Below are 139,692 nucleotides of genomic sequence, written 5' to 3'. Positions count from 1 at the left end.
TTGAATATTCATGGAAAGGCCCTTAAAAATATAAAAATAAAAATACATAAAAATACATAAATAAATAAAAATAAAAATAAAAATAAAAAGTACTCTTATTTGAGGGCTAACTTGGAAACCAAAGTATGATTTCACTGAGGTCGCAGCCCTTTGACCCATCAGCTTTTCAGCTCATCTGAGTTTGGGGCTTGTCTGCGTAGCAAAGGCTGATGTTTTGGGGTTTGGGTTCATTTATATTATAAAGCTTTTTGAGGCTGTGGTTGTCTTTGCTGTCATTAAAGAGCCTTGCAATGGGCCCAAAGCATCAGGAATGCATGTTTTTTCTCTTTTTTTCCTCATTTTGTCCCTCCCTCCTTCCCTGTGCAGAGAAAAGGGACCAGCTCAGGGCACTCCAAGGCCACATCTTCCCCCGCTACCACAAACGACCCCGCTGAACCACGAGCAGCTGGGGATCCTCGGCACCACCCTAGGACTGCTCAAACCTGATTAAATCTCAGCAACTCCCTTAATCCCCAGGCCTGGGGGTGCAGAGGGGTGGGATGTTCGGCCCTTTGGCCCCGAGGAGCTCAGCTGCCAGCATCGCACGCCCATGTGCACGCACACGCCCGAGTGTGTCCGCAGGTGTCGGGGAGCTGAGCGGCTCCGAGTCCTCGCCACGAGAGCCCTGCAGTCAGTGGGGGAGGGCTGGGATCTCTGCCTCTCTTCCTTGGGGGATTTGATGTACTTCCAAGCGATCCGGAGGCTGCCAGGTTCCCCAGCTCGAGGGGAAACAACACCGCCGCACGTTAATCAGATGAATTTCGGGCTCCTGCTGCCAGCACGTGGCTGTGGCACACTCGCTTCCCGAGCTGGCGCCTGCCGTCGTGCAAAGAGGGGTGGGTGCCAGCCCCCCGTGCTGCAGCAAAAAAATACCTACCGCAACCATCCCTCGCACATCGTGAGGGGGAAAACTCAGCCTGGTCCCTGCAGGAAGCAAATCCTGGGGGGAAGACACGTCTCTGGGTCTGCCTGGCTGCCTCTCCACGTGCAGAGCCACCCCTACCCCTCAGGCTGCCCTTTCCACCACCGCCCTCCATCCATCCTGGGGGCTGAGCCCATTTGGAGCTAAATCCTAGGAAATATCCCACCAGCCCCATTGCCTGGGGCAGTGGCATCCCTGGTGTCCTCTGAATTCCTCCGAGTTGCCTTCTCCTCCTTAATATGATGTATTTCAAAGGGCAGATAATAAGGCCATTAATTCTTTGGCTCACGCTGTGAACTATTTAATGGAACATGACAAGAAAACAGTGTTTCTTTCCTGGGAGTAATTATTGTTTGACTTCAAGTCTTTACCTACGGCAATAGCTGTAAGGAGAACAGTTCCATTAAAGGCAGGTGGGGACTCTAAATCCTTAGAAATGAGGACAGTTTTTTAACCTGAAAGACATCATAAATGACCAGAGCTGGGCCAGTTAATTTATATCTCTTTTCAGAACATTTAATGGTGCTTCTTTTCATCGCTGAACCAGGCACTCGGTGGCTCTAACAGTTGGTGATTTTCTATGCAGCACCTGAAGCCAGTGAGCAAACTATCCCTCATTACAGGGACATTCCCGAGGGCTGCCCTATTTTTCTCGTCCTCCTTGGAAAGCCAAAGACCTTTGGGATGTTTTACCCACGACAGCAGCGGCTGCACCCTGTAAGACAGCCCCAAAACTGAGGGGGATTAAGCATCAGGGTGAAATCCATGTGTGCACCGTGCCCTGGGCAGGGTGGCACATGGGCCAGCAAGAACCCAGGAGCTTTCCCATCTGCAGTCACCCAGAGGAAACAGGGTGCCATGTAAGCACACTCAGGATCCGTCCCTTTAGCCAAAGGATCTTGTTCTGGAAACCCGGGCTCTGGAACCAATTCTCCCTCAACGAGCTCTTCCCAGATCCTCTGACGTATCCCAAACCCTGCTGGAAAATCCTCATCAAATGCAATTGCTCTGTACGGGTTAGCTCTATAGGGTTACGAGGGCCTTCCCCCCGGCCTATTATTGCAGGGTTGCTCCCGATTGCTAGGCTACACGCTGTTGCTGTTGGCCTAGAGGCATGCTGGCTGCGCCGGGGCCCACATGTGTGCTGCTGGGTGACTCATGAGAGCTGGCCCCGGCAGCTCAGGCTGCCTTCGCGGCGTCTCGAGAAGAACATTCCCTTCTGCTGAGGCACAGCCCCGGCACCACGGGCAGAACGGAGCCCTGCGTGGCCCCATTCAGGACCCCCGAGCACCCGCACGGCTCAGGGTTGGGGGCAGCCCCACGGGGACAGCGCTGGGGAGGAGCTGTGACACTCCGGACAAGCCTTCGCACTGAACCGAACTCACAAAGTTTCTCCCTGCGTTCAGCCAGCATGGGAATAAAAATCCCGCAGCTCCCATCTCCTACATTTTAGCACCGTTTTGCTCCAGAGATCAAATTGCTACGGGGAACCGCAGCTCACCGGCCGCTCCGCATGTTTGCTGCCAAATGCACGCCGAGAGCCCAAATCTCCCCGCCTCGCCCCCCAGCCTGGCTCCCCCAAATTTGCACAGCCCCCCCAGCCTGCAGCTCCAGGCAGCCCTCGGAGACGCCGAGTGGCTGAAAAACCACACTGCAGGCACACGAAGGCCTGGAAACTCCTCGCAGTCCTCCTCCTGCATCTCATAGCCTGCAGGGCCTCGTGTGAGGTGAGCTCTGTGAGCTCAGGGCAGCCCCTCTTGCCACCAATATTGACCAGAGGCGTTGCACAGAGCAGAGGATAATTTGAGGCTCGATGCTTTGGGCTTTGGACGGGCCACATCGTTCATCTTGATCCTGCAAAGCATCTCAGGAGCTGCACAGTATCAGTGGGACTTGCTGGAATTGTAAATGTTGGGCTAGAGGATGTCTTTGCCTCTGGTCCCCTGGGCTGTCCTCAGGAAGTCCCAGCGTGTCTCTAATGAGCCCCTCGTGTGCTTGCCGGATCCCTGGAGAGTAATAAAGCTGGGACTCCAGCTTGCCTGGATTTAATAAAAAGAGAAAGAGAAGATAGCTCCTCAAAATCATCCTTTAACAGCAGCAGTTCTGGTAGAGACCCCCAAATTGTGCTGGTTTTATGGGGCCTTGCAGGGGTGCTGAGCTCTGCACCCAGGTCCTGCAGAGCACACAAAGCCCGGGAGGGCCGCAGGAGGACAGCTGCTGGGGGGTTGCTTTTTGTGCCTTCTGCACATGCAGCGTTCAGGACATGATGTTGGCATCGCTGCCAACCCTCCCCTAAAGCCTCCTTGCCACATTCTGCCAAATTTGGCAGAGCCCCAGAGCCCTGAGGAGAAGAATTCCCGATAACTCGCATGGAAATGCACAGCTGGGTGAAGCGGGGGGGCTCCTGCACCCATCCAAGCACGCCTCCGGGGTGAGCGCAGCCCCACCAGCCTCCAGCGCTCAGCCACCGCCTCGTGCTGGGGCCTGGGCTGGCAGCCAGGCGCTGAGACATGGCCTCCACCTGCCACCTAGTGTTTCCCTAGTGTTTCCCTCCCGCATCCAGCTGCAAACCCCTGCAGCACCACCAAAAGCACCCCAAAACCCAAACGCAGCTGGGTGCCGCACAGTTCCCATCACCAAAAGCAGTCCCAACACCCTATAAGCACACTGGGGGGGTGTCTGTGGGCAGCGGTCCCCTCCTGGCTCCTAGCAGGGATGCTCTGTGCCTTCCCCGGTGCTCAGCCAGCTGCTGGGGAAGTTTTTTTACCCCTGTCTCCTCCTGGCCGGTGCTGGGTGCTCGCTACGTGTCTCGCACAGTTGCAGCCTCCTGGAGCTCAGCCCAGGAACATCTCACCCGCGTGTCTGGGCAGGGAGGACATCCTGCCAACCCCACCAGCTCCCCATGGTGCTCAGCACCCCATGGCGATTTAGGGTCAGGGTTAGCAAACCAGGCTGGGGGCAAGGTGTCCCATGCCGGGACATGAGCCCTGCCCTGCCCCGGTGTCTGCACAGCGCACACCAGGCGCTGTCCCACGGCCGCCCCCGCTCCAGGCAGCCCCGGCGGCCGGCCGAGTCCCCGGCTGACCCCAGCCCAGCATCTGGAAGTGCTCAAGGCAGCTCCTGCGAGCCTTTCGGCAGCGGGACCCACGCGGACACGCTCGTCCCTGGATAGCCAGCGGGCAGAGCGAGCAGACAGCGGGGTCAGTGCAGGGGTGGAGGCCAGAAAAGGGCTTTCTGAAGGCTGAGAGGAGTTTCTGCCTTTCCTTTTTTATTTTTTTTTTTCTTCCCAAATCTACTTTTCTTTTTCTTTTTTCTTCTTTTTTTTACTTTTTTTTTTTTTTTTTTTTTTCCCCATAACAATTCTCACCTTCATCAACACTGAGAGTGTGACCAGCCCCTCGGTGTGATGCTCATGTCGCCATTTCGGGTGGCTCTGCCCAGCTCCCCACCGTGCTCCGTGCCATCTGCTGGCAAATCCACTGGCCACAGACACCTCTCCATCCCCTCTCTGCCCCACAGCACGAGGAGCCCCAGAGCTGTCCATGCTGGCACAGGGGGGGCTCCTCCTGCAGCCTGGGACAGAGCTGAGCTGCAAAGGATCTGGGCAGGGTTTTGTGCCCAGGAACACGCAGAGCTTGCTGCTTCTCCCATGTAAGAGCTGATCTGAGGTTTCTGCCACACGCAGCGTTCCTAGGAAAGCCTCAGGCACAGCGGCAGTGCCAGCGTTTTCCCCTGCTGCCAGGGGATGAATCCTGGCTCCTAATTCACTCCGATGGCTTAGGAAATTGTCGCTGTGTGTATCGGCTGCTTGCCCTTTCTGTTGTACTTGGTTCCCGGGAACTGCAGACACAAATTGCTTATGGTTACAGAGTTGTCCAGATATGATTTTCACATAGCATTGTTGGGCAAGTGCCATACTCGAGGGAAACAGAGCATTCAGCTCAGCCCCTCGCTTTAAAAATGTTTGGAAAAAATCAGCAATTTCGAAAATGGAAAGATTAAAGTAGTCCAAACAAAAGGGCCTCGGCTAGCGGCTGCGGGCGGCGCTGGAATGATGTCGTGTAAACAGGGAAGGGGCGGCCACGGCCTCGTACAGATGGAGCTGGGGAAAATAATCGGGGCTGGGTTATTTCAGCCTCCGGGGATTTTATGTTTCGACCCCAAGGCGGATGCAGGTGGGCAGCCTGGGAGCTGCCCTGTGTCCTCGTCCCCGTTCCTGCTGCCTGTGAGCCCCAGGGAAGGTGTCCCAGAGCAGTGCTGAGCCACAGCATCCCCAGCCCATGGTGTGGCTGGGCAGTGCCAGGGTGGTGGCACCCAGCCCCCTGCCTCAGGTGCAGGCTGTGGCCACCTTCATCCCCTGCCCCCGAGGCAGAGGAACGCCCTGGGCTTGGCCAGCGTGGGCCAAAAGGGGCTGAAAAACAAAGCAGCTTTGGGAAAACCACCTTTGCTCCGCTCTGTCCCAGCTTCCATTTGTTAACCCCCCTTCCAAAATGTAGGGGAGGTTGCCGTCAGGTGGTAAATCATCCCGGGACCCTTTGGAATAACGGATTACTCCCGCTTGGAAGGCACAGTGGTTTATTTGTTTTGTAAACCAGGGCCTCTCCAGGGCTGCTCCGGCACACACTCCCTCCCCGAGCTGAAACCCAAGCCCTCTGTGCCGAACAGAGGCACCATTCATCCATCCCCTGCCCCACCGCCCCAGCCCACAGAGAACCCTTTCCTCCACAAAACGAGTGGGCACCAGGACACGTCTGTGGCTGATGGCAAAGGAACGGAAAGGAGAGCTCAGGCAGAAAAGAAAAGGCATGGGCAGGGACAAGGACACAGACAGGGCTAGGGACAAGGACACGGACACGGACACGGGCTGCTGGCACATCCCAGGACTTTGGGAAAGCAACGGCCAGACCTGGGGGAAAGGGGCAGCCAAACATCTGCAGCACACAGGCGGAGGAACGCAGCCCGGCCAGCCGTCCCCGTGCTCCAGTGCCTTTAGGCTGGAGCAGGGGAATTTCGTGTCAAGCCCATTTGAACCCAGGGTTTTTTGATGCCCCACTTTAAGCAGGACAGTGAGCGCTGGCTGTCTCTGCAGAAATGCAGCTGGACAAAGCTCCCTTGTCACCTCGTCTCCCCTGAGAAGCAGCCGGCAGGTCACAAAGGAGGAATTGCAGCTTTGCAGGAGATAGGAATCAAAACCAACTGGAGAACAGCCTTTCGAGAGGTGTTGCCTTCCTGAAACGCTGGGAAGGAGAGCGGGCAGGAGGCTCTGGAAGCAGGCACAAATTGGGGCAGGGGGGACATCACTGCCCTTGAAGTGATGCCCAGGGCAAGAGCTTGGTTCAGAGCTGGTGCCCTGAGCCCCCTCGGGCACCCACTTTCCCCATCAGTGAGCACTGCCATTGTCTCTCCTCTTCCTGCATCCAGTATCAGCCCAAGGAATGTCGATATTACCCCCAAATCCCAAGCTTATCTGCCTATGACCTCCATCTCACGCTTCATCTCCCCCTTGCCCCCATAAAAACGCCCTCCGTGGGGCCCGCAGGTTTGCTGTAATGCCTTGCCTGCCTCTTCCCACCCCTCGCATCCACGCTCCCAGGCTGCGCAGCATCACGACGTGGCAGAGCCTTTCTGTGCAATTAATTACGAGCCCGGCTGGGCTCAAGATGCAAGGCTGAGCCACACGCGATCCCAAACGCGTTCCAGATGGTTGCAGAGCGCAGTGCAGCACGATCCGGCTTTGCAAGGCTGCTGGAGCAACCTCTCACAATAACTCTTCGCTGGTGAGAAAAGTGTGAGTTTGGAGGACGTTCCTGCTGACGGGCCAGATGCTTTCTGACCGTGGGGCCTGGTGGAGACCTCTTTACCAATTCTTTGGTTAATCGTGCTCCCTTGGAAGGGGTAAAGGATAGTTAGAGGGTCTAGATGATACCACACAGATTAAGAGAATGACAAGAAGCCCCGGTCATGGACAAGGCTGCAAATTCAGGATTGGCAAATGGAACAGAAAATGCCAGTGAAGGCAGTGCTTGTGCCCACAGGGCTCTCTGGGGACTCCTGCCGCTGTGCCAGCACAGGGCAGGGATTTCTCTCCCCACCTGCCAGCTGGTGGAAGTTTGCTCAGAGCTGACAACGCACCAGGGCCGGGGCTGCTGAGCAGAATTCAGCCTGGCAGAGTCAGCTGAGACAGCACCAAACCAGCTCCTGAATTAGGGCGGTCTGGGAGACCCCCAAAGACCAAGCCCCCAGACCCTCCCTCCAGGCGCTGCTGGCCCCACACAGCAGCTCTCCATCCCTTTCATCTGCTCGCTGGAAGCAGTGATCAATCAGCAGCAAAAGTGGGCTTCAAAGCTGCGAGGCAGGCGTCCCAGCAGTGAAATATTTGGCAATCAGTGGGCCGATCTCATTGGAACAGGGTGAAGGAGCATTAACGTTAATGCCACGTAAAAGTCAGCGTAGTAACCCGGATTTGCTGAGGAAGTGCTGAAAACCTTGCACTACCTGGTCAGATAATTGCTTTATTTATGAATAAAAATCATAAATCAGTCCCTGAGTTCCTTCTGGCTCCCCAGCACGCTCGGTGCTGCAGCCCAGGGTGGCCCCACGCTGGGGCAAAATGCTTCTGCAGGGGTGGCAGGAGGTGATGTAGGACCTGTTGGAGCCTCTGCTCCAGGAGGGGGGCACGTTTTGCTCTGAAGTCCCCCAGGAGTGCTTCTGAGCCTCTGGCTGAGGCCAGGACTCCAGCAGCCACCCTCTTCCCAAAAGCAGCCTCCTCCCAGTGAGCCCAAACCGCCCCCGAATCGGAATTTCCTCCTGGCTTTGCAGCTCCGCCTGCAGCTCGGTGGTGACGCACTGTGGTGCTCCCCAGGGCCGCTGGCAATCCACAGCCCGAGCAGGAGAAAGAGGGGAAGAAAGGAGAGGTTTGTTCCCTGGGCAGGTGTGAGGAACCTGCCCCATGCAGCAAACCCACGTGAAAACGCAGTGATTGTGCTGAGCACGAAGCCGTGCGAAGAGCTCGTTCAATCTCTCCAGCTCCTCAGCCAAGCATCCGAGATATTCGTAATGCTTGTGTCTCCTCAGAGGTTCAGTTCTACACAACATTGTCATGCAGGCAGAAACAAAAACCTCAGCTAGGCTTTTTATATATATATATATATAAAAAAAAAAAAAAGACAAGGAGGAGGAACTGGCTTAAATTAAATGGCCCATCTCACTCTGTCAAACTCAACTGCAAGAAACCATGTGAGTTCATCAAAAAATCTGCTACCCGCACTGAGCAAATACAAATAACCCACGGAGCAGATGGAAGCAGCTGTCTAGGAAAATTTGCACTAATCATTGCTTTGCTTGAGGATTCACGGCCTCGGCAGCACAGTCTGAAGAGCTTCTGCAGTAGAGGAGCTGAGCAAGCTCTGAGAAGCACGGAGATCAGCTCTGGTCTACTTTTAGGAGAGGAAGAGAGGCGGGGAGGCTGGGGGTGCAGGGAAGCCTGCAGTTGGGTAAAGATCTGAACCCTAAAGCCAGCAAAGCTGAAGCAGACGGAGGCAGAAGGAGCCTTTAGGGACCAGACCCAGCTCTCCGACACAGAGCAGCCCTGGATCTGCCATCAGTGCCATCACCACAGTGTCCTGAATTGATCCAGTGGGATTTGCAATCACGTATTTGCTGGCAGATACTGGACAACCTCAAACATCCCCACACCTGCAGTGCCCCAGGGGAGAACAGAGAGATCCTTTTTCCCCCGAGGAGTGCTCAGAGCAGGGCTGCGTGGCTCAGGACATCTTTGAGCGGGGACAGAGTAATTGCAGGGCTTTTCCCTCTGCCCCAGGGACAGCAGTGAAGGCTCTAGCTATAAGCACTGCAGCACACCAAGTTCTCCTTTCAAAACCAGCTCTTGGTTTTCAACACCCAGACATCCCCACACGGTTTGCTAGAGTTTTCTCAGGCACATCCATGGAAGGCACAAAGAAATTGCCCTGCCCTCTTTCATTCTCCAGGCTGAGCCAGGAGCTGAAAGCAGGCAAACCTGGGGAGATGCAGCCCCTCCGTCAGCATTTCTGTGCTTAAGTGCAGTCGTTGACTCTGCTGGGGTTTTGCTGGAGATGCCACAGCCTCATGCAAATGGGACAAAACCAACTGAACCTAATTAAGGCCCTCACAGCGAACGCTGGGCGTGGGCTGAATCCGCCCAACATCTCCTTCACAACACCCCCACAGAGGTATAAAATGCTGAGCAAACCTGGAAGGAAGAGGACAGCCCTTTTCATTTCCCAGCCTGATTTATGCCCTCCAAACAGCATCACATGCAGCCGCTGACAATTTCACGCTGAGTTACTCATGCTGCCTCCCCGCCGTAACGATACGTACAGATGGGAAGGAGATTTGGTACGCCTCGAGAAGAAGCGAGGGAATATTTCTATTTGACAGCTTGTTTTCTTTGGTCAATGCATCGAAGGATTTGAGTTCATTATTTCATGTCTAGGCTCGGTTCCCAGCCACCAAAGGGACGGCTGAAGTCGTGGGTTTAGATAGAGACTGAAATGCTCCTCCTAATTCTGCCTTCGCAGAGCGAGCAGGATGTGCCTGGGGAATGAATCAACTGCTGTAAGCTGAGTTCTGAAACCCTTTTAATTGGGCAAAAAGGGGGGAATTCGAGGCTTTAAGCACTTTTGGAGCCAAATGTCCTAAGCTAAGGGGCGCAGGCGCTGGTTGCACCCGCAGGAGGTGCTGGTGGGGGAGGAAGAGGAGGAGGAAGAGCAGCAGGGAGGCAGCAGAGGCACCAGCAGGGACCAAAGGCTCCGGCTCCTCTGTCTGGGTGCCTTGTGCGGTGCCCTCGCTTCCACCCTCCCCACCTAATACCCATTCATGATTTAGGATTAGTCTTGGCTTCAGCCAGGGAGGCTAGAACCGTAACATGATCCACAATAGCGCAAGGTAAAGAGCAGTTAGGAATAATATTTCCTTCATATGGCAATTTGGAAAGCCAAGGCTGGGGGGTTGGGGTTGGTTATCTCCGCAGAGGTGCCACCCCTGCCAGCGAGGTCATTTGCAGCTCCACCAGGGATCTTTTTGTAGCCCCAAATCATTTATCTCAAAACATGAGGTGTTTGAGCCCAGGGCCTAAGGGTTACATTAAACACCTGACTGATGGAAACGGGTGTGATTCAGGTCCCTAAATCTCTCTCCAGGGCTGTCTCTGACACAGGGGACATTTGGGCAGGAGAACCCCTTGCAAAGAAGGGGCTGGCGGAGGCTGGCCGTGAGGCCCCACAAGCTGGAAACACTCCAGTTCTCATTTTCACTCCTGCTTCCCCCTGTGGACTCCCAAAAAGCCAGCAAAGCCTTTCAGGGTGCTGAGAGCAAGGCGTGCAGGCTGTTTACGGCGTATCACCGAAAGGCCAAAGCTGCCTCTCCCCCAAGGTGTCAGGAGAAGCTATTCACTGCCACCGCCAAAAAAATCCTGTAAGGCTCCAGGGCATCATCCCACAGACCGTGTTAACAGCTTGAAAAGGTCAGGTTAATAAAAACATAATATACAGAGACCGGCTGAGGTGTAACCTGGCTGCACAGATCGCCCATGGAAGCGGGCATTTGGTGCTGCAAGGAGGAGGCCGTAAATTGGGTCCCGTGGACCTGACTTCTCCTGCGTGCCTGCAGTCCCCTGCTGTGTGCCTGTGCTCCAAGCCAGCTGCAGCTGTTATGTGCCCATGTTCACAGCCCGGATGGATTTGTTTTTCAGGAACATTTGTGTTTTGTTGTTTCCAGCGTGCAAGGAAACCGGGTTATGGCTTTGATAATCCTCAAAAGCAGCAAAAACCCCATGCCTTCAGCACAAGCCTCACCAGAGCCTGCTGGATAGAGCAAGAGATTTGCATTGGCTTGAGTGAGTTTTTAACTGGGTTCTGGTCATCTCCCAGAGCTACGGCACACTTCAGGATGTGGGGAAAGTGGATCCAAGTGGGCTGGGTGGACCTGGGCTGCCTTGGTTTGCTGCAGAGCAGCCAACGGCGCTCTGAGAGCGGTGCCAGAGGGGAGCCGGGCTCTGTACAAGTTCACGCTCAATTTCAAGTGATGGCACTGGAGAAGGAAGCATACTTTATGCAGAAGCCTTGCAGATCTCACTGGCTAAATGGCTGGGTGTGCTCCATGCTTAGCCTCAGGCTCCAGACAACGAAAAAGTCAAACCAAGGCTTTGGCATCCCTGGAAACGTCGCTGCTTCTTTCCAAGCCTCCTCTTCACTTGCGGCCTCTCATTGAAGTCAAAGTCTCTTGAAACTCAGCATCCATCCCAAAGGGGCTTTGACCTTATCTTAGGTTAATAACAAAAAAGCTAATAATGCTCATGACAGCGATCACCATTCCACTGAAAAGTCAGCCAGGAGCGAGACAGCGATGCAGCCTGGGGGACCTGTTCAAAGCGGGGCCCCCTTTGCCTGTCGAGCTGCACCTTGATGCGAGCAGAACCCAAAGCCAGAATCCAGCAGGCTGTGTTCGGGCTCAAATGAGAGGAAATGCTGAATATTTGAGATGCCTGCAGATTAAAAGCTAGGGTCGGGCTGCCCACAGGAAAGCTGCACGGCTGGGACAGAGGGCGCAGGGATGCTCCTGCTGCAGGGAGGCTGCCGGGATGCCCTGGGGCAGAGCAGGGCTCCATTCCCCCAGTGCACATCACGCTGTGCCACCTGCCCATGGGAGCAAACCTCGGCCCATTGCATGGCATGGATGTATCCGAGGTCCTCAGGGGCTCCCCTCTCCAAGCAGGGTGAGCCCAAGCCCTGGGCACATCTCCAGCACCAACTGGGGAGCTCAGACAGCCCGGCCCCTTTCCCAGGAGCTCAGACACTTTCCCTGACCTTGGGCAGGGCATTTAATTCTTCCACTTCCAAAAAGGCTAAGATAATACTTCCTCCTTCCTGGCCATTTAGAAAGTAGGCTCTTTTTGCTCTCCCTGGTGATGTGTGGGGCCAGATGTGTGATGCAGCTGTGGTAGGGGCAGGGGTGGTGCCTGCCATGAGCCCCCCTGGCTGCAAGAAAAACCTACCCACAGCCCCCAGGGATCCCCAGATTATGGTCCCATGGCCATCACCCGGTGTGCTCAGGACTTTATCAACCCCAAAGAAAGGAAAATCCCTGCTGGGGTGGGCAGATTTGGGGATGGAGCCAGGGAGGAGAGCTGCCTTCCTGTGCCTGGGCTGCGCCCCCCCAGGCTCCTTCCCATCCCTGGGTTTTACAAGCTCCCTGCAGTTATCACCACTTCCCTCTGCACTGCCAGAAACAGCAAAGTAAAATAAAAGGTTACAGGATGGTGGTGCAATGCCTGGAAAACCCCAGCAAACCCTTCCCATGTGGGCTCTGACTCCCACCAGGGTGGATGCAGAGGAGGGGCGAGGACCGCCCCAGGTCTCAGGCGCAGCCAGGCACAGCCAGGCCTGACTTGGACACAGGGATGCTGTTGTTTTTACTTGTCCTGACAAAATTTTATGGAATCGAAATTTCTACGTTGGACATTTTCCTTTAAACAGCCTTGCTTTTACCGAAACACGCAGAGTCCCTGTCGTCAGTGATGGTGAGCAGAGAAACCGAGCACCAACACTTTCTGGGTTCCAGTAGCCAAAAAGATTAGGAAATAATTCCCTCTTTTCTTTTTTCCAGCCAAAACTCCAGAGAACCTCCTCTGCTCTCACCTGTAATGAGCAAATGCCCCCCAAAACCCCACCAACCCCTTTAAAAGGGGCCCCAGCAGCACCTCTTTCCCCCAGGGCTTCTCAGCAGGGGTGGCTCTGGACAACTTCTTCTGGCACTGGCTCCCCCCTCTCCACGTGCTCACCTGATTTCTTGCTGTGGGAGCATTTTTTTCTTGATTCCCAAGCCTATTTGACAACAGCTTCGCCCGCTTTAGCTGAAAGTCCAGCTCTCCTGCAGCCTCCTGCTTTTTTTTTTTTTTTTTTTTTTTTTTTTTTTTTTTTTCCAGTGGAAAGTCGATGAAATCCGACAGCAACATCTTGATCCTTTCAAGTGGCTCTGTCCCAGTGCTGGGCTCCAGGCTCCACAGCCCAAACTCCCGAGCGTGGCCAAGCACCAAACGGGCACAGGGAGCTGGATGTTGCCTGCAAACAGGAATCCTCCTGGTGGCTGAAAACAAGCAATATTTGTGTTGGACCGTGAGCCTGGCTGAACAGACTGCAGAGGGCTTTATCTGGGGGAAAAAAAAAAAAAAAAAAGAAAAGAAAAAAAGATCCTAAATCCCTCTGGGGGATGGGGAGGAAATTGGGGTGGGAAGTGGGGCAAAGTTGGACCTGAGGATGTCTGCAGGGCTGGGTAAAGCATTGCTCTGTGTCTGTACAGGGGGGTGCTCCCTGTGCACCCCAGGACAGGTTTTGGTGCCTGGAGCTGCTTGAATCAAGGGTTTCTGCCTTGTCTGAGGGACAGGGGGAGCACAAATCCCTCAGTAGCCCTCAGACCCATTTTATCCCCAGCTGAAGCCTCCCTCCGTGCAGAGGAGCCTGCAGAAACCCTGGCAGGGCAGGCACAGGACGGGCCCTTCAGACCAACAGCTCCTGCTTACCCTGCTCACCAGTGCTGGGCTTCAAAAAAAAAGAAACCCAAGTCCCTTCTCGGTGCAAAGCCCAGCCCAGGACGGTTTGGGAGCAGGCTGCTGGAGGCATTTCCCCCTCTCCGAAGGGATCAGCAAGGCACAAGCAAGCCCAGGAAAGCAATAAAGAAAAAGTCCATCTGGTTGTTGCCCTTCTTCTGATTCATAATGTTAAATAAAATGCCAGAAACTGATCCTTTTTTTTTTTTTTTTCTTCCCTCAAACAGCCAGTAGGTCCTTCATATTTTCCCACTTACATCATCCAACATGGTTTGAATCTACAGTGACTGGTAAAGCCTCAAAGGCATAATTGCAGTTGTCTTAGGAAAGTGAAATCATATGGTGTTCCCAAGATCCCCTCCCCCTTGCTTTTTTTTTTTTTTTTTCCTTTTCTTTTCTTTTCCTTCATTTTTTTTTTCCTTTTAATGTTTCTCGCTCAGCTTCCAGATGTTTCCTGAGGAAAAAAAAAGAAAAAGAAGCAAGGAGCAAAGCGGGGCGGAGAGGAGAGGAGGGTGCTGTAGTGGAAAAGGCCACGTGGCAGCGAGAGCTCCCCAGCCAAAGGGGGGGAGCAGAAAAAGCTGCAGCCCTGCTCAGAGCAGCCCTGGGGCTGCGGGACCATGCTCTCTATCCCATCCCACCCCAGCCCTTCCCATCCCATCCCATCCCGCTGGGAGCCAGCCCATCCCCTCCATGCCCTGTGGGGATGCTGGAAGCCCCACAGCGGTCCTGAGCTGAGCATCGCCCCGTGTGCTGGGAGGCTTGAGGAAATAAATCCCACAGCCACTTAGGACCTTTTGCAGCCTTACAGCTCGGACCAGCACCCTTACCCACTGCTGCCCCGTGTCAGAGCACTGACTCCCTACAGCCTTCACCAGCCCCTTGCGAGCTGAGCACCTTCTGGGGGTGCTGAGCCCCCTTTTCCATGGGATACCAATTCCTGCCTGGAGGCAGTTCCACCTGCCCGGAGCCCTTGGGCTTTGGGGCTCGGTTTGCATCTATCCAGCTTCACACGAGGCACTGGCATCACTTATTGAAACCCAAAATAACCCCCAAACCATCCGAGCCCCCCTGCCCTTTGCATATTTCTGGCGGTGCCTGAGCCCCAAGCAGCCTGTTAGAGACCCCAGGAGCCCTCCTGTCCCTGCGAGCAGCCTCCCTACAAGCAGGGACGCTCACCCCAGAGTTCAGGCCGGCACAGCCCAGGCATGGTTTCAATTAGGGCTGTGATTTACTGCCTTGGCTTGGAGGAGGGTAAGGCAGAGTGGCGGGGAGGTGCCTCCAACTCTGCCTTCTGTGCCGAGCTCCCTGTCCTTGGGGAAAGGGGAGAAGGGGTCACACCCCGCTCAAAACGCCTCTGGCCCCCTGCACAACCCCTCCTGCTCCGGGGCCAGCCTCAGGGGACCCCACGGTGACGCCCCTCGACCCAGGGGCCAGGCAAGGAATAAGCCAGACATGGCCCAAGTCAAATGAATTGAGCACTTCCGAGGGACGAGGGAGCCCTCCGCTAATAGCTTGGGAGGGGTGGGAAGGGATGCGGCCAGCCAAGGATTGTTGAGAGGCTGGGTCAAAACTCCTCTCTGAGTCAACACAAAGACCTCAAAGTTAAGGCTCCTCCAATGTCTTCAGAGCATCGGACGCCTAAAAATGAGGGGGTGGCTCCCAGCCTCCTGCAGGGAGTGCAAATGCAGCTCACCCAAAGCCATCCCCCATGTCCTGCCCCTGCTGGAGAGGAGGCAGGAGCTGAAGCTGCAGCCCCCTGGGTCTATTTTATTTTATTTTTTTTTTTGTTTTACATTTGTTCGAGTTGTTTTAGAAACGACAGCGAGAGCAAAGCATCTCCCTGACCAGAACAGGCAATAGGCTGAAGGATTTTTTTTAAGTGTGTAAGATTTTACCCCGGAACAGGCACACCAAATCTAATTTGCAGGGGAGCACGGCTGATGTGCACGGCACCGAGGCTCGCGTTTCGTCCCGCGGGCGGTGCTCGAGGGCCCTGCTCTCCCCCCAGCACAGCTTACTATTCCCAGCGGGGTGGAAATCTGCCTCCACCCAGGGCAAGAATGAGACCTGGCTGGAGAAGCAAAGGGAGGAAGGGAAGTCTGCCATCTGAAGGGCTTGCTTGAGTTTCTAGATGGCCTGAGCTGCTGCTTCTCAGCGAGGCCAGCCAGATATGAACGTCGCCGGCCAGTGCCCAGCTCGGCACCAAAGCCTGCCCGCATCACCTTCCCCATCCAGCAGAGCTGCTGCTGTTTGCACGGGAGGGTTCAGCACGCAGCGACTGACCTTGGAAGCGACCACTTCTGCCCACACACCCTGCAGCTCCCCGAGCAGCTCCGACCATTGAAAAGGACAAGAATGGAGAGAGAAGGAAAGGACGAACGTGTCTGGTGCTGAGGGCGGGGAGCTGCACAGTCACAGAGGCAGCACCAGCAGGGCGTTCAGCCCCACACAACCCTCTGTGCAACACATTCATCAGGTTTTAGCAGCAGTTCCCCCCAAAAAACCCCACTGCTCTCTCCCCCACCCCACTCAGGACATTTTTGGGGCAGCCAGATTTGTTTGGTTTTTTTCCCCCCCAGGGCGGTGACCGGGGAGGACAGAGCTGGGGACAAGGATTTTTTTTTTTAGGATGGGGGACACCCAAGTGATGGGTGCAGGAGGGATGGGGGGGGTCCAGGACCCGTTGCTAGGGCGTTGCCAAGGCGTTGCCATGGCTACGGGGGGGTGCAGCCCATGGGAGGGCGCAGGGGGATGCTCGGGGATGCGCGGGGCGAGGGCGGCACCTGGCGGGCGCAGCGCAGCGCGGACACCGGCACGGCCCCGGGAGGGGGGCCCGAACCTCAGGGGGGTCCCCGAAAACAGGGGAGGGGGAAAACAGAGCCCAGAGGCTCAGAGGCACGCTGAGGCCGCCCCCGGTGATCCTGTGCGGGAGGATTGCAGGTTAAAGCCCCGCAGAGGGTGAGGGCGAAGGGAGCTCAGCTTTGACCCTGAAAGCCTCGAGGGAAGCCGAGGGCCCCGCTTTCAAGGCTTTGCTCCTTAGCATCGTCGTGTTAACAAGCCTCAGGCTTCCTCCTCTCCTCCCTAAAAGTGCTCTGAGGCAGGTGCAGGCTCCAACTTGATCAGAGCAGGCGGGTCAGTGGCAGCTGGGTGCTGTCAGGGCGCTGCTGCCTTCCTGAGAAACCTGCCCAGAACCCTCCTCACTCCCCTTCCTACCCAAGGCTTCCTCTTATTCCTCTTCAAATCATGCAAATCACCCAAACGCGCCGTGCCCAGGGAGGTTCCCTTCCCTCCTGACACCAATCTAATGCTCTGGGTTTTCCTTTCAGGTTGATTTTTTTTTTTTTTTTTTCCCATGGGAAAAAAGAAAAGCATTGTTTATTCAGCACCGTCAGGAGGGGAAATATCCCAATATCCCCGCTCCCCCCTTTTCTGGAATGACAGGAGCCAGAACCAGAGCTCCATGGGAGAGGGGTTAAAATGTGCAGCACCGGGTACAACCCCGTCTGAGCAGAGAGCATCCGTGTAGGTCAGGGCTGGCGTAGGTGAAACAGAAAACTGCGAATTTGTGTCGGGGGGAGGTATCTGGATGTCTGTGCCATGGGGGGTGGATGGCAAACCAGAACTTTGGGGCTCTCCAGCAGAAACCTGTTACTCATCAGCTGCAACCGGTGCAGGCTGGCTGTAAATTTTGATAAGAAGCAAGTGACAAATCCCGAAACCTGTGATTAAAAAATAGACGAGAGGCAGATCGGCTGATTAGGAGGCTGGTTGCACGCTGTGCTTTGTTTGGCGCATAGGCTGCTTAGGCTGGGAAAAAAAACGAGGGCTTTATGTTTCTGAAAAGGAGAGGGGGCAAAAATCTGGGTCCCCGGCCTGGAGAAGTGTTCGTGGGGAGAAGTGGGAGCTGGGGAGGTGGGGAGGAAGCGGGCGCGGGATGCTCGGGGACCTCGGTGCTCGGCGGAGATGGGTGAAGGCAGCACTGGGGGGAGCAAGAGAGTCACTGTGAGATATCAGAGCCGGTTAAAAGCTCGGCTCTGGCCGGTAAATAAACGCCAGTACCCAGAGCCCCGCTGCCATTTACCCCTTCTAGCCCATGGCAAGGGTATCCGGCTGTGCCATACCCCGGTTTTCTGCTCTGTGCTCAGAATCAGCAGCACCCCACGTACCCCAAGCACCTTGGGCTGTTTTCTGCTCTCATCAGGGGTCAAAGGGCTCATCTCTTTTGCTCTGGTTTCCCCCGAGCTCCTTCATCCCTGCTTTCTGTCCAGACCCTCCACCAAGCCCCCAAATTTCAGCTCTCTGCCCAAGTGGCCCTGCCCATCCCCAGCATCCCCATGCCCTGCGAGGGATGGAGAGCTGCTCCCCTGTGCCCACCGAGCTCCCTGCGGTGGCTGGGGACCTGTTTTTACAGGCCAGATCCCCCAAACCAGGGCTTCTTACAGAGATGCTCAGGCAGAGGCTGCAGAATGAGTCGTCAGCTTTTGGTTTAGCTCCGTAAGGACCCGGATTTTGACTTTTAAAACACTTCTCTAAAACTCTATAAATAAATCACATTCTGTGCACTTGAGTCAACATTAGCCTAAAAAACACCCTCCTTACAGCTCATGTCAGGCAAATAAGACAGGCTTGATAACTGGAGAGAGTGATTTATAAAGGCACCATATGGGAGCTTGTCTAAGAATTATAATTGATTAGTGAGCAGCAGAAATATTGCCTCGGCACGGAGCACGACTACCTGGCCCTACAGCGACGTGGGTGTTAAATCCATCCCAAACCCCGCGAAATCCCACCCCATCCACAGCCCCCTGCAGCCGCCAGCTCCTCGAGGGGCTTCTCACCCCTGTGACTTGGGAGCAGAGGTGCTGGTGACTCGAGGCCAGGATTCATCCGAGGATAGCAGAGGTGGGTGTGCCGCTGCAGCAGCCCATCTGCCAAGCCTCTTTTATTTTCCTAGTGCTCCAGGAAGAACTTCTGGCCTGGGATCTGTCTAGACACTGCAGGCAGGTAGCAGGCGGTGGTTGTTCTCATGGCAATATCGCCGGGTGCTGACAGACAGTCCCAGACAGGCAGGGAGGGGAGGAAAGCACGGTGGCTTCTGCCTGAATTTGGGATCCGGGGCTCAGGGAAAGCAACCGAGACCCCACAGCACACCGAACACTTAATCCGTGCCGGATTCATCCCCCTCTGTGTTGCAGCTTCCACAGCTTGCCCGAGGCTGGTCTGGTGCTCAGCATAAAGCCGAGTGTCTCTTGGCATATTCTGTGCCCAAAAAGTGCTCCACCACAGACCTGAGTGGCAGAAAGAGCCAAATGCAAGGCTCCGTTTAGAGCACACGACAAAAATTCACATTTCCAGCGGCAGGCAGCATCCAGCGCACACGAGACAAGAGTTGTTGAGTTAATTAGAAATGTATATTTGATACCCAGCCCGAGCAGGGCCCCGCACGCTGCTAAGGTTTAATAATTGATTTGTAATTTATTTGCCCATTAATTCTTCCTCTTTCAGAGCGAAGCCAAGAGCTCGCGCGCACTCGTCCATCATCCTGGCCAGCGGTGCTGCAGCCCCTGCTCCCACGGAGCTGTCGGGGGTGACAGACTGGAGCCTCGTGCAGGCTGTAATTAGTTACTTACTTCAGGAGCTTTTTATAGGAGCCTGTGTGCCTCTTGAGAAAGATTAACAAAGGGTTTATTTCCTGCGGGCTCGGGCCGCGTGTCAGCAAAGCCCAGGCTGCAGGAATTATTGATTCCCTTTCCATAAGGTTTGCATTTTCAAGGTAAGTGATTTGGCTGTTACAGGTATCACGTCCCCAGGCCCCATTCATCACGGCGGCAGAAACGGAGCTGACTGAAGCACTGGGAGCAGGCTCGGGTTTAAACAGAGGCTGCAACACTTTCTCTTGCCGTGACCACGTATTGCCACAGAAAAAAAAAAAAAAAGAAAAAAAGGGAAAAAAAAAAAAAAAAAAAAAGGAAAAAAAAAAAAAGGTTTCCTGTTCCCAGCTAATCAGAGATAAAATCTAATTATGATCCCCAGGTGACTCCAAGATCCCTGGTCCCCTGCTCTCACAGAATCAGGGGGGTTACAGGGTTATTCCTCTATTCTCATTCCTTTTATTTGCTGTGTGGTTGCTGAACCACCAGAGTCATGGTTTTCCAGCCTTTTCCTATGGAGCAGAGTAGAAGCCCCCGTTGCCTCTCCAAGTTTCCCGGATGTGCTGGAAAACAGCTCCAGCCCCTGTGGCCCTGCGGCCACCCAGACATCCGGGAGCAGCAGGACAAACGAGCAAAATAGCAGCAGGATGGAAAAGAACCTGAACAACAGCCGTTGGCAAGCAGCAGAAGTGGCTTTGAATAGTCATGATGGACATTTTGCAGAGATAGAGATCGTGTTTTTAATAAAGAAACATGCAGATCAGCCGCTCGCTCTCGCACGCAGAGGTCTGTCCCTGCCCGCCGCCGCAGGACAGAGGCGCCGGTCTCCGCTCCCATCTCAGCAGCCCTCAGCCTCCTTCCACTGGCCTGAAAACCTCTGGCTGTCTAAAAAAGCTCTCTAAAGATAGAAGGCAAGAGGAAGGGAAAAAGGAGGCGATGTGGGAATGTGCACACAGTCCCCAAAGGGGGAAAAAGGGGGTAGGGACTGCCAAGCGACGGCACCTCCCCATGTGGGCACGCAAGTGGTGTGGAGAAGCCCCCGGGAGGGTCGGGAGGCCCGGAGACAATTTTTGGCAGGAGAGAGGCCATGGAACAAGCCAATCTTCGTGTGTGAAATCTCACAGAGAGCCGCTGCTATAAATAAGGGTGATGGAGTGATTGCCATAAATCATAACCCCGCTGACATCGCGGAGCTCTCGCAAGCAGCGGGGATGTTCGTGCGGCTGGTTGCTCTCCCTTGGCAGAGGCAGGAGGGAGATTAGTCACTCGTTGTGCTTCCTGAAACCACCTCCTCCCTCCCCACAAGACAATGTCTTGGAGAAAAGGAAGGATTTGATGATTCTTGTGAAAAAGGCTATGACAGGTCTTAATCATTGGGTTCCCCAGATTGGTAGGATCAAGCCCTCGTACTCCTGGGGGAAGTGTTGCCATCGGCAGAGTTACTGCTTATTTTGAGCAGGAGAAAATGAGAATCAACATCATCTTCCTTTGAGGTTAAAACCTCATTTCTACTGAGCTTGCTGGGATGGCAGGGTGACTGTAAGGCCGCCCTGTGCTCTGGATGGGGTCGAAGAGGATGTGTCTGCTCCCCTGGGCCAGAGGCGAGGTCTGGGCAGCTGGGGCAGTGCAAGGAGCTGTGTGCTGTGCCAGGGGCAGTGCCTGGGGGCTGTCCCTCCTAAACAGCCACAGAAAACCCCCTCGGGGCTCTCCCTAGAGGCACAGCGTGGTTTAGTGGCCACAACCCAGGGCTGCACAAAAGCACCCGTTTACTTCGCTTGCTCTCGTTTGATCTGCCTGTAACTGCTGCGCCTTCAGCAGCATCCTTCCCCATTTACATCCCCTTAAAGAAATGAGAATCCAGCCCAGGACCAGGTCCCTCAACACAGCACCAGTGGCCAAAACCTGACAGCCCCACCAAGGCCCCCCAGCCAGCCAGGGGACCGCTCCCCTCCTGCAAACCCCTTAAAGCCTTTACTGCAGCTGTATTTTTTTTTTTTTTGTAAAGTTCAAAACGTTCTGGGCATAAATCCTTCTCTTCCCTTCCATGCTGCTGGAAGTTAGCTACTGGCTGTATATTTTTAGATTTTAAAAATGTCACCCTCAACTGCTCTGAGCGCACGTAAGTACTGTAAGAAACAAACCATATAGACTTCCTGTCAATAACGCCAGCCTCAGATGGACTCCCTGCAGCCCTGGCAAAGTAAATTATAGCCTTTCCCCCCCAAATGATGGCTGGCTGCTTATTATTGGCTTTCATCTTTATTGCCTCTTAAGGTAAAATGGTCGGAGTGACAACAGCAAATAGCTAGCCACAAATTGTCTCTCCTGCCAGCCTTCCTCCTGCTTGTCAGCAGGCTGAGATGCTTGGAGAGAGCATCGCCCCGCAAGGATGCTGAAACGGGTTGCAGGCACCAAGTGGAGGCAACCCAGGGGACTGAGGCACTCAGGGACCTCCCCAAATCCCACCCAAATCCCCTGGACACTCTCTTTGCTCCCCTTGCCTCTCACAGTCCCTGCAGGGACCAAGCACCCAATTTTTCCTTGTGTGAGAGCATCCCGTATTAGACACTAGTGAATCCACAGCTGGCTGGATGGTGCAAATGGGTCTAAATTATTATTTTATTTTTTTTCATGAGGCTCATTTCTTGCTTGAGGCAGCAGTCCCCATAATGGCAACGGGAAGATTCACCAGCACACGAGGACCAGGGCTTCCCAGACAGGGGTTAATCAGAGGGGTCTCTGGGGACCCACCTCCACCCTCCCGATAGCAGGAAATCGTCCGCAGCACGTTCCTTGCCATGAGGAGGGAAACATTTTTTTGGAGCAGGAACAGACAGGCCAGAGCAAGCTTTTCTCCTCCAACTGGAGCCTGACGGGAGGATCCGGTTTCAAAGGATTAGGTAATGTCTTCGCATCGCCCAGGAACCCACGGCCTGGTGTGTCTGCCCGGGCGGCGAGCCGGGAAGGGAGGCAGCTGCTGGTGGCTGGGGACACACCAGAGCAGCCCCCCCAGCTTGGTCCTGCTTGGGGAGCTGCTTTCCTCTGCCCAGGGTGTGTGGTGTAACCTCAGGGATGTTGGAGACCCCCCTGCAGCTCCACGAAGCCCTCGGCCCCTCCTGGTGGTGCAACATCCTTGGGGACCCTCCGCCTGCTCCTTTCTCGCCCCAACCAGGGCAAGCAGAAAGCGGCCACCGGAGTGGTAAGGAAGGGGCAGGGAGCATCAGGAACGGGTGTTGGTGTGCCAAATTCACAAGGGCAGAGCAGGAGGCTGAGAAGAGGGGCTGGGAGCAGCCTCTCCACTCCTTCCCTGCTGGCCAGCCTTGAGCGAGGCCGCTCGTCCTCCCTCCTCCGTCTCCATCCTGCCTCCCCGGCTCAGCTGTAAGCTCCTGCAAGGTAGCCCCTGCCAGGGAGAAGCATGAGGCTGCCCTTCTTGCAGGGCAGGATGCTTTCATGCCATAAATTAAAAGATCCAGACAAAATGAACACCAAGGGCTGTGTCCTCAGGACTCACAATGACTCCAACACAAGCTTTTTGTAAGAAAAAAAATTAAATGACTCGGCTGTTTTACTCATCGGGCTGTTCTACCTTTCGCGGTATCCTAACAAACACTTGTGTCTTCATTTAATTTTCTTCAGCCTCGTACCCGCCACAAAAGCAGAAAGGCCGTCTGATAACTTTAATGAATTTCCATTTGACCCTCCCCCTGGGTTTTGGGTTGAGTGTTGAGTGAATGAGCTTTAAAAGCATCTTTTCATTTAGTCTTCCACAGCAGAAAATCGCCGAGCCAAGAATCATACCTCACTTTGTCAGTAGAAAAACAAGATGTGGGCTTAGCGGAATGGAGTTGCGTTGGAGCACGGTATGGAAAATCTTGCCTATAAAGCCAAACAAGGTTTCACTGCCAGTGTTGTAAGGCAGAGGGATGCGAAATTTTTGTGGCTAGTATTTCTCGCCTGTGCCTTGGGATCTCGAGCTCTTTGGAAGGGAAAGATACTCATTTTAGGCAACGCTTCCCTCCGAGCCTCTTATTAACCCTTTGTCATACTGCAAGAAAAAAAAAAAAAAAAAAAAAAAAAAAGTCTTTTGTATTCTGATGGAAAAATGAGGTCTAAACCTTCAAGATGCAGAGTTTTTGCTGTGGGCTGTTGGTCTGCACACCTTGCTGCAGCAGGGGCTGTTACGGGCAGGGCGAGGTGGTTGCAGGGGGTCCTGCGGGGAGCTGCTGGGTTCTGGGGTCAGGGGGAGAACAAACCCGAGGCTGCCCGGGGGGCTGCGGGGGTTGGGGAGCTGCTGTCGGGAGGGGGCAGCAGCACTTTGCTCTTGGGCTGCTTGATTTGGCATGGCACAGCTCGGTTCGGCATGGCATGGCATGGCACAGCTCAGGATGGCATAGCACGGCTCAGCACACCCCAAAGTCCCACCAGGGAAATGCCCAGAGCCCAGTTCCCATGTGCCAGGCCCACAGTGGGGAGCACTGGGCTGGGGAGCGCAGGGAAATTGGGGAGGGGGGGGACCCGTGGAAATGTCACTGCTGCAGAAGGCCAAGGTGCCCTTTGTGGCAACAGCGCGAGGGGAAAGCTGCCCCCTGGGACCCTGACCCCGGCCCCGGGGCCGGCTGGGGTGAAAAGGCTGCTTGAGAGAGGTCAGGAGCAGAAAACTAACCTGCTTTTCTTTGGCAATTATGAAGTGACAAATTACCAGTGAAAGAGCTCATCTGTCTGTATTTATTTGTAGAGCCCCTCCTCGCTGCAAAGCCGAGGCATGGAGAGGATGGGGATCACAGCCCTTCTCTTAAGGATTTCAAAACAGTCTGCCGACACCTCACTCCATCTCTGTCAGCACTGGGGATGTGCAGAAATTAAGTGGCCAGCCTGGTGCCACCAAGCGGGACGTGGCTCCAGGAGCATCTCTGCACCCCCCGGCACAGCGTCTTCCACTCTGGACCCCCTAATGCACCCGGAGCACAAGGATGGTGTTTTGCAGAGGAAGATGAAGCCCCCATCCCAATCCTACACCTCCAAGAGCTTGGGGTTTAGGGAAATCTGGCATTAGGAGGCTCCTGATAAAAGAGCGCTCTGGACCTCTTTGTATCTCCCTCCATGCTCCCTGTGAGGTGAGGGCCAATCCTGCACACAGCCAGCCCTGCCACGCTACAAAAGCCCCAAGCCATTGCATGTGTGAAGCATTTCATTCCCTTACAACCATCTTCTGTTATCAAGGAATCAGGCACTTTGATCCCAGCTGAAGCTGGAGAAACAGCAACGAGTTCGTGGTGCCACCCTCCTCCTCCTCCTGCTCCCTTTTCCCCCAGAGCAGGAGTTGGAGCCTGGGAAAGCGCCCAGCTTCCCGAGGGGGTGGCAGCAAACATGGCAAGGAAAGAAAAAGAACAGTGGGCAGCTTGGCTTGGCCTTGCCTTTTGTTATTAGCTGCTTTAAATATAGAAGCAAGCCTGATGTTCAAAGCAAAGCGTGGGTGTTGAGCCCACGGGTGGTGGGGACCCAGCCAAACCGTGGTGCGAGGGCGAGCGTTGGCCACGGAGCCCAGTTTGCTCCACCCCAGGAGAAGGGGAAAAGAAAAAAAAAAAAAAAAAACTCAGGAAGGGAGGTAAATATTTGCTCTCCAAACACAAACTGCTGCCTGGAGGTTAACAAGACAAATAACCAGCCTCTGGAACGGGAGCCATCCCAGGCGCGAGTGCAGCCAGCCGGGCAAGCTGCTGCTGGGTGGCCAGGGCCTGCGGGTGCACCCCGGTCACCAAGGTCTCCAAAAATGAGCAAAGGGGTGGCAGCTCAGGGCCGGGGGCAGGCTGTGTCCCCTCACCAGGGAGCAGTAGGCACCTCTGAGCCACCACCATCCTTTTTGCCCCCCCCTCCTCTGCCTTTTCCAGCCACGTCCCCGGCTTCCCAAATGAAAAAATATTGCGGCAAACTTAGGAGCGCACGGATCGTCACTAACCAAATTGAAACACCTATTTTCCGTCTCTATTTCACCGGCTCTGCAGCCGTCGGGGAGGATTTATCTCCGCTGTAAACCCAAGAGCAAGTTCAATCTTGTTTGTACCTGGCAACAGATCCAGGTTAAGCCAAGGCCACCGCTCACTGCTCCACATCACGCGCGCGGCGCTGGGGGCTCGCGGCACCTCCCCACATGGCAATGTCCCCACTCCAAAGGCACTAACTTGGCACTGAGAGACAAAGGGGCTGGAAAACAGCATGCTGTCCCCACGTGTGTGCCTGAGGACAGCTTGTCGCTGTGCCCTTGTCACCGTGGCAAGGTGCCCGTGACCCCAGAATCTCGCTGCTCCGTGCTGTGCCCTGTCCCAGTTTGTGTCACCAGGTCGGAGCTCTCCCCATGCCCATGTCCCCACACAGAGCCACGATGGCTCTGGCTCAGCCCAGCCCATGGTGTGTGATGTGCCAAGGGTGGCCCTCGTCCGTGGGATGGCCCCTGTCACCCCATTGTCACCCACCCACCAGAAAGCCCAGGGTCACCCCAGTGCGCCCAGCCGGCGCACCCCTCCAGGGGGCTGGCCCCCACAATAGCACTCATCGTATAGTTTCTGTAAGTGGCACCGTCCCACTGTCACTAGAGGGTACACCTGGAATTGTCAAAGGAATCGGAAATTCTTTCAGGAGAAAGTCCTGGGGGCAAAAACAACCTGTTTTAAAAGCCCAGCCTTTGGGATTTCCCCCATGGTTCTGCCGTTGCTCTCACCCCAAACCCAAACCTTTCTGTGAGCCTGCAACTCCAGCAAAATGAAGTCTCGGTGGCTCCCAGGCCAATAAATGGGTTTTGGGGTGTCGCACTCAAACCACCACTACTTATTTTTGTACCTATATTATACATACATACGTGAGGCTGTCGTGGAGCTGGAGGTGCATCACACACCGTGAAGTCCAAGGGGCTATTTTTACTTGCTGACCCCTCACTAAACTAGGGAGGAAAGAGGCAGGACGAAGTCAAGTACCCAACACAGAAACCCCACTGCCCTTGGCTGAAATCCTGCCTGCTGGGCCAGGCTTTGAAGGACTGAAGGTGAGAGGAGAGGAAGAGCAGGAGGGAGCCCAGGACGGGGACCCCTGGGTGACCGGGACCCCCTTGGTGGGGACAGGACCCCACAGCCTAAGGACCAGCTCAGGAAATACCCATAAAGAACAAAAGAGGACTTGGACTGGGTTATATTTTAAAATGCTCATATATTTTCTTATTTTTTTTTTCTCTTTTTTCTTTTTCTTTTTTTCTTTTTCTTTTTTTTTCTTTTTTTCCACAATTCTAATACAATTGTTCATCAAAATACTGGCGTTTCCAGCAGCAACTCTTTTTTTTTTTTTTTTTCTTTTCTTTTTTTTTTAAGTGAATAATAATATACGGTAGTGATTTCACAGTAAAACAGACCTGCGGGAACGCCGGATATACGTGACAAAAGACACCCCCAGACCAGCCCGCCCTGCCCTCCCCCGCCCTCCCCCCCCTCCCCGAAAAAGATTTTGGAAGTGGGGGAAAAAAATAAAAAGTTCATTCAAAAAAATTATTTCAAAAGAGATTTCATATAAAGCCTTTAAAACACAGTCAGAAGTTTCTCCCTCTTCTCCAGATCCCTGTCCCTGCGGCTGAACATTTACAGAGAGGGAGAGAGAGAGAGAAAGAGAGAAAAATAGAGAGAGCGTTTATAACAATCTCTGTAGAAGAAACAAAACAATCCAGAAAAAAAAAATATCCAAGAATATGCAAGGGATAAAATTACATTTGTACAAAAATAGATTTTTAACTTTATTGATGCTTTAGATATTTTTTCCTTATCTTTTCTCTTTTTTTTTTTTGTCATTCTAAATTTTAAATGTATTTTATTTTTATTTTTTTTTTTAGCTATGCAACCCATAGCCAAGGCATCCATCACTAAGTATTGGGAATTGCTAAAGCTATTTTTTTTTTTACTCAAAACCACCTGCTGCTCAAAAGAAAAAAAAAAAAAAAAAAAAAAAAAAAGAACAAACAACAAAAAAAGGGCATCTTAAAATAGATGCATTTCCTTTGTCTCGAGTCATAAAGATCCAGATTTGGCGTACGCCAATTCGGAAAGGGCTTCAGATACAATGTACTCGCTGACATGAAGCAAAAAAAAAAAACATACGAGAGGAAAAAACAAAAAACAGGAAAAAAGGATTGACTTAAAACAAACAAAAAGTCTGTAATTGCTACGGTTATAATATATGTATATGTGAGTGAGGATATTTATACAGTGTATATATCTACAGTACATACATGTATACACACGCACATATGTATCAACTTAAAACAGATCATGCACGTCTAGTCACTGATGGGGACATCATCAGCTCTTGAGCCACGGTCGTGCAGGGGGGGGAGCTGAAACGTGCCCATGGCTCAGGTGGGACCCGCGGAGGCGCACGAGAAGGCAGCGAGGAACGGCCCGGGGTGGCTGAAAAGCTGATGGTTGTGCTATCTTTAGAAAATTAAAGATTGTCCCACCAACAAAAAAAGGAACTTGAAAACATAAAAAATAAAATTGAACAAAAGAGATCACCCTAATCAAACCAGATTTTTGCGGGAGTACTAAGATCTGGTTAAATGAAAGTCCTACCTCTCTAGTGAATAATGTGCCTTTTTTTTTTTTTTTCTTTTACCCACGTATCACCTCTTCAAACAAGCGTGTAATATATTTATAGTTATTATGATGAGGAAGAAAAAAAAAATAAAATAAAAAGCCGAAAAAGTGAAAAAGAATACAAATGAAAAGACTCAAACTCATGCAAAAGCACGTTGCTTTAAGGCTGCTGTGGCAGATGTCAGTGGACGCACAGAAGCTTTTCCTCCTGCTGGGGACGGCTGCGCCGGTGACCCTGGGCGGGTGGGCAGGGGTCGTGCTCGGGGAGGGGGCTGAGCACCCGTGGTCGTGTTCAGGACCTGCTGAGCACCCCAAAAGCTGCTGGTGTGGATTGGAGGAGCTCTATGCAAAGCAGCAGCCATGCGGATTTACAGCAATGTGGGAGCTCCCTCAACGCTTGCCGAAAGCACGAGGTCCGGGCCGGTGCCCAGCCCTTCCCCAAAACCCTCCTCCACTGGGGGGGGCACAAATCACGGCAACGCACTGCCCCGGCAGGGAAACTGAGGCACGGAGACACACGTCCTGACTGAGAGCCCCTTGCTGGCAGAGCCTTCCCCTTTGCACCACGCTTTTTGCTGAGGACACCCCGCTGCTCTCGGCGTTTGAGTGATATTGAGTTCAAAGCAGGATGGGCTGGGGGCACCTGCTCACGGACCGCCTTCCAAAAACTCACCGAGCCAAAAAAAAAAAACAAAACCAAAAACATCAAGTGGTTCTACCCAAGAGAGACGAACAACAGCTCGGGTTTATCATAGTGCAAGGTCGAGAGACTCTTCCACAAAGCTTCCTCACCCCGGGGACCGTCCGGCTCCAACCGAGCCCCCCGGGTGCTGCCAGCCCCCGGCCACCGCGCGCGGGCGTGCACGAGCGCTGTGCTGGCAAGGAGCAGCCTGCTCGTGTTTACTGGCACCCTCGCTAGATTTCGTTGCTCTCGCCTAGTTTTCTTGGCAAATTCTTCCAGGGTGAAGCTGTTTAATAATATTTTCGGCGGCATGCAGGCTGCTGGAGAACCAGAGCCAAAACGCTTCTCCTTCCCCGCCTCTGCGGATTCGCCACTTCAGGCCAGCCTAAGGCAAAGTTACGACCTGAAATCCTGAGTATTTATCCGGCGAGGAGATGGCCTTATTAACTGCAGGGGATGGAGCCGCCAGGCGGGTGACAACTGTGTCCCCTCCAAAGCAGAGGAGGGGGGCTGCTCCGTCCCCCTGCGGGCACAAAGCGGCTGTTTGAGGGGGCAGCTACAGCCCCCGGGGAGGAACGGAGAGCCACCTCTCTTTGGGACCTAATGCTCTGTTGCTTTGGGGCACAGCAGACATAAAAGCGGCCTGGAGCCAACCACAGGCACCTCATCCTTGGCTCTCAGCGCCCTGGGATGTGCCCAGGACCGTCCTGTCCTGCTGCAGGGGGGGAAATCCTCCCCAGGAGCCTTCCCAGCTCGTTCTGCTCTGTTTTTTTAACCCGTTTGCTCAGGCAGGCTCTGGGGACACCTGATTAAAGTGAAAGGCGAGGTGATGGGGACGGGCACTCCGGGCTGATCTCCTGTCCCTACCGGACATCCCTCTCCAGCCAGGACCTCCCAGCCCCACGTCGCTGCCCAAATAGGGAGATGTGGGGAGGGGGAGCCCCATTCCTGCTTCACCGCTAATTACCAAACGCTCCCACTAATTGTTGCCCTGCAGTGTTTTGCACCGCGGCTGCTGAATCGACAAGCTCTTGGATGAGCCCAAACCCCCATGAGGGCGCAGTCAGGGTGGTGGGTGCTTTGTTGAGCTCACCCCAGCAGCCAGAAACCCAAAACCAACCTGGAGCAGGGCAGGACCAAAACACCAAACAGGGAGCACTGCCAGGGCACCGGCCCCTGCTGCTCCAACACAACAGCCCTTAAATTGAGCAGGGATCCTGCAGGATGGTGCCTGGTGAGCAGGGCCATGCCGGGATGCTGGGGGCAGTTGGGAGGGCAGGGGTCTCATCAGCAGGACCCCAGCAAGGGCAATGTCGTGTCCCAAACAGCCTTAAAGCAAGCGCTCCGGACCTGTGCTCGTGTCTGTGGGCAGCTCCGGCCTGAGAGCAGCGGTGCCTGGGGCCCCGGGGTGGGCAGAGGGGGAGAGGACGTCCCCATGGCCACCGGGTGTTTGGAGGGGGGATTTAGCTCAATCCCGAACCCTCTGCTTTTAAGTGAAAGGAGAAGGCTCTGCGCAGCCACGGGTGACTCACTCACGGTAAGGGCCGCCTCTCCCTGCGCGAAGTAACTACCGAGACTACTAATAACAGTTAGAAACCAAAAATAGAATTCTTTTTTTTCTTTTTTTTTCTTTTTCAAAAAAAAAAAACCAACCAACCTCCATCCTCTGAAAATAGCCAGCTGCAATCCGGTGAGCCGAACCACTCCCTCAGCTCATTCAAAACCCCCCGCTGCCCAAAAGGGCCACCGCGGCCGGCCGGCACCGTCCCCAGCTCCCGTGGCACGGGGCGCCGCGGCGGCCGGCGCAAAGCTCTCCGTCCCCCACTTCTCTACATCTACCGCAGGGCAACAGCGGATCAGGTCTTTAGACGCAGCAGTGACAGCAAACGGACAAGGGTCAACGTGGCGAGGCGGCGAGGACGTCGGGGGGGTGGCCCCGGGGAGCGCGCGGAGAAGCTCGGACGGTGCCTCCAGCATCGGGGAGGGCAGGGGGGGAAAGGGCTGGGGTTGGAGGAGGAGAAAGCAGAGGACGGAGCCCCGCGAGGCCCCGGCCGGGCGAGGGACTGACCCAGCAGCAGTTCTCTAAGTCATTTGATGGGGCGCTTCCAGCATTTCCATCAAGAAGGTGTCGATCGGCGTGTCGCCTATTAGCTTGAAGAAGAAGAGGTGCTCCAGGCATTTCAGGCCGATGGACCGGAGGGCAGGGAGCCGGAGCAGGAGCTTGGCGAACCTAGGGGAAGGGGACACGACACGGTTAGATGTCCTTCCAGCAGCCCTGACCTGCAGAGCATCTGTGGCTGCTCCTCCGCGGAGCCAGACACAACTTCTGCTACCAAAGCTCTGGGCTGCACACCCAGAGCTGTGCAGAGAAATTATGGGAAATCATTAATTACGTCCCCAGCCCTGAAGATGAGGCGCTCACGGTGGATATTCACAACAAACATCTGCTGGTAGCTACACAGAGAGAGAAAATGTGACATGAACAGCCATCCCTGGGCTGGGGCGCACGGGCTGCACCGCTCAGCCAGCACCCCGAGGTGCTCGTGGGGTCCCTACAAGGGACCTACAAGGGTCCCTACAAGGACCCAAGGAGTGCTGCAGGCCGCTCATGGCCTGCTTGCTCTCTGCTTGCAGCCAGGGGATGCAGGAGGTGCAGTGGGGGCCAGCTTCTGCTGCATGATGCCGCTTCGCTGCAGGCAGCGGGCACCTCCCAGGCAGCTCCGTGCAGCCCTGGGGGGGCTTCTTGCACGGCCAAAACCCGGCTGAGCCCTGTGCTGAAGGTGCTGCGGGGTTGAAGATGATGGAAGCAAGCTGACGGGAGTTCTGGAAGCAGAAGCTGGAGACAGGGCTGCAAACCAGCCCGGACACGGGGTGCCAGCCCCCGGCAACCCTTCTCCCCACCCGGCGCACGGGGCTCAGCCGAGCCCCAGCCGAACAAAAGCCCTTTCTCCCCGGCCCGCCCGGCGGAGACGCTTTTCAGGTCGCACCCACCAGGCTCGCAAAGAGCGCTGACAGCAAGGAGGGGAGAGCCAGGGGGGCTGGGGAGAGCCGACCGCGCTGCACGAGCCGGCTCCCGGCGCCCACCGAGCCCCGCGCCCACCCTGCAGCCCCCGCGGGGACACCCAGGGGTGCCCCCACCCTGCCCACCCGCACCCCACGGCGGGCACGCAGCCAGCTGGAGGGCACGCGTCCCGGCGTGCAGAATGGGAGAGAGGCCCTTTAATTGCTGGCAGCGCTTTTTTTTTTTTTTTGGTTTTACTGCTGCACAATTCAGGCTTCGACACAAGCAAAGGCCAGAACCGAGCCAGCCCAGGGAGAAGGGGACTTCAGAGAACACAGAGAGAGAGAAAGACAAGCACAAACATACCGATATTATACATGCATGCACACTTTTCTCTTTTTTTTCTTTTTTTTTCTCTTTTTTTTTTTTTTTTTTTTTTCTGCTGAGCTGGCGAGAACAGCGGGACCGGAGCCAGGAAAAACAAATCAGTCCTACCATCCCATTCAGGAAGTTTCACTTTAAACCAAACCAGATGATGGCTGCAGCCCTCCGATACGTTTAACCGTGAGATAACCAGCCCGCAGCACAGCACAGCACCGTGCCAGGGCAGAAATCGGCCCCGCTTCCCCGCGGCTGCTCCGTGTCACGTACACCCCGTGCCCCCCTGGCGAAGGAGCAGGGGGTGGCGTGGGGGGCAGCACGGCTCGGTTTTTCCTAGGAACGCCTCCCCTCGTCCTGCTGCCCCAGACAAGTTCCTTTTGGGTGTCTGCAGGGTGCCCGGCAGCCCTCGAGGGCTGGTTTGAGGCCGAAGGCGTGCGCCGCGGGGCACCCGTGGGGGCTCGGCGCTGGCCGCGGCGGGGAGCAGGGGAGGATGTGCAGCGCCCACGACGCTGCTCCGTGCGTTTGCTCAACCACAGGAAGAACTTGTTTCCAGCCCCAGATGGTGATCACATTGTGCCATGAGACCAGGAAGATGGAGAGAGCTCCTGAGAGCCTTTCCCTTCGCTGTTGTGCAACCCTGGCCTCCCAGCCCACCGGTTAACCCTCCCCAGCCGCTGAGGCTTGTTGCACCCTGGTTCTTTGCCGGAAAGGAGAGGCAGCAAGGCAAGAAGTGCTCAGTGTAGCTCCTAGGTATAGCCCTCAAGGATTACCCTTAAAGGTTTTGGCGAACCAGGGTGTGAAGACCACACGAGGAGCTCCCCGAGGTCATTCAAAGCCCACAAGCAGAGCCCCTGCTGCAGGCTCCGGGATCCACAAAACTCCCACATCACCGGGGCTGCCCCCGGGGGCACACATCTTGGGTGGTGCCTCAGTGACTTTCCTCAGGGGTGCCCAGCAGCTTCACAGGGCTTTTCTGGTCCATGAAAAGCAGCCGCACGCACATTCCCGGGGGCTGTCCCCACGGCGTCCCCCTGCCCGGTGCCCCCCGGCCAGGAGCAAGGCAGCGAGAGCTGCGGCACACACTGGATGCCTGTGCGAGGCTGAGAGCGCTTCCCAGCGGGGGAATAACCCGGGAGAGCTGCTGGCCGCATTCCCCAGCGCAGCTCTCCTCGTGCCATTTAGGGCCGGCTGCCCGCTCCGAGCCCGAAGAGGCACAGAGCTCTCCCGAAACTCCGCAGCTGCCAAGTCCAGGGGCCGGGGATTTGCTGAGGAGGTGCAATTCAATCACGTTTTACAGGAAGAGGACTCGGCTCCAGAGTCAGCCTGGGGTCCACGCACACTGCTCAGGGCACCAGAGGCGATCGTCCCTGCCCTGTGCTCCTCTCCCATTTCCCTCACCACTGCCAAAATCAAGAAAGCCCAACAGGACCTTTGTCTTCCACAAGTCAGCCACGAACATCCTAGAAAACTCTGAACAACCTTGTCTTTTTTCATCTGCCAGCACTTTGATACCCAAAAGGGAGAAAAAAAGAGGCCCACTATTACTCCTGAGGCTCTGCTCTGTTCGCTTCACTCGCTGCTTAAGCGCATCCTTGTTTTTCTGAACCACCCAGACCAGCAAGACCAGGAATGCAGGTGAGATGCAAATCCCGGTTGCTGGGGCTGTTTTTCCCAGCGTTCGAGCCTCAGCAGCGATACAAACCAGCAGCAGTTTCCAGTGCTTCACTTGGTTTCTCAAATGACTGTCAGTAACTGAACTGGCAGTCGCCAGCTTCAGGCTGTAACTGGGAAAATGCGCCCACTCAGCTCCGGAGAGCTCCAGGAAAGCATTCCTAATTCCCCCTCCCATTCCCAGCTGGATTGGGGGAGGCAGGGAGGGGAGAAGAGAGCATCAATTGAGGCTTTCACTTCCCAGCAATGATGCTCATCTGCCACTGAAAATTAACTCCGTGTGTGTCTTGTTTGCACTGTGGTTTGCTCTCCGTGGTTTCCAAAAGGGAAACGATACCCCTGCCCCCGTGCGCTCAGCCCAGGAGGAGCTGGGGCTCCTCGGGAACATCCAAAGCCCATCCTCGGCGATTGCAAGCACAGGGCTGAGGATCTCTCTCCACTCTTCTGGGGGATTTTCACAGCTGGAGGGGGGACAGAAATGAGCAGCTGCCTCTGCAGAGAGCTGCTCGCTCCCAGAAGATGCGGGAACAGAGCGAGAGCCTGGCGCAGACGGGACCCAGCAACCTCACGCTGCGGGATGCAGCCCTGAGGATGGCACCGGGACCCCCCCCCCCCCAAAGGGCTGCAGTGCCCCCAGCACAGGGTTTTGTGGCTGTGGGACGGGGCACAGCCAGCAGCAACTCACCTCCCGGGCTGGTCGGGGTATTTGTGCTTGCAGTACGCCTCTAGCGATGCGTACACCTTCTCCCGTAACGCCTCGACTTCGGCAGGGTTGGAGAGACCTTTCGAGTCTGAAAGGCAAGGGAAGAAGCATCAGCCAGGAGCCTCGAGGTGTGCGGGGAGGTGAGGCACCCCTCCCCATACACCTTCTCCCCATACACCCCTTCCCTGTGCACGCCCCCCGGGTGCGCAGCCACCTCCACCCCTCCCAGCACCCCCAGTGCAAACCAGTGCAGGGCATGACCTGGATTCAGTGTCTGCACCCTGAGTGCTCCAGCAGGACCCCGATACCTTCCCGAGGCATTCAAGCCCCTAAAGGTTTGCCCTGTGACCACAGAAGACCCATTTTACCCCACCTCGTATCCCAGTCCCAACCATTTGTGCTCATTGCAGTGGTCACAGACCTCAAAGGCTTTAAGACCCCATCGAGGCACGGGCTTGGGGGATTTCTCCCTCTAACACAAAGCACTGCAGTGGGGCTGTAAGAAAAGTCCCTGCTCCAGCAGGTCCCTCGAGGTGGCGAGGAGCTGGTTTTAGCAGGGGGAAAGGGACGGTCAGGCCATGGATATCCCAGGCACATGCACAGTGGGAACCTCTCCGGATCCCCCTTCCTTTACCATACAGGGCTAATCCCAAATTACAGACAATAAATTACTGGTGATTACGAGGGGAAAAAAAAAAAAAAAAAGTCAAGCAGAACAACAAAAACAAGACACGGCACTGAACCCTGCTGGAATGCCTGGCGTGGGGACGGTGGGAAAGGGCAGGGACCGAGCAGTGCCTGGGCACAAACCCTGCTCCTGCGGAGAGCAGGGAGGTGAGGGGGGGCCCCAGATCAGCACCTCTGTCCTCGGCCACGTCTGCTTCTGCCCTGCACTGAGCCATGTTAAAACGCAGGGAAAGCCCCAGGAGGGGCATCTACAGGACAGCAGCCACCTCCCGATGCACCAAAGGCTCGCAGGAAGGGCAGGATAACCCCCAGCAACGATCCCTGCCCCTGCAGTCAACGGGAAAGCCTGCTGGACTCTGTAAATCTAAGCCAGTTGCAGACAAAAAAGTTCTTGTGTGTTTTATGAGCAAGTTTCGTGCCTTTCACCCTCTCCAGGCTCTGTGGAGGCCTTTCCAGAAAGCCAGCTAATAAACCCCCGTGGATACTGAGATCAGGGAACAGAGGGCAGTAACACCCCTGATCTGACTTTGCCCTGAGTTTTTTTGCCTTAAAGGATGTCTACATTCATTTTTAGGAGCCCAAAGGATGCAGCATCAGCCAAGAGAGGTGTGGGGGACGGAGAGGAGGTAGCCGCATGTACCAGGGTTGAAGAGGACAATGGCTCGCAGGCAGCCTAGCTCTGTCTTGTCCATCTGCATGTCTCGCATTTTTGACACGAGTTCTGTCAGTACTCTGCAAAGGACACAGAAATCACAGGCGTCAGCATTAAAAAGAAATAGGGAAAAAAAAAAAAGAAAACCCCAAAAAAAGCAGGTGTCAGGCCCAGAGCAAGGTCCGCTGGCGCACGTTTAATAAAGTCATGGGACGGGGCTCATTTATACCAGCTGAGGATATGCCCTCATTTTCCTCCTGTATCAAAAATAGCTCATTAGGAACATCGATAGTTCCTGTGAGATACAGCAGGGACCGTAAAAACTGGCTCCGTGCATTCACTGAGAAGCTTTGGCACCTGAGAAAGCTGCCTAAAAATAAAAAATAATAATAAAAAAAGCAGGTATCTAAAAGCAATTTCCTCTGCCGGTAATTTTTATTACTCCCTTTGCTCTTTCTGCAGGTGCCGGTCTTGAAATATTTTCCACTGATTGCCCAGTTTTTCCTGTTGGGTCCTGCAGTGAAGTCATGATCCTGCACTTATGACCTCACAGGAAACAAATGATGTCACCCAAAGAGCAATTTCCTTGCAAAGCGAAAAAGCAAAAGCGTTTTGGTTCCAGCTCAGGCACCTTGAGATGAGTCTGGGGCAGAGAAATCAGCCGCAATTTACGCAGCGTCTGGAGCCACGCTGCGGGTCACACACGCTGGAAGCCTCGCTTGAAAACACTTTTCCAAAGCACGAGATTAACGAGCCCTTGGGACACGCGTGCGGAACCTGCCGGCTGTCTGTGGGGCTTTTATTTTTTTTTATTTTTTTTTTTTTACTGCGAAAACAAATTCAGGTCTTGGTCCGATTAAAGATGAAAGGAAAGAAAGGAGCAGCCTCCTGGTTCACGCGAGGAGGCATCTGCAAAGAAGCTCTGCGTTGCACCGGGCAGTCCCAAAGTGACTGCTTGGTGCTTTCTGCATGTCCAAGAGCGGGGACCGAGCGTCTTGGGACGGCCGGGAGCCGCTCCTCTGCCTGCACATGGGGACGTGGGACACCCGCTTTGGCACAGGGACATCTAGACAAGAGGGATTGAGGTCCCTTCCCCTACCATCCACCCCTTTCTTCCCACCTGTCAAAGATGGCCCCGACGCCAGCACTGTGCGCGCTGTTCCGGTGCACGTGGAGCCCGGTGGCTAAGAGGATCCCGTCTTTCACGGCTATGGAGCGGTGGGAGAAGGAGGCGATTAGGAGCTCATTCCACCCTGGGGAGGAGAAAACAACCAAGGCCGCAGGTTAGAGCCATGGGGTCCTCAATGGGTTCAGGGATCCCTGGCACTAATGGCTAAGAGAGGAGGAAGGCACCCGGGAGCCGCCTTTGCTGGGGTCCCTAGGCTGGCTGCGGGATGGCAGGGGGGAGCCGACCCTTTTGTGCATGTAAGGGAAGGAAAAGCTTGCTAAGGAACAAATGCACTAAAAATATAACGCTAACAAGAGAAGCAGTTTCCTCTCTAAACGTTGCAGGCAGGGGTGCAAACAGCCCTCTACCTGCTTCTCTCTCTGCGAACCCCCAAGTGGGTGCCGAGCCCCTGGTCTGACCTCATATTCCCTGCCTCTGAGCAGTTAAAGAGCTATTAACGCTTCCTATCAGCTAATTGGGCTCATTTTCAAGCCCTAATGGGGCACAGAGGTTCATTCTCTGCTGAAACAGGGCCCTGAAAACCCTCGCGGAGAGGCGAGGCTCTGTCATTGGCATCTGGAGGGGGCAGCGCTCCCCTCGCCACGCCACGATATGGATATCCCACGACCATGACCTGGCCAGTGACAGCCACTTGGACATCAGCTTGTGCCTTACTGCTGGGTATAGCACTTTGGGTGACAGGACAACGTGTCCTCTGAGCCTGGACCCCGCAGGAGCGGTCTGAAGCAGCTTGGATGGGAAGGGAAGGAGGACGCGACTTCCCTCCCCGCCCTCCAGCTCTCCTTTCATCCCTTTTTCACACATAAAGCTGAGCTCAGAAACGCCTGAAACAAACCCTAACAAGAAGAAATGCTGCAAAGGTTGAAGGGTGGACGTTTGGGTGACTTCCAGCCAGGAGAGGCATCTCTGACAAGGCAGGATGGGTTTTCTGCAGCCCCAGGGAAGGCTCACGCTCATCGCGGGGCTGATGTGCCCAGCCTGAAACTGCTCTCACGTCCACGACCCAGGGTTGCTTGGCAGGGTCCAAAATCTCAGGATATTCGATTTATTTATTTTTTTTCCCAGGCTGGAAAAGTGATGCAGGTATATCCTCCATCTCTCCTGCCACAGAAGCATGCCTTTTCTCCCTGACTGGCATAAATACAAGGTCCACGTGTGCCGTATTTACTTGCTGCGGCAGAGATGGGCTGCGCCATTAGAAATGTTGACAAAGAATAAAGTTCACTGTTCCCTGAGTGGCCACAGGATGTTTCCACCCCAATCAAGGGAGCATTTCCTTGCCTATTTACTGGGCGAGGCCTGGCACTCGGCAGCGGGATTGCAGCATTGCGAAACCCAAGGATGACGGGGGAGAGGTGGTGGCTTGGGGCTACCCCTCAAACGAGGTGGCTGCAGCCCCCCCAGGGATGCTTTGGGTGTCCCAGGGAACCCAAAGGCACCTGGCAGCACAGCAACCTCCACGTGAGCTCACCTCATTGCCACGTTTCCCCTCGTGGCCCTATAAAACGAACCAGAGACGTAGCCCCTGCCGGGCTGGCCTTGACGCAGAAAAGGAAAATCCAGGGAAAACGGGTTTCCAAAGTTGGGTTTCCTTCTCCTCCAAAACGCTGGAAGAGGGAAGGTTTTTAAATGATTCAGGATGACGGAGGAGAGCTGCTGGCGGCCCACCCAGCACCGCTCCGCGTGCTCCACTTAGCTCTGCCTCCGAGGACGCCTGAGCGAGCCCGGCTGACGCTCTTAGCTAAATTTTTAATCCTTCAATATTTCATGGGCAGCTGTTCTCCGCAGGCCGCTCTCGCCACTCAATAATAGATGGAGCCACAGCTTAAAAGACTTGGGGGAGGTTATCTGAGGCCCCGGCAGAGGTGCTTGGAGCGGGGAGCCCACGGGGGCTGCTCCCGGTGCTGAGCTGCGGGGTCCTGGTAAAAACCCAGGACATGACCGGGGTCTGCTCACACCCCACGAGCGGCCCCATAAGGATGTGGCTCGGGGCCGGCCACGATAAGCACCAACAGAGAGGAGAGAACATGGGGTCAGAAAGCCTCCGGTTCAGCTTTCCTCAGCCGTCTTCTCAAGAGGAAAGGAAACCTTGAATTATTGTCGCGGGTTTTGTTTCCGCCCCACAAAAGGAAAAGGCAGCTTTTTGTCTGCGTCCAGTCCTTCCCCTGCCATCCCTGCAGAAAGCCTTAATTTCAAAGCCCACTGCAGAGACATCCCTCTGCTCGTCCACGCTCTCAAGAGGCTCTGGAGACCCTCTTCAAAACCATGTTTTTTGTGTTCTCCAGAGAGGGCCCCCAGTCCCCAAAACCTCCCCCAGGAGGCTGGTGGCAGCCGTCCGGTGAGGCCATGGGGCTTGCCCAAGCCTGGAGCGAGGCCAACAGGAGAACAAAACCCCCCGAAGGCTCCCTTCCTAGCCTCTTGCTGTAACCACGAGACAAAACATGCCTATAAACTCGTATTTCAGTAAAACTAGAAGGGTGGAAAACCCACAGCAGTAAACAGCGCGGCTTCAGCGCCCCAAAATCACTGCCAAGGACTGCAGAGGGGCTGCAAGAGGGCCGGGGTATTTGCATGTACGCAGTGATGCTGGTTGAGAGGCAGCAAGAAATCGCAGAAATTCTAAGATTCGTGCATTTGGGCAACAGTCGGTGTTATTAAACAGAGTGACAGTTGGTGTTTGCGTGGTGAGAAGGAAACAGCGATCCCGTCATCGTCCTACTCCGGAGCCTTTCTTCTACCTCCTCCTGAAGCAACCTGCACAGCCCTTGGGCTGAGCTAGTTCCTGCGTTTCGAGTTGAGGAGCACCAGGCTCTCCAAGCATTCTGCTGCCCAATTTCAAAGGCATTTATTCGGGGCATGCACGTTCCCAACAGGAGAGAAGCCAGAAAGTCACCAGGTGGAGCAGCAGTGCCCCTTCTGCAGGGGCTGCTCACCCAAGGTCAGAGGAGGGCAGAGAGAGGACAGGGTGCACACACCCTGCAGGGCTTTCCCCTCTAAAATTGCCTATAAAAAGTGCATTCTGGGGAAAGAAGAGCAACTTTAAAACTGCCAGGGATTTCAGCATCCCAGGCCTGCTCGGGTTCAGCTGCACAGTTCACCCGATCACCCTGCCCTGAGGCTCTCTGTAATTCCTGACCTCTGGAAGCCCAGGTTGGGTTTTCTCGTTGCTGAGCTGAGCACTGGGTACCACAGCCAAACGCCAAGGTCTTTTTATTCCTTTCCCTGTTTTGTCCTTCACACGGAGTTTGCCATTTGCTGGAAGCGGTTTCCCAAGTCCCACTGACAACCTGCCTGCCCCTCTGTTTCAGGGAGCATCGAGCCAAAGCCCTTTTAATCACTTATCTCATCACGGGAGCTACACAAAGAGCTTCACACCTAAAATGCACCCTCCTCAAGTCTGCTCTTGCTTTCCTGCTCCCCCCAGTCTTTGTGTATAACCTGCCAGCAGCTGGGGCTTGCAAAGAAGACCCTTTTCCCAGCTAACTGCTTGCAACCTCCCGACGCCTCCGTTCCTGCAGACCCCCTGCAGCATAAGGAAATTTAAAATAAACCCGAAGACTTTTATTTTCATCTTGGTGGGTGGGAGAGGGAGGCTGATATATTTTTCTCCTCCTTCTGGTTTTCATTATGATCAAACGCCCTAGTCCGATGAAATTTTGCGGGGTCCCAAGCCCCCTTGTCCTTTCAAGTCCCAGCTCGGGAGGAACCCAGCGCACATCTCCGAGCACCTCGCTCACCCGCGAGGGAGCCGGGCCATTTTTTAAGCCGATTGGCAGCTGGTGCAACATTTTGGATCACGTTCAGCAACGCGTCCCCCGGGGGCTTTTGAAATCCCATTTAGCAATTGAATTATCAGAGGCTGTTACTCAGAACCAGCTAATGGCTTGCGAGTTGCCTAAATCTCAGCGCCATGCCCGTCGCCGGCGAGACTCACCTGCTCGGAGCAGGATGACCTGGTCGTCCAGGGGCAGCTCGGAGAAGTGAGGGATCCTCTTGGCCCACTCCACCAGGGTGAAGAGCTGCTTGTCGGCTGCCTGGCATATGTTCGTCACCGGGTCGTTGGGCTGCGAAGAGAAGGAGATTGAAAGGCTCAGGAAAAGGAAGGAGAGGAGAGGCTGGAGGAGCAGCGAAGGGGCTCGCCAAATTCGGGAGACCCCACAAGCGGATGCTCGCAGTTATAGGGAGAGGAGGTGGCTTGGCTTCACCTCCACATGCCTCTTGCTGGTTTTAGCGAGCTCCAGAACAGGATCCAGGTGTGCTGAGACCCAGCACCCTTCACACAAACCAAGCAACCAGCTCACTCCTCGGGCAGGACAGGACCCCGTGGCCGTGCAGCGTCCACGTTCCCATTGCCAGCACCTCCCAGCCCCACCAAACAGCAACGGAGGGGGCATTACAGAAAAAGCGAAAAAACCCTTCCCTTTGAAATATTATCCAGTAACAAAAACCATCTGCTCTCAAGGAGGACAGTCAGCCTAAACACACCAAATCCCTGTTTAAAGGAACTGCTAACAGCTCAAGTGGGCTCGTGATTAGGAACTGGAAGAGACCGTCTAACCCCGGTGAAGACAGACCTCGCTAGTCCAAGTGTGTATATATGGTTTACCTCTCCGGACAGGGATGTATGAGCCCCTCCACACATCCCGCCGTAATCCCTGCTGATACCTAGCAGCTTTGATCGTGCAATTATTTTTCTTCCATGGCCTTAAAAGAGCAGTTTCAAAGCCGGAGGAGGAGCATTTACTGCACCTCTGGATCGCACGGGGACGGAGCACGGAATGTGCACAGCCGAGGCAGGAGCTGACCCTACAGCAGCTCCCCCTGCAACCAGCCCAGCTGCAGCAGGATGAGGCCATTCCCCTCCTGCTGGCCCCGTACCCAAGCACCTCTCCCAGCAGGGCAGGGATGCTTGCTGCTCACCGGGTGGCACGGAGGGAGCAGGAGGTGAGGATGCCACCACAGTGCACATGCCACCAGCAATGAGCTGGTCCCTATGGGACTGTAAAAGGAATAAAGGAAGGAGGTTGGAGAATAAATCATCTTGGAGGTTATCGCTTCTTCTTCTTGCTTTCCTTGCTGGCTGTGTTAGGGGAGAGCTGACCGAGCACTCACAAACCAAATGGAGGTGAGAAAGGCTGCTCTGAGAAAGGGAAAAAGCCCAAGGCACACAATGCCTCCCTCTGCGCCACGGAGCCCTTCCCAGGGACCCCTGCCTGGGGCACTCTGCCATCCCCTGGCAGCAAACACCACCTCTGTGCCTCAGTGGCCAGCGTCTCCCCTTCTCCAGGCTTAAAATAACCAGCATCTGGCAAGCAGGGGGGCACCCGCCTTCGAAGTATTTTCACCTGTTGCTTGCAGAGATGGATGGGCTGGGCTGGGGTTCAGCACTGCAGCTGCAGAGCAGGGAGATCGTTTAGGGGATTTTCCCCTCCTCACTCCAGCAGCTCCCCAAAGGGTGCAGCCACGGGGGGGGTCTTGCTCTAGGGGAGATGGGGCTCATCCCTGGGGAAGGAGTGAGCCAGGACTGGGTTCTTCGCCAGGAGAGGGAGGGAAGAAGGGCAGATTTCCTCTGGACAACAGGAAAACCCCAAGCTAGGTGCAAGGAGGAGCTCTGCAGGAGCTTTTCACTGGAAGCAGGGGAATGGCAGCACCCAGAGGTGTCTGCAGGAGGGCTGGGAGGGGACACCCTGCACTGGCTGCGGCTCAGCCCAGCGTAACCATACCGTGAGCACTGGGGACCAGAACTGGCCTGGGAGAGGGGCTGCAAGGAGCCCCCAGGCTCGATCAGCGGCCAGCTGGAGATCCTGGATCCCGTGGGGCAGGAGAGGGATGGAGCCCTGCGTGCCCTGGAGCAGGACACGACTTTGGGGAGACCGCGTGCCCCTGCCGAACCTGACCCGCGGGGCAACAGGTGGCTGCGAAGTGGTATTTTAGGAAAGTTGGATGTTATTCCCAAAGGATTGCTTCTGGGCAGGTCGCCTCCAGCACCAGCCTTGATGCAGCAAGCCAAGCTCTGCTCCCACAGCCCCGGCTGCAGCCCCGGCGCTCCGCAAGTGGCACGAGCTGTGCTTGGCTCTCAGCACCATCCGAAGCCACAGCGAGGGGCCCAGCCTTTAATTACACCTCAGATCGCAGTTCCTGGAACCACGGCGGCGCTTCCTGGCAGAATTTTAACTGCTGTAGCTTGAGAGGCAGCTAAAAGTGTCATCCCCGCGGGCTGGAGGGCCCCTCTTCAATCCAGGACGGGATCTACGGCGTGCTGCTAGAAACCATCCCCGCGCACAGAAAGCAAATCCCCTCCTGCAGTAAATAGCAAGGGCACGGTGCCGGAGTGTGACAGAAGGAAAGGACACGCGGGCACCTGATCCTGCTGGAAAACTGGAGCTTGGAGACATCTTCCAGAAAACGGTGACTTGAAACCAGCTGCTAAAGGCCGATTTAAGAGCTAACGGGAATAACACCTCTCAGTTACAGGCTCTGCTTTTCGGTGGCCAGGAGCCCATCCAAGGTGGTGATTAGGCAGCAGGAGCCCAGATCGTCCCGAGGGGCAGGGGGTGACACGGGGATTTCGGGGACACAACGTGGATGAATCCTGCAGCAACAGTGACCGAAAGCTTGTGGGAATCTCCCAGGGGTTTTATCCCTTTTGCCATGCTCAGCAGCCTGCCAGCTCTGCCAATTAGCAGCTATTTGCGGCGGCTGCAGAGCTGTTGCTGGGGGCTCCCCGCTGCAATTAGGAGTGTCTCAGTGATGCTTATCGAAATGCCGAGGCTTGGCACTGCCCTAGAACCGCGGCCCCACCCCTGCCCTCCCCTTTTATCAGCTCCAATAACTGTGCCAAAGCCCCACGGCTGGTGCCACGCTCGGCTAGGTGGCCAAAACCAGCGCCGGTGCCAGCCTGCAAAGCCAAGGGGGGACAATGGCAGGAAGGTGACAGTCACAGACATGAGACCAGCTGGGAGGGGAAGGTGTTAGCTCCATCTGTGTGCTGCCACCTCCATCCTAGCCAGGCACAGCACGGTGGAAACGTCCTTGCAAGCCTGCTCTTGCTTGGTCCTTGCTCCCCAGCTGCGCTCAAAGCAGACGTGCAAAGGTGTGGGGGCACAAATCAAAGGACCCAACGCATCAGGCTGGTGGGAAACAGCTTGTATTTTACCCCGTGTCTATTAGGGACTGAATTTGCCTGCCTCTCCATCACGTCAGCCCTCTGGGGAGGGCTGGGAGGAGGGCAGCTCCTCCGTCTTGCCTCGCCTCATCCGGTGGCCTCGTCCCCGGTGCTGCTGGTCTCATACATCTGCTAAACCTGCTACAAATGTCACCTCATCGACAGAAGCCGCTCGACAATAATAGGGCATTTCAACAAGCCTCCTGCTTCTATTTAGATGCAACACACATCCTTGTTCACAGTAATGCGTGTTGAATTATGCAGGAACCAGCTTTCAATTTGCTACAAGAGGCTGAGGAGACGCAGTGCCAGACGAAGCCATTTATTTCACCTCGCTCTCTGGGGTTTGTTTTCAAGTCAGCACAACGCTGCCTACAACTCCCCTGAAGTATTTGTAATCCTGATAGCAGTCAGAGCCTTTCCCAGCCCTCCACTAACCGCAGCGGGGCTGCTTTCCTCCAAAAAAAAAGCCCCTCGGGTCTCCCTGGCAATGGGGAGCCACAGAGGCAGGTGAGCTTCCCCTCAACCTGCTGCTGGAGAGCTTCACACGAGCCCTCCCTGTCCTTAGCAGGAAGCCTTACACAGCAAAAACTTCACTTCACGACCCAGCCATGAAGTCCCCTGGCAGGTAAAGGCCAAAAAGAGCATCTCAGAGAAGCAGCCAAGGCTCAGATCCCTGCACGGAGCAGCCTGGCTCCAAGACCTGTTACGCCCTGCAAGATGCGGTATTTCGGCTCAGTCCTCCAGCCTCCCGTGAAGAAAGAGATAAAGCAGCATTGCAGCAGAAAATAAATACTGCAGAGGCCTTCCGTCTCCCAGAAATTTCATCATCTCAGCCCCACAGATGCCCAGCATGGAGCAATAAGGAAATCAGAGGGATATTTCCCCACGTGTTCCTGCTCTCAGCTGCCTGCCCGCCCAGCCCAGCTCCATCCCACAGGACCCAGGGGATGCCCCGTGCTCCAGCCTCTCCCTGCCCTGAGTTTTGGGGTGATTTAAGCCCTCTGCAGCCCCAGCTGATGCCCTGCAGCAGCAGTGCCCCTTGCTGCTTCCCCCGTGCCTGCCAGAAGGCATCGCCTTGGGCAAATGGGAAACCAAGCACAGCTGACCCCAGCCCCAAAAGCACTTACAGGGTGGTGACAATTTATTTTCTTTCTCTCCCCCTTCCTTCCCTTTTCTTTCAGACTTCCAGTCCCTCGGTATGGCAGGGGTGGGGGTAATTAGCCTAAGTGTACTTTCTCTGCAATAAGGCTCTTTAACGAGGGCTTTGTGCATGGTCTGCCCTAGGAGCCAGATTTCAGACAGGTTGGAGGCAGCTGCTTTGCAGGGAGGCCTTCTCAAAGCAAGGCTGTAACCTGATGAGAAGGGAATCTAAGAAAGCACAGCAAGGCAGTTTCCCACCTCACAGCCTCCCACTCGTTCCTATTCCATCAGCTCTCTCCTCCCTGCACAAGCTCCCGTTAGAGCCCTGCTGCTTCCAGCAGGCCCAGTTCTAACACAAACTTCCAAACGTGAAGGGAACTTGAGAGCAAACTTCTGCAGGTTTTCTCTTCTTACAGGCCAGCAGCTGTACAATTCGGCATCTGGAAAGTCACACCCCGTTTTACAGCCCTTATCTCTTTGCACTTCAGCCACCAAGGTCTGGTTACGGGCCTGATTGGACTATGAGCTCATCAGAGCTGGGGCTGTCTTCCTGCTTTTTAGCACTGCTGGCTGTTAAGTAAAGCAAAACCTTTCCTTTGAGTCCTTTTAATTATGCCTTACAGCACAAGTTCCTCCCTGCAGCTCCGGACAGAGCACCCCTTGCTGTGTCTGAGACGGAGAAGTGCCAGCAGCAAGCAGGGCTTTGCTTTCCTTGGCCTTTCACCTGAGCTCATCTGCATTTCGGAGCCCTGCACAGCTCTTCTCCCCCAAATTAACCCTGCCCTGACCCAGGCTCGCTGCTGTGCTGGTGTTACACCAACACTGAGCACCCCCCCGTGCTCGCCCAGCCCCATGTGCCAGGATGGGACCCAGGGGACAGAGGGGTCTCACCGAGCTCGGCGTCAAGCCCATGTTCGCTTCAATGTACGTCTCTGTCTTGGGCTCCACGGCGAGTTCAGCTTCCAAGATCTTTTCCACGGGCATGTCCTCGTTGGCGCTACTTGTGGACTCCACCTCGTTCTCGTTGCGGTCTTTCCCCCGCTGCCTCTCCTCCTGGACAGCTGGAAACGGACAGAAAAAGGACAGCGTCAGCCCGGGGCTCCTGGCCACGGTGTTGCGGTCGAGCTGGGACCCTGAAGCTCCAGGGAGCCTTGAAAACCCAGAGCATCCTCAGTCCTTGCGACCTGCAGGAGCACACACACGTCAGCTGCCTCCTTCTCCAACCTGACCTCGCCACCACCGTGCTCGGTGCGGGTCGGGCTTGGGTGCGAGAAACGGGTGGGCACTGCTGCGGGGGAAGAAAAGGAGGAGGTGAACTGATAGCATAAGGGAACCCTCAAGAAAAGAGGATTTGTCCATCTCCTGAGCCTGTCGGTGGTGCGTTTCCACGGAGGTCACACCTTGCCCCTAGCGCCCTGGGGCTCCGCGGGACGCTGCCACCGTGGGAGCAGCCGCCGGCAGCAGGGATCTGCCCTCACGCGCCCCATGCAAACCCTGATCCAGCCTTTGTCTCAGGGCAGTTCCCACACCGACAGGAGAGACCTGTCCCAAAGCCTGTGCAAGGAGTAACCCAGCCAGAAGCATGTCACGTGCCGATGAGTTCATGTCTGCGAGCACCCAGATGAAAAAGGCTCGTTAGATGCTAATAACGTTCCTATTAACCAGCTCCTTTTGAAACCGGCACCGAGCTTTCACTAAACCTGGAAAGCAGCTCCACGCAGACAGTTACACAGGTAACCAGCTCTTTCTCAACCCTAACGTTACCTGCCCAAAATCCCTGCTGCCCAGCACGGCGGGGTGGGAACGGCTGCAGCAAGAGGAGTTTCCATCCCTTGTCCCCAGAGACAACTTCCCCAGCTCTTTGTCCAAGACTGAACGAGGCACTTAGTCACGTAAAAAGCCTGCTATTTATTATCAGTTATCCTAACGCTTTACCTCTTTGCTGAATTTAAACCTGGTTCCGTGAGCAGCAGGGGCACAGGCATTGTTCCAGCGACATCGGAGCTGCACCAGGAGACCCTTAGGGAATCGGTGAAAGCAGCTCCATGCCAAGCACAAGGATAAAATCTACAACACAAAACTGATTTCTTAAAAGCCAGGAAATTAAAACACGTGCTAAAGGAGCCCTGTACAGACACTGGTCGCATTATCTCCTCGCCAGCCCGCTCGGTGAGGGCTGCCCTCCTGCCGCGGCGCTGCAGCCTGCGGTTTGCTGCACGCCAACGGGACGTTTTGTTTGCTGGCAGAAAGCTCTCAGGCACGAAGTAAGAGGTTATTTTTGCAAGCTGCTCTAAGTTCACAGGCTGACGAGGCTCCCCAGGCCCACACAGCGTTTTCAGCTTGGCTGAGCAGGGCCAGGTAGACTGGTAAAGCTCAGATCCGCGACGTGGCTCTGGTCCATCTGGACCTTGTCTGGGTCAGATGCTTCGCTTTACTTTTTCAGGCCAACATCAAATCCTGACGAACTTTCTCCCCACACCCACCCACGCTCCTGTTTTCTCAGTCATAAAAAGACCAGAAATTTTTGCTTAATGCCAGCCCTTCCTCAACAGCACAGACGCCCCGGAGCTCCTCTGGGCACATTTGGTGAGATAAAACAGCTCCTGAACAACAGAAAAGCCTGGAGAAAGGCAAACTTGGAAAACGGGATTTTATAAAATGACTCAAACGCCAAAGACCTGATGCCCAGGTGCACAGGACACACAGATGAAAGTACAAAGTGTGGTTCCTGGCTCTGCAAGAGGCTGCTGGGGCCAGTTTCCACCAGTGGGACCAGTCCGAGACGCATCCCCCAGCTTGGCTGCCAGTGGCTGGGCTGGATGCCGGCATTTGTAGGAAAGACCTGCAGAGGTCTGCATGGACAGCAGCTACTTCAAGCTTTAAATCTGCAGATCTCAGCCCCACCAACACCAACTGTCACATTCCATAAAGACCTGGGACCGGATCTCTGGAGTCCACTCCCCACTCCCACCAGGGATTAATCAAAAAAAGCCCCACGGTGGAGCTGATAACAAAAAATAATAATAAAAAAAAAATCAAATGGGCTTGATTTGGAGCTGGGTTTCTTTGTGGCTCTGTTATTTGGTTCTGTTTATCTTAAAAAATAAAAAATGAAAAATAAAAAATAATAAAAAAATAAAAAGAGAGGAAATATAAACGTGGTCGCTGCATGGCAGCTTGTCTGGCAGTACTGCAATACCTTGTTCTGCTCGGCTTGCCAGAAGTCTTGGGGGCCGGGATGGATGGTGCTCCATCCCTGTAACACAGTAAAATTTAGAAAGGTCATTATATCGTCGGGTTCTCGGTACTTCTGCTGGATTTCTGTCCCTTCCTCTCATGGGCATTGTAAGCTCACGGGGTTTTATGAGGTTAAAACCAAAAAACTAGAGGGGGTCTGTGACCGGCTCCTCCAACCCGAATTCTCCCTGGTGACACAATCAACATATATTTAAGAAAAAAGAAGTATTCTCAACCGTGGAGAGGCCCCAAGATGCTTCTCCCTCCTGTCTCCCACGTGGTAGGGAGACAGGAGCAGCAAGGACAGGCTGCGCAGCGCGGTGATTCAGGGCACCTGGCGCTGCTGGCTCCCTCCTCTCCTTCAGCATCCATTTCCCCCTCCAGGCTGCAACTTTGTGCTTAGCTGGGGGTAAGGAGAATCCAGCTGCTGCTCAGGAGCACCTTGAGAAGAGGGCTAAAGAACCCTGCATTAACCAGGCACTTGACTGCGTGACCCACAAGGACCTTTCCAAACCGCGGCCGGGCTCTTTTGCTCTTTTCTGCTGGCAACGAGGTAAGGGGCTGGCAACACCTCCCCGCTGGCCAGGCTCTCCCGTCTCCCACCACATTATTACAGCCTCGACAGGGAGCACCGAGCCCCTCTTGGCATGGACAGAGTGCTCAGGACAGACCGCAGGGCTTGTCTGCAATGGATGCAGCCGTGTCCTCATCCCCTGCTGCCCTCACCACCTTGGCTGCACGCTTTTAGCACCATGCAGGTCCCACCAACGCCAATTTCTGTATTTAGGGTGGCACAGCAGGGCATGTTTGTCCCCAGAGCAGGGCCAAGCTGTTGTTGCACCACCCCGTCCAACGTGCTGTGTTTTCAGAGACCAGCTTCTGCAGTCTCTTCTGTGCTGACGGCCGTGCCGATGCTTTTATTTGTCTTCAAGGAGACTCGCATGGTTGAGAGGTTTGGTTTTTTGTTTTTTTTTAGTCTGATTTTCCTAACAGAAGGGAAGCATTTAAAACCTGCAATGCACTTGAGGAGAAAAAAGATGCTGCAGTCGGGGTGCTCTCGGAGGCGGCCGCGCCTCCTCCAGCTATGTCTGAGCCGAGCCAAGGACAGAAGCCTGTGTTTGCCATGGCACCTGATGAAGAGGCGCTCATGTTATTCCGCTTCATTTGGCTTCTTCTTGCCCGAGGCTGCTTGCTGTCACTTCTCATCTCGAGATCCCAAGCCCGCCTGCACTTCCCCAGGCCGCGGTACAGCAATATACGTGCGCTAAGACCACCTCTCGGTGGCTTCTCCCTCTGAAAGAACCAAAATGCCTCATCCCGTGGCTTGCAGAAGAACCTCAGCTGCCCAGGACCAAGAGCTGACATGAAAATAATGCAAATTCCACCCGCTGCAGCGACGAGGAAAACTGCACCCCAGCTGCTGTCACTGCTCCCCAAGCCTCATGCCCCTGTCACCAAACCCCTGCTCTCAGAGCCGTGCGAACACCCCGGGACCCCAATCCTCGGGCAGAAGGTTTCTTTCCTTTTCAAGCTTCTGGCTGGCGGAGAGAAACCCGATGCTGTGATCTGCAGCCTAATTAGCTTGAAGAAAGAGAAAGATTTCAAATGCAAGCTCTGCTTCTAAAGCCTGGTGAGAGATGCAAGCAGAAAACCAACTTGGTGTCTCCGACGCTGATTCAGCAGCGTTTTGCTGAAGTGCTCAGACCCGTGGGCTCTGGACCAAAGCCACGGGTACCCCGACCTGCTGTCCCCGTGCTCGGGACCCCCAAGCTTCTGCACTCGAGGGATTTTAATGCAGGAAGCCAGAGGCACAGAGGGAATGGGGCTTTGCACCAAGGCAGTGCCGAGGTGCCCCCATCAGCCGTGGGGTCAGCGGCGTGCTTGTCTGCTCGCAGAGAGCTGCAGGCTCCATCAGCTTGTAATCAGCCTGCCTCGAGAGAGAGGAGAGCTTGTGTCTGAGACAAACACCCCTCCTTCCAGGAACAATAACATGGGCGACTGGCTGGGCTTTGTTCCTTTTCTCAGGGGACGAGGGGGAAGAATAATTCACTCCCACCAGGACGTGACTGAATGGGTCTTTCTCTGGGGGACGGATCCGGCGAGTGGCACACGGAGGGCAGGCACCAGCACTCGACCTCATCCCTGGGCAGTGCAAAAACCACGGCAGATGACAGCAGAAGAGGCACACGGGGCTGATGCCCCTTTCCAGACCACTCCAGCCCAGGCAGATTTCAGGGACCCAGGCAGATTTTCAGCCCCGGCCCCATCCCCAGGAGGCTCAAGGTTCTCGGGGCACGCGGCTGCGCCCATTTCACAGACGGGCAGCTGAGGCCTCTTGTGCCCAGACCAGCCTCACTGGAGCACTGGGGGATGAGGGTGGCCTCCCCACACAACCCTCTGCCTTTCAGAAGACCTGATCCCGCTGCCTCAGGTGCCATCCTGCCAGCGGGGTGCCCCGACTCGCCGCTCTCCTCTTGGAGAGCCCGGAGGCTCCGGTGGCCTCCAAGACCCAAACCTGCTCTGTTTTCCCCGAGCCTACAAGTGGGTGGCTGCTTTATTTATGAAGTGCTGGGGGGAGGGTTATTGGGGATTTCCGTTTCACCGGCGGTGGAATTTATTGGGCTCTGCTGCCTTTTTATGAAGCTGCATCTCAGCCGTGCATCAGAGGCATCTTGAAGCGCTTACGCCTGAGGTACCTGTTTATATGGAAAGCGCCGCCACGGCTGGGGAAACCAATTCTGACCGTGTTCCTTCTGCCTCACCTTCGTGTGGCTGTGCCTCCCTTGTCTCCCAGACGCAGCTTTTTATGGTGAACAAGCTCAAAAGCTGCGGTACGGGAAATAAACGGCGGCGCTTTCACTCGGATATGGTGTTTGGTATTGCTAAGAGAGGCAAAATGCTGCCGTGATGCTAAGAAATGTGATGTCAGGGAAATGGAGTGTTAAAGAGTGGATTGAGATATTCGCACGCAGTCAGCCTGCACAGGGAAGGGCTTTGGAAAACAAAAGCTAAAAGGAGCAGGTCACTTCACTCTCACAACCTGGGCACGGCAAAGTATAACACTGCCAAAGCAGGGAGAGAAAATCAGAAACCAAACCCTTTTTCTCAACCTTCCAAGTATCCTTCAAAACAACAACAACGAAAAAAAAAAAAAAAAAAGAAACACAACAGCATCCTTTAACCAGCTGCTTTAAAGAGCAGCTCTTTAAAAGGATATAAGAAACAAGCTCATTAAGCCGAAAAGCATTTTCCATTCCAAAATTACTACTAAAAATAACTGCGCTCTTGAACTCTGCCCCTTCGCTGGGGTATGGCCACTTGCCTGCTTTTGCGTTCGCTTGGAAGGGCAGGCAGGAGACCCGAATTCCTGCTCTTTTTCCCCAGACTCCTCTCGCTCCTTTTTGCCCCGAGGATGCTCCGGGAGCTGGGGCTGGAGGTGCGGGGGCTGCAGAGATGCAGCGGGGGGGGGGGGTTTGGGCACACATCAGTGAGCTCTGAGTGACTCTTGGCCAACACGGGAGGACACTTGGGTCCCTCAGGACTGAGTGGGTGATGGGGGCAGCTCCCAGGAGAGGTGCTGAGGTTCTGCAGGCACAAAACTTCCTGCAGGGCTGAGCAGGGAGCCCACCCCGGGTTAAGACCCTCGGCCCTGCAGGAGCTCGGGGTAACGGGGTCCTGGAGCCAGCGAGGGACGTCCGAGCGCTGCGGCATCGCGCCTTGGAGGCTGCTGGAGGCCACCACCGCCACGTCGTGGCTTTGGGGGTCACTCACACGGCTTCTTGGCGGAGATTCACCACTAGCCAGCCACCCTGGTCGGCCTCGGTCTCAGCAGGGCGAGCGGAGAGCCGCGGGCTGCCCGGGAAAGGGAAGGAGCGGCGGGGGCGGAGGGGGCCGGGCTGTGCCGTTCCCAACGGGGGCTCGCTGCGAGCTGCTGCGGGAGCATGGGAAAGGGCTCCTCGCTGCTGCTTCCTGCTCCTGGTGCTGGTGATACGGGGCTGGGACCCCACTGCAGGAGAAAACAGCACTGCTAACGCTGTTAACACGGGGCCAGGGGGTTTGCAGGCTCGGGTGACCCCGCTCAGCTCCGAAGCTAACCCCAGCTAACAGCCCTGCACGCAAGTTGCCATTATCCCAAGACCCTGGGTGTTTACTCCCGTCTCTTCGCAAGACCTCCTCCTCCCCAGCTCAACGGCACTTTCCGTTTTTTTCCCTTAAAATAGACGGCTGCTGATGCGCAGAGCCTCCAAAGCTGTTCTGCTAACCGAGACCCACCTCAGACCCTAATCAGGAACAGATCAAGCAGCGAGTTGGCCTTCTGGATGCAAACAGCCACCCCCACAGCAATAATCCCTGCATTAGTCAAGATCCCTGATGGTAATCTCACTTCTGTTGACTATCCGGTATTCGGTGGGAGACAGAGTGCAAAAACCAAAGGCTCGCACAGCTGGCAGTAATTCACAGGGGAAAAATTCTCCCAGTCACTTATTTATCACCGCCTCAGTACCTCGGAACCCACGAGGCTCGGGCAGCATCAGCATCTACCAGCATCCATCCCACCCTTCCCTTAACGGGGAGCAGCCGGAGGTGCACACTCTAGGAGGAATCCTCCACTTCTGCAGGCTTGCACCCCTCGAAGCCAATATCCCCCAGACCTGGCTGGAAAAGCAAAGCCTCCCGGCACAGAAGCAGCGCCCTGTCCTTCCAGGAGCACATCCCGAGCTCCCTCCACTGCAGCCACGTTGCTTCCCCTGCCCTGGGATTCCCCCTGGAATTGCAGGGATCCCCCCCTGGAGCACAAGGTTAGGGTCTGCCTGCCCTTGGCACAAGCACCTGGAGCCCCCCGGGTGCTGGGAGCTCAAAGCCAACCCATCAGCTACGTGAGGAGCCTTTTAACCCTCCTTGCACCGGGTTTTTGGGCAAGCCCTGCAGCCTTCATCTTCCCAGTGTGGCTCTGCAGCTCACAGCAGCGCCCGCTGCCACACAGGATGTGTTTTAGTTCTTCACCGGAGCGCTTAGCCCTTAGTTTGGAGGGTTTTACTGCACTTCCACGACATCCAAATACCTTTGGGCTACAGGAGAGAGACTTTCCCAGCAGGAGTCTGGTATGCGTTTATGTAGCTATAAATTAGGTCTCCAGAGCGAGATATTTTTTAAGGAAATGAGGCCCATTACCCCGGCTGTTACTTAAAAGATGGAACAGTTTACACGAGAGGATAAAAAGCCAGCTTTGTTGTTAAGCGAGCATTTGGGCAAAAGGAATTACCGTGCGGGATTTAGCCCAAAGCTGCTCCCCAAAAGAGAGGCGGCGTGGAGACGGCAGGGCTGCCGTGAGGACAAGGCTCCTGGATGGCCCTGCAGGACAGCAGTGAGCTGGGATGGATGCAAGGGGAAGGAGATACTCTGCTGGCACATCAGGTGGGTAATCCCACGTGAAATCCGGGAGCTTCTCGAAACCAAAGCTCAGCAAGCTCCAACTTCTCTCTTTCAGGTCTGAAACCAGCCCTGGGACATCTCCAAACCTGGCAGGAGGCGCTGAGCTGCCAGGCTTGTAACAGGAGAGATCTTTATCTGGGGACCGGGGCAGCTATCCCAGCTTTCCCTACACGGGGTTTTTACCCCAAACACCTGCTGGCTGCCAACACAGCGGGATTTTCCCCTTCTCCAGAGCTCTCCTCGTGCAGCACCGGCAGCAGACCAGCCCGCGCCGCCTGAGCGCCCTCGTGGAGTTCCGAAGCTCCCATCTGTCACACTTTTTAAATAATTGGCTGATCGTTACGAATTCATTCGGTATTCATTGTGATAATGTTAATCAAGATGAATTAATAGAGTCCTCCTACTGTACGCGCTCCCCGGGGAATTCCACCGCCACTTAGAAATTAATTAATAGGGCTATAATTTTAATGGTGCTGCCCATGCAATCCCCGCTAACGGTAGGCACGAGGCAGGTGCCCGATGGCAGGAGATCAGTGCAGGCGAGCCGAGGGGAAGGAGATGAGCAGGATCACAAACGGCCACGGGCTCTGCCCGGGTGGATCTGTCTGTAGGGTTTTGCCTTTCCCCTGCCCCACAGCCTGCCCGCAGCCCTGCCGTGCAGCCGCTCGTCTCCGTGCGCTTCTCCTGGATGTGTGTCCTGGGGGTCTGAGTGGGCTGCACCTTGTGTGCACCAGTTTTCTTCTCCAAGGAGAAGTTTGCCACGGAGAAATCCCCTCTCCAATGAATATTTGCTGGGGGTGACGGCGGGGAGGGAGCCGGGAGCACCTCAAACTCCACCCAGGGGTGTCTCTCGGAGGTACCCGCTGTGCATCGTGTTCCTAACAAAAGCAACGTGTCCACCCCCTCAAACCACGCTGCTCCACCAAATGAGGTGTCTGCCCACAGCCACACCTGGCAGAGCCACCTCCCCGTGCACAACCCATCGCTGTTTGGGGCAGAAAGCCACAATTTTGAGCTCTGAAGGATGAAACTCCATGGGGCCAGGGAGAGCAGGGGTGCATTTCGTGCCCGGGACAAGACCAAGAGCTCTCCAAAAGGACACATCAGGAGCACCACTCGCTGCAGCCTGCAGAGGAAGGGCTCTGCCCGCCTGCCCCAGGCCAGGGTGCTCGGGAGATGTAAGGGGAGAAGGCACCGGAGACCTGAGCAGCACCGAGGGGTCATTTTCACATCGCCTCTGCTAAAAGCCTATTCTGCCAGCAGTTTGAAAGAGGTGCAGTCAGCATTTAAAAAGAGCATTGAAAAGAAGCCCTGCCAGGGAGTTTCAGATCCTACATTTACATTCCAGTAAGGGTAGGGGAGATCTTTTTACAAGACTGAATTTCCTTTATCCTCTCAGGAAGAAAAAGAAAAAGAAAAAAAAAAAAAACAGTATCGCTACTGCTAGGGAATTTTTCTGGGTTAGGGCAGCGGAGCCCTGAGCCGAGGCCGTGTCCGCAGGCAGCCGAGCAGGGCGATAACTCCCCTCACCCCAACAGCCACCCCGTGAGAGGTGTGAAAGATAAACAGCGAGCCGCTGGGACGCACCAGCTGCGGGAGCCTCTCCGAGGCAGCAGCACAGTCTTTGCGCAATGTCCCCTGCCCAGCTCGGGGTTTGCAGGGCTCAGCATCCCGGGCTGCATGGGATGGAAAGGCAAAGCCAGGTTTGTCCCCCAAAACGTGCCCCAGCAGCTTTCTCACCTCTCTACAGGGAAAGGAAAGGTGGGAAAGGAAAGCTTTTGGTGCATTTTCTACCATAAAATAACCCCAAAATGAGGAGAGCGAGCTCCCCGGCAGCGTGCCGGAGCCTCCCGAGGAAGGACAGGTGCCTGCAGGACACACGGCACCCTTGGGTGCCCAGGCCAGGCTCTCCCTGCCTTACCTTCTCGCTTCATCCCCATGGCAAGACACTTCTGGTAGCGGCAGTACTGGCAGCGGTTGCGCTGGCGCTTGTCGATCAAGCAGTCCTTGTTGTCGCGGCACGTGTAGGTCAGGTCCTTCCGCACCGTGCGCTTGAAGAAGCCTTTGCAGCCCTCGCAGCTGTACACCCCGTAATGTTTACCTGCAATGGGGACAGGGCTTGGGTTAGGGGATGCACCGAGGGTCCCAGGGGCATAAAGATGCCCCAGGAACCCGCAGCTCTGCCCAGGGCAGTGCCCGGAGGAAGCCGAGGCTTCTTGGCACGGTGACCATGAGCTGAAGGGCAGCGGCTTTGCCTTCACTTGACTTCCAGAGCATCCAAGAAAGCCAGAAAAAGCCCCCACCATTTCGGAATGAAACCAAGGGAGATGCAGCACAGCAAAAAATGGGGGCACGTCCCTGTCCCCCCGCTCTCCCTGGGCACCCCACGCCGCACACGAGGCTCAGGCCGCTCCGCCACGCGCCCCCCTCCAGCCGCCGAGCCCGACACAGCAAGGAGGGGTCCCCAAGGACCTCCAAACCCAGACGCCAAGGCACTTACAGAGCAGAAAGCTTTTAAAATAGCATGAGAATAAAGGGAATTAGCACATCTTTATCTCCCATGAGTGGAGAGGCTCCATGCGAAGCACATCTTTTTATCTGGTGCTATGTGATGAGACCAGCTACGGATCAAAGGATGCAGAGAGAGGGACGCTCAGCTAATGCCCGGCCTTCAGAGGGGCAGCACTGCTTAGGGCCGAGGATAAAACACCGCTGGCTAAGCTGTGACCTGGGGGATTCACTCCTCCGAGGAGCCGGACAAATTGTTTACTTCTCTCCTTACCGTCAGGGCATGATGAAGAATGGGAGAGGTCAAAGAGCCGCGGCGAGCACATCTCACCTGGCTCGTGACAGCGCCCGCCTGAGAGCAGACAGCCTGGGGAGGCTTTTGTATAGTTTTTTTTTTTGTCCCTGGCCACGATGCAAAGCCTCGCTGTGCTCGTGCAGGGCAGCAGCACCCAGCACAGGGACCAGCCGTACCTGAAGACCTGTCCCCGCAGATGGCACATATGTGCTTGGTGAAGGAGGCCATCGTTCCTGAGGGATGTGCTGGCACTTTGAGGACCCCGTTGAGCCCCAGGGGGGGCTTGATGTCTTCGGAGCTGCTGACGGGGTTCATGGGCGAGTTGAGCTGTCGAGACAAAAGCAGGGCACTCAGCAGGGAGCAGGCGGGATGTGGGGGCTACGTTTGGAGTAGGGGACAACCCTCAAACGGGGAGCACCACAGTTTAAAACCCACATCCGCAGCGCTGAGCCAAGAGGATTTGGGCACCTGAGACCAGAGACCAAAGCCCAGGGGCTCGTCTGCTGCCCTGGCTCGGAGCTGGTGGCAGGGGGACACCGGGTCCTGCTCCCAGCACCAGCCCCATGGGAGATGCTCCGGCATGGATTAACGTGAGGCTGGGCTCCTTCTGTGCTGCCCAGCACCACGGGACAGCCCGCATCTCCTCGTGCTCCCCAGCCCACCCCCTGGTGTAAAGGGCAGGGAGGATGCTTGGCAGCGACGGCTCGTGGGAGCGAGCGCTTGCAGGGATGACAAAGGCCAGGACACGAGCGCTTTCGCTCGGCAATTTATAGATCTCCTTTTAGCATTCTCTCTCCCAAGGAAAGCTCCGCAGCAAATAAATAGATCCCAGCTGCAGCGGGGCCTGGCTTTGCAGAGCTGGCAGGCGTGGGACACCGCTCGGCACTCTGCAGCCCTCCGGGCTCCCATCCCGACCTTGCCGAGCCCAACAGGCAGGGAAGGAGGAGGAGAATTAAAAGCAGCAGCCGGGACATGGGTGCTGGCGAGGATTCCTGCTTTATATCACAGGCAGGGCCCCGTGATCCCCCCAAACACAGGGGGAAACTGAGGCACGGAGATGGAAGGGGGACCCGTGGCGGTATCACAGCAACCTGTGCAGCTGGGGCTGATCCACACCAGCTCTGCCATCCGTGCCTCTGCCCACGGCTGCACGCCCCTCACAGCCCGCTGAGGCATGAAGGGAAAGTGTGAGAGGACGGAATTACAGCCCCAGCCTCCGAGTTACAAGCTGGCGGCCTCATCGCAGCAGCCGTCCGCGCCTTCACAGCCTCGGGGGTTTTCTTTGCGTCAGGAGGTCGAGCGGATTTTATGCACCATGTCACCAGAAAGACCTTGCTGCACGCTGCTCCGTGCCGCTGCCACGAGGCCCTCCCTGCTCAGCCCCATCGAGAGGGGCCAGGGACACAGCAGGGTCCCCTGCCCGGCCCTGGGGGGGGTTAAACGTGTCCCTGGGGTGCACAGAGCCAGGCTTGTTCAGCTCCAGACAGCAGTGAGGAGCGGTGCCAAGGACTGCAGCAGAGCCCCCAGCCCTGCCAAGTACTAAATCCAGGTGGGATCCGCAGGATTTGTGCTTCGCCTTGTTGTCTCTCTCCTCCCTTAATAGAGACGCTCGGCAATTGCACTTGTCACAAATTAATTCAGGGAAGTCCCAGGGCTCGCGATCCGTCAACGAGACGAGCGCAGCCGCTCCTCTGCCTTTCAAGTCTCCAGGCTGGTGGGGAATATTTGGCAGGCAGCTGACTAATAACCGCAGAGCGGAGCGAGGCAAACCCCCCCTGGAGAAATGTGAAGGGTTTTCCTCTCCTGCCCTGCCCATGACAGATGAGGAAACCAAAGGCAGCGGGACCCGGAGCCGCGCTCCTGGCTCTCAGCTGCTCGGGGCCATTCGGTTCCACCACGATGGGGCAGGGAGGGGGCCGGGAGCATCGCCCTTTGGGGCCTGACAACACCAAGGAGAAAGGCACGAGCTACCTGCAGAGGCACTGCAGCGGCACGTCCCTCCACGGTTTTGGGGTCACTGGCTCGAGCAACGCTCCCTGGAGCACTTTTTGGGGAACAGAGCCATTTGCCAGGTGCTGCGCTGTCACCCGCCGCCGCAGCCGGGGCAGAGGATTTCAGCTGAAGATAAACCATCCTCCACCACATCCCCCAGCCCCAGCAGCCCACCGAGCCCATCCGAGCATCCCTCTGGGGGGGTGTCCAGCAAAACGAGACGTGGAGAGAGCATCACCTTGCCCCTACCCCAGCCCTCGGGGGTGCCACCGCCCCCCTGGGCATCAGCACGACGCCCGCCGGGGCTGAGTCAGCCCCGGGCTGGGAGGAGAAGTCCTGGGTTCCTCTTGCAGCACCCGCCTGGGTTTCGCCAGAAGCCCCACGTGTGCTGCGGGGTTCCCACGTGTTCTGTGGGGTTCCCACGCCGCCCCGGCGCCGGCCCCGCTCCTTCCCCTCGCGGCTGGCGCGGAGCCGGCAGCACGTGCCGCGGGGAGCCCGCACGGCCCCGGCCCCGAGTTTCTGCTCCCCCTTCCCCGGGCAGGATGGCTCCAGCCCTGCGAGGCAGCCGGGGACCCAGGGGAACTGCTGCTCCGCTTCCCGAATGACGTGGCAGCCCCGTGCGCTGGGACTCCTCGGCTCCTCTCCTTTCCCTTTTTAGTTCATTGCGCCGGGGACCGAATCCTGTCCCCTCTGTTCCACTGGCAACCTCCTTTTCGGAGGCTTCCTCTTCCAAAAAAAACAAAAAAAACAACACCCTACTCTTTCTGCAGCCCCCCTGGATTTACAAAGAGCCCTGTGCCAAGGCAGGGAGCAGCCCTGCAGAAGCCTGATCCTGCTCCTGGCCTCTCCCTGCTCGTCCCCGGGCTGCTGCTGGCTGCGAGCAGCAGAGCAGGAGGGAGAGGAAGAAACATCCAGCGTGGGAAGCCCCTCCCTGTCATCTCTTACTGAAAATACTTTTTTTTTTTTTTTTAATTATTATTATTGTTTTCCCAGAAACTTTAAGAGGTCTTAAAGATGTGTTAAATCCCAGTAAACAGCCTCCTGGTCGGGCTGGGGCTTTGCTCCCCGCTGCAAAGCGCCCCGGGGCTTTCTGCCGGCACGTGCCCGGCTCCGTGCAAGCACCCAGCTCCCCAAATTTCCCCCCTGGGGAGCAGCGAGGGGTCCCTGGGTGCTGGGGACCCCCTTGTAGGGCATCCTGGCTGCTGGGCTGCGTTTGGAGGCTCTGCGAGCTCCCAGGCGGGGAGGGGATGCTCGGGGTCAAGGCTGACGTCTTGTGCGGGGCCGGAGGAGCCCCATGGCGTGGGATGAAACAGAGAGGGACAGTGGCCCGAATCTGGGGAGCTGACGGCTCCTTCCAGCCCAAATTTTGGGGAGCTGAGGGCTCCCCTCCCACCCCGATGCCGGCAGGAGCTGGGGAAGAGGCTGAAGAGGCCTCAGCGTCCCCGTTGCCCTTCTGCTCCGCTGCCTCCCGCGAGGCAACGAGGCATGGCCTGATGGCAAGTGGCACCCACCAGCTGACACCGAGCTCCTTCCATCAGGGCCGGCCCCACCCGGCGGCTGGGGCCGCACGCCTCATTACCCCCTTCCTCCTCCTCCTCCTCCTCCTCCTCTTCCTCCTCCACGGGCCCAGGTAGGCCCCAGCCCGCTGCCAGGGCCCTGAGGCGCCCAGACAGGGGACAGCCGGCAGGAGCCAGCGGGTTGGAAACCTCCTCGAGGAAAAACCACCTCAGACACGTCCGCGGCTGGGCTCGGGGATGCTCCCCGGCACCACCCGACCGCGCTCTCGCTTCCCCTTTTGTCACCCCGCCGCTGGGTTTTATTTCGGTTCCTCCGGCCCCTCCACCCCTAAACCACCCCGTGCCCTTCAATCGAAGCCGGGGCCGCGTCACCCCCTTCCTCCCCCCCTTCCCCGCTCCTTCCCCACCCTTTTGATGCTCTCCCGGCCCCTTTGGCTCTCGCTGCCCCTTCCCAGGAGCCGTTTCAGTTCCCCCTTCCCTCGGTCACGGGATGGGAGGCGGCACTGCCACCCTGCCCCTTGGCTCTGCTCCGGGCAGGGGCAGCTCCCCACAAATTTATGGGGTCAGGGGCTGGATCCGGCATGGGGGAACCCTACAGCCACCTCCCTGCGGTGTGGGGTGGTCCCGGGGCTGGCTGACACCGCCGGCACAGCGCGTCCCTCCCCGGCCCCGGGCAGAAAAAACCCCTTCTTGCTGGAAAGCAATCAGGCCCAGATTTAAAAATAAAGGTGCCGGCAGGTGCTCGACTCCCGGCGAGGGCTCGGAATAAATAACCCAGCAGTGAGTGGCAGGTGGCAGCCAATTCCTTAATCTGCCCTTTTACTAAACATATAACGTGCGAGCAGCCAGCAACAGGTGGCGGGGGCTGGCCAGCTCGCCCCGATCCTGCTATTTTTAAAAAGAGCTTATCTCTCCCCCGTTGGAGGTTGTTTTTTTTTTGTTTTTTTTACATAATCTTCAGCCAACCAACACCGGTTCCTCCCTCTGTGAGGGGCAGGAGGGGCAGCAAGCAGGGGAGCCCCCCGGTGCGTGCCTCCGGGACCGGGGACCAAGAGGGGACGTGCGGGGTCCCGGGGAGGGGACAGGGCAGTGCCAAGGGGGGCTCCAGCCCCTCTGCCTGAGCTCAGCCCATCCCCAGGAGACCCAGGGGCAGTCCCTGCTCCCGTTTCACTCCCATCTAGGAGCGGGGGGGGCCAGGCGATGGCAGCTGACGGATGGGTGGATGCTCTCCAGCCCTGCGCCCCCGCGGTCCCCAAACCCTGCCGGAGCAGCAGGGTGCCCCGGCTTCATTTCCCCCTTGGGCTTCTGCTTTTCGCCACCCTTCGGCGCCTGCCCGCCTCTCCGAGGATGTCTGCGAGGGGGTTTTGCTCCCCGTGCTCGCTTGGGCAGCACAACGGGGCCAGGATCATCCCCCCCACCCCTCCCCGGCTGTGTCCTTGCCCCTATAACGGAGCAGCGGCCACGTCCCCATCCCCTTCCCCTTTACCTGCGGGCTGCTGGTACCGAATCCCAGGCTGGGCGTGGAGGGGACGGACATCGAGTGCGGGCCCATGGGGGAGCTGATGACGGAGAAGGGGGGCCCCATGCCGTTGATGGGCGAGCTCAGGGTGCTGATGGGCGAGTGGAGCTGACCCGGGGAGCCCAGCGAGGAGCCGATGCCCGGCCCGATGGACGGGTGGAGGGAGGGGGTGGCCATGGGGCCCCGGCTGGTGGGGGAGTTCAGGGACGTGGAATTGACTTGGTTTGAGAAATCTGCAAGAGAGGAAGACAGCGGGGTTTCAGTCTCCAGCCCGGCGCAGGCTCTGCCCTCAGCGAGCCCCAGCTGCTTCCCGACACCCCCAAACTCCTTCTGCCCTGCTTCCCAACCCCCCTGCTGCTGCACGACCCCAAATTCAACACAGAGAGCCTCCAGACACGGTCGTCACTGCCTTCCTCTCCCTTCACCCTCTGTACCCAGCCCTAGCCTCTGCCTGGAGGCAGCATGGCCCCCAGGAATGGGGCGCCCCCCTCCCACCCCACAATACACCCCAAATCGGATCTAACGGGGCTGCTCGAGGCACGGGACAGCAGGGACCCCAGCAGCACCCCAAAAACCAGGGGTGGTGGTGCCGGGGGGGTTTGCACGGCAGAGGCTGGTTGGGTTTCTGCGTCCGACCGGCTCGGCCGTCCCAGGGGAGCAGGAGGACGGGGGGGCAGGAAGGGGGGGGGGGGCATTTAAAAATAGCCACCCGATTCTCTCTGGAGAGGAGACACGGAGCCGTTCCTGGCACATTTCCTCCTCATCCTGTCACGCTGCCTGCAAAACAATCCTGGGCGAGGAAGGGGGCAGGCTCGTGGCCCCCCGGGGAGGGCGCAGGGGGGTGGACGGGCAGTGAGCGGTGGGGCCGTGGGACCCCCCAGGACCTCCCAGGCTGCCCTGCAAACATGCAGCCAGAGAGGGGCAGGCAGCTGGGTGAGGGGTTGGTTTGCTCACAGGGAGCTGCTGCTGGGGATTCGGGCATGAGAGACCCCCGAGGGCTGCCCCTGCTCGGGGCACTGCCACTTGGAGCCGTGCTGCCCCGGCACCGAGCCCCCCAAGGCGCACGGCCCCCCGCATGGCACAGCCCCCCCCAGCAGGACCCCGTTTGCCTTCCTCCCTTGTAAGCATCACAGACGCCACGTGCCAGGAGAGAGGCTTGCTCCCTGCGTGGGTAATTCCTAAAACTCCCAGATAAACGCCAGAAACGGGCTCCCCAAGGTGATGGGGATGCAAAAAAATGGGGATTAGCCCCAAAGCGGCGACGCATCCAGCTCTGCACGCGTGTCCCGTCCCATCTCGGCCAGGCAGAGGGGCCACGTGGCCAGACTCAGCACCCAGCCCGGTGCCACCGCCCTGGCACACGTCCCCACGGACAGGGCCCGCGGTCCCCAGGGGCCTGGCCTCACGTGGGCTCTGGCAGGATGTTGATAGAAGATAACCGCCGGCCCTCGCGTCACCCGCGGCAGGATGACGTGCGTGCGGCGCACCAGGAACCCCGGGAAATTCCTCCAGGTTTCGGGGTCTGGTCCCGAGGTTTAGCACACCGGGACCATGCTCCCCACTTCTCTGCCTTTTGTTTTTTTTTTATAGGGCTCGGAGCAGGGCTTGGCACCACCAAGTACTCCGGGGACCCGGGATGCGGGCTGCGCTCCTGTGCTTCGCTCCCAGGGGGCAGAGGGGAATGGGTGAAATTTATTTGTGCATCTGGGCATGGGGACCCCGCCAGCCTTGCTCCGGAGGAGCCACACCAACACCAGAAGCTGTGGAGCGAGGCGATGGACAGGGCTGGAGATGCCCTGGGATGAATCTGAGGATGGATGCGCCGGGTCCCCGGCCCCAAAGGTGCACGGAGGAAGCAGGCACTTGACCTGGCAGCAGGGGAAAGGAAGCGCCCCACGGCCGTGCCTTTCCCATCTCCTCAATATCTCAGGCAGTGAAGCAGGCGAGGTCAGGGGCGGGTTACTGGCGACCAGCCCGTGCCTACTCGAGCACATCAGAAAGCAAAGCACGTGCGGGGCCTCAGCCGCTGTCCCGGCACCTCTCCCGAAATCAGGTCCCCCGGAGCAGGAGCGGGGAGCAGCTCCCCAGCCCGCGCCCCCTGCCCGGCCCCCTGCACCCATCCTGTTTACGCGCTTCCCCAGGCAAGCAGGCGCATTCCCCGGCACCCACTGAGGAACTGGGTGTGCTGCTGATGGCTGGCGTGGAGAAACACGGCCAGGCAGCAAAAAAAAAAAAACCACGAGGAGAGGCGGGGAGGAGGAACCTCACACGCCACGGAGAAGCCCTCGTGTGTGCACCCGGCTGGAGGAAAACCAGAGAGAGACACGGCTCCGAGCACCCCGCAGCTAGCAGCTGCACTTCCACGCAGGACTCCTTCCTAGGATGCTAAAATCCCGGCAACCAGGCTGAGGAACTATCCTTCATCTCAACAAACTCAAGTAAAAATCCACCTAGGTTGAAGGTCTCTGGAGCAAACCGGGGAAGGTTTTTTTCCCCGGTGCCATTTTGGCTTGAGCAGCGCGAGGCTTTCCACTTTCCTTGCGGAGTTTTGCTGTTTGAAGCTGCTGTGTGTGACTATCTCTTGACCAAAATAAACTCCGTGCCTGTTTCTAAATACAAAAAAAAAAAAAAAAAAAAAGTTCCCTAAGCATTTCCCCTCCTGCCGCACCCATAAATTGCAGCTATTTTCTCTGTGCGGCCTTTGTTTAAACACAACGACCTCTATATATCTTACAAGATGCCCCATGGCAGTTGGGAGATCAGAACCGAGCGCTGCTCAGCAGCTGAGGAATTTGCAGGGAAGCTCTTTTCCTTCTCCGAACGACGAACCCGCGAGCCACAGAATTCGGAGGGGAATTTTCCCAAAGAAGAAGACCTTCGGGGCAGCCCACGCGCTCCACTGACAGCAGTGGGGTCACGGAGCCGTGTGTGCGCTCTCAGCTCTCCTCCACGGCCGAGGAACTTCCTTCAGCTCTGGCCGAGGAATTATTTCAGCTCCAGCCTCTGCAGGGAGCGATCCGGCCTCGAGACCAGGAGCCTGACCCTGGTTTTGGCCAGCAGGGTGCTCGCCGCAGCCCTCCACAACACCGCTTCTGGGTGCCACCACCCCTGCTTCTCGGGTGGGGAAACCGAGGCACAAGAAAGCCTCCGGCCCGCTCCTTGACACCCATTTCTGCAGGAGCAGCAGGAGGCTGAGGCCGAGGAGGCACCCGGCCGGCACCAGCGGGGCACGGCGTCCGCGACCTTCCCCAAGGTCACGAGGGAAACCGGAGCCAAAGCCCGGAATAGATCCCGGGGACGGCAAGACCCAGACTAGCATCTCGGCTGCTCAATCAACCTCCCCTGTAATTTATTATTTTATTTTTTTTTTCCATCTTCCTGGCTCGGCGCCAGGCAGCGCTCCTTCGCTATTATTAATTTCCAATACGGCAAGGAAAAATCTCCCAAAAACATTTGTCCCCGTTCCCATCCCGCGGCCCCGGCCGCTCGGAGCAGCCTGGAGCACGGCGCATCCCTCCGCAGCTTCTCCGCTATCTTCCATCCCCCTGGCGTGCCTGGGGCCACGAGCACAAAGCCCAAATTTCCTTGTTCCCCATGCAGCCCCCACGGGCAGGTTTCAGCCCCCGGGACCGTGTTTGCTGCTCCCTGCAGAGCTTTCCTCTTGCATTTCCCCCCCCGGCGCCATGTGTCTCATCGCAGCGCCGCTGCTCCGCCGTCTTAAACAGCCCGGGAGCTTTGCAGCCTCCAGGAGAGAGGCGATTTGAACCCCCCCAGCCCACAAAACGTCCCGCAGCAGAAACAATTACAACAGCACAGGGGGGATTTTTTTTTTCCCAGGATAGCTCCTTTGGACCAGAATGAACTGTACCAGCAGCAGCTTTCGCCCCTATAATCTCCGTTTCTGCCTAAGAGGCTTTGCCAGTAAAACTACAGTGACCCAGCTCTGCTGGAAAACCTTTTCTAGCCTATCCCCGGTGCTGAGGCAGAAGCTGGGCGCTCTGCCCCTGGCAGAGGGGAAGCTCAAAGCTGTGTCTTTGAGTTACCCAGAGGAGAAGAAGCCACATTTCTCTGTGGCCGAGGCGCCAGAGCCAGGCATGTGCCCGAGCGGGGCCCCGTGGCTGTGGCTGGGGGAGAGCCCCAGCTGAGGCCGGCTGAGATTCAGAAAGGCGCCCACACCCCCCGGGCTTCCGCTATTTTTATTTTTTTTATTTTTATTTTTTTTTTTCTCAGCACCTCTTCCTCCTTAATCAGCAAGAAGATCAATTCTGGGTATTGCACAGCAGGAAATTCTAAATTTGGGCGGCCGCTCCCTTCCGCAGCGCAGCCCTGGGCGCTGCGGGGCCGCGCTCGGAGAGGGGCGAGGGACCAGCAGCAGGGACCAGGTTTTTGGAAACCTCCTCCCTGGTGCTGGGGCCGGCCAGGTGCAAAGCCCCGACAGCCAAAGAAAGGCACGGGAACCCGCGAGGAAATGCACCGTGCCGAGTGCTGTTCCTTCTTCTGGTGCCTCTGCGGGTGGCGAGTTTCCCTGAACGCACTCGGCAGTGAAATCCCTGCCCCGTCTGCCCTCATTCCTGAAAAGCCGTGCAGAGATTTCCTTGTGCCTCCCACCCCAGGAACCTCGGCCGTGGAGGTGTTTGGGCAGCAGCCGATTGACCCCAGTTTTCACCTGAAAACTGCCATGGGAAAGCAGCGACCACAAGAGGTCAGATCCTCGCTTTTGTCCCCAAAAGGGACGGTGCTCCCGAAGAGGGAAGGAGCAGTGTTTACGGCACAAGATTTCAAACAGCCCCTGGCCCACGCTCTGAAGTTTGTTCTGAATTTACACCAGTGTGGCTGGGAATGGCCACGTCCCTGCCCGCCCTGAGCCTGCTGCTCCCCAGGATCAGCCCCATCCCGCGATGTTCCCCAGGCACCAAGGCCAGGGCACCTTTGGGCCACCTGCCCTGCAGCTCTGCGACCTCGGCTCGGAGCTTGCAAGAAGGAGAAGCCAGCCAGGAAGGACAAGAGACGCCCACAGCACGAAACACCCCGTGGTTTTGCACCTAGGGAAACTCTCAGCAGCTCACTCAGCCGTGCAGAGGGACGGAGCAAGAGCGCAGCCCCTACAAATCCCAACAGGGCTGGACGTGGGAACGCTCTGGAGATGCCCTGGGGCCAGCCCCAGGCACTTCGCCCAGCCAGGAGAGGAAACCAACCCCTTCCACCACCCCCCAGGCACACGGCAGAAGGATATCCCAAGGCACCAGAAGACGCAGCTGCCTGGTTTCCCCAACTCCTTCCCAAACTTTGCTGCCACGTGCATCCCACTACCAGTGCGGAGCGTTTCTGTAAGGCTCTGGCTACTGGAACTGTGTGGCTTCACCAAAAAGTCACTTGAATCTATTTCTTTCTAGGCCTTCTCTACGTCTCCACGCAGGAGAGCACACGGAGATGTGTTTTTTTTTTCTGGCGGGTGTAAGGAAATCACGGCTGGCCTCTGCGCCCTGGGGTCCCGGCGCGGTTCCGCAGCCGCCCTCGGTGCTTTCCCCCGGGGGTGAGCAGCTCGGTTTCGGCCTCTCTCTGCTCCGGGTGGGTTCCTCCTCGCTGCAGGCTTTCACTTTGACCAAACTACAACCTCAAAGCCACACTCCAGCCCCGACCTCCCACCGAAAGCCACAAGGAAGGATCCCACCGTGGGCCGCAGCGAGCAGGGGGCTGGGGCTCTCCGAGGCAGAACCACTCCATCTCCATCCCATTAATCCTCTCCTCTGCCCTGCGGACACATCAGCCCTTCCCCTCCCACCTCCCTGGGGGTGAGCGAGGGCTCGCCAACGCTCACAGCTTTTGGTAGCCCACCCTGCAGCCCCACGGGGGCCGTGCTGGGAGATGCTCACCCCGCTCGCACCCCGTTTTCTGCTGGAGCCCCCCCTGGACTGCCCAAGCATCCTCACCTCGTCCTCAGCAGGGCTCATTTTACACCTTTTTTTTTTTTTTGCCTTCTTTTTTTTTTTTTTTTTTTGCCTTAAAAACCCACGGAGAGCCCCCGCCAGAGCGCAGCCTGGCTCCCGCAGCCACCGGCCCAGCCACGAGCCCCGCGGGGGCCGTCCCCATCTCCGAGGGGGGGGAGGACTCGGAGAGGAATTTTCCAGAAGCAGCTCTCCCCGCGAGCCGCCGTGTCACCGGAGGAAACGCTTACCAACGCCTCTTCCTCCGGCACGAGCCCTCCCCGGCTTCCTGCCCGCTGCGCCCCCGGCCCCCGCCACTCGCGGGGACCCGTGGCAGCCCCTCAAATTTATTTCGGTTCGCATCCCCCCCCCAGCTCCCTGACACACACGGGGCAGCCTCTGCGCCCTCCTCCGCGGGTGCCGTGGGTGGAGGAGGCGAAAGCAGGAAGCGTGAGCAAGCAGGAGAACGTGCCAGATGGAAAGTGTGAGGGGTCCCCGGCTGGAAAGGGAAAAGGGGGGAACTGTGGGGGGGGGACGGGGTGGGTGCAGCGGGCTGCGGGCTCTGCCCGAGCCTGGGAAGGGGGCGGAGGGGGAGGGAAGGAGGGGTGCACCCAGGCAAACAAGGGATTCTGCTGAGAAAGCAAATGTGACTCAATCACACGCTTGTGCAAAGATGTCACAACAGCCCTGAGAAATTGCAGGCTCCTGTTTCAGCCCCGGAGGGCCAGCGCCGCCGTCCCCGCGCTCACAATGCGCTCTGTGCCGCTGTCAGCGCCCCTAATTTACTGCCTGGGAACCCGCTGCAGGGCCAGGCGGTGAGAAGGGGCAGCGAAGTGCCGACTGCCCAGGGCACCGGGAAGGCAGCGGGGCTGCCGGGGCTTTGCTGGAGGACTCGGCGTGGCGGCTCCTTGGAGCTCGTGCCCTCGCAGGGAGAGGCAGCCCTACGAGCTCTGGGGCGCAGGAGCCGGCCAGGACCCAGCTCGCTGCCCAAAAATGCCACAGGAAGGCTCTGGCACCCCCGAAAAGGAGCTTTGGGGACCCAGACGTCAGCACCGAAGCGCAAGGGCTGAGCCCCCATGGCTGTTACCATCCCCTGCCCCATCGGTGCAGCCAGAATGGCAGCAAAAGCTGCCAAAGGGGGGAAGAAACTCTGGTGAGGATGGAGAGCTGCACCCGGGGACCCTGCAGCCCCCTGCCCTCCCCGATGGGTATCACCAGCACGGGCACGCGGTGGCACAGGGGTGCTCCCCTTCTGCCCGTCCCAACCAGGGCCCTGCTGGCCAAGGAGCCATCCTCATCCTCATCCTTATCCTCATCCTCATCCTCATCCTCATCCTCATCCTCATCCTCATCCTCATCCTCATCCTCACCCTCCCCGGCACACGCTGACCTTCGCGTCCCCCCCGACTTTGTCCCGTTCTCCGAAAGGAGCACGGTGAGAGCGAACGCGCAGTGGTCCCGCAGGTTGCTGGAGCTCATTATGGCCTTTTAATTACATTCAATTGCAGTTTTATGGGCTTACGGGCAAATTGGAAGTGATCTAATTGTCCTTGAGGGGGTGCTACGCTCTGAGCTATGAAAAACCAAGCAGGATCCAGAGAGAGATGCAAGGGGAGCTTGAAAGCATTAGGCTCATTCCGGCAGAGAAAAGGAGAAGTTTTGTCCCCTGCTGAACCTCCCGGGGCCCACAACAACAAGCTGTGTGCCTGGCATGTGCTGGGCATCACCTCTGTCCCCTCTGTCCCCCCAGCTCCCCTGGTGCATGGAGAGGAGATGGGTGACAGAGCAAGCAGCCCTTGGCCTGCCTCCGTTCTCTGGGGGGGAGCCCCTGCTCCAAACCCCAAATCCTCCTCTCCAAAGTGAAGGGAGAAAAGGAGGAAAAAGAGCATGACGCAGCCAGGCTGAGAGCTCTGGTTGAGGGGGCTCTTGGATGGAGAGCACCCTGCTTTTGGACGTCAGCTGAAGGGGAGGATGCTGCTGGTGCTGCCCGGCTCCCACGGAGCCCAAGGCGGGTTTGCGCCCCTGGCCTGATCCTACAAACCGAAGGCAAAGCTAGCCCAGCTCTCCCCAGCTCCCCATGCCCAGCCCTGGGCTCGGCACGCACCCTCCCCTCCTGCAAACAGATCACTTACAGGGGTGAGGCTGCTCCAGGGGCAACCCGAGCACCCGCGCCCCGCACAGCCTTAACCCTTTAGCAGTGCGGCCGGGCACCTCTGGGGATCCTCCCTGCGGGACATCTGGCATGAGCCAAACCCTAAAAAACCTAAAAACCCCAAGCCTGTGGCCAGCTCCCAGCAAATACGGCCCGCAGAGCGGTGTCCAGCCGGCTTGTGTTACACAGCCCCGTGCATTAATCCCGATCGGAGATAATTACAGTCCTTTGTTGGCATAACGGGCTCTAATTGATCCAGCCTGGCTGGCACCTTGCTGCCGGCGTGCAGCTGGGAGCCTAACGCCCCAACACGGCCCTGCCGCCGGCTGTGCCGTGGGCAAGGAGAGGCGACGCTGCTAACTGGTTTTCCAGGAGGCTCTAACTGGTTTTCCGCGGTGGGGGAACTGGATTGGATTGCAGCAGGTGATGGCGAGGCCGGGAACCACGCGGGCAGCCCCTGGGGACACCGTTCTCCAGCTCTCCTTGCAGAAGTGTCCCCCTCCCGTCCTGCCAGGCTGGAGAAGAGAGCCCTGGGGGTCCTTCCCCACCACCATTGAGTGCGCAAAGCTGGAAACCCGAGGCGAGCCACGGGTCCTGGGGTGCTCGAGCTGCTGCCCTGTCCCACCGTGCCAGCTCCAGCGGCACGCAGAGCGCTGTGCGCAGCCAGCCCAACGCCTCGGGGCCGTGCCACCCGCTTCATCCCCTGCTGCTGGAGGTCTGGGGGAAGGAGCCTGAGAACTGGGTGCCTACGTGCTGCAGGAAGGCGCCAGAGGAGATAGGGACGGCAGCTGCCAGAGCCAGCTCGCCTCCGAGTTCCTGCCGGCCGCCAGGCAGCGCGCGCTGCGCCTCCGGAGCAAAAAGCTGCTGCCGGGCTTACGTGGCCCCCCCCGGGGCTCAGCAGCAAGTGCTGGGCAGGAGGGGAGCCTCGTCCCCACCCCGAGGTTTTCCTCTCCAAGTGCCAGCCCTGAGGCTGGCAGGAGGGATGGATGGATAGATGGACATCTGGGGGTGGCTCCCCCTTCCCAGGGCAGGGAAGAGGCCCCGGGAAGCCTTTTCCCCGAGGCGGGTCGCAGCGTAGGATGCTCTGCCTGCGAGCGGCGTTTGGGTTTGAATTCCTGGTTCCAATCCAAAACTAATTAGGCTGCGTCCAGGCCAATCAGATAGCCCTGGCTAATTGAGCTCAGCGCAGCCAGGTCAATGTCCAGCGGGTCTCTGCGTTCCAGGCGTTTTGTCAGCCCGCAGATAACAGCCAGGGCCTGGGAAGGGGAATAACCCTTCAAAAATTTCTCTCTTCGTGTCAAGCCAGAGCCTTTCCATGCCGGAGCTGCAGAGCAGCCCCACGTTAACCCCTTGGGCACTGCCAGCATCGTCCTCGTGGCCCAGGAACCCCGATGGATGAAGATACCCCAATGGAGGCAGCTAAAAGGGGACGAGTGGAAGAGCGCACGGGGAATGCCCCGTGCTGGTGTGCATCCCTCGTGGTGCCACTTGGGGAATTGGGCACTTTGCAGGCCACGCAGCGTGCCATACATCACCGTGGGACAGCCCCACCAAAAATACAGCGAGCTGCACTCCCTGCCCTGATGGACAGACGGACGGACACAGGGCTGGAGGTGGCTGAGGCTGCTCCGCGTTTCCACCCAGTGCCGCGCGCGGTGTAAACTGCCCAGAGCCGAGGAGCAGCGGCCGCACCCAAGGGGCAGGAGAGGAGGAGGGGGGACGTGAGGAAGGCTGGGGAGGGCCCTTCCTCCAGGGTCATCAGCCGCTCTGCCAGCGCCCAGCTTCTGGGGCCGGTTACGGAGGAGACAATCGCACCGCCGCCATAAAAACAGGCGCTTCCTTCACACGCTTCCTCTCCGTCTCTAACCCCGCTCTTGGTTCCCATCCCGAGCACCCTGAGCCCGGGCAGGGAGGCAGCAGCCCGGCGAGGCTGTTCCCCTTGAGCTGACCAAGAGCCGAGACGTTTCATTAATAACCTCAGCTTCTCCTAGCACGTCTGATTACGATCTCTGTTTGGATCCGCGCTCACGTTACACGCCCATCTCCATTATAGATCCCCTTCTCTTTAAATCCCCACTTATCTCCTTTACCACGTAAATCACACAGAGGGCTCAGGGTGTGTTTTTTTTTTTCCTTCCCTTCCTGCCTGCCTAACTCTCCTTGCTCCAACAGCAGTTGGAAAACAAACACTGACTGAAACCGCAGCGTGCCCAGGCAGCCTCCGAGCTGCAGAGGCAGAACAAAAAGAGACCCCCGACAAAAAGAGACTCGGTGTGGGCCAAATCCTCACCCCAGCCTTCCTGGGAAACCCCCAGGAGGTGCTGGGTCCGGCCCGAGCGCAGCACCAGGGTGCTGGGTGAGGAAGCGTGAGCCCGGGCTGGCTCCCCCACCCCGTGCCACGGCCCTCTGGCAATTAAGGCAATTGCTTGCATGGAAACCTAATTATATTAGGGAAGTATTCAGTAATTTTTAGCTGTTCTGCTGGTGGCTGGGCTCCCTCCCCCTCTTGCGTGCCAGCGGCTCTGGGCAGAAGTTGCAGCGCTGGGTTCCTCTCCTCTTCCTCCGCTGCTGTGCAGAGGGGGAGCGAGGAAGAGGAGGGAGCTGGTGAGGGGGGCAGGCAGCACGCTGGGGCTCGGGTACTGGCCCTGTAGCTCTTGGGAGCCTCTGGCTGCCCTCCTGCCCCACAGCAGTTTGCCTGCAAGGCCTGCATGGGATGGCTGCGCCTTGGGGGCGCAGGTGCCCGGCCCTGGTAGGTGGTGGTGGCCTCTCGATGCCACCATGGGGAAGATGCTTCTGGATCCTCTGCTACAGCACCCAGCAACCCAGCGTTGAGCCCCAGCACGATGCCCACCTCAACTGCAAACCCCACACACCCCAGCCACTGTAAGATTTTGGCACGCCCTGGGGATCCCCCACCACGCGTCTCCATCCTCCGTGGGTCCCCGCTGCGCAAAAAAGCCCAAGGGTCACCCAGCCCCAGCACCCAACGCCCACCTCCATCCTCTATCCTCCATCCCCAGCTCCCAACCCCAAACCCCCAGCACCCAGCCCCAGCCCCCAGCACCCAGCAGCCGGCCCCATTCCCACGCCTGGCTGCCGGCTGCTCCTTTAAGAGGCGCGGAGGGGAGCGCGGCGGCGCGGCGGTTTTCCGAAGCCCCATTAATTTGCCAGCGTCACATGCTTCGCAGCTGCAGCCTGGCAGTGATTTATGCGCCTCTGAAGTTCATCAGAGGGAAAAGTACTTTCCAGGCGCACCGTATCCCCCCCCTCCCACCCCCCCACCCGCCCCTTTTTCCCCTCTCGCTCTCCCTCAGTGGCAAGAGCTCCCCGCGCCCAGAGCCTGCCCGAAAAGCCAGGTCCCATCCATCACCCCGCGTGTCACCCCCTGCCCTCGCCACCCAGCCCGGGCACCCCCCCTCTGCTCCCCGGCATCTGCGAGCAAAAGAAAACTTCCTCTGGCTTCCTCGCCTCCGCGACCCACCGAAGAGAGACCATTAATAAGGGGCAGCGCTGAGCCGGCTCCTCCGTGGGGCTGGGGGTCGGCGAGCCACCCCCCCTCTTGCACACCCCCAGGCCCCGTAGCCAAAATAAACGGCAGCCAGCAGGCCGGCGTCCCCTCCTCCTGCCGCCACCACCCACCCCCTGCGCGCCGTCCTCCGGGGAGGTTCAAAAGTTCAAGATTTTCACATTTCCCTAACGTTATTTCAGGAAATTGCTGGAGAAAGGAAAAGCCGGCGCTGCCGAAAAAGCAACGCGCGTGTGGATGCAATAATACGCACGATCCCCAGGCTGGGCTCGCCGCGCGCCAGGCCCTCAGAAAGAGCCCAATTCCCACCCTGCCCGGCACCGGCACGGCTTTTTGGCTCTCAAACTTCTTGCACACCCCTGATTTTTGCAGAATTGTTCCCAAAATAAAGCCTGGGCCCATCCCCAGCTCCTCCAAAGCGAAGCAGCCGCGGCGGTGACCAAGGCACCGCAAATGTGGGACCGTGCTCCAGCCCCATCCACGTGCAAAGCACCAGCACTCACCGAGGGATGGCAGCTGCTTTGGTGGCCACGCTGTGACACGTGTCCAACCCACAGCCCAGCGCACGCGATGCCTGCAGGGTCCCCAGCAGCACCCACTGGGTGCCACGGCTCGGGGCGCACTGCCCAGCGAGCACCGGTGGCCCCATGCCCATGGGGAACTGCAGCTTGCGCCCAGGTGTGCGCTGCTTGGCTTTCCCAGGGGGCACGCAGGCCTCCGCGCAAACCCTATTGGATTTTGGGTCCGAGCTCTGGGATTGCACCAACCTCGAAACTTGTTGAAAAGCGGCGGGGTCGCACCTGGTTCTTCATCAAAACCAGGTTAAGCGGCAGCCTTTGCTGGAGGTTCATGGGAAAGGTTCGTAAAAGCACTGAAACTCTTGGCAAACCTGAATTCGGGGTTATAATGAAATGTGAAACTCAAGCACTTTCATGTGGTTTGGGGTTTTTGTTGCAAAACATTTTGTGTAGCAGCTTTCGGCGAGAGCGCGCCGGGCGAGCACAGAACAACGCATCTGCGGGAGCGAGGGATTCACACAAACCCCGGCACCGTTCGGGATGGCAAATGATTAACTTCCACTGGGAGCCCTCTCGTTAGCGCCGAGGCTGGAGCCGTGCCACCGCCTGCTCGGGGACGTGGCGCCAGCAGGGACCCAAGAAGGTGGCGGCGGAGGGGCTGCGCTGGGGGCCGGAGCCGCGGCACCCCAGAATGTTCCCCACACAGAGTCCTCGTAGCGAGGGGTGGGAAACGGGGAGGCTGCACCGGTGGCACTTCCAACCCACGTGGCGTGTGCCCTGCTTTTTCCACTCGCAACGAAGGGAAAACATGGAGAAAAACCGCAAAAAAAAAATGCAAACTTCTTCAGTGCGGTGAAAGCGAAGCCAGGGATGCTGAATAAAAGGCTGCCAGAGGTGCCTGCAGCTGGAGCATCCCTTCCACAACAATTTAAATTCTTCCAGGTTTTAAACCAAATGGGACAGCCCAAGGGATGGGTCCCTGTGCCTGCCACCAGCCACAGCACCACGCTTGTCACTTGGTGCAACCTCAGCTGACAGCAATGAGGGGTTGGGGTGTGGGGCTGGTGTTGGTTTGGCCTCTCTTTTTTTTTTTTTTTTTGAAGTGTTTTACCAAATTCTCAGAGCATTTGGAGTTGGAGCTTCTAATTCGGGTGCTTTTGGGATTGTGCTGTAGGATTTGCCATTTTGCTGCATTTTATACCACGGAGGGCTCAGGAAGATTCCTACCCATGCCATAAGGCCACCCGACGAGGGAGGAAGAAGAGCAAATGTCTCAGACCAGCCCTGCTAATTCCGGCTGTATTTGGGTAACACGGGCAATACGCAGCTCAAACCTCCACCTCCAGCTGCCCGGCAGGGCCCCGCTCGCACAACCCGAGCCAGCAGGCGTGATGAAGATGACCTGCTGAAAATTAGCAACATAAGCAGCCCAGATTATCGATTTCCTCAAAGGAATGCGATTCTCCCCGATGAGCTCTCGCCACGTATCCATCACCCTCGTCCTCCATTAACCTCTTGCACCCGCTCTCCAAGAGCTGGCTCTCCCGAGGGCCTGGAGGGCTGCCTGCCGTGACGGACAGCGCCTGGCACACCCGAAGAGGGATCTGGAGACGTGAGGGGCACCTGAAGCCTGCGTCCATGTAGAGGTGGCAAAATGGCTAGGCAAACACAGCAGCGAAAGCAGAGCCTGCAGCCTGCTCCCACGGCACAGGAATGGGTCCTCGCACGCTCCCACAACCTGCTGGTATTGCAAAAATAAGATGTAAAGACCCCGGAGGGATCTGTGCCTGTGTTTTCACAGCCGTGCACGGTGCTGGCACCACGTCCAGCAGGGCCAAGCCACGCAGCTGCGATGCCAGCCACGGAGTACCCGCACCAGGCATCGTCTCAGAACAAAACCACATCCAAAACGAGGGAGCAGGACGCCTGGCCACGGTGCCTGGAGATCACCTGGCATCCAGGACATTTGGAAGGCCAATTTGGGAAGCTCGCATTAACAGAAATGTGCTCCCACGCTGGGAAAGCCACCAGCCCCGGGATGCCAAGCAGACACAGCACTGCTCCTCCCAAGCCACTGCCAGCACCACGCTCTGCCAGGTGAATGCTGCCAGCGTTGTACCTGATGGGTGCTTGTTCTCTGCGCCCCCAGGGATTTCTGTCAGTGCACAGCAAGGAGAAACACCCACGGGAGCTCCAGCTGCCAGAGCAAAGGGGCTGCACAAGCCCACCCAGCTGCATGGGGCCAATGCAAGGCTGCAGCCTGCGCTGCCTACAAACTCGTGCCGAGTGGGCTGTTGCTCCCACCTGTAGGAAAGCTGCAGAGAAGGCTTTTTTGCAACTTTTAATTGGGTTCAACGAATGACCGTCACTGAAAGAAAAAGTCGGTTTGCTCAGAGAACCAGCGCTGGGACGTAAGTTGCCTTCTGAACATGGTCCAGACTAGGAAGGGATTAATCATCCACATCTAAATAATAAATAATAATAACAGTGTCTGTTTTGCTCTGCCGTTCTTTCAGTATGGGCTGATTAATGCATTTGTAACAAGCAACGGCAAAGATTTTCAAGCCATCTAATTAGAAGGCCATTTCCTTCCCAGAAATGCCACTTTGGAAAAGGAAACGTGGCCTCCAAAGCTGCTGCAGTGCTGCGGAAACGCCACCCTGAACGTGAACCAAACACCCCGCTTCCCCAGGGCCCTGCTTTGCCATCACTACCACCCTCTGTTATCCCCTGGAGAGTCACAGGCATGTGAAGCCAGGTGCAGGAGGACAGGGACAGGGACAGGGATGGGGACAGGGACAGGGACAGGGACGCCTTCCAGGTGTGCTCAGCCCGGCACGCCACGGCGCGCGCCACCCGGGCTGATGTGCTTTTCCGTTCGCGCCTGGTGTTCCCAGAAAACACTACCTCCATTATTGATTCGCGCTCATCAGTCATTTTTATAACCTGCCTAGCACTTTTCCTGAAGGCCGTGACTAATTCCACTTCCCCGAGCTCCGAGGGGTGAGCGCCGTTAACTCTTTCGGCGAGGCCGGCGAGCCGCGCGCCCCGGCGCGGGCAGGACCGAGAGGCGCGCGATCGACGCGGGTCGGTGGGGGCTGCACGGGGCTCTGCACCCCCTCCCCGTCCCCTTCTCAATCCCAAACCACTCCGGCAGAAAGGCAGGTGAGATGAGGCTGGATGACCCTCACTGCTGGCGTTGGAGAGCTGGGGAAAAATGAACCAAAAAAAACAGATTCTCTGCCCAATTCTCTCTCCAAGGGAGCACCAACAACAACTCCACGTGACTCTCAGAAATAGCTGTACATCCATTAAAGCCCTCCAAATCCTTTCTGTGGGTGGGAACAAAGCCTTCCCAAGGCTGGTGGCAATGGGGAGAGCCCACTGGTGATGGGGGGACACTTGTCCTCCCCAGCTGAGCAGCCAGCAGCCACCAGGGAAACGTAGCAGGGGGAAAAGCCCGGTGGGAGCAGGTCCCCTGCCCTCCTCCCAGGCGCTGCCCAGAAAAGGAGGCAGGATCCAGCTCCCCGAGGGAAAGGTCCATTGAGTTAAATGTAGCAGATGCCATTTCCGAGGGGTGGGATACAGGGAGTACCAAACACGACATCTGCAATTACGGAAAGCCAGATAAAGAAAATCAAATCTCATGCTTCAGGGCATAGACTGATGAGCACAAGGGTCAGGAAGGAATTTCTCTCCCCTTACACAGCAGTGCACAATTGGGTCAGTGCATTACCGGGTGGCACAAGTCCTTGATTGTTTTTCCCTTTTCATATCGAAGCCTTTGGTCCTCGCCGGTGTCAGAGGCAGACGGCGGCGTTTGAAGGAGCGCTGCCTTAATCTGCTGTGGCAGGGCCAACGCTCCTCCTGTCACCCACCTCGCTGAAGACCGACACCCCCCCGTGCCAGCCAAAGGACCGTGTGGGGACCTCTCCAAAGGCTCGTTCAAAGCCGGTCCTTTTGCCTTGCTGCTCTCACACCGACCTCTGCAGCTCCCCTCTTGCACCTCAGCCTTAATTCCTCCTCCTGAAACCCTCCGAATTATAATGAGATCTCCTCCGGGGAAGGCCCTCTCCTTCCCCTGTGTTTGCACGGCGCTGGGCGCACCTCCGGCACTGTTTAAATAACAAGCAGCAGGAATACACCCGGCGATGTTGGCTTGGAAAAGAACTGTGGTGGAAAACGAGTCCGAAGCAACCGGAGAGCGCCGAGGGTTTTGTTAACAAAGGTCGGAAAGCGCTGCGGTGAGGGCGGTTGCTCTCGCTTTACGCTGCGTCCAGCGTCCTTTCTCTTCCTCCAGCAACTTCTGTAAGCTCCAAGTCGCTTAGCTGGGAGGATCTAACCACAGGGAAGAGGCTTGGGTTTCACTTTTCAAACAAAGCAAGCAAACAACCACAAAGGCCGTCCGTAAGGTGTGTCTGTCTGCATGCGACCCTTGCCGAGCCAGGCTTTGCCAAACCACACAATTCCCAACCCGGACACACAGGTCTGGGGCTTTGCCCACTGCCGGGCACCCATCGAGCAGCGATTCTGCGTTACCGAGTGTGGCACTTGTAAAACGTGCTCTGTAATTTGTAAATGTGCTCACAATTCGTAAATGTGCTCCCAATTTGTGAACGTGCTCTGCATCGGTCTCCTTCCACACCTGTTGACCCCATGAGACTTGGGCAATTTTGCAAATGTGGCAAATCCCGTCAAATAGGGTGGATCAGCCTCTTTTCGTTGTTTTTTTTTTTTTTTTTAGTCGTTATTTTACCAACCAGCTCCTACGATTAGGGCAATCTGAAGGATTAGGTTCATTAACGCTAACCGCTGCCTGATGGCATGAGTGTCCCCAGGGCTGCTCACTGCAGCCAGACATGGGGATGGATTCGGGGTCCTGCAGCAACTCTGCTCACTGCAACCATCACACAGGGCTGGATTTGGGGTCCTGCAGCAACTCTGCTCACTGCAAGCATACAAGGGGCTGGATTTGGGGTCCTGCAGCCCCCTCAGTGTGCCTGCCCTCCTGCGCCCAGGTCCCGCAGCGTGCGCCGTGCCCGCGGGCAGTGCCTCCCATCTGCACAGCCCCCAGGATCCGGCCGCGGGTGGAATCAAAGGCATGAAAACACCTTTTTGGCGGGGATCGACGTGCCCAGACCTGGGCCTTACAATCCAGAAGCGGAGCCAAAAGGAGAAAGGGAGGCTGGGATGGGGCAACGGGAGTTTCAGCATTGTCGTCGCGTTACAGGGGAATAATCTGCGGGGGAATGCTTGAAGGAGCCTGTGGCGGCTTGCTTGGGAAGATGAAAAAAAAGAGAGAAAGAGGAACAAAAGGCAGCGAAGGAGGCGGCGGCAGCCCTGGCAGCGGCTTGGTGCGGTGTGTGGCAGCACCGTGCAGCAGCACGGAGGGAACCGATCCCTGCTGCAGGACCAGGACTTGGAAAGCAACAGCACAAGAGGTGGAGGAGGAGGCCAGGAGGCTGCTGGGCACGGGGAAGCACGCACTGCAGGGCTGAAGGATGGGCGAGGAGAGGCTGGGAGTGACTGCATGGGGCCGCGGGTGGTGCTGCGCTGGGCTGCCTGGGCTGCACTCGGGGCTGGTCCCGTTCCTTGGCACCATTTTGTGCCCTCAGGTCTGACATTTCAGCGCCCCACGTGCCTCAGTTTCCCCCCCCCCAAGCAAAGGCCCCGCAACATCGTCACCGCAAGAGCTGCGAGGGGAGTTGCTCTTTGTAAGGAGAAGGGCTGGGGGGGGGCTGGGGTTTTGTTTTTGTTTTGCTGCGGGTTTGCTTTTCCCCTCGTTAACCAAAAATGTCAGCGAAACCAAGGCTGTTCCCAGAAAAAGGACTCGCACAGATGAATTAAAGTCATGTTTAGGGGGAAGAGGCGAAATAACAATGGGAATTGTCAGAAGATCCCATGTCGACCTTTTTTGCTTCTAGAAAGAAGCTTTGTATTGAAACGAGCTCTTGCTCCAAGCTGTTCCTTTGCATGCCATGAGACTCTTGGCAAAGGTTGAAATCAACCTGAAATGTTCCCAGGGGTCCCTTTTGGGTCTGTGTGGGAGCACGATCCCCCCGACTCGGAGATGTTTGCACAGCCCCAGGTTCTCCCGGGAGAAGCCTTTCCCCCAACCCAGCCCTGCTCCCCCCTGCCCTTTGCTTTCTTTCCCCCTTTTGCACCCAGGGGCTGCAGCCTCTTGGGATTTCTGGGCTCTCCAGGGCTTGCACTCATGCCATGAGACCAGTCCTGTGCCCCAGCCCCATGGGGCTGGGGGATGTCACCCATTCCCCGCGTCCCCACCAGGTCCCCGCAGCAGATGGCTCGAGGACCTCAGGTGCCTCACCCTAACACGCCCCAGCACGGCGCAGTTTTGGGGACACCAACACACAGCCGGATTAGTGAGGTCCAGAAGGTAGCCAGCCACAAGACGAGAAGGAAAAACTACAAGCTGAGACCTGGAGCAGCCCCGGTCCCTTGTGGAGGTGGCCTGGGCACCCCCGGCATCGCCGGCACCGCTTTTCCTGCTGGAAAATGGCCCCGACCCCAGTGGCCGCTGCCCTCGCCGCCCGCAGCGCTCAGCCTGGAGCCTGCACGAGGCTGTCACACCGAATGCACCTGTGAAACTGTTACAAGAATTAATTGATCATCTAAGTACAGTAATTGGAACTTGCAAAGCATAGATAATTACCTTTTATTAGTTCCTGTAGATAATCCATTATGCACTGATTAGGCCTAAGTAAGGATCTTACAGTCCTCCTTTGATTAATGGCAGATTATGGATATTAAGCTCAAACTGGAAGAGATAACTCACTGTTTTCTTTCTTGCCTTAGGAGCACGTCACCCTGTGAGTTATGGGCAGGAGTGTTCGAGGCGCCTGATTCATCCGGGGGAAATTCAGGGATATCCAAAATTCCCACCTGCCCCAAAAGTGGCCCCAAAGCAGCAGGGATGGCACACAGAGAGCTGAGCCCAGGGCTCAATCCAGGGTGGTTTTAGCTCCCAAAAAGTTATTGTCCCTCCCCAGGACACAATATCAGAAGGGAAGGGGGGACACTGGGGCAGGAGACTGTCCCCGGGGGGGCGTCTTCGGTGGGATCTGCCCCTGGCACAGGGACCCACCCCGGTTCTGTCCCACTTACAGCAGGGTGGGAACGGGATGGGGGCACCCCAGCAAAACCTGACTGCAGGCTACAGAGAGGAGGCTTTATTTTAGGAAAAAGCAGCACGAAGGCGTGTGGTTATCTCGGGCAGGCCTCCAGCTGCAACCCAGGGACCGAAAGGGGGCTGAGGGGGGGGGCATTTTCCAAGCGAATCAACAAAACCAAGCGGGGAGCGGATGCGACATGCCGAGGCGCAGGGACGGAATCCTCCTTTCTTCCTGGGCAGATAACCCGGCTTTATCGGCACCCAAGGGGATTACGAAGGAGAGGAGGAAGGGAGGAGAACAGCAAACGCCGGCGAGGGAGTTAAAAACCCCGAGCTGAGATGCTGCCCGGAGCGCCAGGAGGCAGCGAGCCTCCCTCCTCGCTCGGTGAGCCTATTAATCCCACGCGCTTGTGACTGCCAGGGCTGGGGATGAATGAGATTTACTGCCCATTAAAATAAAGCCCTCTCTGTAGTTTATAAACAACGTTGCCGCTCAGTGGGAGGTTGGACATTTTAGTTCATTAAGCGGCAAATAATCTCTGTCACTTCTTATTTTTAAGTTTATTTACACGTAGGGTTGGGTGTTGGTGGGTTTTTTTTTTTAGCCCCTTTCCTCCTCCTCCTCTCACTCGCAGCGCGGCACCGGCTGCACCGGGGCTGCATCCCAAAAGGCTGGGCTGCTCCGTATCTCGGGCTCGCTCCTCCACAGCCACGGACTGAGACCTTAGAATAATCCTGTTTATGTATTCAAAACGGTCCTTAGAGTGACAAGAAGATTATTTCTTCCTAAAAAGCTTGCTTGGGTGTCACAGCTGGGGCGCAGGGAGGCTCAGCGGCTGTCTCCAGAACCGAGGGCAGAGTTGGGCCCTGGGGGAAGGCAGAGGAATGAGTGGGGTCGGGAGATATCAGCAGGACAGGGACGGGGACAGGGACAGGGACAGGGACAGGGACAGGGCTGCCAGGAGCACCAGAGCCCCCGATGACTCTCTTCACGGCGCGTGGCACACGGAGATGCCCGGTGGCAATGCAAACCACTCCACCCACCCAAGGCTCCCCGTTTGAAAGTCAGCAGATCCCTTGGCGTTGTCACCACGCCAGGGGGAGGCCACCAGAAGCTCTCTGCACATCTGCCTGGAAATGACAACCTGGGAAATGACGGCCTTGTGTGGGAGCTGTGAGCATTTTGGCACCACAAGACCCCCCCTAGCCAGCAGCCCCGGGCTCTGCACCAGCACACGGCCAAGCACACTGCTCTGTGGCTTCAAGGGTAAGGATGCTCAAGCCTCATCGACCCTACAAACACCCCGGTGCAGGGACAACACCGTGTGACAGCCAGGGAGCCCGGCCGAGGGGTTGGGGTCCCCTCTGCACCTCCAGGACCACGCAGACGCCCCGCACGAGGCTGGGAGGCAACGAGGGCATCTGGGAGAGAGGCAACACCAAAATAATGCCCTTCTGCAAGGGGAAACAGAGTTCCCTTCTTAGTAGGACTCCAGCACGGGACCTGGGGACCTCGTGTGTCCCTGCAGAGCCAAGCAGCTCCCGCATCCCTCCCCGGGCCCTCGGCTCCCCCACGTCCCCACCCCGCCACCAGCCCTGGCGGGCAGGAGAAAATCCCTCCTCGCCTTATCTAGATCCTAAAGCACTCGAGCAGGCGGCCAATGTGCGAGGCATTGTATCCCTCGCCCGCTATCACGAGCTCACACAGTGGCACTTCATTACAGCCCCGGAAGCACGGGCTTCCTTCATAAATCAACGAAATAAAAGTCCGGGATGATGCACCGCACCGAGGGGGTAGGGCGGGGCGGGGCGGGGGGGGGGGGGGGGGAGAATAAAGAGCTTACAGTTTCCCACTGCGTGTCCCCTTTAGATAACAGATGCTCTCTTCTTAACCTCTCACTTCATCAGATCAGCTCCAGCTGTGTTTGGATCAAGTGCACGGCCTGGCCCGCGGCCAGCCCGCCTGCTTCCCCGCGCCGGTGCCAGCTCCAGCCCCGCGGCTCGGCGGCCGCGCGCTGCCTGCGCCGGGGAGGAGGAGACCTCACCAGGCCAGGGCAGCCCGGCTAAGAGCATTTCACTCGGTTCCTGCTTCCCAAATCCTTCCTAAGAGCATCTCCGGGACGGGCTCAGGTGTGACCTGCACCATCCCCGTGCCCCAGAGCTCCCAGGCCTCCACCAAGGCCTTCAAACGTGCCAGGCAGCCCGACAGCCTTAGAGCTAAACCCCCCGAGAAATCCCGCTGCTCCTAATCCCCCAACAGCACGCAAATAACGAAGCGTTATCTCGTCAGGCCTTAACCCAGTAATTACCCCGGGGGATGGCTTAATGAGGAAGGGACACCCACCTGCAAGTACAACCCCAGCCTGCCTCGCTGCCAGCTACACGAGGCGAGGGCACGTCTGTGGGAGCAGCCCTCAGCCCTCCTGCACTGACCCAGCCCGGCACAGGCACAGGAGGGGAACCAGGAGCAGCCTTTTTGGGGGTCTTTGGGGGTCTGAAGGAGCCCAGATGCCCAAGGGACCCCGACTCCATCCCCAAACCCCACAGGACCCAGCCACAGGGAAAAGCTGTGTGCCACCCAACTCTCCGAGCCGGCCCCAACACCCTCCAGGCTTTCACTCAGACGAACTCAGCCCATCGGGGAGCTTTGCCCCAGAGCGAATTCACAACCCCACACGATTCTGGGCGTCCCGCACAGCCTCGTCCCTCGCTGCCACGGCCCCCAGCGCCGGCAGCTTCAGCAAATCTCAGCCTCGTCCCCGGGGGACCACGTGCCCCGCTCGGCTAACGGAGCTGGAGCGTGAAAAGCGATCGGAGGAGAGCTCTTGGGTTACAGCTCCGAGCAGCAGCGGGGACGGGAGGGACTCTGACAGCTCCTGGCTGCGCTCCGGGCAGCGCTATCTGCGGATCTTTTACAAATAAATATCGTTGCTCATTATCTCGGCATTAAAGTTACATGCCGGGACGAGACGGGCACCGAGCTTTCCCTCGCTAATCTCAAACGGATGCCAGCCTTTTCTATGATTAACCTCCCGGGTCACGAGCTCCCCACCGCCACCACCTCGTGGGGGGGGGGACCCCGGCTCTGCTGCCACCCCCGTCCCCAGGCGAGCAGCACCACGGCTCCTCGCCTGCTCCTCCGTGAGCTCCTGGGGGGGTAAAACATCCCCCAAGCAGCTCAGAGCGGAGCCGGGGCCGGGTGTTTCCTGAGCCTTGCTGTCGCTGAGCCCCTTTTGCAGCAGAGGCGAGCAGGTGGCAGCAGGGCAGGGGTGGCCCCCGGTGCTCGGGGTGCTGAGCGAGGTATCCCCGAAGGCTGGCTTAGGAAGTGCAGTGCCTGCAGGCTGTGGTTTGGGGGATTTCGGTGCCAGGAAGGCCTCACAGTGGGGAAACCATCTTGTGCAGAACCCCCACCTCATCCCACATCCCGCAGGAGCAGGGAGAACCCAGCGCAGCATCTCCCATCTCCCTGGGAGGAGCGGGCAAGGGCTGGGTGGTGCCGGGGGCACCCTCCCCGTCCCCATTCCAGGCCCCATAAATCACCCCCCAGACCCCGGGGCAGCTCACGCAGCCCGTCGGCACTGCTCCTCCTCCTTCCCTTTCCTCCCCTTCTCTTTCCCAAAAAACCACTTCGACTTCGCCCCTTTTATCACCCACAGCACCCACCCGGGCTCCCAGCCTGCCCCTTTACCTCGTACCCCTAGGAGCGGGTAGTGAAGGACTGGGGTTTTACCCACGGGATGAGCTTCTCCATCCCGTGCTGGGCGCCCCACGTCACAGCCCAGCACCCCGGGAAACGACGTCGGGTTTCGACATCCTTCGGCTCATCAGCTGCTCGTTTCAACATCCCCGCCGCAAACCCGTCTCCAAAAGCACACCCCGTCATCACTCCCTCGCAATCCTTCTTCTGCTAGCTCCGTCTCATCCAGAAGAGCGTTTGTCACCTCGGAATAAATATTTATTAACCAAATTGCAGGTGTCTCGGGCTTCCCACCTCCTCTTCTTTCAACGGCACCTCGCGCTGACACCGGAGCTGGGCTGAGCGCCCAGCTGGCAGCTGGCAGCAGCTCCGGGGAGCTTTGCTGCTGCTTCCTTCGAGCCTGGGGTTCAAAACATCCCCAAAGCCCCACGCTGCTTTCAGGCAACGGCCTGGTTAGGAGGCAGCTCGGAGCAAGCGGATGCAGGAGGTGAGGGATCAAAAAGGGGTGGTAGGAAGGAGCCTTCTCCGGCTTGTCCTCACCGTACGTCTTGGGGAGATGGAGGGGAATTCACGCTCCAAAACCAGGGGCTAGTCCCAAAGGACAGACCCTCAGCAGCTCACCTACTGTAGGCACGGAATAAAGACTTTCTGGGCAACATCATCTCACCCAGAGATTTGTGGTGCCCCCCGGGTAAAGCTCCTCTGGGGCAAAAGACCCCCGGTACCGGAGCACCCCACCGCAGCTCTGGGCTGTGGGGCACTCCCGTGGGCACCTACAATGCCTTTTTTTCCCCTTTTATCCATGTTAAATCCCAGGAAAGACCCAGAGACTCTTGAAAAGAGCAAAGCAGCATCAGTCCTGCCTCTCAGTTGAGCAAGGCTTTCCCTTCACGTCCCTGCCACCAATAATCTCGCAACCACTCCACTCCTCCTCTCGGAGGCTCGGGTCAGAGAGCCCCGGCACTTCTGCCGAGCGATAGCCGAGTTCACAACCACGCTGCTCACCACGGGGAAGGGTTTAGCAGGTCAACTGCTCCAAGCAAAACGGGGGAGCCAAGACGGTGCCGGTGCCCCATTTATCAGCCGTGTCGCAAGGGGAGGCGTTCCTCCCCGCCCGCACGCCTGCCTGCACCCACAAAACCCGTGGAAACGGGTCCCAGATGCACTTCCGAGCCCCAAAACCGCTGGTGATGCAGCAAGCGGCTCCCCCTGGCTCCCCGCAGCACCACCTTCACCCAACGCCAAGGGAGAAATCCCCAGCTGCAGGGAGGAAAAGGGGCAGGGGAGAGCAGGGGGTGTGCGGCGCAGATGGCTCCAGCCCGAGGAGAGCGCCCTGGAATTCATATAAAAGCTGCAGGATTTAATTATCAACTTGCTTCCCCGGGCAGGGTGCCGTGAGCCTGCCCCTCTTCCCCTGCCCTTTGCCCGGCCTGGACCTTGCCTCTTCCCCAGATGCTTTTGGGGCAGTGAGAAGCCTTGTAACAGCATCACAGCACGCCGGCAGGGCAGGGCGATGCTTCCCCGCAGGGATGGGGCAGATCCAGGTGGAGAAATACTCATTTGAATGCACTTGATTTTCACCGAGTCTCCAGGAGGGCAGAGTCCACGGTCCCTGGTTAAACCGACCCCGCTGTATCTGCCCCTTGGCTCGCCCAGCAGGCCACCTCACCTCCCCTGAGGCACACACAACGGGATTTTGGCACCTTGCAAACCCTTGGGGATGCTGCAGTGCTCCCCTCCGCCACCTCCCAGCCTCCCACGCCACCAGACAACAAATCCTTGCGGGATCGAGCAGCCACAGACACGGGGAGCCACCGCGTCCCCGTCCCCCTCCCGTGTCCCCATCACACCAGCAGCCATCGACCTCCTGCCCCTGCAGAGCTGACATGCAGACAGCACTATTTGTTAACAGCAGCCCCCATCGACCCGCAGCCCCATCCCCAAAACCAAGCCAGGCTTTCGGCAGGGGCTGGAGGAGAGCAGGATCCGGCCCCGGGGTGCCCCGCGGAGCTGCAGCGGCTGCGCGCACCGATAGGATCAGATGCTGTCAGTGCTGCTCTGGGAACCATTAGCTTTAATTAGCTGATGATGCTGTAGAGGCCACATAAAACAATGAACGGGATTGATCCCTCGTGTAACACTATTGACAGTGGAGCTGCATCTGGGATCAGTTTGGTGCCGGATGCATCTGTAGGGTCTATAAAACCAAGGCCTGTTTTCTTTTTCTTTTTCTTTTTTTTTTTTTTCCCCCTTTTAATTTTAAATACCAGAATAGTAGGCCCGCCAGTTTAAAAGCAAGAGACATACACACACAAAAAAAAAAAAAAAGACGGCAAAAGCCAAAAGTCAGCTCCAGGGAACCCCCTCCGCTTCCCGCTGGCGGCGAGTGCGGGCACGGTGAACCACTTCCACCAACCCTCCCTGCTAAAGACCCTCATGTGCATCGCACACGCCGCTCATTAGGGCACGCAAGCCTGCTTCCAGGTCACTGTCATTACCCCCGTTCTGAAAACAAGCCGCCAGCTTTCTCCCTGCCCTTTGTTTCGAGGGGCTCAGCAGCCCCCGAGCCCCCAGCGCCGCCCCCCACCATGCTCAGCACCGCACCTGCACCTGGGGAGCCAAGGGAACCCGAAAACACCGGGTTGCCACTTGAAGCTCCTTCAATTTATTTAAAGTCCAAACACCTTTATTCCCCTGGTACCCCCATTACACATGAGAAAATCCTGCTGAGATAAATCCAGGCGTTACAAGCGCAGGGACACCTCTCCAACACCCGCCTGCACCTCTGTGGCACCGCACCGGTTTCCCCACCCCAGCAAACAGCCCCCCGAGCTCCTTCCTTCAACCCCTGGGTTTTCACAGCACCGCATCCCTGCGGCGTGGCAGCCCAGGGATGTGGATTTTGCCAGCACAGAAAGAAGGCCAGGAAGCAAAACGTGGAGCCACCGGAGAGCCCTCGCTCCTCTCCCCGCTGCCTCCCCGCAGGCGGCCGAGCTGAGGACCACAGCAGAGCATCCCCGCTCGTGGCAGCTCCAACACCCCCGGATCATCCTTTGGGGCACCACGGGGATCCCCAGAGCCACTTCTCCTCCTCCCCAGCCCTGCTGCAGCTACAAAAGCCCCCCCAAAACCTCCCTTAAAGAGGAGGCAGGGACGAGCCAGCCCCGCAGCTCTCCGGGGAGGGCAGGGCGAGAGCGGCGGCGGGGGGAGCGCATGCCAGCCGCCGGGCCCTGCCGGCTGACACCCTGGCGTAACACGTTCCAGATGTGGCTGCAGGAAGACAGAAGCAGAGCTGTTCCCTGCTGAGGAAGCTGGAAACGCTCTGAGATAATGTGGAATTCCTGAACGAGAGCCAGCGCTTGCCGGGGCCGGGGCGCAAGAGACAGCGAGGGAGAGGCAGAGCGCCGGGGCCGCTACAAAACTCCTCTCTCTTTTGTGTGTGTGTGTGTGTGTGTGTGTTTTATTTCGGGAACTCTGCATGTAAAAGCCCTTAATTTATACGCTGTGTGGGCCGATGGCTGTACCCAACAAATGGAACATTTTCTCCATACCCTTGTGTGTGTGATAAACAGCCGCTGCGGAGAGGCAGGGAACAGAGCCTTTTTCTTCGCGCTGATAAATGCGCTCCCAGCAGCTCCGACTTTCTTGGCTTGGACGTTATTATTTTTTCCTCCTCCTCGGAGGGGGAGGCTCGGCCCCCTCGCCAGGTACTCTGCACAGCACCGAGGGCGTGAGCGGGGCGGTCGCTGCCGCTGGCCCTGCTGGCTTTGCCTGCCCGCCTCGTCCTTCCCCAGCAGCGCTGAATCCAGCGGGGACCCTCCTGGGACCAGCAAACCCCAGCTGATGGTGGATAACAGAAGAGCCGAGGCCAAAAGCAGCAGGGAGTGATGCCTGCCCCGTGCCAGCACAGAGGGGCACCCATCCTGCACCCCGTCCCACCGTGCCAACCTCACATTCACCATCGGAAACCTCGCCGGGCACCACACTGAGCCACAGCCCACGGAGCCACACGAGTCGGTGGCTTTGTGGCCCTAAATCACCTAAACCACCCTGCTTGCCCGGCTGAAGGCTGCCCCACAACCCCTCCTAACTGGCACTGCGGCGTAAAGTCTACCACGGCACGTCTATCAGGCACCAGATAGAAATGTGTGGTGCCTAACACCACATCCATCCCTCCTTGCCCTAACAATGTGGGGAGCCACCTAGGGTGCCCCGAGCAGGGATCCCGATGCTCCCCGTGCCTCCAACCCCTCGGCCCCTGCCATATATCGGCGGTGAGGCTGCGGCACAGCCGGGCAGGAGCGAGGAGCGGCCGCTGCTGCTGGTTTGGATGCGTTTCCCCCACCACGGGGGTGTTTGCACAGCCGGCCCCGCCGGGTGTCCCGTTAAGCTGGCGATAATGGACTTGCCGAGGGATCAGAACGGATGTTTGCAGTGAGCAAAAAAAAAGGACCCGAAGCCAAAGCCAGGAAATTGGCCTCCACGTTGAGCCGTGCCCCGGCATACCAGGGCTCACACACGCGCAGACCAGAATCAGAGCTGGGTTTGGAAAAGGAAGCTTGGGCTGAGCAGCGAGAGCACCCCAGCACTGGGACCCTCCCAGTGGTCCCCACCAGGACGTGCTGGGTCTCCAACAGCCCAAATCTGCCTCCTTCTTCCCCCATTACACCTGGGGAAACGCTGAGGCTGCACATGAGCTGCCATGCACACCGCCAAGGTGAGCGTTCAGCAAGCAGAACAAAACCTGCCCCATTTTCCCCCCGCAGCACGGTGTCCCCAACACGGTGGCACCCGTGGCCACGCTGCTCTGCTCTCTTGGTACCTGCTTTGTGCCCAAACTTTGGCTGCTTCTCGGGGAGAAACGAACCTCAGGGAGCTGAAGCAGCTGAGAAAGGCTGGCCTTTCATCTGGGATCGGTGTTTTCCTCCCGTTTCTGGCCAGGGAAGGTATCTCGGAAAAACATTTCCCGTCGTATTTCAACACTTTCTTTACTCCGATGGAGCCATCCGAGAGCGGCTTCCAGGGACTTCAACGGGCTCTGGAGCCCGTCCAAGAGCAGAACAACCCAAGGGACCTCGGAGGGTTTCGTGGAGCATCTCGCAGGGTCTCAGCGTGGCTGGCACGGGGGGCAGAAACGGGGCTGGTGGAGTTCATGCAGGAACCCCACAAACCGACTGCCACCCGGGTGCCTGCGGGATGTGGGATGTCACCAGCTGGCCCAGGGCTGCTCCCCGTTATAATCCAGGGGATGGATGGATGTTGAGGTGCACGCTGCTGCAGCGGGTGGGGTGTAAAAGTTTCCAAGCAAAGGATGCCATCGGGGCGCTCGCTGCCTCGGTGCAGCGCTGCTGTTCTGCCGCCCGTGTCCTTAGGGCACTGCTAACGTTCCCCAGGCATCTGCAGGAACGGGACAGCTCCAGCGACCACGTGGAGGCTGTGGCAATCTTCAGCTCCAAGGGATGCTTTGGGGAGCTTCCAGAGGAGGAATTGGAGGTGCTGAGGTGCAAACCTCTTGCTGACAGCAGCGACAAGCCCCCGCGGCCACCCCTGCCCTCTCCATCCACGCACTCCACGTACCCTCACCCAGAGCCAGCCATCCCCTGGCCAAGACACCCCCGGCCCCCTCGCTGGGCAGTTTTGGCACCAGTGCCCCTCCATGCGGTCACACTCCCTCCTCTGCTCCCCTCCTGACTGTGACACCAGCAGTTTTCGGCCTCCGTTTGTCTGCAGGAGGCTGGTGGCTGGGTGGGCAGGTGGGAGCCTAATGAGCAGCACGCCCGGCAGAGGTTAGCAGTAATGATTTGCCCGCCAGCTCGCGCCGCTCCCCTTTTAACCTCTGCTAGTGAGCCGAAGTCCTTGAATTACACAGCTGAGTGCACCCACCCCACCTCCCGCAGCCATAAACCCCCCCCTGCTCCCTTCCCAGCCCCACATACCCGAAGCCCCCAGCCCCGCACGGAGCGATGCCAGCCCCAGAGCCGAAGAGCTGATGGGTGCGAGGGGCGGCGCAGAGCGAGGGGCAGCTCCAGCCGAGCCCCCTCGTGCTGGCTCCCCAGCCCTGTGGGGGTGTCCCTGCCCAAATCCTTGCAGGTGGGTCGAGCAGAGCTCTCAGCATGCAGAAACGAAGCACGAGCAGTGCTGCAGGGACCGGGGGCAAAACCCACGGTGCCCCCATCGCAGCCGCTGAACACAGGGCGCGATGCTCGGGCGCACTCTGCTCCCCACGACCCGGTGTAGCTCCACGTTCGTGCACACGTGTGCGTGCCCAGAAAGCTGCCCAGAATCTCCTTTACATCTGCTGCCCCCAGCTCATTCTCACGCCAGTGAACCTGGCAGCTACAGAGGAGAAATCCCAACAAAGTGCACACCCCGGTGGGGCCGCCTGCTGTCCCCGCAGCCCGGGGCTCGGTGGCTTTGCACGGGTGTGCATGGGGAGGAGAGGCCAAGGGGGAGAGGAAAACCACCCGTATGGGAAAATATGGCACAGGGGGGGACACGGGGAGGAAAGGGAAGGAGCCTGCGCCCAGGGAGGAGTGGGCACAGCAAGCCCCAGCCTCGCTCATCTTCCTCTCCATCTCCCCATCTTTAAACAGGGGTTAAGCCTCTCCACTCTGACCCAGGAGCGAAATCCAGCCCCGGAGGAGAAGCACAAAACCAGGCAAATCCCAGCCCTCCTCCATCACCTCCCTCCGGAGGCCGGGTGTGAGCGAAGGGGCTCCGGCCGCGCCGCTGTCACCGGTGATTTGTGCTGTTAATATTTCAGGGGGGGAGGCCGGGAGGGGAGCGGAAGGGTGACAAAGGCTGGGGACAGCCATCGCTGGGAAGTCAACGAGCAGGGTTATAGCTGAAGGCAAAGCAATAACGCTGATGGATCTGAGGCCTCGGCGCTGCAGAGGCTGGAGGAGGAGGAAAGGAAAGCAGAAGATAGCGGGCGAGGACGGCTGACAAGCAGCACAAACGCATTCCAGCTTTGCACGAGGTCTCCACGAGCGTGTTGCAGAGGTTTCAGCAGTTTGCCCTGCAGCCATGGGGAGGGAGCACGCAGGAAAAGCCGGGAGAAGGAGGCCGCTGTGCTGTGCTGCCTCCCGAGCATCTCTTGGTGACCCTGGGCGCTGCCAAAGCCGTAACACCCCTCCCACAGCCCCATCCGTGTCCCCCCCAAGCCTCTCCTCATTTCTGGGGAAGCCACAGCTCAGCCAGCCCTGCTCCAGCACCCAGCACTGACAGCCAGGGCTCTTTTTAAGCCCTGCAGCACCCGAGGAGCTTAAGGGCAGGAATATCTCGATTATCCTCACCCGCAGCCCTCGAGCTGCTTACGGGAGGGGAATTACGCACAGGTGCCCCCCCGAGACACCGCTGGAGCTGCCAGCTCACCCTGCACCCACCCTTTGGAGGCAGCCAGGTCTGTGTCACCCCCGAATTGCCACCCGGGTCCCCTCCCCAGCACTTTTTCACGCCTCCCACCCGCGGCCAGGCACGTGCGGCTGGCAGCGGGCCACGGCCAGCTCCCTGCCGGAGCCGGCGCGCGGGAGACAGCAACATTTTTCTGGGAAAAGGGCAATTTAATTATCCCGTCTTCTGTTTCGTGACAAGGCAGGAACACGCTGCTCGGGCACAGCAAGCCGCCGTGCAGACAAACAGCGTCATTTACGGCAACCGCAGCCCCGCCGCCGCCGGGAGATGGATCCCGGCGTTTCCCGGAGCTCCTTCCCTGCCCGCCGGCTTCCCCGGCTTCCGCGGCTCCGCCTGCTCCTTCCTCGCAAAGGGCTGCCAGGAAAGGGAAGCGCGAGGAAAGAACGGGGTTAAAGCAAAGCCCCAAATCTCCGGGTTTTTTCCCTGGAACGGAGCAGCAGGAAAATCGCTCCGCTGTCAGGCTGCGCGCCTGCTCTCGCGCTGAAATGCAGCACTCGTCCGGGGGTGCTTAGCCAGCCTGGGTCTATTTGTAAAAGGAAACGGGATTTTGAAGCGGGAGGTTGATCGGAAAAAGAAGTCTTAAATCTGAAACACTTCTCTTTTGGGGGATCAAACCGTTTGCAGCCAGAGCAGGGCAGCCAACCGCAGCCAGAGAGCGATGCTCCGGGTACGGGGAGCGCAACGGCGGCTTCCAGCCTGGGGAGGAAATTCAGGGGATGGAGAAGCCAGAGCAAACAAATTTTAACCTTCCTAAACAAAAGCGAACTCTTCAAAATACCGTGCCTGAAGGCCTTCCTCCCCCAATCCATCACTGCCACGGGGAGCGGGGTGGGAGCACGGCCGGTGCCGCGGGCGGGCAGCGCGTGCGCGCCCGTGTTTGTTGTGACAGCGGCTTCGTTAGCACGGGGGGGGGGGCACGCCGCCCCCCTGCCCCTCCCCGAGGACGTGGCACGGACATCCTAATTAGTACGTTAATGAAACTCGTTTGCCGGGAGAGAGCAGATGTGGGATGGGGGGGGGAGCTGGAGCGCTGGGCACCGCGGGGCGATGGCACCAAGGGACACCCCAGCTCCGTCTGTGCCCACAAAAAGGAGGAGGAGGAGGAGGAGGAGGAGGAGGAGGAGGAGGAGGAGGAAGCACAAAGCTGCATTTGGCCAGCGACCCGCAGATGTTGTGGCTTTTTGCAGAGCCCTGGGCATGGCCTGGTGTGCGCTGCCAGGGTCCTGGATGTGCACGGGCCAGCAGATGCCAGTGGCTCTGCCTGCTCTGGGGTGGCTCTGCTTGCTCTCTCCCCCACATGCCAGGAGCTCTGGTGACAATAAACACACGGGCAAGGGAAGGACGGGACTTTCCAGCTAGGAAGTTGTCTTCCCACTGCACAAGTGGAGAGAAGGAGAAAAGACTCCTCCCGACATCCCACTCAGCTGGGCTGCAGGACAGGCTCTGCCCCGGCTCAGTCGGGCGCGCTGCCTCCATCCTGCAGCAACGCTGGAGCCCCCCAAAATCCCTGCACCTCGGAAATTCCCACAACCCAGCACAAACCCAGCGACAACCTGAGCGACGAGCAGGCGTATTTTCCAAAATGGGAGCAAAAAAACAAACAACTTTCACCCTGCAGGGGTGCCCTGATTCGGTTTTCGCTCCCTTCCCCATCCCAGGTCCCTCAGCACGGCTTCCTGCTGCTGGTGGATGGCACCCAGCCCGACTCAGCCGCTCGCTGCCCCACCGTCAGGACCACACGAGGCTGCAGCACCAGGGCGAGCAGCTCCCAGGCACCCAGCCCTGCTGCAGCACCCAGCCTCTCGCTGCGGATCGGGAGCAGCAACCAGGCTCCTGCTGCGTGCTTTATGCGAGCACTGAGCCACAAAGCACCCGGTGTCGCTGCCCGGCAGAGGATGGGTTAAGCTGGCCCCGCGCTGCCTCGGCTCCACGCAGGTGCTCAGATGGACAGGGACGAGCACCACGGGGCAGGTCGGAGCCCGGCACCCCCAGTTCCTTGTCCAGCAGCTCACGTTAACCTGCTCTGATGGCTGCTTCCCATCCGTGGCCGCAGGGAGAGCCCCGGCCGGGCGCAGCTGCCCCTCGTCGCGGTGGATGTGGCCCGGGGGAGCCACGGGGCACCCGGCTGTGACACCGCGGTTTGGGTGACCTCCCCGTGCTGCCCTGGGGCCCAGAAGACCCAGGCACCTGAGCAGGGCTGACGGTGGCCAGAGGGGATGGGGACACGCAGGGCGGCACGCTCCACCTGCTCCCTGCTTGCCGTGCCCTCCCCGTGTCCTGTCCCCCCACCCCAGCAGCCCCAGCTGCAAACGGGGCCACCCCACTTACACACACACACACAGCCCCCAAAAACGCAGCTGCCTGCTCCATCCCCCGATCCCTCTGCAATTTGCACACCCGAGTTCATTATCCCACCCCAGCACCAGCTCCGAGCGCTCCCACCCCTCTGCTGCTGCCTCCCCGGGGACCCCACGGCAGGAGGAGCGAGACGCAGCGTGCAAACCAAACATCCTCCTGCTCGGGGCAAACCCAACATCCTCCTGCTCGAGGCGATGCCTGCCGAAAAGGACAAAGCAGCCCCTGGGCTCCAGAGCAGGCGGCTCCTTCAAGGGTTGCCTGCACGGGGAGCCAGGGAAGGACCCCGCAAGAGGGGGACCCCCCAGCCCAGCAGGGTTCACCCTTGCACATCCCTGCCCGGGCACGGAGGTGGCAGCAGGTTTGCAGTGCAGGGCAGAGGGGTGAGGCAGGAGGAACGCACTGATCTGACTCGTCCGTCCGTCTGTCTGCAAAAACAACCGCAGCCGGGCGCATCCCCGCGAGGTGTCTAAATTGAGATGAGCAACAAGGGCCCAGACTTCAAGGATGTCTGTGCGAGAGGTCATTTGGGATGTTTTTCTTAATCCGGCCCGTTGTCAACAGGCAAAAAATGCGCATCTGACACGCTGGGGACACTTATTCCTGACCCTATCTCAGGAGCAGCAAAAATGCGGATGATTCAGCTCCCAAATTATCTGCAGGAGGATGGCAGCCTCCAGGCAGACCTCTGGCTCTTCCTGGGCAGAAGCTCACGGCCGCCTTTACTTCTCTCCCCGCCTCTTGAAATCATCAGAGGATGTATTATTTTTTTGGGGGGGGGGCTTTCTTCGCTATAAATACCTTCTTCCCCATCCCGGCCCTGCAAGGAGGGACCAGAGCAGGGGGCTGGGGGGTGCCCGCTGTGACCCCCAGCCCGGTGCGACGGCGATGTCCCGGGGGCTGCGTGTGCCGGGGGGGGGACCCCGACCCCGCTGGCCTTTCAGGTCCACAAGGAGGACGTGAAGCACTCGGACGGCAGCGTGCTGCTGCCGCTATTTTCTCCGCTGTTGTTTTCCTAGCCGTTAACACTTCCTCCCTTCACCCGCAAGATGGTTTCCAGGCTTCGATTCCCTTCCCTATGGCAACAAAAAGCCGGCCGGCAAACCTCAACCCGCTCGCCCAGGAGGTAGGGGGGGAGCCCCCTCCAGCTGGACGCCGAGCTGTTAAGGCAAGCTTTTGCCACGCTCACGTAGGGCGCAGGATCTGGCCCCAACAGGGCCACGTGTGGCTTGTCCCCAGGCTGCAGCCTGGGACGGATTCTGCTCGCCAGCAGCAGTGCCGGGGACGCTGCCCGGTGCGCCCCTTGCACAGCTCCTCGGGGCAAGGGCAGAGCAAGGAGTGGATCCCGAGGAGGAAAAAAGGGGGGGGGAAGGATAAGAGAGCAAGCAAATGGTATCGTCTCCGATCAAAACAGGCCACGGAAATGATTGCACTTAAGCTTTTCACGCCTGGCTAATTTCTTTTTTTTTTTGTTTTTTATTATTATTCAAAGAAATTCCTGTTTTTGTTTTGCCTCCTCGAAGGAAGAAGCGGAGGGGAGAGCGCTCCTCCAGCAGTCACAGATAATAACCGCCGCGGAAAAAAAAACGCTTCCTGCTCAAACAATGGCAGACAATTAGCACGAGCCGCGACCAGGGAGCATCTTTTAATCTGCCCTGCCTTGTCAAAACAGAAAAAAAAAAAAAAACAACAAACCAACACTTCAGGGGAAAAGAGTGCTGCGCTCACTGATTTATTTTGGGTCGGCAACCCGCGCTGTGCTGCCGCTGCAGAACGGTGAGCTCGGCGGGGGAAAGAGGGGCAGGGATGCACCGGGCAGGATTAAACCCCCTCCGAGGTGGCCACCAGGCTCCCAGCCACAGTTGTGTCTCTCATTTTGGCCATATTATTGCCCGGCAAAGGAAGGAGAAAGTCGGGGAATAAACCGTGACCGAGCTCGAGCTCCTACGAGGCTTCGGCTCGTGTTCGCTTTGCCACGGAGATCACGCGCAGGTCACACGAAGGCACCCACCAGCTTGGGAAAGGCTTTTTCCCCTCGTGGGTCAGCCCTGCAAAGCCTCCAGAGGGTCAAAACCCCTCGATTTCCACCCCAAACAACCAAGAGACGGATCCCTGGGCTGTGGGGCCGAGCAGGAGCAGCCCCCCCGGCACCTCCAGCACCAGGAGAAAACGCCCGCGCCGCAAAGCCAACGGCGCGCCATTCACCTCTCGTTTTGATTGTTAAAAATTCATTAATGAGAGCAGATTGGTATTATATCGCTGCCTTAATTAAAGAGGGCTACGGAACAGCATTTTAAATAGCAATGTCATTTTCTAATTGACACAGCTACATTATAAAGAAAAATACTTAAACAGAACTTGAAACCGAGCCGGTTTCCTCTGATGGCAGGGCTCATTTGGGTTTAAATTTTTAATCTGCTCGTGAAACATTAATGGGCGAGGAAGGAGATAAGGTTTCTCAAGGTGTACGGTTCCCTTCCTCCGACTGGGTCCCTGTGCCAGAGGCTCCCAGGTTACTGCGGGAGGAAGGAGGATGCTTGACCCGTGCACAGAAATGACTTCAGCCCCTCGGAGATGATGCTGGGGTGTCCAGGCTCATCCCACGGCAGCCACTTTGCATCCCACAGAAAAATGCCTTGCACTTCACTTTCTCCACCAAAGAAAACGGCTTCTCTGACGCTCCCCATGCCAGACCCCTTCCCAACCCATCCTGCACCAAGCAGCTCAAATCACTGCTCCTGCACCAGCACCCAACAGGCACAACTCCTCTCAGCTAATTTTAAGCAGAAAAAAACGCTTCTTTGGTGCTTTCTTGGGACAGGCACCTTCTCCCCACCAAGGGCAGAGGGATGGCTGGTGGCAGGCACTGCTGGCTGCATCCCATAGGGCTCAGCACGGAGGTACAGGGACACGGCACTGCTCCGGTGCTCCCAAAGCATCCCCTGCAAAGCCAGCCTCGGACACCAGCTCTCCCCTCTTCTCTCACACTACCCAAGGTGTTTCATACACACACCTCCTACAGCCTACGGTTAAATCCACACATTTCGGAGCACGAATACCTCCCGGTTTCCATTTAGAAAAAAAATATCCGGTCAGCCCATCCAATGCCAGTGCAGCAAACCAGGCGGGAGAGGTGCCAGGACGCCGCAGCCTTTGCTCCCCGCCTGCACCGCTGCCCATGCCGTGCATGCAGCCGTCCCGGGAAGGCGGCCACGCTGCTGCCAGCCAGAGATTTTCCGCCGGCATTAGTGGAAATTAGTGGCATTAGTCCACGCCTGCATTTCACCAGCGTAGCTGGAGCCAGACAGAGTGAACTCATATGGAAGTCGTCCGTACGCCAAGTCCATTGAAAGCGGTAGCGCGGCGCTTTGGCCACCGAGCTCAGTACAAGCACGAGGGCAGGGTGAGCCAGAGGACAGGTTGCTCCGAGGCTTCAGCTCTGAGGCTGCCTCCCGCTAGCTTCTCGGTGACCTTCCCGAGCTTAGAAACAGCCCGGCGCCCGGCCTCAGTTTCCCTTCTTGCCAAACTTGCTGCCGGCTGAGCTTCTGCGGGTGTTTTCAGGGCACTCAAGCCTCAGGGAGAGGGTGAGGGGAGCCGGGAGGCCGGGGGTGCCCGCAGGGTGATGCTGCACCCACCCGTGGTGCTCCTCGCGCTCTGCCTTCACCAAGCAGCTTCCAAACGCAAAGCCATCGGCCTGCAGGGCGGCTTCAGGGTTGGTTTGTAAAGGGGAAAAAATATTGGAAAAAACAGCAGCAGGAAGAAGAGAGGGGAAATGCCAGCTCCCGGAGGGGACGCCCAGCACACGGAGGGTCGCACACCCCTGGTCTGAGCCCGTCCCCATCCCGCTGCCACCCTGCGCCCCCCAGCTCCGTCGCTTCCCCGCCTGTGGCGAGAGGGTGAGGCCATCCAGCTGGCTCACAGAGGATCTGGCCGGGCTGTTTAATCAGGGAGAGCGATTCGGCTGTAATTTCTTCTGATAAAGTATTACAGATGCTACATTTCTAGCCATCTGGCAGCAGGCTGCGTTTCCTGCCTCTGCTTCTCGCGCTCGTGGGAGGAGAGGGGAGCGGGGGTCGCAAATCAGAGGCAGGGGGGCAGGAGGGATGTGCCGGGATGGGGACAGGGGAGCAATCCCCATCTCCTCTTCCTCCCCATGCCCATCCTGCAGGCTGGCATCCCACAGGTGACCAGGAACTGTTGGGGATGGGACCAGCGACAGCACGTGGACATCTGCAGGAGAAATCCCCAGTGAGCGGGGCTTGAGCTGAGAAGGGAGTTTTCTTGTCCTCATTTCATACAAAGATAAGAACTTGAGCTCTCCAACACGAGCAGCAGCCTGCAGTGGTGCAGCACAACACTCCTCCCACCACATCCATGGAGCACACGCATCCCACTCCGTCGTAGGACCAAAATTCAGGTGGCCACAGCCACCTGGAGCAGCGCTGCATCGGGGTGCAGCAGAGGAGCTCCTCACTGCGTGCTCTGACACCGTCCTACAGCTGGGCCTGGTGATCTCAGAGGTCTTTCCCAGCCTAAATGACTTCGGTTTGACACACAGGACCAGAAGCTATGGGGTGAGGGGGGAATCATCCTCATGGGATGGCTCCTGTGGCTCACAGCCCCTCTGCCCTCCGAGCCCTGGCGGGGAGCAGGGCGACGCAGGAGGCTCCGCGAACAAAAGGCAGCTCGCTCCTCTTGGTGAGAGCCGGAGCAGAACCATCGCAGGGTTCAGCGCATTAAAAATAACTGAAGGGAAGGGCTCTCACTTCATTACTTTCGACAGAACTGGGTCTTGGTCACGCCAAGTATGTGCCGGGGAGCAATCCCGGCACCGCTCGCCGCAGACCGCCCCCGCGCCGCTCAGGTGGGAAGCCAAAACGGGGCCGGAGGTAACGGGGGCTTGGATTCCCACTCTCCCCAAAATTCCTTGACCAGCAAAACGCACGGATCCCTCCCCACCTTCTCCACCTTTCGGGGAGCTGGGTGTAGGATTTTGGCACCAGCAAGCCCCGTGTGCGTGGCACAGGGTGAGCGATGCCGGCGGCGCGAGAACCACAGAGAGTTAACGGCTGGCTGGGGCCCCAGCGCACCGGGTTTATGCATATGTAGCTAACGTAATGCAATTATACATTAATATATAACCAACAGCCACGGCAATACGACATTACGGTAGGTAGATTATCCCATCTCCTGTCATTTATTATTGTTATTTGTAATCCATTAGTGTCCAGAGCTGAACTCGGGTCAGAGTGCAGTGTCCTGCCGCACTTGCGCTCGCCCTGGCAGGAGCCGGCAGCGGGTGGACGAAGTCCCCCTGCTCCAGGGCCACATCCTGCCGGGACCTGACCCCGTGGGGACACTTTGCTGCCAGCACCAGGACCCCTCTCGCCTGGTGGCTTTGGTTTGGGAAGGGTGGATGGGGCCGGAGCAGCCCCGCACGGCGGCAGGCCCCCGGCCCAGGGCATCGCTTCGCTATTATCACGGAGGAATTCCAGTTGCCTTTGAGGGGAAGGAACAAAGCCCAACTGGTTTCACGCAGCCACCAATTAATCTTGATCGACACCACCCTCCATAGTGAGTCATCCACCCGAAGTCAATTTACATTTTTATTAAATCACACAGGAAAATTAGAAGCGTTATTACTTCCCTCCGATTCAATACGTGTTCTGTATTCCCCCACCATTCACCGTGTGGGAAAACATCCCGGCCCTCCGCTTTAACCATTTCTTCCCAGCATTCCTGACCCCAAAGCATCCCTCCGTGCAGCCTGGAAATAAATCAGATCGGCCTTTGAGCACGGGAAGCAGGAGGAAAAACAGAGACCTGGGGAGAGAGAGCAAGAGCCAGGGACGGCGCTGCCCGGGGAAAGGACGGCCACACCGGGGAGCCTCAGCAGCACCCACACCTTGCACGGGGACACACGGAGGTCCCTGTGGGACCGACCCAGGCTGTGCCCTGCCCGGATCCATCCCACAAAAGCAGATCTGCCCCGGGAAGTGCAGCGAGGGAGCGGCAGATCTGCATGCGCCGCAGCAGCAGGGCGATCAATGCGCATTTGTATCCGTCCCCGAAGCCGCCCCATCCTGCCACGTCTGCTGCGCGCGAGATCGTATCATCTGCTGCTACAAGGCGAGCATCTAAATCCAACAGCAATTTATTTATGGGCGCCGCGTGATACAAGCAGACCTGCGAGAGAGCAGAAACGCATCTTCCCAGGAAGATAAAAAAAAAAATAATAAAAAAATAAATGGGCCTGTGCCTGCATACGGGCAAGGTTGGGGGGTTCTCCGGGAACAGCGACACCCCTACTGGGTTTTGTGGCGCACACCTCCACGCTTACACGGACGTTCAGTGCGGTGAAACAAGAGGAAGGGGCTCCTCTAAGTGCCCCACGTAATATTTGCTGGAACAGAAAGCCCAAAGTCTCCCGCCGGGATCCCAGCTCCGTCTTACTGGATACGGGGATGGAGAGCCCTCGCGCTGGAGAGCACTTAATCTGACTTGGTCAGAAAATTATTTCTCAAGGATGAATGCTCTTCTGATGAAAGTATTTCTCAAGGATGAATGCTGATTGTTTGCAAAGTCCAATCAATTTCAACTGTATTTCCTGTGGACGGAGCGAGAGGAAGGAGGAGAATTTCCATTTTGTGATTAAAATCTGAAAGTACTACATTATTCTCCTAAATCAGGACAAAAGCACGGCTTCAAGCATCTGCGCTTCCTGCCAAAGGGGACGCTTCCAAGTTTCAGCCACGCTCTCTGCAAACCAATTAGCTATGTCCTAGACCGGGACCAAAACCTTGTGAGATGCCCAGGGCTGCGGAGCCCCCTCACCACCTCCAGGCACCCAAAATCCCGTTCCTGCTTGCAAACCCACCGCCGCAGCCCTCCAAGCACTACCGCTCGAAGACTTGCACGCTGCTGCATAAAAATGGGATTTTCTGAGTATTATTTGAGAAAAAAAAAAGAAAAAGAAAAAAAGAAAAAAGCCGATATTGAGCAAAAGGTGACCAATACAGGGTTTTTTGCTGGTTTGGTTCTTCTCGAGCAGCTCCCCTGTGCCCCAGGGTCACCTGGCACTCTCCCTGGAGGAATTAAGGGAAGCCTTAGCGTTGCCCACCAGCAAGCCCCTCTGCGAGATGCTCCCTGCAGCGGCAGAGGAGTGCCCAGGCGCACCAGCTCTCACCAAAGTGTCACTTTTGGAAACCTGCTGCCACTCAGACCCAGCCCCTCGGGCACCTCCGTGCGCCTCTGCGGGCTCCGCACGGCGCCTGCGCCCACCCCGGCCCCAAGGAGAAGCCCCCAACGAGGGAATCCCCTCGCAAGCCCGCTCCTGGGGGGCAGGCACCAAGCGACTTGGGGTTTCCCAGGCTGCCTCCAAAAGGCCTGTCGCGAATTCCTGCGATGCCTGCAGCCTTTTCTGAAGTCCTGTTTTTCCACTCGGGCGGCCCCCCCTCCCTCCTTGTTTCCCTTCCCCGGCTGCTGACCCAGATTTCATAATGAATGAATCCATGCAGCGCTCTTCAGACTTTAATTATTTTTTCACTTTTTCTCATCATACATTATGCATCAATAAGGAGGAAAAAAAAAAAAAAAAAGCAGCACAATTAATTTAAGCTTGAATGGTTAACTCCTGCCTATCACTAATAGCAAAAGTGTCTGGAAATTGCAGCTCTTATTTTCGACCACGCATTAATGTCAGGGATGAAAACAAACAGTTTTTAAGAGGCTGCGGTAGGTTGGCTAAGACAGCAGACAACAACTACCACGTTTCTGCATAAAAGCTCCTTTTTTCTGGGCTATTTACAGGGAAAATCTGCCGTGTACCCACCCCTTCCCCTGCTCTGCTCACGAGCGAGCCCTGCATTTATGGGACCAGGGGAACGGGACACCCGGTGGCACAGCCCCAGACCAGCTGCTACTTGTACGGACAAGGTGTGGGGAGTCCCCTGAGCCCCCCACCTGCCCCCACGGTGCTTTTATCAGCAGCACGTCCATCCCTGCCTCCTGCCCTGGCACCCTGGGGCTGCCACCTCCTCCCAGCGGGGCAGGGGCAATGCGGGAGCAGCGATGAAATCCCAGCGCCGCCGGCAGAAACCCGCACTCCCGGCTCGCAGGCATCGGGATGCTGACTCTTTTCCCACGGGTTGGCATTTTAATACCTCCAGCTCCCAGCCCGGAGGCGTCCCGGACCCACAGCAGCCTGCAGGCTCGCAGGGGATGCCGTGGGCTTGGGGCTCTGCCCACCGCACCCTTCCAGGCAGGGCACAAACACATCCCCAGCTGGAGACCTGTTCCCTACCAGCCCTGACCACTTAAGGACGGGCAGGATGTGACCACCATCCCACCAGGCTCTTCTCCCAGCCCTGCCTTTAAAAAAAAATCCAACCAAACAACACAAAAGGCCCCAATTAGATCATATTCCTCTGTACCCAGAGCACCTCTGACCCAAATTCCCCGCCGCAGGTTGGAATTCCCCCGCTGCAGGCACGGGGCAGCCTGCAAGGAGCGTCCCGGCCAGGGCTTCGGCTCCCCCAGCACCCCCAGTTCTGCTTCCCCACCCTTCAGCAGAGGGGAGGAGGGTAAGAAACCCTCAGCAAGCCTTCCCCAAGCCTAACATGCTCTGGTGCCTTCAATTTATGTAAAGTGGAGCTAATTTTGCTTTATCATATGATATTAAGGCAGCCTACCTCTCGCTCCCATCCCCTGCGCAAAATCTGTGAGGGAAGCTATGGGAAGCATATGGAAAAACACCTCCGAGTCCAAACATCCACCTACAGCGTGTGAGCTGCTGAAAGTTACACTTCTATCGAAAAGGGGGGGGATGGGGAGGGTCACCAAAGAGGTTTGAACCAGAAGAAAATGGGATCGGGCAGATTTCCTCCCTGCAGAAACACCCAGGGACCGACGTGCCGCCTGAACGCATGCCTCGCATTTTTGCTACCCCTGTCGGTTTGCAAAGCAGCTCGCAACGTTCCCCGGTTTTGTTGTTAGGAGAACGGCCAGAACTGTTCCAGCTCTGTCCCTAGGAGCAGGTTTCCAGCCCTAGGAGCTGGTTTCCAGCCCTAGGAGCTCGCACAGGTGAGCTGCGCGGGGGGACCGAGCACACGGCCCCACGCCGCAGCTCATCAGAAGCTCGTGCACTGGCTGGGCTGCAATATCCTCCGAATTTGTCAACACCTTTGCAAGAGGTTTCCTGGGGAGAAGGGAGAAAGGAGATTACGAAGTGCTGACAAGCTCGCGGGATGTTTTCAAGATGCCCTGCTTGCTGTCAGCCTCTGCTGAGCCTCCTCCGGGGATGCCCACGGAGAGGGGACCCTGGCGAAGTCACCTGCACGGCGGGGTAGCGAGTGGCCAGGATGGGATGGGATGGGATGGGGTGAGATGGGATGGGGTGAGATGGGATGGGATGGGACAGGACGGGATGGGAGCAGCCGGTCACGCTGGGCTGAGTCACCTGAATCCACCAGCTTCTCCTCCGTCCTTCTGGCAAAAGGAACAAATAATCCTCCGGGAAAGATGTTTTTGGAGGCTGCTGAATTTTTCTTGGCACTGCTCGGAGAGCTTCAAACTCGCTCGAAAATCCCAAGCATTTTAATAGAGCCAGAATATTTGCTCACAGGAGGACTAGCCCGCCACGAAATGGTTTCCAGCCTCTGCGGAGCCGGCCCGTCGAGAGGATGCTGCTCCTCAGCTGGGGACAAGGACACCGAAACACAGCCTGGGGTCAGCCCCGCAGGAGCCTGTCGCCAGGCAGGGGACGGCAGCTCCGGGACGCTCCCTAACACCCCGTGGTCCTCAGCAGGGCCCAGCACTGCAGCCTCCCCAGGCATTACGGCCTCGGGGTTAATTCCTGCCCTGTTCCCACGCTGCTCCCCGCCGTGCGTCCCTCGCGGCGCAGCCGCCAGCCACGAGCAGCCCTCACCTCACCCGTGTTGACTTTGGCTGGCACCGGCTGCGTCCCTTCCTTGGGGCCACCTCGCAGGTGGTCAGCCGACCTCAGCAGCCTGTTTTCCCTCGGCCTGGGGGAAAAGCCTGATTTTTTTGTGTGTTTTGTGTTTTTTTTTTTTTTTTTCCTTTCATCTATTTTAAGATCAGAGACCTAAAATTAGCTCCGCTCGCACAACGGGCCTCTGAGCTTGAATCCCTTCCCTCCCCAAGCAGGCAGGGCAACGAGTTGCCGTTTGCAACCTTTCTGCAAACTTCTCCGGCCACCAAAAGAAGTAAATAAACAAACAAACCGGCACCACCCCAGGGCCAAACTGTTCCATCCAGGGGGATTTAAAAATAAATGTACCCACACAGCCACTGCTGCCACCTACTACGACCCAGCGGAGAGCATGAGGGCTCCTCTCCGACGCTCAGAGCGCACCGCAGCCATCGCTCGGGTGCCTCTGGAGACCAAATTCAGCAGCCAGCAGGCACACGCCCGGCTGTCACCACGAGCATCACAGCTCCAGCTGCCTCCCCAAAAAAACCTTCATAGGGACGGAGCAAGCAGGGCTCCAAAGACCACGGGGTGTACTTTGCTTCCCTTGAAAAGCATCTACGAGCCTGTGTTTGGACCTGAACCGGCTGTTCCCAAACCCAAACATCAGCAGGGGTCAGATTAGCCCCTGGTTTGCGTCGCAGCCCTGCTGTTAATGCACCTCGGTTCTGCGGGCACACGGCTCCTCCACCCCTCACAGCCTGTGAGGTGGGGTAATTGTCCAGACCTTGCTCCCAGCAAAACAATTAGTTAGTATTTGTAAAGTGCCCTGGAGTTAATTAATTGCCATTAACTCATTAGCTAGACTTTAGCCTCTAAGCCCAGCTGGAAGCCATGGCCTGCTTGGCCACCGCAGGTGCGTGCCGAGCGCTGCCCAAAGCTCCCCGTGCTCTGGGAGAGCAAACCCCAGTGGGCAGGGGGCGAGCAGCCTTCCTCCCACCACCCTGGGTCCACATCTCCCCTCACGATGCTCAACCCACGCTGCTCCCCTCCCCAAAACCACAGCCCCCAGTGAACCACCCACACCACCAGGCGCCGCGAGGTCTCAGACCGCGCACAGGAGTGATGCCGCCGGAGCACGGCACGGCCCCGCAGGAGGGATGCTGCGGGTGACACCGGTGGGAAACCACCCGTTGCCCCTCCGCACAGCACCCAGGGTGCTCCCCGAGCACCTTGCAAAGGAACAGACCCGCACGTGCCACCGGAGCCCAGCGCCGAGCACCCCGTGCCGGCTCCCCGGGGTGGCCGGCAGCAGCCCGGCACGCGAGAGCGGGGCCGCCGGAGCCGGCCAACAACAACAAACTCGTGTGTGAGCCACAAAGGGAAAAACTCGGCGAGGAAACAATATTCATCTCGACTCTTCCCCAGCGCGTACTGTAAATAATGCCGCCGATGGGGTTGTTTTATTTGTTTGAATTAGGAAAACACAGCCCGGATTGTCCCGCTGGCTTGGGCAGGCTCCGGCCCCGCGCGGGGGAAGCGAGCTGGAGGCCCCGCTGAGCACGGCAACCCTATAACGCAGCTCGGCGCTGCCCTGCAGAGCTCGAAGCCTGCCCCAAACACCAAATTATCGCCCTAAAGGCTGAGCAGGGCCTGATGTGGGAGCAGCTGGCTCCGCTTTGGGATGCAGCCGGAGCCCAGCCCCGGGAGGGAGCGCGCTGAGGGCGGCTGCAGGTGCCCTGCAGCAGCTGGGATGGAAACAGGCACCTGGAGATGGAAATAGCTCGCGCTCCGGCGGCTGTTTCCAAGGCAATCGCGTATCTGCGTCCATCAGTCCTGCGTGTCGGGGGCTGCAAGACTTTCTGAAATATTTATCCCCTCTCTTCCTTTTTTTTTTTCCATGTCTTCACACCGCTTTTTCTTGCTCACGTCTCCACCGCTGCTGCTCTTGCCCTCTGACATGCCCAGCACTCCTGCTGCATATTTTGGTCGATGGGACTGAGCAGGAGGCAACCTCTCCCACTCCTGTTTTTGGGTCAGAGCAAACCTTTCCTTCTCTCGCTTCCTGACCTTGTGCTGAGCACCAGGATCCGGCCCCCACCTCCCACCGCATCCCTCTGGGCGCACACCGGGCCGGGACAAAGCCGAGCGGAGCGGCCCAAAGCCACGCCGCCGCGCTTTCAGACACAACCAAGTTAAAAATACATCTTTTTTCAGACAAAAGTTCAGCCCCCAAATGGTAAGGGAATCCAGGAAAAATGCGGCAGGCCCGGCTGGTGGCCGGCTTCCAGCGCGAGCACCTCCCTTCGGAGGAATCCGGCGAGGAGTCTCGACTAATCCACCCAGGACACACCAGCATTTCTTCCTTGTACGACTGGGTTGGGTGTTTTTTTTTTTTGTTGTTCTTTTTCCGTCTGCTCAGCAGATTTGCCATTTGGTGGCCGCGGGGACGGAGCAGGGGCACTGCGCCGGGTGAGAGCCGCAGCAGCACCCTCGGGACCCCGCCGTGCTCCGTGTCCTTGTCACGACGCCAAGGGGCTGCAGGCAGGAGCGGCTGGAAAAGACGGGGCTGGTGCAAGAGCTGGAACCACCGCGTGTGCTCTGCAGTCAATCCGAATATGTGACGCTGCCCCGTGCCTCAGTTTCCCTGCCTGAAGCAGGAGCTCTTCCCCTCAGAGGCATGTTTGGGCTGGAGAGGGGGAAAGCCAAGCCCAGCTGCTGCTCAGGACGGCTCCGTCGCACGGCCCTGTAGGGCTGCCCGGCACCTTCGGGGCCGCAGCAGGATCCTGGCTGTCCCCAGCCCCCCTGCCACAGCTCCTGGCACAGCACCGACGTCTTCAGGATGCCCCAGCCTTGGTCATGTCCCAGAACAGAGAAAAAGAAGTGGAAATAGGAGCAAACCATAAATGTAACGAGGGCAATCACAGCATTGTAGCATCATTCAGGTTGGAAAAGAGCTCGAAGGTCATTTAGTGCAACCCGAACGGTGAGGGCGAGGATGGAGCACACCGGCGATGGCACCGCAGGTCCCCACGGCTGAAGGTTGCTGGTGGCAGGCAGACAAGGGGCACTCTGCTCAACCCATTGCTTTTCTGCCCGGGGCAGGGCCACCCCGCAGGGCACCGAGCAGCCCCAAAGCTTCACGCAGGCCAAAGCACGGCCGGGGACAGGACCAGGCTGGTGCCTGCTGCCACCCACATCGGCTCGTTGGTGCCGGAGGGGACGCCCAGCCCTGTCCCCTCACAGCCCCGCGTCCTCCCGGAGGGAGCCACCACTGCCAGGGCAGCTGGCAGGCGCTGCTTTCCCTCCCGGTGATATGCCCAGGGAGGAATTTGCGCTTCATTCCTTGACACCCGCTTTAATTATAGGTATCGAGCCGGCTTCGCTCTTTCACAAGAGCCCTGAGCTCATTTCCCGATCCCCTTTCCATCCGCGGCTTCGTGAGTCACCCGCTCCCTCTGTGTACAAACAAAGGGAGAGGGGGGGGCTTTGCCAAAAGGACGGGGCACGGAGGGCTGCGGGCTGCCCCCACCCAGGCTGACCCGCGAAACCTCAGCCCTGCTTCGCCACCGCCGGCGCGAGGAGCAGCTGGGCAGGGCGGGCTGGCAGGAGGTGCCGCCGGGACGCGATAGGCGCTGTCTAACACCCGAGTTCCTCAAAGGCTCCCGGCACAAGGACGCTCTGTCCTCGCCCGCCGCTCGGCCCCGCGGGGTTCTCCGACAGCAGGAGGCTGCTGAAGCTCTCCCAAAATCCCCGTCCAGAAGCAAAGCGAGCGCAGCCCCGGTGCAGGTGCGGGAGCGCGGCACCGTGCGCACGCTGCCAGGGCTTGCCCGGGCTGCTGATTCAAAGCCCAGCTCACAAAGAAGGTCGCACCGGAGCAGCAGCCTCGCTCCACTCCCAAACTCTCAGCAAGGACCCATTTTCCGACACCCTGCAGGTGCTGAGCCTGCCCCGTGCCCCCGCACGCCAGGGCCGGGCGTCAGCTCGGGCTGCACCACCACCCATCGCAGCCTTCCTTCCTGGGGTCACGTTCTACTTTTCTTGGGGTTTAGTGCTTTTTTTTTTTTTTCTTTTTTTAAGCAGAAACTCCCTAATTCCAGTATAATGAGGATTTCACCAACCGTGGGCTGTCGCTCCTCACTTCCAGCAGACCGACCTCCACCACCTCCAAAAACCCGCTGCTGACAGCAGCGGTCACGCTCCCCGGCACAACGTATGGCTGCTGCCACCCCAACGCCCACCCAACCCCGCTGAGCCACCCTCCCAGCCCAAACAGGGCTGCTTGCTGCAGGGCTGGACCCTGCCTTCACCCCCAGTCCTCTTCAAATCCCCCGGGGCAGCCCCCACGGGGCTGGGGGCACGGGGAAGGGAACCCCCAGCTCGCAGCGCTGCCCTTGTGTTTGCTCTCTCTCTCTCTCTCTCTCTCTATTTTTTTTTTTCCCTTCCCAACCAAGTCACGAGGCGGGGCGGATGCCGCCCGAAATAAATCATCAACCACAGCGACAATAAAGACGAGCGGGAGGCCGAGCGGGCGCGGGATCGGCAGCGCAGCCTCCACCGCCCATCGGTGACCGGGTGACGGAGCGGCTCGGCGCCACGCCTGGTCGGCACCAAGAAAATCACCATTTCAGGGGAAAAAAAAAAAAGGGCTCTGGAAACACGGGCAGCCCCCTCTCCGAGCCCCCCAGCCTTCAGCCTGGCGGTCGGGAGGTTGTGCTCCTCGCCCAGCCTGGTCCCCAGGGATGCTCGGTGTGCCCTGTGTCCTCCCAGCCCCTGCAATGAGCCCAGGGTGTCGCTGGCACCCTGGGGGCAGCCCCAAAGCCCCCACCTCGGTGCTCCTGTGCAGCAATGGGAGCTCCAAACGTGTCCCAGTGGGAACAGGAGGGACTGCAAAAAAAAAGCCAGCCTGGGAAAAGCCGCAGCACCACAGCAGGCCACGCTACCAGCAGCTCCTTCCATCCCATATCCTTTAGGGCCAAGCCAGCCCACTAAAACCCCATTCCCAGCCTTACGTTGGGAGCCTCCCTGTGTCCCTGGGAAAAAAGCCACCAAGAGCTGCGTTGGTCCCTTGGGTGCCCATCCCGGGGACAAACACCCGTCCTCGCCACACCTCCCCGTCCCAGTCACCTCCCACCCCAGGGCCAAGGGTAAAAGGGGACAGAAAATTTGTGTGGGTCTGGCCGAGAGCTCTCCTGCCACGGCTGAGCAAGGGGGGGAGGCAGCAGAGCTGTGCCCCACAACCCCATCCATCCCATCCCAAATCCGATCCCTGGGGGAAATCTCCTTCTCTCTCCCTCTCTCACACTTTTACAGCCCGGACAGGGGGAGAGGAAGTTTTCCTTCATCGCAGCCTCTTCACTGCCAGGCACCGAGGTGACAGAGGGACGGGGCACCTCTCCGGGTCCCCCCCTTACTCCTGCACCCCTAAACCCTGCTGTGGGGACCTTCCCCCCAGCCGCCAGCACACCCAGGGCCTGGCCCGGAGAACGCCCAGGCAAAACCCAGCTCTTTATTTCGAAAGCAAGGGCTCCGTTGCGAAATCCAGCTCGTAAAAAAAAAAAAAAAAATCCCGGGCAGAACAAAAGCAGCAAACAGAGCTCGGAGCCGCCGCAGGTGCTCTGCCCCTCGCCTACCTGCTCCCCGCTTTCCAGAGGCTGCAATTACGTTTCCCAGGGTTTCCTAAGTGGATCTTTTTTTTTTTTTTTTTTTCCCCTCTCCACTTCTTCCTGAGTGCTGCGGAGCAGATCAAACCCAGGAGAGGAAACCAAGGCTGCGAGCTGGCAGAGCTGGAGACACGCACGGCTGTTTTAATGGGCCGCTCGCATGCGGAAAGCCACGAACGTGCCCGAGAGCGCACGGGATCCTCGGCGAGCCAGCGATCCCTGACGGGCTGTCAAAAGCCCCGAAAGTACCCGAAAGTGAAACCTTTGGGGATTTTTTAGCCCCCGAGTTCTTGCTGTTACCGGCGTCGGCGCTTGTTCACAGCAGCAAAGTGTGTGGTTTTTTGATCGCCGCCCGTGCCGCAGCGTTTTCTCCGTATTTTTAGGCATCCCTTTCGAACGATAGAGGAAATCATCCAAAAGAAGTTTGTTCGAGCGGCCTGTCAGTTTGAGGAAGTGAAATTAAACCAGAAAAAAAAAAAAAAAAAGGGAAAAAAAACCCTGAATCCTAATAAATCACACATCCACACGCACAAACTTGGAGAAATCTGGGCATGCCTCCAAAGGCAAGTAAATGGATGATGATAAACAAAACAAACCTAGCTCTACCCAGCAATAAAGGCTTGCACATTTGGAACTTCTCACCCTCCAAGCGCTTCCACTGACGGCCCAACTCCTGAGATGGGCAGCACGGGGAAGCCGCTCGGCTCACAGGCGAAGGTGAGCCCCAAAAACCCTGCCCACGATGCCTGCCCCGTGCCCAGCTGCTCTGAAAGGGCACAGCGGGGTGCGGGATCAGCCCCGTGCCCCCCTGCATCACTGTCCCAACCGTGCTGGCCCCGTGCCCTCGGAGCTGAATGGAGCCTTTCTGCAAAGAGAACTGGGGCTGGAAGAAAAGCCTGCCTTACCCGGAGATGGGAGAGGGAAAAAAGGGGGCTTGGAGCTGGCCCCAACACCCTACAAGCCCCTGGTCCTGCTGGGGAGCGTGCCCCGGCCCTGCTGCAGGCTGGGTTCCCCCAGGATACGTGGCACCGGAGTGAGGGTGGCCGCTTGGGTTTGCTGGAATTGCTGGAAACCCATTTTTGGCACCCCCACAACAGCTCCGGGCTTCAAGAGGCCCTCGCCCAGCAAACGAGAGCCGCGACTTGCAGAAGAAAACGCGCACAACAAAAGCAAGGGGAAGGGCACAAAGAGGAAGGATGAAGATGCTGGGGCAAACCCCCCTCCAACACGCAGGTGGCCGAGACAGGAGGCAAAAGCAGCGTATGGGAGAGGGAAAAAAAAAAAAAGCAGCAGCCAAGCCTCCTTTTAAGCTTTAGAGGCAGGATTCCCATTGATATGGATGCTGCAGCTCGGTGCCCACCCCCTGCCCGGCTCGCAGGGTTCAGCTTTTCAGGGCACGCTGCAGGAGAGCAAAGGGAGGAGGGCAGCTCTCGGCCCATCCGCGGTGTGGCCGGTGGAGAGCAGCCTGGGGACCCGGCTGCAGCCTCTCCACGTGCCCAGAGCCCAATTTTGGGGGATCCCCACTGCACACGTGGGCTGGGAGCCCCAAAGTCCCGCTGCTCCTGCAGGGATGCAGGCAGGCAGCTCCGCTCTCCAAGGTTGTCTGCGAGTCCTCTTTCACCAGGGCTACACATACCATTTTTTAAAAGCTGGGTGATGTAATCAAGCAGTATTTATAATGCTGAAAACATCCCAAAGCTCCATCTCTTCCAGCTCCCAAGCACACTGTGTACTCTTAATAAAATAATTGCAGTGATGAATAGCCCCTTATAACATTCCTCTTCTGCAGCTACTGACAGGGCCAAGAGCTCGGATGGAAAAATCTTTCTCCCAGCACTCCCTCAAGGTGCTCTCCGGATTTCACCTTTCCACAGCCAAACAGACGCTGGAATTCTGGAAAACATTTCGTCCCCGTGCCGAGCTGTCACACCGAGCGTTTCGATCCCATTCTGAGATGTTAACGACAAGCTCCTGCTCCCCCAGCCCGGCCACGTCATTGTCTTGATGACAAAGTCAGCAAATTGCAAAAATCCCAGACCTCAGGCACGGCGACGGGACCCCCAGCGCCCTCGATGCCGAGCACTGACCCCGCGGCCCCCAACCCCACGGAGGGGGGCTCCATCCCCTGGTTCTGAAATAGGGCTGGGGATTAAACCGTTTGTTTGCAAGCCCTCGTGTGCCCATGATTTCCCCGCTGATAACTACAAGACAGGCCAACGTGTTATTTTTTTGGTAGAGTCACTTCTATTATTAATTTGCGACCTGCGTTCGAGCAGGGAGCTGGCTGGCTTCCCTCTCGCCAGCTGAAGCTTCCCTCCCCGTGCAGGGCTTTTATTCCCAGCCAGGGAATTTTAAAAAAAAAATAAATTCCTGAGCCCAGGAATTCCCACCCAGGGCCAGATCCTGCCCTCTGGGTGCTCTGCACCACACCGAAGTCTCTCTGCTCCCAAAACCTTACAGCAGAGCAGCGGGGACGATGCCAGCCGGGGTCTTGCACCAGGTCACCCAGGGGAAGTCGGTGACAGCAAGGGACGTGGGATAAATGCCCTGGTGCCAAGAAGGGGAGCTGGAGGGGATTTGGGGAGGTTTGGGGAGGCGAGGAGCAGCCTCCCCACCCAGTGAGAAATCCCTGCCCTGCGACACCTCCTGCGCGCACCTGGAGGCCTTGAAACCTCGCCGCAGAAACCGGCACCCAGCCCCGCAAACGGCAGCAATGAGAAAAGCAAAGGCCAAAAACCCCTCCCGGATTAAATCCGCATCTCCTGACCCTACAAGCAGCAGGCAAAGCCGTCAGCAGGGCGCTGTGTTGCCGTGCCTCTCGCAGCAAGACCCCGCTGCCTCCCCCCCACTGTCAGATGCTCTGAGCCGGCTTTGGGCGCGTGTTTGGATAAAGTCTCCGACTTTGCAAACAATAGGTATCAGCTGGCCTGGGGCCAGGCTATCTCGGGCAGGGATCACGGCTAAGCCTTCCTAAGTGCTTAAACGGGGGCCTGCAGGTAATTGTCCCTGCGGCCTGACCTCTTCCCCCCGGCTGTGACGACCTCCGGTCCTAAGGCAGCTCTGGGCGCACAGGACACTTCGCCAGGACAAGGGATTTAGGGCTGACGGGTGGCAGGATGGCTTTCAGCACCAGCATCACATCCCAAACTCTGCTCCCCGTCATCCCCCAGCACCCTAATGCCCCCCCACAGCTGCCAGGCACCCCATAACCGCTCGGGGAGAGGCACAAAGCATTAACGCCGCAGCGTGCCCAGCCAACAGCCCACGATTTGCTTAGGTGTGCAGAAAGTTTCGCCTTCCGACAGGTTTACCCTAACAGGAAGGGAGCTTGGGTGGCCCGGGGAGGTACAGGAAACCCCTTTCTCCCATGCTCATCGTTCTGTTTCCTCTGGATTTCTTTAACCTTTCACACCGGGCCTGATGGATGCCTGCAGATGGATTTTTGCAAGCGGGCACTTTCCTGCGGCGCAGCCTCGGTGCCCAACCGCAGCAGCGCTTGCAGGGAAGCCTCCTCCTGCACAGCAGGGTTTGCAGGGGCACACGCATCCCTCGGTGCCACGTTTGGACCCTGGGGACATCACATCGGAGCAGGACGCTCACAGTCGGAGGCTGCACCGAGGTCTGAAGGACCCGGACTGAATTCCCCCCGCCCCGGCCGAGAGGGAACGGGGCCGCAGCCTTAATCTCACCTAAAGGGCCTCTTGGGTGGGAAGATTAGCAGCTTGTTTCCACCCTGGGAGGAATCTCGGCGGGCGCAGGAGGAGCGAGATGTCAGACAATGTCAGGAAACGTATCAGCTTCCCAGGAGCTAATGGGGGGGAACGTGCCTGTGCCGAGGTTAAAGGCTCCGGGGCAGCGTCTGAGCACTGAGCCAGACAGACCCCGGGAGCACAGAAGGCAGAGCCGAGCTCAGGGGAAGGGGAAGGACGGGGGTTGATGGTTAGGGACGGATCCCATGCATCCAGACCTCCAGTTTGGGGTGTTTTTAACCCAGCTCTGCACCCACGCAGCCGTACCCAGCACAACATTACTGCGGGGAAAACCTCTGCAGGGAGACAGAGGGCCCCCAGCCCCAAGGGACACCCACACAGAGCCACCCCTCAGGCTGCCACCACCCAGCCCAGGGAGGAAAATAGAAGAGACAGCCCCAAAATGAGCCCGGAGAGCTGCTCTCGGGCTCTTTTCCACCGCGCTGGGCAGGTGACCGCCGGGAGCCACCCGCTCGCAGCGCTCCCCGAGCCCCGCGCTGCCGCAGAAGGGCAATGAAGTTGCAAAGGTTATCGTTTCCCTGTTCGACTGAGCATAAAAATCCTGCTCGGAAAACAGAAAAGGGAAAAAAGCAGGAGGGGACTGGCAAGGCGGCGGGGAGGAGAGGGGCCTGCACGGCCCGGCGGCCCCAGCGACACCTTGCCCAAGGCGAGGGAGAGGGCACGGGGGCTGAGGCCAAACCAAAATGTTTCCATTTCGGAGGAGTTTCTAGGAAAATAAAGGCTAAGTCTGTTATAAAAGTTTATCTGCGTGTGCAAGAGAGAGAGCACGCCTGACTACAGTATAGAGATGTCATTATTTTCATGCATCTGCCTTACCCAATTTTATTTAGTTGCTTTCTGCACCATTTCATGCTCATTCTGCTGCTGAGCTAGACAATTGCTTTATAACTCTAGGGTGCAATTTCACTGTCTGTGAGCCACACGCACGCACACGGGGGCTGCGCGGGGATGGAGCAGGGAGCTGCACCTCCCTCCTTCCCTCCCCACCCTGGCGGCTGGGGTTGAAACGTTTCAATAAAAAAAAAAAAAAAAAAAGAAAGAAATCAAAAAGGAGAGAGAAAATTAAATTAAAATGCTAAGCGACTGTCTCTAAAGTGTTACAAAGCAAGGAGTGTGTCGGGGGGGGAGCAGACCCTGGTAGAAGCGGCTCCCCATCAGGAATTAGGAGGATGAACGGGAGAGACAGAGCCCGGCGGGCTGCAGGGCAGAAGCACTGAGCCTCACGCTGGGGTTTTAGGATCGATTGGAAGTCACACTCGAACAAGTGCAGGTCAAAAGGGAGGGCTGGCTCTGCAGGTGCAGCGCTCCGAGACAGCGCTCTCCAACTCGCCCCAGCTCCCCGTGCCTTTGCAAGGGGCTGGGTGTTCCCCAAGGGTCCCAGCTCTGAGCCGCCAGCCCCACGGGGTTGCCAGGAGGGGATGGGGGCTCCAAAAGCAGCCCCACCACCGTGCACGACCCCACCGTGGTGTGAGCAAGCACGACCTGGTGCTGATACAACGTTATCTGCCGCCAGCCGGGCCCTGCAGCACCGCGTTAGGGGCCACGGCTCCTCCGCTGGGGGGCTGAGCCTGCAGCTTCCCCTGCCCGATAAAGCCTCTCCTCTGCCAGAAACGGGGCTCCAAAAGGAGAAAGGGGGAGAGGAGGGGGTGTTCCAGCAGCCTGGTGAGGAAAAGGGGCCTCTCCCAGTGCCATTTCGCAGGACCCCCACCCAAACGCGGGTCCCCACGGCGCAGGGTGGTGAAGCCACAGCGCCCACAAGCCGCCTGCCCCGGTCCCCCTGGATCCATAGCAGCTTCCCCAGCTGCGTGAGCTTTCCCCGGGGCCTCTCCTGCCGCTCCATCGCCCTGCTCCTTCCTTCCTTCCTCCACCACCAGCACCGTCGCTCTCAAGAGTGAGTCTCCGCCGCCGCACGGGCACGGCCTGCCCGCCTGCCGCCGTCACCTCCGCATCTCCTCAGCACATCTCGGCTCGCCCGTGCCAGCCCCGTCTGCCCCGCTCCTTCCGCTCTTGCCTCACCCGCTTGCCGTTGCCTCACCGCGTCTCGGTAATGGGTACGTAGGAGACGCGCTGCCCACAGCGAAATTGTATCGCGGCAGCCCACAGAGTTCACAGCGAAAACTTTCCAGCGCTTACGAGTCGGCCAAAAATGGAAAAAACAATAATCAAATGGGTCTGCCTCGGCGCTCAGAGCCACGCAGCCAGCTGAAACTAGACAGGGCATCCGTCCCTAATGCGTTCCTGGCAGCCCCAGCACAAAGGATTTGCTCCGGAGCTCAGCGGGGCTGTAAACCTCCAGGCAAGGGGGTGGTGGGGCTCCAGGGCTGCCACTCGCCTCCCTCCCGTCCTGCTCCCCTCTTTTTTTTATTATTTATTATTATTTTTGAAGTCTGTAAAAGCCAAAACTCCACAAAAGAGGAGGCCACGAGAAGCAGCGACCAGATGGGCATCCCGTTACCGTTTTAGCAGTGACAAATCCCAGCGCTGCTGCACCTTTTGCCTCCTGGCTCCGCAGCGATCTCGCACCCGATTCAGCGCCAGGAAGGGGTCACGGCTCAGCCAGGACCCCCAACTCAAACACTCAGACAACACGATGGGAAGCCCACCCGATGGACCCAGCACCACCAGGGCTTGGAGAGCCCCTGGCAGCCCCCAGAGCATCTTGTCACGATGGTCACCAAAGCTACTTCTGCCACCACCGACAGCGCAAAATTTGGCACAGGGAAGTCATGCGCAGGAGGCGGGCAGTGGGGGCACCAGGGGGAGATTGGGGGGCACTGGGTGAGAGAAGGAGGGAGGAAGAAGGATGTAAGGCATGCTCTAGATGCTTCGTAAAACCAAGATTTGGGGCGTTTCTTCTTTACGCGCTGCTTTGGAGCACCCGGCCCGCACACACATCACAAGCAGAGGCTTTTCTTTGCTCCTAAAAATCTGCTCGGTTTGGCTACCGAGAGCTGGGACCTTCAAGTGACCACACAAGCACCCCTCGATGGCATCCCCACAAGTGCCAAAACCCCTAAAAAAAACCCTACAATCCCAATCCCTTCTCCCCGGGGCCTGCCTCAGTTTCCCAGCCCGCTCCCGAGACATGAGCAGGGCCAGGGGCAGAAGCACGGCCCCGAGGTGCAACCTTGAAACTTTTATTGTTGATCCCAATAAAAAAAAAAAAAAAAAAAAAAGAAAGAAAGCAACACACATTTTGTGCTTACGAGTGGTCTGTTTGAACAGGATTATTTTTTAACTCCACGTTAAACAAGATTTCAAAGGAGGAGAGCAGCGTTTGGGCTCAATTTGAACTCTTCCCTCCCTTTCTCCTACGGGAGCTGTCGTTCCCTGTTTATTTCAGAAAACACCCTCCATTTTGAATCGCTGCCTTCCCAAAATAAAAACTCAGGTTGTTGCACTGACTTTCTCTGCTTTCTTCTGAGCAAAAACACTCTCAGAAAAGGCAAGTTCCCACAGCCAGTTTCCATTACAACGAGAGGGCATTTTCCGAGGCTAAATTGCATCTGTCTGAAAATCTTCAAGCAGTTTGAGCCGGCTGGCATGTGTGGGGAGATCCTTCTGTAGGGCTTTTTAGATCCTTATTTGCAATATTATTTTGTCTGCTTCGCGCTGCCTTGATGTTGCGAGCAGCCTTTGGAGAGACACAACCACTCCTCCCTCCTCCCCTGTCCTCCCTCCAGGCACACGCTTTGCTTTGAGGAGGAGGAGAAGAGAGAAAGAAAATAAGAGACAAGCAAAGAGGGGGGAAACCGTCAGAAAGCTGCTTTTTGTGTGCGTGTCAAACGTTCAAAGTTATCCCGGAGTCTAGGCTTTAAACGTAATAAAATACAGCTACTCCTGACAAAATCAATTAAAATAAAACCACCCAGGCTGCCTCCCTAATGCTTTGTAGTTGGGCTGACTTGGGAGAGCCCACCTGGGCCTTTTAGGAAGCAATTACGGGGCTGCCGGGTCGGATCCTGCTCTGTCGAGCACCCCTCTGCCCAGCGGCACCGCGGGGAAAGACCCAGCTCCAAGGGAAGCGACGACGGCTGTGACACAGGGAGAGGCGCTGGGGCTGGGAGCCAGCCATCAGGATTAATTAGAGCCCAATTAGGTTACCCAGCTCCCAGGGAACAGCCCTGCAAGAGCCGGCGCTTCGCCGGCAGCGATTCGAGGCGGCTTTGGTTACACCAGGCTGGTGGCAGGGACGCGCTTGGCATCGCTACCACCTCCGGCAGCAGGAGCTCAGGACGTTTAGGACATTGAGAGCAGGAATCATTCCATGATTTCAGGCTATCAAGAGCCTCGGGGGAACCCCCCGTACCCCCTGAGGGGCCAGGATGCTCGGAGCACCAAGCACGCTGCGACACAGGGCATGGCCCAAAACCCAAGCCCCTGCCCCATGGTGCCGACAGCTCCGCTGTTTGTTTTTCTTAACCATCAAGATTTAAAAAAAAAAAAAAAAAAAAAGGGGAAAAAAAGGATAAAAAGATATTCAGCTGTGCAGCAGGACTCCAGCATATGGGAATCCACCCCTGCTCCCAGAAAACAATACTGCAACAAAAAGGTTTTTAACCCGTTTCTTAATAAATATTTATTTTCGCCTTCGAGATGTGGGTGGGACGAAGGCAGGGTGTATTTTCCAGTGAAATGTTTTGATTTCCCCCCCCCCCCCTTGAATTTTTTTTTCCCCCCCAACAGGAGCAAAAATGCCAATAATAATATTTGTAATGAATAACTAAAATTCTGCGGCTTTCTCCCCCGCTCTCTTTTAAATAAATAAAATGCCCCAAACATGAGGAGTACAAACGCGCCCTCAAACACAGCAGGACGAGGCGGAGTAAACTCACGGACCCTCTGAGGATTTATTTAACTGTCACAGCCGAGATCCTGATAAAGACGAAAATTCCTTCCCAGCTTGTTTTGCATGTGTCAGCTGGGAGAGGTCGAGCCCTGCTCCGTGCTTCAGGGAGAGACCAGAAAGCGGCCGTCCTCGCCCTCCTGCGCCCTCGGGGACCCTCGCAGCCCCGCTCAGCACCCTGCAGACATGGGGCAGGGGATTCCTCCCACCCATACGGGATGCTCATGCAAGCCACGGTGCTTTCTGCATCCTTCCTATTCTTTTCTCCCTGCGGATTTGCTCACCTGCCATAAGTTCCCGCAGCTAAAAGGAGCAGGATCGGGGATGGCACCGAGGTCTCGGCCCAGAAACCCCCGATTTTACGCAGCACCCAGGTTCCCCCAGCCACACCAGGGTGAAGGAAGGAAGCTGAGCCAGGGAGGGCTTCCCCTGCCCATCACAGGATCCCTTTCTTTCTTGGGAACAGGGGCAGAGGAGAAGGAAGCAATAGTGGGATTGTGCAGAGCCACAGGGCGACGGCTCCCAGCGCGGGAGGTGCCCGGGGACGCGCCGTCCCCAACGCAGCCTCTGCCTGGCATCTGCCACCCGCTCCTGAGACCCGCAGGAAAATGAGATACTACTATTAAAAGTGCCCGGCGCTGGCCACGTTTCCACCCATGACATCAGCGGGGTTATCTGAGTCTAACCAAGGGCAGGGCTTGGCCAGGATCCTCCACGCGGTTATCCTTTTTAGGCCAAACTGAGCTGAGATTTTGACGGGGCAGCACCGTTTTGCTCCAGTTCCCCATCTCAGGCCTGTGCCAGCGTGCAGGAACACACCACCAGCATGAGCCCGGAGATCCCCCTCTGTCCCATCTTGCACACCCCATCTCCCAGCAAAGTTGGGAAAACCTCCGGTGCCCTGCAGAGCCAGGAGCGGGTCCGAGCCACCCTCCTGCAGGCAGCGGGGCCCTGCCAGCTCCTGGCACCCTCACGAGCTGCCTGCCTGCTGCCAGGCCCTGCCTGCCTCCCGTGCTCAAAGCAGCACCAACATCCCCCTCTCCCAAACCCTGCAGGATCCCCCATTCTCCCAACCAAAGCCGGATTTTTATTTATTTATTTATTTTATGAGCAACGCATGACCAAAGGCCAGCGGATAAAGTTTGAGCGTGGCTCCTGCAGCAGCACAAACACGCAGCAGACGCAGGCCCCCATTGCACAAACTTCAATCAGCTCCCACGAGCTGTTGAATTCTCTCCCAGCAGTGCAAAGCTAAGCACCCCCAGCTGTCCTGGGGCAGCTGCCTGGGTGCTCCCCCCCCCCCCCCAGCTACTCGGTGCGCTCGGCTGCCTCCCCTCTCCCCACTAGGAGCACACACGCCGCTAGGCGAGCAGACAAATCGCTGGGTTTTCATCTGCACCAGCACGAGGAGCCCTCCCCGAGACAGCAGCAAGGTGACACACGCTCCCCCCCTCGCCTCCCCCGGCAAAGCCAGCATGACTAAGAGCACAGAGCAAGAGCCAGCAGCCGCGGCGCACCAGCGCTCAGGTGCGGAAGAAAAGGCAAAGAGATAGGCAGGGCCTCATCCTGCCCCCACCAGCACAGGCTCAGGCTCTCTATTCCACCAGAGCATGGAAATAGTTAAGGCAGCCACCCCCCCCGAGCACTCCTGTGTGGCCACGGACAGGCCATTTCTGCTCAGGGGGTGTGTTTGGGATCATTCCAGGCACCTGCGTTTGACCCACCCCAAACCCGCCTGACCCTAACAGCAGGACTGCAGGTGAGATGCTTTGAGCCCCAACAGCAACTTTGGATAAGTCAACGCAGCACCGTTTCCCTGCCTCACTGCCAGACTGATGAGGGGCTCCCTACAGCCACAATTTGGGGGGGGGGGGGGACACGGCTCCCCACCAGCCTGCAGGGCCAGGCTCTCCCTGCCGAAGCCTCCAACGTGCCAGGAGGGCAGGGGCCAGCCCCTGGTTCCATGTGTTTATGCTGCGCTTGGAAAGGAACAACTAAAATTGCAATTCTTCAGAGGGAAGGAAAAAAAAAAAACAACAACCCAAAACAACAACCAACCACACGCTAACAAAGCTTGAGCACAGATTTAAAGCCCAGAGGAGCCCCAGTGCAGGCCAGGGGGGTGTCAGGACAGTGGCTGGGGGTCTCGGGCTGAGCGGTGGCAGAAGGGGCAGGATCTGCTCCTCTTCCTCCTCGCCAAGGGCTTGGCGCCAGGCGACTTCGCGAAAACTTTCTTCTTCCCCCTCCCCGAGCAGCGAGCTCTGCAATCTCACTTCTCCCAAAAAGCCAGGCGCGGGGAGGCATTCGCCCCTGCAAGCCACGACTTGACTCAAGTCACCCAAACGATGGCAAAACTCCGGCTGGAAACGGGGTTCAAAATGTTAAACTAAAAAAAAAAAAAAAAAAAAAAGCAGGGAAAAAAAAAAAAAGAGGAAAAAATAAAGAAAAATGCGCAGGGTCCCAAATGCGCCAGCAGCAAGGGGCGATGCGGGCACAGCCCCGGGACCCCACGGGTGCTGCCCCCAGCCCGGCTGCGCACCCCAGGGAGAAAAGCGGGGCTCGGGAGGGGATAATAGAGAGAAAATCTGGGAGAAAGGAGTTAAAAAAAAAAAAAAAAAAAAGCCAAGGCAGTGAGCTGCCAGCCCCCACCCCCAGCAGCAGCCCGGGGCGGTGGGGAGGGGGCTGCCCCGCTCGCGGTGCGCGCTGCCCCGTTTGAAAATCCCGCTTGCGCCCGGCGCCCCTCGGCTCCGGGCCCGCCGCCCCCCGGCTGCGCCTCACCAAAAACAACAACAAAAAAAATGCATTTAAAAAAAAAAATAATTAAATAAGGATGAGAACAAAACAAACGAGCAGCAAGCACGCCGCGCAGGCAAGCGCGCAGCCCCGCAGCTGACACCGGAGGGGAAGCGGAGGAGGGGGCAGCTCGGTCTCTCTTTTTCTTTAATGTTTTTATTTATTTTATTTTTTATTTTTTAAGTTCCCTCCCCCCCCCCCTCCCCTTCGCCCCGCGGTAGGAATGGAGGAGCTTTTCGGCCCCAAACTCACCCAGCGGCAGGAAGTGTTTGGTGTCCATCGCTGGTGCCTAACTCATGCCAAGGGGCTTGGTGGAAAACACACAGCGCAGGGGCGGGGAGCGAAATCAAAGCGAAAGGGGGAAGGGAGGGAGGGGAGAGGAGGGAGGAAAAAAAAAAAAAGAGGAAAAAAAAAAAGAAAAAAAACACCCAAGGGAGGAGGAGGAGGAGGAGGGGGAAGAGGAGGAGGAAGGCTCCAGCCCCGCGCCGGCGGCAGGGCGCGCAGACGAGGCGGCGGCGAAGCGAGTTTGGTGCAAAGTCCCAACAATGTAACTCCGCGGCACGGCTCGGCACGGCTCGGCTCGGCACGGAACGGCTCGGATCGGCTCAGCACAGCTCGGCTCCGAGCCGGGGCCCGCGCAGGGGGGAGCGAGCGCCGCGACCGCCCCGCAGCGCCCGCCCCGCGCAGCGCAGCGCCGCCCCGCGCCGGGGGGGTCGGGGGCGAGGGACGGGAAAATAAAGTGGTGGGAGGGGAGAAAAAAAAAAAAAAAAGGGAGGGGGGGTGCCGGGGAAATTGGGGGAGAAGGGAAATTAAAGGAGAAAGGGGTTTGGGAGGGGACGAGGAGGGATGGGGGAAAGGGGGAAAAAAAAGTGGTGGGGGAAGATGAAGTGGAAGGAAAATGGAAGTGTGGGGGGGAAGGAAATAAGGAGGAGTGATAGGGGAAAAGGGATGTGGGGAGGAAAGGAAAAAAAATGAGAAGGGAAGGGAGGAAAAAGTTAAAAGGAAAAGATGGGGGAAGGAAAAGGGGTGTGGGGAAGGGGAAAAAAAGCAGGGGGGGAAAGAGAAATGGATGTGGGGGAAAAGGAAATAATGAAAAGTGTTGGGAAAAGGAGAAAAGGGGATTTGGGGGAGAAAAAAAGTGAAGAGGAAAAAAAAATGTGGGGGAATGGAAAAAAGTGATGAGATAAAAAGAGGATAAAAGAAATGTGGGAGGAAAAGGAGAAAAGCAATGAAAAAATGAAAAGGATGTGGAAGAAAAAAGTGATGGGAAAAAATTAAAATAAAAGGGGGAAAAGTGATGCTCAGAAAAGGGAAAAATTAAAAGGGATGTGGGGAAAAGCAAAACTTAGAAGTGAGAAAGAGGGGAAAAAGTTTAAGAAGTGACATGGAAATTAAAAAAAGTGATGTGGGAAATATTAAAAACAGGTGATGTAGGAAAAAAGGAAATAAATTTAAAAAGTGATGTGGAGGAAATGAAAAAATAAAGTGATGTGGTAAAAGGAATAAATTAAAAAAAGGAGGGCAGTGCCTCCAGGTGCTGCTGGGTGATCTCAGGGGTCCTTGCAGGGGGGCCCTGCACAGCCACCGGGTGGGGGGCCATGGCCACCCCCTGCCTCCAGCCTCCCTCAATGGTCCTGGGCCTTTCAAGGTGGCACATTGGTGACTCCATGGACCCAAGCACCCTTCTGACATGAAGCATCACAAACACCATAGGGCTCTTGATGGCCACAGCACCCATAGCGAGAGTGGCACAGTTGCACAGGACACCTCGGTGACACCAGGGTCGGGGGCTCAGGGTGCCCCCACCATCCCACAGGGCCAGGCTCCCCTCAGGCTGGTGTGGCACATGCAGAAATCACCGTGACACACGCTCAACACTGCTGCCACCAAGCATTATCTGCAGCCGTGGAGCGCTTCTGAGCCTCCTACCCACCCCGATTTATCCTTTAATTGGCAAAGCTTCCCAGGCCGTAAATATTAGCACTCTAGCACCTCCTCCTATAACAACAGCCTCTTATCTCACGCTCAGTGCCATGTCCCAGTCTGTCACCCTCAAGCCCTTATCAGTTTCCCTCATACCTACTACTGTAACACCTAAATCCACGTAGGGAGGCCCAAGGAAGGCCCAAACACCCAATTTTTCCCAAATCCAGCCCATTCTACACACATCTGCCCTGCCTTTCCTCCTGGGTAGGCCGCTCGATGAGGGGTGCCCAGCAGGCCCCCCAAGTGAGAGTGCCACAATTCGTCAGCGTTAATTAATACAAGGACAAGGAAAATGCCAAAACGACCCCTCTTGCATCAGAGGCGAGTGGCTGCGAACCCACACGCGGAGCTGCAGAAGTTAAAACAAAATAAAACATCTTGGATCCTTTTTATCCTCTGCTCCTGTAATTTCAGCATGTCCAAACAGATTTCGGAGTGTGTTTATAACTGGTAACTTCGTTTGCTCCCGGGCTGGGACCTTAAATGCCAAGTTTCATCTCCAAGTCAGTTTTTATGGCGGAGTTGCTTTAACTCCCGGGAGAAAAGGCCCAAAAGGAGGCAGGTGAGGACGCCGGTGAGAGCTGGGGCTGGTCACAGAAGCGGGGACAAAACCTAAGAGAGGGCTGGCATGGCAAAAAATCACAGACCTCGTGGCTACCTGCACATGAAATGCCGACAGTCAACCCACAGAAATCATTCCCCTGATACACGCTGAGGCTGGTGGCTGTGTCTGATAAGGGAAAGCACATCTGGGGGCAGTGCTCCTCCCAGGCCTCGCCAGGGCAGCTTCAAGCTGCCGCCTGCCTCTGTCACACAAATGCCATTTGAGTCATCGGTGCCGTAACAGCCTAAGGTAAGTGTGGGCCTTTACGGCTTTGATCAAGCCTACAGCAAGCAGCCGGGCTGCCAGCTGATGGAAACAGCTCCTGCTGCCACGTAGCACAAGGGGGGACCCAGCCCCAGAGGCCAGGATCCCCCAAAACACTTCGGTGGAGACCCACAGCAGGTATCAGGATCGTCAGACCCAGGGCTGGAAATCCACTTTTTGTAGGCTCTGACACAAGAAATTGCCGTAACTGGGACATTTCATGCTCCTCTCCCATCGAGCTGTTTAGAGCAAATTAAATTTCTCCCTAACCAGCCTGTAACAGTCCGCGTTAGATGTGGATCGAAATGTTAATTGCAGTGACAACAGGTCTGATCCTGCAGCCCTTATTTGGGTAAAACCTCCCACAGAAGCCAAAGGAATTTTGCCCCAGAGAAGACAGCTGGATGCAGTCCCACGTTTCCAGTCTCTTGAAGATGCCAGAAGGTAGCAAAGATATTTCTGTGATGTTATGAACCTTTTCTTTCCCTTTTCCCCCCTACCCCACCTCCCCTCGATTCTTTAATGCCCTATTAATTTAATAAGCTCCGCCAGGCTGCCTGATGCTGTGCTTGACCTCAGCTTTGCATTTCCTAGCAAAGGACTCAGATCATCAAGGTGAGGGGGTTAGGATAAATTTTGTAGGTCTCCGGCTTCTGCTCAGCAAAGGGATGCTTGAAGGTCCCACACTCTCTCAGCAAACTGCTTGGGGGATCCTGTTCTCCCTTCCCTCAGGTGTATGAGGGGGTGATTTGGGGTTTGCCTGCCCTCATCCACACCACCTGCAATCCCACCACCCAGCTGGCTTTGACCAAGAGGGACAAAGCATTCCTGCATCACAAATCAGGGAGTGGATCAGCTTCTCCCCCCAGCCCCACACTGTTCCTTCCACACTTGCATGAGATATTTGGGGCCAAGGGACATCGGTACTTGTGGGCATCAGTAGGAGGCACATGTGGAGTTGGCCTGTAGGGGATGAGACCTCAGACTACATTCAGGTGGGAACTTGGCATCAGGCCCAGGCCCAGGATTTGGAAATCACAGCTTTATTTTTGAGCAGTTTCAGTTTGCCTTGTCCATAACCCAAAATTATCTGATGGAGAACAGCAAAACCTGCCGTAATCCTCAACTGCTTCATGCCCTCCTGCACTTTGGGGGAAAGACAGTAAAATAAAATAACAGTATTTCCCTCCCTGGCTGTCTTTTATTTCAGATTAAAGATAAAATATGAAGTCTGAGTATATGAATGCCCATCCCTAGCCCAGCCAGCAGGCTCCTCCATTTCTCAGACCCATCTTTGAGAACCCCAATGGCTCCAGAAGGTGAGCCCCCACACCCAGGGCAGGCCCTGCACATGCAAACCAGCAAAATCTCAAAATGACAAGGCATTTCTTTAAGTGCTGCAGATTCAAATCCACTGCTTTGTGTTTTGTGTGTGTGTTGTTGTTTTTTTTTCCTTTCCCTCCCAGCAGCATTTAACAGGCTGATGATGTTTGTTTATGAAGTGAAACGCACATGATTTATTTGATTTGCTGGAGCTGGAGAGCCGCATTCCCACGCCAAGGACAGGCAGACACCGCGTTTGTCCCCCCTTTAGGAGGCTGCTCAGATAAAATAAAGCTTTGCACAGTCAGACACACCGCGCTGTGCTTTCCGTGCTTCAGAGCAGGACATTAAATGCTTATTAGAGACCTGTTAACTTCCGAGCCATAACACTGCATTTGGTCTTGTCCATCCCTGCATACAGAGCAAGCCTTAATAAAGTGCTCCAGCAGTTAAAACAGGTCTGGGGAAGAGGACTGAGGGCACCTGGGCTGGATCTGGCTTGAACAACCCTAGGGGAGGTTGCTTGCTCTCTGTACTTTGCTGGGGGATTGAGTTTAATGTGTCTCACCTGGTTTGCAAGGACAGTGGTTTCACTGCTTTGCAAGAAGACTCAAGATTGAAAGCCTGGTTCTGCCTCTTACAACACCTGGAGATCGCCATTTCATCTCCTCACCCCAACCAGGTCCCGACTGCCAAGGAAGCCCGAGAATGCATTAACTGATGGAAGATGAAACACAGTACATGAACACTGAGACTTACAGCTCCTCAGGGAGAGCACATCGAGCATCACCCATCCAACAAGCGCGACATACACCAAATCCCAACCTGATGCAGACCAGCAGTACATCAACCAGGTGCTGGGCACCAGCTGAGGCTCATCCTGCCCTGCTAGCCCAGGCAGGAGCTGCTCCAGGACCATCCCTCAGCTCCTGATCACCACCCTCATCACAGATAATCCCAACAACCCGCACCAGAGCTTGGAGATGTGACCCAGACACTCACTCCAGCCTTCTCTAGCCTTTTCCCCCATCCCTGCATACAGAGCACTTTGCAAACGAAGTGTGAAGATAATATGCTTTATCATAGGCATTTATTACTGATTGTTGTATAAATCTCCCTCCATTCACATACATATACATAAGGTGTGTATAAATATGCAGCCACTATCTGGCAGTACCCAGAGTCTTTTTGACGATGTCAGTATAGCCCCCATAAAGATAGTGGGAAATGATTCATAATATTTATATGACAGACATGATATGAACTGTAATAGCCTGTTGGGATCGAGAATATCCATAGGTCTCTGTCAGCCACAAATGTGATTTAAATATTATATATGTGGCAACTGTAGCATTAGTAATATGATAGCTGTTATTGATAGTGGTCATAAAATGCAGTAGTTTTGCACTGAAGAATGTGAAAAATAATCTAGTGGTTTTCCTAATGGTCTTCCCAGCAATGTACTGAAAGGAAGTGTACTTTCAATGCCTCTTTTTTCAATGCCTCATTCTCTCCTCCCCCTCCACCCAAAATTGCCATTGAGCTCTATCAGATTACTGCCCAGGCCATATTTCATTCTGCTGATGTTGGGTGGGGGAAATCTCCTCCTCCTGAGTCCATCCAGGGGGGCAGGGGAGGGCACAGGGGCCCCATGAGGCTGCTGCAGGATGCCCATGGTGCTGGTGCTTCCCCTGAAGCCAGTGCCAGGCTGAGAGACCTCAGCACCCAAGCAAAGACATCCTGCCACTACTACCCCAAGGCAAAGTGCTCCAGCCCTGCTGGCCACCAGCCTGCCTTTATCTCCACCCCAATCTCTTCTGAGGGCAAACAAAAGGGGAAAATCCACTCACACCAGTCAGTGACCATCACAACCATTAGCAGAATTAAGGAAGGATGAGGCTTACCTGAGTGGGGAGCCCAGCTCCAGGTGGCTGCAGCACTCGTGGTCCTGCCTGGTGGGGTCTGCAGGGGGCTTGGAGAGCACAGCTCCCACCCCTCAACACTCACAGCCCTGGGGGTCCTCCAGCCTGCAGGCAAGCTGCTTTTCAAGGTTTTCTAATGTCTAATGGGGATCAGGTGCTGCAGGAGGAGCTCAGGAGTTAACTCCAGGCACCACACCTGCTCGCACCAGTGAGGTGCCAGTCACATCCCATCACATCCCAGAGAATAAATCAAGGAAATGCCACGTCCTCTGAAAAAGCCAAACTGCAGGCAAAGCAGTGATCAGCTCCCTGGTCTGTAGCCTTAAAAAATAAATTAATTAGAGTTATGTTGCTGTTATTGTGGAGGAAGCCTCTTGTGATCCATCCCCGAGACAGGCTCTCTTTGCTCCCTAGTGGGTGGGAAAGGCCATGCTGCAGGCAGCCCCATCACACCCCCATTTTTGGGGTTTTCATTCCCCGGGCGTATCTGTGAATATTTTAAAGCAAACAGGATGTGCACGTTTCAATTTAACCCAAAGCAACAGACTCTTGCTAGAAAGAAGTGGGCCTGAGGAAGGGAGATGTTGCTCCGGATGGAGCAGGAGGAGGGCTGCAACTCACCCTGGCCTCTGCTCCTCCTCGCTCCTCTGTAGATTTCCAATTTGGACAATAAAGTGCGTTTTCTAGCAGAGAGCAAAAGTGTATTGGAAATCGAGGGTCTGGGGGTGATTTAACAGCAGTTTTCTGCACCGTTTGCATTGCAAAGGGCCTGATCTTCCTCTTCCTCACCCTGGTGGGAGCCAGGCGTTGCTCCAGGGAAAACCGTGGGCCTGTTTCTGCTGTCGTTTACACTGACATAAATCAGGAATTTACTCAGTTGAAATAAGTGGAACTGCACCAGTATAAAACCAGTGTGAGATCAGAATTACAGTGTCATAAAAGCAGCATGAGATTAGAATCAGCCTCAGTATATTACAGGGATGGTTTGAGGAAAGCCTAGGGAAATTAGTAATATTGGAATTGGAAAAAAGAATTAAAAAAAAAGGCATGTGATTTCCCGATGATTTGGGAAATCAAATCCTCAAGGCCAGCACTCGGGTTCCTTCCTCCTGCTGAGATGCCTGTACTGGTGAGCAGCTCTGCCAGAATGGTGCTCCTTTATTATTCCTCTGCTGGGTGTAGCAGCTGTGAGACGCTTGGTATGAAGATGCCGTATAAAAATAAATGGAATTGAATTAGGGAAACAACTGAAGTCATTTCTTCTCTGTCCTCACATTAATCCATTTAGGCTGATTCTTTGGGTGCTCCAAGGGGGATTTGCATTATGGCCCTGTCGGTATCCACAAGCCCATCCTCTCCTCTGAAATGAGCCTTGGCACCTCTTAATTTGATGTCTTTTTATTATCCTCACCCCTCCTGCATGGAGACTTTAAGGGGATTTCTGCAGGACAGCCGGCTTCCCCGGCAGCTTGGATTAAGCTGCAATTTGCTCCAAATCGCAACGAGTGACAAGGTCCTAATGAGATTTTGGGGACGTGAATTCAGGGAAGGGAAAACAAATGCTGTCTTTGAGATGAAATAACGACGCGTAAGGCCCGGGGTATAACGAGGAGCATATCAGTGGCAATTTGGTTTGTTAATGGAGCCTGTGCATCGATATGAGGCGGCGAGCGCGCTCAGAGCAGTCGCAGCGATTCCGGCATCACTGACCTGGCAGAGGCTGGGACAGCATCCCAACCCCGTGCGGGTTCTGCTGCCCTAAAATTCTTCCTCGTGTTTCCAGAAGGATGAATCCCAGAAAGTCCCAGGGCCCGTGCTGTAAGTAGGTCAGCCCGGATGCTCCTGGCCACGCTCTCGCATGGCCCTGCGGTTTCCGTGCCCTGCGGCGAGGATGCAGAGCAAGCAGCCAGCAGCACGAGGAGGGGGACAGATGCTGCACCCCCCCTGGCAGGCACTGCGGAGGGGATCTGGTGGCACAAATGGTTGTAGAAATATGGGCAGGGATGGCCCAGACTCCTGCCACGATACCGATGGGCTCCCCATCAGGCTGAGCGTGCTGAGGGACACTTGGAGAGCTGCTCTGGTCTATCCCTGCTTTCCTCCTGCTGAGCCTGTCAGGGCACACTGGGGTGTTCCCACAAACAAGATGACTTTGCCAAGTCTTCCTTGCATTATCCCAGGGAAATCAACATCTCTACCTAAAGGGCACAAACAATTTGCCCTTTGGCAATGGCGAGGTGCCCTGCTTGTCTTAGCTTGGGGATAGCGCTGCAGCACCAAGCCGAGGGGACTGGCTGCGGGCACTGCTGCTGCTTTTCCTCATCTGTGTTGGTAAAGACCAGAGGCCTCTCTGAATTGTTTGTGAAGAGGTGGGAAACCCCACAGTCACGCTCAGAGCAGGGTAGCCCCAAGGCAGGAGGTCCCATCCTGCCGGGTCCGCTGCAAGGAATGAAATGTGGCTCTGTCCCGCTGCATGAGCCACACAATTCTCCTCCTCCTCCTCCTCTGCAGCCCAGGGGTTCCTCTGATCCAGCTCCGGTTTCAGCTAGCTGGAATTTCCCTGCAGAAAAAAAAAAAAACTCCAGCAGAAAATTCCCACTTGGCTCGGGTGGTGCCTGCTGTCACATCCCACTGTCACCCTGTGTCGGTCCCTGGGGGGCTGTGGTTTGCTTTTGCAGGGCGATGCCCACCCAGACCATTTTCACCCCCCTCCTCAGCACCAGGGGCTCCAGGATGAGGCTGGGATTTCAGATCCCTGGCTGCTGACACTGCACAGCTCAACGAGAGAGATGTGTTGCCATTCCTCTCCCAAAATCCTGCAGGATCAGGTGCAGGATCAGTCCCCAGCGGTGCTGAGGAGCCCTGGGTGCTTCAATGCCACCGCCGCGGGTGCCGAGCAGCGCAGGTAACGTCCTCTCTTGGCTGTCTGGGAACATCTGTTCTTAATGCAGCTCCAAGCAGCTTTGGATACCACCTTCGTGCGCACCGCAGAAATGCAGTTAATCCAGCCACCGTGTTCTAGGAAATATTATCATCTTAAGTAAAATTTAAGAAATTGAGGAAATTACAAAAGTACAAATCCAGAGGTAACGGCATCCATACAAGGTCCTGCGTGAGGGGCTGGCAGGAGCACTCGCTGAGATTCACCAGCACTCCCTGCTTCTTTTGTAATATTTCTGTTCCTTTTTAAGGTTATATTTGATTCCGGATTTTCCCCACCTGGCACTATCCTTGGTGTTGGAGTTGCTCCAGACTTGTCCTGGGCTTTTAGAAACAAAGCAGATTTTACAACTGGGAAAGATGCCGTGCAGCTCTTCTCACGTCGCTGTGGAGGACATGGGAAGGCAATAACCAGGACAGTTTTATTTCCCTTGACCACTTTTTCTCAAGGATCAATAGCTGCAGAGGTTTTTGCCAGACGAGCCCCCATGAAGTATACCTTGGCTTCAAATCGGATCTCCCCAAGCTGAAGACTGGCTCGTGCTCAGTGCCTCGGCAGGCAGTGAGTCTGAAGCTGGTTTAGACGTGGTTCTAGGCTTTGTACAGCTCCAGGTGGCTCTGATTGAAAGGCTGCTTTTGGCACTGACAGTAGGTGATCGTTCCCCAGCACAGCCCAAACACCTCTGCGGCATGGGCAGTACCCTGGTGCGGTGCCAGCCCTCGGGGCTCCACGGGAGCCCAGCATCCTGCACCATCAGCGAAATTTATCCAACATTTCGCTGATGCTCCAGTTTCTCCATCAAGTGTTCCAGCTTCAGTAGGAGATGGCATTAAATAAAAGCACTTTGAAAGCCAGGGGGGAAAAAAGAAGCGATGGGACCAGAGTGGCAAATGCACCCATGTGCGGAGCAAGCCCCAGGCACAGGGCAGCTGGCAGAGCTCGGCAGCACCCAGTTGCACCCATGGGCCCACTACTCCCACTGCTCCCCAAAGCCAATATTTGTTCCTTTGGGTGTACATGCTCGGTTTACAGCACTGACAAGGCTTTTTACTGACTTACCAACAAGCGGAGCCCTGTGTGCAGCCGATCCGGGGCAGTGGGAGATGCTGGGCTTGCTGCGGAAGCAAAATACAAAATAAAACATTATTACAAATAATAATGCTGCTTGGGAGCCGCACTACACGAGAGCTCAGCATTGTGATTATTGCTTCATTACAGGGCTCTCTCCTGCTAAATCTTTTCTGTTATTAAAGCCGGCTCAATAGGGTCCTGATCCCCGGCTGAAACATCAATATTACTAATAAATAGAAATAACAAGTGAGGTAAAGGGCCAGACAAGAATGACCTGCTTTATGAATTAATGTAGTGAAATCTGGCCATTTTCCTATACCCTTTATATACTACAGGCACACATACGAACTTCATACCCATTTATTGGACATCGGTGCACTGAAATAAAGCCCGAGCAGTGCTGTAACCTAATTACCGACTTGCTACGAGGTGCCAGGGAAAAAGTCGGGAGCACACATTGCACACACCCCTGTGGCATTCAGAAACACTCGCTGTTTCTCTCACCGGGTGAAATCACCTCTTTCAGCCAGGCTTGTTCTCAAAGATCCCTTCCCGGCCCCAAAGTGGAGAGCGGAGCAAGCGGCTGCAGCGTGCGAGGTGCTTCGGATGGAGCCGGGAATCCTTGTTAAGGGAATTTTGGCTCCATTTTCAGCTCCCCGCGTGGCGTTTGGGCTTTGTTAAGGAGCAGGACAGGGGGGATTGTCAACGGGAGACGGGCAATTCAACCCATCTCTGCCCGAGGGTGAGCGTATTCCCCATGCACACGAGTGCATGTGCTCGTGGCTATATATAGCCCTCTATATTTGTCTCTATATGCACGTATGCAATATATCCCTCTATATTTGTCTCTATATGTACATATACAATATATCTTTCTACATTTGTCTCTGTATGCACACACACAATGGATCTCTCTGTATTTGTCTCCGTATGTACGTACACACATATCCAGACAGACACGGAGAGGGATCACGTGCGCTTCCCTGTCCACCCGTAATTCTGCCCTGTGATTTTGGCATCCCGGGGGATTATTATCGGGAGGGGTGAAGCCGTCGTGGCCGTGCTGTGCTATGTGATATGGCACCATCGTCACAGCAATGGGGTACCCAGGCTGGATCCAGCTCCCAGGGATGCCAGCTGCGCCAGCTTTACACCACCGTGGCAGCAAGAGGGGTCCGGCCCCTTCTCCCAGACAGAGACACGGCGTTGCCTCCATAATTTATAAGCTATTCAAAATTTATCGCTGCCAACAAACTCCGACTACGGAAGGGTTTTAAATCCTTGTTAAGTATTAAAGTGGAAATACCCGTGCGAACACGGCAGGTGGGCAGCGGGGAGGGGGCAGCCGGGTGCCCCCTGCCCACCCACCACCGAGCCTGCCCAGTGCCCCCGCAGCACAGGACCCGCTGGGATTCCTTTTATTTTTTCATCCCATCCTTTTTTCTTTATTTTTTCCTTTTTTTTTTTTTTTTTTTTTTTCCTTTCTATTCCCCTTCCTCCTCTGCCATTTTGCCAGGCAAGGGAGCCCCGGGTCAGGAGCAGGTCGGGGGCCAGCCATGCCCCCCCCTGCTGCCCCCTCCCCAGGACAGAGCCCCCCGGGCTGACAGAGCCATACAAGCCCTTGTCACCCGCCAGTGACGAATCGGCCCAGGCTGACACCGAGGGATGGAGGAGGCTCTTCCCGTGCTGCTGTAGGGCCGAATCGGGCCCCGGGGGGCTGAGGGGTGCGGTGGTGGCACCGGGCAGGACGGTGAGGTGGGGCTCAGGTGGCCGAGCCAGGGACACCCTGAGCCAGGGATGGTGTTTGGGGTCCGGGTGGGGGCAAATTTAATAAGTCCTACAGCGGCCTCCTCCCAGAGCTCGGCTTAATGGGATGCCAGAGACGACAGGGTTGCCTCTATCTGCTCATTCCCTGGGCCTGGGGAACCATCCATCTTGCTCTAACCCTATTTTAAAAAAATATAAAAGGAAAGAAAAGGAGGGGGTGGGGGAGAAAGAAAAATGATAAATCTGTTCAGGGCTTTTGTTTGCCTGTGATTCCTGTAAAGGACAAAAAAAATTGAAATAAAAGCCAGGCCCATTTTTCCCCCGCTCGGTGTTGCCATGGGATAGAAAGCCCCCCATTCTCAGGAGTGCAGTGCCTTTGGGGAGGGAAGAAAAAAAAAAAAGAACCTCATTAACGTTATGAGTTGCATCTGTTCCTCGGGTCTGGGTCACTTCCAGCCCGCCAGCTCTCCCGTTGCCTGCCTCCCCCCTCTGCGTGCATTCCCATCACTAGCTCCTTTGGCCACCCGTGCCCTCAGCAAGCAAAGGGGAGCAATGCACCCCCTGCTCGGGATCCCACACCGCAGCCACCGTGCTGTTTGCTGGGCAGGAGCAAGATGCAGGGGCTGTGAGCATCTCTGCGAGGGGAGATGTTCATCCCAGCTTGTGGCTGTGCTGGCAGGGGAGGGAATTCACGTTTTGGTGACACCGTGGGCAGCAGGAGCTGGAGGAGATGAAGCAGGACACCCGTACTCCCTACCTCCTACCGGGCCCACTGGGTCTGCTCAGTGCAAACCCTTCTCCGAGCTCCCTGGCTGTGCACTCCAGGCTCCTGGGCTCTCCCCACTTCACAGCAAGAGACAATACAGCCAGAAGCAGGGCAGGGAGCAGGGGATTTTCTTACCCAGCGGTGACTCCGATCTACCCAGCTCTCGTTTCCAGGCTATTTATAAATGAAGCTCCAGGCTCGTGGTGTGCGCCGAGCCCCAGCACCACATGCATGGCTTCCCCTGGCTGCTGCTGGGAGAGCTTTTGGGATGGATCCTGTGCCATGCCCAGCTGTGCCGTGCCATGCCACACCGTGTCACCCTGACTAGGGACACTCTCGGCAAGTCCAGGGCTCAGCATGGGTTTGCAACCATGGGGAAGCATCCACCTGGTGCTCACGGCGCCGTCGAGTTCTTCACTGGGAAGCCAAGCAGCAGCTGTGCCTGCAAGCCACGAGGAGAAGCACGCACAAAAAGCCTGTTCTGCACACTCTGGGGATCATTGGGTAACACCGAGGCTCGCAGGTATCGGTTTGCTGGATTATGTGCAAAAGGTTTCACGGTCTTTATTATAAACACTATAAATAGGTTTGTGGTTCTTCTTTGAGTTTGAGAACAAAAGGCTGTTTCATTATCATTAAACTTGCGTTTGAGCTGCTCTGTGACTGGGTGTCTGGCTTTTTATTGCAAGCCAGGACTTTCAAAAGCTCCTTAAATGTTAATGTCACCTTTAAAACAACAGCGGTGAGGCCTTTGATCAGCAGAGCCAGTCAATTCTTGCATCTGAAGTCAGAACCAGCCACTGACTGATCTCGGGATTTTAATATTTCCCCCTTCCCCTGCTGAACCCCGACAGCAGGAGAGAAGCTGGGCTTTGATCACACCTGATTTTTTAGCCATTGCAAGGACCTGTGGCTTAAAGCAGACGTTCAGAGCTGGTTTTCCACGGCTCGACGCGATGGAGGAGAGCAGGGCACGGCTGCCCCAGCCAGCCAGCACACAGCTGGTCCTGCAAGTCACCCGGCCACGCTGTCCCTGCAACAGGTTTGGGGACAGGAGAGGGGTCCTGTCCACCCCAGGTATTGTGGACACGTAAAATCTCCCAGGAGATGGGTATATTCCTCCTAAAGATAGGCCCAGACGGCCACCAGCAGCATCCCCAAGTCTTCTCTGCAGATCCATCCCTGCAACTTAGAGGCCAGGGATGGATAGGACCACCTCAAAACCTTTCCATCCTCATGGCACCAGCATTTCCTTCGCCAAAAATCCACACCGAGACTTGCTCAGCATCACCCACTGCCCTTGTCCCCGTCCCCTCTGCTCTTTGACTCCGGCTGCCCTGTGCATGCCGACGCTCCTGGCCACCACCTCTGCTGTGCCTGCGTTTGTCGAGCCGGGGAAAGGGTCACACACACTGCTCCGAGAGCAGGAGGGAGCCTAGCGCCCGAGGAAAGCACATTTCAGGTTCGATTAATGCCATCCACAGCAAAGGCGGGTGTGCGGGTGCCGGTTCGGGTACAAGGATATGTTTGCAGAGATAAGTGTGAGTGTAACCTGATGACACAAGTTGCCTGCTTTCAAATGTCAGGCAAAGTTCATGCAGCCCATGTGAAACGAGTTAGAATTTAACAGAAATCTGCAAAGTGTTGCGTTCTAATTGAATCCATGATGCGGACGGGAAGTGTGTTCAGACACATCCCAAATTTGCCCGAACCGTAATATTCTCCTTGAAAAAGGCCGATTTCAGGGAGGCTGCTGCTGCTAGATGCGCGTGCACCCCCCTCCTTCCCCTTTCTGAGGGAGAAAGCTCGGCCTGAAAACTTCTGAGTCATTCTGCATCGGTTTTGATGTGTCAAAATCGCTTTAAAAATCCCAGCCGAAGCAGCAGCAAGGAGAGCTCAGCTCAGGCACACGCAGACGAATGCAAAGAGCTGCAAAGCTGCAGCACGCCAGGCTCCACGCGGTGCCCGGCTCTCCTCTCAGCTGCACCCTCACCCTCGGGAGGCAAAAGGCTTTTTGGCTTCTTGACACGGCGATGTGGCTTTGTGTTGTTTTTCCTCTTTGCTGGCTGCTAATTCTCCCTTTGTCCTGGCGTGGTGGGGTGCAAGCCGCTTAGGGCTTTAGAAATGGAAAGTTGCTCTCTTGGTTTCGTGCTCCATTTCCATGGCGGTGGCAGCAAGCTCAGCCCCGCTCTCGCTGCAGCCCTCCCTGGTCCTCGGGCCAAGCAGGCAGCGGAGGCCAGATGGGAGCAGCACGGCCTGTCCTTGGGCTCACACGGGGTGCCAAGACCCTCTCTTAATTGCTCCCCCTTCTCTTAATTGGGCAGATTTTTTTTCTTCTTTTTTTTTTCTCCCTTTTTCCTATACCTTGGGAGCCAAATCCAGCTCAGGTCCTGCGGCACAGACCTGAGCACCAGCCACAGAAACCGCCGCAGCACAGCGGGGTGGAGGGCACAGGAGTGATGAGCACCGTGCTCCGGCTCACCTGGAGGTTTTTTCCCCTGCATTTTCCATTTAGGGAGTTTGTTGCACCACCATATTGACAGAATTGAGAAGAAAAAATAAGTTAATGCCTGTCACAGGCTGGACTAACCGAAGGCAGCAGTGGCACGGCCACTGGGATCTGGGTTTGGGAAGCAGCTGCTCCTTCCCCAGCACCACTCTGCCCGCACAGCATCCCCGTGGGATGGCTTTGGGTTATCCCCTGCCCCTCACGGGCAGATTAAACCTCGGTGCTCCCTTGTGATGCTGATGGTGTGGTTCCTGCTGTCCCTGCCGGCTCCCCGCGGGGCGCAGGAGGCTCGCAGGAAAGCTGGAGGTACGACAGACCCTTGTGCGCTCTACTCTGCAAGGGCTTTTCATAAGAGAGCTAAAAACAAATTTAGCACTTAATGCTCTGAAGAGTAAACACTTAAATGCCCTATCATCTGCCCAAGTGCTTTGTTTATTATTCAGGGAAGCCAAACTGAAGCCGTTTTCCATGGAGATGTAGTACCTCCTTCAGATTAGCCTGCCTAATTAGATCCTGGTTGCACGGCGCTTTGCTCGCGAAGAGGTGCTGATGAGGGGAGGGCGAAAAACTGCTCCCAGGTGCTGAGCCCTGGCTCTGGCTGCCTGGGCACCCTGATGTGCTGGGCACCATTTGGGGACAGCCTGGGAGGACCGGGAGGCTGAGCATCCCCAGCTCTGGGCCAGCCCTGGAGGGGACAGGGACAATCCCCAGCCACCAGCTGAGGATGCCTGCAGGTACAAACTGGACCTCAGACAAGGGGTGGAAGCTTTCCATGAGCTATTTGTCCCTGGGCTTAAAATGAGGAGGGAAGAAGCCGGTTGAGGTACTAAGCAGTGGCAATTGCCACTCTTGAATGGTGGCTGCCATGAGCGGTACTCCCCGAAGCATAAAAACTCTGGCCTCCCATTTATAAGCCATTAAAGCTGTTACATCCCATAATGGACATCCTCAGGTGAAGGAGACAAACAATGGAAAATGCTGAAACGCGGCCGCCAAGCTAGACACAATAACAGGCACGGCACAAGAAGGATATGACACGGGGAGACAAACAGGAGCAGAATTTATGTCACCGGAGATTACAAGGGCATCGTATATCACCGACGGAGACGGGCTGCGAGCACCAGCGCGAGGAAAGGCCTAACCTTTCGGGGAAAAACCTCCGAGCAACAACAACGGGCAAGGAAAAGAGCAGAGCCACGTCCCTCGGCAGCGTGTGTGCTTGGAGGGCTAGGGAGCAAAGAGAGGGAGATGCAAAAATCACGCGTGGCCACTTGTGCGGTGTGGTAACACTCACTGATCCCAGGCTTTTAATGGCAAAAGGATGGGAAGTGTTTAACGAGGAGCTAGCAGGCATCCGTGCCGTGACATGATGGTTGCTTGGGTTGGCACTCCCTGGTCAGAAAGTGAGTGTTTTGGCCCCAAAAGGTGAACCCTGTTGGTTTTTGCCATGCCCATCACATGCTGCCACCCCAACACCCCAAAGCACCGAGCAGCTCCATAGGCAGGCTCTGGCTGAAGGGTTTGGCAAGGGGAAGGCAAAGGCTGAACACATCTAACCCCAAAACCTGCCATGAATCCTAGCCTACCTGAGGAGAAGGGTCACGAGCAATCGAGAACAGGTCCGTCTCGTGGCAGCCGTCTTGGGAATGACTCTAAAAATGCCATCTGCCCCTGCTGAGCTAGTCTGGAGAGGAAGGTTTTATCAACAGCTCATGGGGATTGGCAGTTCCTGCATCATCTGTCTCACGTGCATCCGAAAATCCCGTAAATAGCCCTGACAATTCAAGAGCAGCAGAAGGGTGTTGCCCTTTGGTTGGATTTTGTGTGATGTGAGTACTTTGGACTTTGTTTAATGCCACAACGAACTGCCGGCTGCTTGTCTTCCAGCCCAGAACCTTATCTCATTGTTTGGAATGAATATTTGCATTCGTGCGATGTCTGCCCTGCTGCACGGCACCCCAGCCCAGCACCTCGGAACTGCTCTTGCAGGAATCCAAAGCCATTAGGAGAGGCTGGATATGGCCATTGCCGTGCCATAGGCAGGCAAAGGGAGGAAATCCAAGCAATCTTTGCCTGTGGTCACAAAACAAGCCCAGTTTCCAATCATTTCTGGTGCAGGCAGGGCCGCTGCCAGCCCACCCCGGGTTAAGCAGAGAGGAAGGGCTGCCTCTTGTTCCACTGTGCCTGCCGTGGAAGGCAAAGCCCCAGCAACAGCCCGTGATGGAACGGGATTTAAGCATCAACCTAAAGCAGGGTGACTGCTGGAGAAACAGAGGAGTCCTGCAGGACTCGTCTGCTCGGCTGTAAGTCACCCGCAACTCCCAGCTCTCATTATTTCACTCCCAGCCAGTACACCAGCAGTCGTGCTTCAGAGCGAAAACTGTCCTACTTTCAAAAAAACGAAATGCAAGACGTGCTTCAGATCCCTATTGTCATGTACGTGTGCTTCCAGTCAGATAGACCTCCCCCGGTCTGGAAGATTTCCCTCCTCTCCAGGCTTAGAGGAGCTGCACCAGGCACTTGCCCCAGAGCCATAAATTGCCAGCGAGGCAGGGGCAAGATTACTTCACTGCTGGATGAACTCACCGCTGGGGCATTTCGGCCCTTTGTTAAATGCTCCCCTCCACGGGCTGGCTCTGTCACCGGCTCCGTGGGGATGGGACACCCTCAACCTCGGCATCACCAATAAAAAATGCACACAGCTCTCCCTCTTCACCCAGAGGCCAGCGGCACGGCGAAGCCCCCGTCCTTCCCCCTCGCACGCGGAGATATTGCATTCATTCATCTCAGGGGCCGCAGCATGCTCGCAGCCTGACAATATATTATGGTGATGTAGGTCTTCATTTCGCGCTGTCAGGGACTAGAACAACTGTATCTATTACCCGGGGGGGGCTAACGGGGCAGCTTTCCCCGAGCTCGGCGACCTGAGCCCAGGGGAATGTCACCGGGGGTCCCCTGCCCCTGTCCCCTGCCCCTGCCTGCGTGGCGCCAGGAGGAAGGGGCAGCAGCCGGTGGTCCTGGCATGGGACTGGCGCAGGGTGGCAGGAGATGGATGGCTCCGAGTGCTGCGAGCACAATGAAGCAATTCCACCCAGCGGAGGCTCATCAATCGCTGGGCTCCGGCGCGGCATCCCCGCCGCTTGGCCGCAGCTCACCCGGGCGATAGCCCAGGTGTGTGGCTGTCACGGAGATAAAAGAGGCTTAATTAAGACCCAATAAGCT

The 139,692-nt window shown here is 56.9% G+C and overlaps 1 protein-coding gene and 2 long non-coding RNA genes across 6 annotated transcripts; all 3 read right to left on the bottom strand.

Annotated features, from left to right (window-relative positions):
• Window positions 1–26,979: 26,979 nt before the first annotated feature.
• RXRA (retinoid X receptor alpha) lies at window positions 26,980–127,418 on the bottom strand. Of its 4 annotated transcripts, none has more exons than XM_084494314.1 (10): window positions 127,399–127,418; window positions 61,568–61,833; window positions 56,749–56,899; window positions 55,691–55,870; window positions 45,991–46,160; window positions 40,726–40,855; window positions 36,723–36,855; window positions 35,591–35,682; window positions 34,246–34,351; window positions 26,980–30,737 (listed from the first exon to the last, which is right to left on the bottom strand). In XM_084494314.1, exons 2-10 carry the CDS (start codon window positions 61,775–61,777, stop codon window positions 30,590–30,592), a joined length of 1,320 nt encoding a protein of 439 aa, XP_084350440.1. In that variant the 5' UTR covers window positions 61,778–61,833; window positions 127,399–127,418; the 3' UTR covers window positions 26,980–30,589. The 4 variants fall into 4 exon arrangements, with proteins under 4 accessions (XP_084350440.1, XP_084350437.1, XP_084350439.1 ...); XM_084494311.1 differs by lacking the exon at window positions 127,399–127,418 and adding an exon at window positions 121,570–121,913; XM_084494313.1 differs by lacking the exon at window positions 127,399–127,418 and adding an exon at window positions 84,541–84,716.
• Window positions 109,730–110,627, bottom strand: LOC311421884. The gene is made up of 2 exons (XR_014685095.1): window positions 110,551–110,627; window positions 109,730–110,345 (listed from the first exon to the last, which is right to left on the bottom strand). It is a non-coding gene; the product is annotated as an uncharacterized lncRNA (long non-coding RNA).
• An 11-nt stretch (window positions 127,419–127,429) lies between the features above and the next one.
• LOC311421883 lies at window positions 127,430–138,141 on the bottom strand. The gene is made up of 3 exons (XR_014685094.1): window positions 138,057–138,141; window positions 131,417–131,472; window positions 127,430–129,976 (listed from the first exon to the last, which is right to left on the bottom strand). It is a non-coding gene; the product is annotated as an uncharacterized lncRNA (long non-coding RNA).
• Window positions 138,142–139,692: the final 1,551 nt, after the last annotated feature.

The sequence above is a fragment of the Aythya ferina genome, assembly GCF_964211825.1.
Source record: "Aythya ferina genome assembly, chromosome: 20".
Lineage (NCBI taxonomy): Eukaryota > Metazoa > Chordata > Aves > Anseriformes > Anatidae > Aythya > Aythya ferina.
The sequence above is the reverse complement of the archived record's forward strand: the minus strand, read 5'-3'. Positions and strand labels throughout refer to the sequence as shown.

Coding starts and splice junctions, on each gene's coding strand:
- RXRA (XM_084494311.1), bottom strand. CDS start 121,597: ATGGACACCAAACACTTCCTGCCGCTGG. Junction 34,352..35,590: donor CATTGTCCTCTTCAACCCTG/GTACATGCGGCT, acceptor CTTGCCTTTCAG/ACTCGAAAGGTCTCTCCAAC. Junction 30,738..34,245: donor TACCCCGACCAGCCCGGGAG/GTGAGTTGCTGC, acceptor CCCTTCCCCTAG/GTTCGCCAAGCTCCTGCTCC.